The sequence below is a fragment of the Archocentrus centrarchus genome, chromosome 12 (genome assembly GCF_007364275.1).
Source record: "Archocentrus centrarchus isolate MPI-CPG fArcCen1 chromosome 12, fArcCen1, whole genome shotgun sequence".
Lineage (NCBI taxonomy): Eukaryota > Metazoa > Chordata > Actinopteri > Cichliformes > Cichlidae > Archocentrus > Archocentrus centrarchus.
This window is the reverse complement of record NC_044357.1, coordinates 10,378,892-10,498,920: the sequence shown is the minus strand read 5'-3', so window position 1 is coordinate 10,498,920 and position 120,029 is coordinate 10,378,892. Positions and strand designations below refer to the sequence as shown.

The window sequence follows — 120,029 nt, the reverse complement described above, 5'->3', positions numbered from 1 at the left end:
AACACAGAGAGACAGACAATCATTCACAATCACCAGTTAACCTAACATGCATGTCTTTGGACTGTGGGAGGAAGTACCCGGAGAGAATCCACTCTAAAAAAAATAATGAATTTAGACTACAATTTTTTTTTTTTTTTTTTAGATTTAGGAACAGGTTAAAAAAGATCTTTTATCAGAAACCTTTCAAACTCTGCTTCTGTTTAGTATTTACTGGACCCTGTCTTAAGATGGTAGTCTAAATTATACTGTAACAGCAGCAATAGTAAAGCCAGAAAGTGCTAGGTCAGTCTACTGTTGCTAGCACACTGTAGACATCTGTTATTGAATGTTTCACTGGGCAGCAAGCACAGAGCAGAGATTTTCTGCCACTCAAAGGAAATCTGACCTCTGCTGAACACAAATTGGTAGGAAAACCGCACTACGCTGTGGGAGGATGGAGAAAAGCAAGGAGGCAAGAGATAATGGGTTGGCTTTCTTGGCACACTGTCATCTGATTCAAACTGGACAGTTAAACAACGGCATGACTGTAAATTAATGTAACACAGTCAAGCTTCTATGAACTATGAAATGAGCACATTCAGTAAACATCACATTTGAACAGGAAAGTTTATCTGACTGGTTGGTCATCACCCGAGAGGCCGCTCCATTGTCCCTATCTATCCAGTATGGTGCAGGATCCTGTTACGCAGGCACAAAGTGGCAGTTAGGCTCCTGAAAGAGATAGCACTCCTCATGGGCCACTGACTGACACCATGCATCACCCAGGGCAACACACATTTAAGGGGCTCCAGGTGTCTAAAGAAACCCGACCTTGAACGGGCCTCCACCATACCAGTCAAGTACTGTACCTCCTCTGTTGGTACTGTTTCACACAAGCAGGCAGTAACAACCCACAGATAGGTTGTTCTCTTTGGATACACACTTGCATCCCTGGAGATTAAAGATTTTATTAAAATGCATCACTTAGGGGGACAGTAAACAAACCTTTTATTTATGGCAGTACATTTTATTGTTTGAGGGTGCTCTTTAGAGGTGCTTAAATAAGTGAATATATAATTTACAACCTGTTAGCAAACTCTTGACTTTTTCCTCTTGGCAAAGAGATTTGACGTACACTGATTAGCATTTATTTGAAGCTGTGTTTCCTGTCATACAATGTCCAATATTTACTGTCTATTTAGAAATCTGTCTGAGTCTTATTGTTGTATTTTTCATGTTTCCATGACTTCAGACAACATTGTATTACTAGTTTGCAGAAAAAGAAAACAAAGGAAGCACTCCATGGCTCTGATGGCACACAGAAGCTTATTTATCATACAGTATATAGCTACAGCATAATATTCGGTAGGTTTTCCTGCTAAACATTGCATTATGTTTGCATTTTATCTTAGATCTTTAACTTTACCCTTAAATGACCTATGTCTCGAAAACATGAGAAATGCAAATACATAAATACATGCACAGACACACATACACCACATCTTACTTGAAACCCATTTTTCTAAATTAAGTCCTGAGGGAAATATTAGTGTCTTAAGGCACAGAATGCTCTGCTATGTTCATCAGCTAACTGCTAATAATTTGTGTCTGCTATTTGGTGCTGATGATTGAAGTGCGTTTAAAGTTTTTTCACAAAATGCAGCTGAAAAGATGAGAGCTGTGTGAAGGGCAAACACCAAGGAGCAATTATGCCATCATTTTCTGTGGAAGTGCAGTTAAAACGTTTGATTTTACACAGTGTTGTGATATACTGAAATGATTAAAATAATCACAACACATATTTAGACCCATATTTTATGAAAATATGCATCAGGAACTAATAGCGGCTTTCACGCTTGTTCATGTCATTTACCTCCTTTACTTCCAAAGCCTTGTGCGTCATTCTTGGATCAGTCTTATGTGATGAACTTGATAAATCCAAACGACACCAAACTTCAGTCCACAGGTATATAAATCAGGCAGACACAGCCTAGGATGGCCTTTTCAGTAAGTGAGGAGTTCTCCCATAGTGGAGCCTCTTCAGGTCAGCACACGCATGTAACTAATGATCTGTTCTGTACTTTGGTCCTCACTGGTCTCTAATCTAGATACTGGCTTGGAGCTGGCCTGCTACTAGAGCTTGGGAACAAACTGGTCTACAAAGAGAAGGAGGAGGGTGACACTGCTGCTTCCCATTGGGTTGGGGTTCTTGCAGTGTTGGTAATGAGGGCATAATGAGCTACCTGGCTATGGAAGCACTGCTGCTTAAACATTCATGGAGCAGGCAGTCAACATTCATTCAGCGCTTCACCTGAGTGTCGAACAGCTATGCTGTGTGTTTAAGGAAAAGAGTGTGTGTGTGTGTGTGTGTGTGTGTGTGTGTGTGTGTGTGTGTGTGTGTGTGTGTGTGTGTGTGTGTGTGTGTGTGTGTGTGTGTGTGTGTGTGTGTGCAGCTATGTAATACAAGGATGTAGTAACTGTATCCACCCAAAGACCCCCCTCTCATCCTCCTCCCCACAAAATTACAGCACAGGTATTCGATTACTGATCTTTGATTAGGCAGATGCATTTCAAACTAATTACTGGCTGCTCAATAGAGAGAGAGGATGATCACACCACTTTGGAAGAGGTTTTTAAGTTACACTTAAAAATTAAAAATTGACTTCAAGTGATTAGGTAAAATAATGAGGCCTGATTTGATAAAGTCACAGTTTTATCCCAGCTGTTAGCTGTTGAAATAATAATGTAGGGAAATTGATGCAAAATCAGACTTTTAATTGAATTTTTACTAAATGTTTTAATCTAATAACATCAATCAGATTGCCAGCTTTTTGTTAAGTTAACCCCCACCCCAACCTTTTTTTTAACAGTATTATTCATACCCATATAGAAAACCCTTTAACACACACAATAATATCAAAATTCATGCAGAAGTTCATTTGAAGGGTAATGTTTAGCACCACTCGATCCTAAACAGGCTGCCAGGAAGCAGGTGTACGCATGTTTAATTAAATTTAATTTGTGCAGCAGAGGGATGACTGGAGAGAGATGATGTTGGAACTCGAATTAACAAACATCCCTAAACTTTCCGACACACTGAGCAGTTTTATCAATGGAAATCGCATCTGGTGCTTCGATGCCTTCTCTTTCTCGCGGTTCACCTGGCTTGGTAGTGACACACGTAACGTTGCCCTCTCATTCGTTCTATTTAAAATTTAACATTGCTTCCTCTGAGCATCAACAAAGCCATCTTACATTACTACCTCAAGATCGGAGGAAACGCACAGTGACATAAGAGAGCATTCTGGAAAAATGGTCATTAACATAATGTAATCCATTATGCAGCGACTGAGGGATTTCTAGGATCTATTCAATCTTTAAAGAGGATCTCCAATACGCTGTGCCACAGTGGCCATATCTTATGGGGAAAATGACTTTGACCGCTGGATTTGGCTTACACTCCATCTATAAAGAAATCTATAAAGCAGTGAAAATATTTGTTTTAAATTAGATGCCTGACATTAAAACACAATTTTAAACCTTACAAGTAAAATAAAGCATAGAATTATTTACCACAATACTACATACTGCATTACTACTTGCATGGATGATGCATGTTGAATAAAATGCTTTAAGTGTTTGAGTAGAGTGCCATATAAGAAACTTGTTTAATATTATTGGCAGTGTCATAGCTGAGTTATAAAAGAAACCTTACTGATACACAAAAATCTAGCTCCAGAGTGTCCTCTTCACCCCGCTTTCATTCGCAGCCTCTCTTCAGCACTGAACCACAGAGATAATTCACCACAGCTACAATCTTATTTCTAAAGACTGAAAAAACAGTCACTAAACTACGCAACACAACACATTGTTTGTCCAAATAAATATTCATAGACTATTAAACATTCAGCTAATTCTTTATTCACACAAACAAACAGCTTGCTGCCACCTGGACAGGACTCTGAGAGCTAAAACCAGCTGTGAGGTTATCAGTTTCAGTGGTGTTGCCTTCAGTGAACAAGTCACATAATAATCAGACTACACCAAACTGTTTAAAAGATTTCAACACGCAGTCGTTTAACTCTACCAAGCTTAAGTACTCATAGATCCTAATTTTTTTTATTTTATTTTATTCAAAGCTTACCTTTAAGTCCATGTTGTGTTTCACTGTGCAAGTCAGAGCATCTTGACTGGGGTTTTGTACTGTTCTATGTGCGCCTGAGCCCGCAGCTGATGAGGGGACAGAGTGACACACTGTATATTCTACCTATATACTGTATTTATGACCATCCCATAATGCAGCAGCCTCAGCATGTCCTCATGGCATCCCTCTTTTCAACAGCTTTTATTTTCAGGTCGGCCTTATTAACTTACAAGGGTACTGAGAACTGAAGGAGTCAGCGACTCCCAACAGTCCAAACTATTCAAGAAGGTGTCTTTGGCTTTAAACTGAGCAACTGTTCAAGTTTTGCAACTACTGTAATATTTTTACCCATATGCAACATCTCCACATCAAAGTATATCCTGAATGTTTCCATTTCAGCAGTTATTTTAAATAGAGGGGTTGAATACTCTTCTTTCATCTGCACTCAACCCAGAGCCCAGAGTCAGGGGAGAGAAGGCCTGAGAAGTAGTCAGAGCTTCAGAAAGACCTTAATAAGGCTCTTCAATGGAAAGACTATTTTTTAAAAAACAAAGTCATAATTTCATATGTTTTCAATTAGCTTCTGGAAATAAAATAGCCTTTGGACAGCATTATTTGACATGACGACATTGCGAGTGAATAAACAGACAGCAGCGACCTTTCCATTGCTGACTGGATATTTGGGCAGCAGGATAAGAGCACAACCTGCTGTCAGCTACAGGTTATGACAGATACTCAGCTGCTACTGATTGAAACACAGTGCTGGTGAAAATGAAGTCATTGTAGGCTATATGATGTCACCTTCCTCTTCCTGAATCAAACCAAGTCATTGCTCACCGCCTAGCTCTTATTCTTTCAGCATAAATAAACATTAAGTAGTCAGGAATATTAAAAACACCCATTTAAATTTTGATGACCATATTAAAAACCATTGTATAAGTATATAAACTTTATGTTTAGTTATTTTTTCTTTATATTATAAATTATTAGAAATGCAGCCAAATCTTTTATTAAATTTTTAGTTTGGCATTTAGAGCATTTCTACTTTGACTAACAAATCAGGTTCTGTGATTTTGTCTTTTACTCTAGAAATACAATTCAACACACATAAATATTTCCCATAACATTAAAGGCAACGTATCGATCTGTTTATCAGCCTTGAAACATGCGTTAAGTGTTTAATTAATTTAAATATTTAAATAGTCTTATTCCGTTCAATTATGCGACAGGGCTCCTTTTCATCCAATGGGATCGCTTCTTTGATTAGCCAGTTTTCGTACTACACTTCTGCTTCCCACTCTGGCCCCGCCCCTCTCTCCTCTGCAGGTATTGTTCTCTGATTGGGTGCTTCCTTGAAATCTGAAGCGACTGCTCCAACAGGTTTGTCCACAATTCACCTGTGTGTTATGAGCTGAAACTCATTGCACTCCGTGACGCGAAAATGGCCAGCTGGCCCAAAGAATCTAAGATCACTTACAAGCGGTGGCGAAACTCTGAACAGTGGTAAATAAAACAAAAAACTAATGTGAATTATCTTGTTTTGTTTTTTAGATGTCATCAAACTCGTGTCATGCTCAAAGGCAGTACATTATTGGTTGTTTCAAGGACTCAACTCTAACCTGCTGTGTTTACATTACCGGTGAAGTCAGCTAAGCGGTGTTGCGTAAATGTATTTAAGACAAACTGCGATATCTTTGAAAGGCAAACTTTTTTTTTTTTAATGTGTTCTTGTGTGCTGTCATTTAGGGGTGAGGCAGATTTTGTGGGCCACACTGATGAGGTCCAGGGCACGGACGCTGAGATCTGCACAGTAGCTTCAGCAGGAACTACGCAGTCCACATCCAGCTCGGGATCTAATGAAAATGGGGGTTTGTACAACATAATTGTTAATTTATTTTAATTTTTGTGTTTGGAATTGTGGTGGGGAAAAAAGGAGAAAGGGGTTAGAAAGTGTCGGCATAGAAAGATCCTTTGGAGTAGTGCTGATCAGCTGGTCTCTGGCTAATGTGAATGTAGGTTAATTACAAATAAAAGTACACTCAGCTTTTATGTGTCCATGTCCTGTTATTAACTGGCCTATAACATATAATCAGAAGTTCTGCTTTGGTTTAATTTGTGATCCATCTTTTTTATTATTATTGTTACATATTTTCTGTGTCAAATTTTGATGAGAAAATTAAATGTATCAGTGAAAAAGCAGTTGAGTAAAAAGTTAAATATTAAATATGCAGTGACCAATGTGTTTTGTTGACAGAAACCTTTACAGTGGATGATGCACTGGAGGCCATCGGCTTTGGAAAGTTTCAGTGGAAAATCTCTTTCCTCACTGGACTGTCATGGGTAATAATCCTAAAATGCACAGAAATGGCTTCCTCTCTGATATGTAGATGCTGCACCTCTCACTGGTTGTTCTGCCTCAGGTAGCAGATGCCATGGAGATGATGATCCTCAGCATCCTGGGGCCCCAGCTCCACTGCGAGTGGAGGCTCCCCAGCTATAAGGTGGCACTTATAACATCGGTAAAGTCCCTTTATCTTTTATTGCTGTACTACAGATTGTGTAATATGTGCTAATGTCTTCACTCAGCATTTTTTTTTGTTCTTTTCCGGAGCAGGTGGTTTTTGTTGGAATGGGGATCAGTTCACCCATATGGGGGAATGTATCCGACAAGTACGGCAGAAGAGTAGTGAGTCTTACATCTGTGTTTCTTATGCACGATTTCAAGATTTTTGTAAATTATCTTATGTATTTCCTGTACATGTTTGTTTCTGTGTTAAACAGGGTCTGATGACATGTATGTGTTGGACTTTGTACTACGGCCTGCTGAGTGCATTCGCTCCGGGATACGGCTGGCTCTTGTTCCTGCGAGGCCTCGTAGGCTTTGGGATCGGCGGAGCTCCTCAGTCGTAAGTCTGCTTCTTCCTTCATATGTAACAAGACGCATTGGTAGTTCCTTAATGAGCGATATCCAAGGAAAAAACCTGCAGTGAACAATAAGCATTTAATCTTGTTTTAGGGTGACGCTGTACTCAGAATTCCTTCCTGTGAAGGCGAGAGGCATCTGCATCATGCTGATTGCGGTACTCTGGAAATTTTCCTATAAATGCAAGAATTTTTCTTTATATCAGACTTGAATCTTTGATCTGATTAGGTGCACTGCACTTATTCATCCTGTTTGTCTGCATCAGGCGTTCTGGGCATTAGGTGCTGTGTTTGAGGTCCTCCTGGCCTTGGTGGTAATGCCCACTCTGGGCTGGAGGTGGCTGCTCGGCTTTTCCACAATACCTTTGGCAATCTTTGTTTGTTTTTGCTTTGTAAGTATCTCAGTGTTGAATAGACGTCCACAAAACTGGGGGTGGGGTGCAAGTCGATCATTTAAGTTTTCTGTGTTGGCACAGTGGCTGCCTGAGAGTCCTCGCTTTGATGTGCTGACGGGAAGAAGAGAAAAAGCCAGGGCAACCTTAACGCGCATTGCTAAAGAGAATGGCAAGACCCTGCCTCAAGGGAAGATGATCGCTTATAATCAGGTGGGGTAGAGATGACTGTTTTTTGTTCTGAATATACAAATGAAAATATACCTAATACAGCGCTTAACTGGTAAAATGAAAATGTCCACTTTGTGTTTTTGTCTTTTTAATTACACAGATTGAACGTGGACGGATCAAAGATCTCTTCGCTCCTCAGTACAGGAGGACCACTCTGCTCCTGTGGTTCATATGGTTAGCTTAAGTGACACAATCTCTGTGTTTTCTTTTATATAGACCTTCTCTTTTTTAAATCAATGATTACCAGCTTGGCAAAGCAGGCAGCTACTGTAGCTTGGAAAGCTAAAGGTTCAGTGTATATCAGTTGGTTTATGGGAATTTGACGATGTGCAGATTTGTTTTGGGAGTGTCTACCACTGATAAGATGCTTTATATTACAGCCTTATCCTGTACATAGTACAGTATAGTATTACGGAAGTATTGACTGTATCCACGACATCAGGAAAAATATTCTGTATATGATGTGATCCCTGAAGGCAATGCACGGAGATTTGAAGCAACAGCAGTAGTTAATTCATGTATTAAATACTTTATTTTCAGCTACTTGCAGACCTTGTTTTCAAAAACTTTTTTTTTTTTTTTTTTTTACTTTGTCGACAGGTTTTCAAATGCCTTTTCCTATTATGGGATTGTCCTGCTGACAACTGAGCTGTTCCAAGCTGGAGATTTGTGCGGGAGTATGTTACAGCTTCCTTTATGCAGAGCTGCTTTGAACATTTTCCATAATGAGCCTTGAATTACAACAAACTCCAAATCCAAATCCTTCTTTGTAGTAACCCGAGGGGCCAAGATTGAACCGGACTGTAGTCTTGAATGTAGATATTTAACATCAGCTGACTACAAAGACCTTTTATGGACAACCTTGGCTGAGTTCCCAGGTAAAATGCTCACTGTTTGCATGCTGTCAGAAGTGTGGGTGTGCAGTTAAACTGTATTTGTTTTTTTTTTAATTTACAAGCTATTTTTGGTTTTCAGAAATTATTGGGGGAAATTATTATTTGACCCCCCCCCCCCCCCCCCGCTGAATTTGTAAGTTTGCTCATTTACAAAGAAATGAACAGTCTCCCATATTAATGGCAGTTTCATTTTAATGGAGAGAGACAGAATATCAACCAAAAATCTAGAAAAAACACATAAAAGTTATAAATGGATTTGCATGCCATTGAGTGAAATAGGTATTGAATCCCCAATTAAAACATTACTTAGTATCTGGTGGAGAAACCCTTGTTAGCAAGCACAGCGGTGAGACATTTCTTGCAGTTGGTCACCAAGTTTGCACACATCTCAGGAAGGATTTTGTCCCACTCCTCTTTACAGAAACTCGCTAAATTTTCAGATTTCTTCGCTGATGCTTGGCAACTCGAAGCTTCAGCTCACTCTACAGATTTTCTATAGGACTGAGGACTGGAGACAGGCAAGGCCACTCCATGACCTTAATGTGCTTCTGTCTCTCTTTTTTTCCTTCCTTTTCTTCTTTTTCTGGATTTTTTTTTTTCATATTCTGTCTCCATTAAGATCAAACTACCATAAAAAATTCTTTGTGAGTGAACTAACTTAAAAAATTATTTCCCCAATTGTATTAGAGATAGATTAAATTGCCTATTGCTTTTCCAAGCATTTTCTCTGTCTCCATCTTGGTGTTGTGAAACTGAATGTGATGAGCAGAGTGAGAAACTGCGGGATGCTAAACACTGATGCTGATGAGCATAAGCTGTTGGGTTAGAATTTATCCTCACTATATATTAAACTTTTGACTGCAGTCATTGTTTCTGTTTTTATGTTTCAGGTCTTTTAGTTGTCCTTCTATTAGTTGACTATATCGGCAGGAAGAAAAGCATGTCACTGTGTTTCTTCATGTTTTTCTTGTGCATTCTGCCGTTATACGCTTGTGTTGGAAGGTAAGTTTGTTTGTTGTTGTTTTGTTTTTGTTTTTTTTTAATCATCATATTACAACAATGTCCATTTATTAAAAGACCCAGGCTGATTGTTAACTCTGTCTCTCTCTCTTTTATTTTGTTAATCTAGGATAGCTCTTACAGTCTTTATCTTCATTGCCAGAGCCTTCATCTCTGGCGGATACCAAGTTGTTTTTGTTTACACACCAGAAGTACGTATCCCTTTTGAATTAAACTGATTTTTTTAGATGAGCAAATTTGGACAAATTTTACTCATTAATTTTGTTCCTTTGTTTAGGTGTTCCCTACAGAAAACAGAGCTTTAGCAATGGGAACTTCCAGTGCCACAGCCAGGTTGGGTGCCCTAATTACACCCTTCGTGGCACAGGTATGAGAAGAATCAATACAAACTTTTGCATTTGGGCCTGGGTAAATTTTGTGAAAATCTACCACTGACCAAGATTTTGAGAGGGACATTTGAGACAGTGGAAGTGATAGTAGTGTTCAACAAAATGCAAGAGTGTTGTAAAGAGAGTAATTGAGAGGGCAATTCGCATGAGATCACCAGAACTGGACAACAAAAGACTGAAAAAACATGAGTCTAGACATTTCCTGCAACATTCAGACGGTAGGGTCAGAATTTAGTGTAAACACCATGAAAGCATGGCTCCATCCTTCCTTGTATCAATGGTTCAGGCTGATGGTGGTGTAATGTATGGGCGATATTTTCTTGGAACACTTTGGGCCCCTTAGTATTACTTGAGCATTGTTTCAATGCCACAGCCCACCTGAGTAATGGTGTGGGTTAGGATTATGTAATGCATTTCTTGCATATTTGTGAATCTTTGTCCTTTTGACATGCCCAAGTTTTGGAACACGATACATACGTAATTTAGATTTGGCCACTATTCCCTTCAAAGCCTTTTCCTTGTAAAGTAACATGCTGCTCACAGTGCTTCTGCTACATTTGTAGTCACTCCTTGGAGGTCTTATTCCAGCTGGTAACACCAGAACATTTGCACTTTCGCCACAAAGAGCAACTTCTGTGTCAAACTGAACTCTCTTTCATGTAATCAGAGCTCAGATATTCCAGGACAAAACAGCAGTTTTGAGTGGAGCAGTCCGAGGAGCACGTTAGGTCAGAAGCAGGACCAGGACCCTCTTTGTGTACCATAATTTTCTCCCCCAGGGTCAGATTGTCAGAGTTCTGCCATTGTCACATTACCCCTGGCCTATTTGCTAGATTTGGCTCCCTGTGATTGCTCCCCTTCCAGCGTGAATTGTGATTCGGCACCAGACATTTGTTCCATGGTGAAACTGCAAATGTTCCAATGTAAGTGGTCAGAAAGGGACTAACAATCACAGCATAATCAGGTAATGTTATTTCCATTTTCACAGGTGCAGTCTCTAAACTTTTTGATTACACCTCATATCTATAAAATTACTTCTTCCACCATAGTGTTACTAGAGGGCAAAAACCAATATTGTTGTTATTGATTATTTATAGAATATCATTAACTATACAATACTTTGACAGTATTGCGACAGATTTAAATGAGTCCGGTCAGAATCTTTATTATTAGGAGGTAATCATGAAGAGTCTTGACTTCTCAGTTTTTGTGTTTTGCTTCTAGGTGTTGCTCAGGAAGTCAGTGTATTTGACTCTGTCTGTGTACTGCGGCTTCTCTCTGCTGGCCGGCGTTGCATCCTTGATCCTGCCCATCGAAACGTTGGGAAGGAATCTACAGGAGTCTACTGTTGACCAGGAGGCTGGAGGACAGACAGCCGCCACCACCAGCCAGTCAAATAGTACAACAGATTCAGCGGACCAGTGATGGGCTGAGGCAGGAAAATAAAAAAGGGGAATTTAAAAGGATGTTTTCTCACCTCCCGAGCTCCTGCAGTTGCCTCAGTTGTCAGTCTAATGATAGACAGACTCATCTGAGCAATGATGGGTGAAGAACAGCAAGGGACACTCTCATTACAGACATGGAGGGATAGTGAGGTTTGGCCTAATGAGAGTGGAAGCACACTTGTTGGACTGGATTGTTTACTCTTTCTTCCGCTCAGGCCATGAGAAGCAACAGAATGACATTTTGAGAAATTGAGAAATTTATTTAAATGTAAAGGAAATTTTCTTTCTCAAAAGTTCTCTTTGGACTTTGGTTTTTATAAAAATGACTTGTTTAAAGAGATCACATTGAGCTATGGGAAATCAACTTAAAAAATTCTTTAACGGTGCCATTTCAGAGAAAAGATTGTCACTATTAAAAAAATTAAATAAAGGAGCAATGAAATTAATCATATTTGCAACTCTAATCATTATTATACAACTGAAATTCTTTTAAGCCTGTTTTAACTGTAGTCTGTTATAAGGAGGACAAAAATTACTAAAAAATAACTTAGTATGATATATGTGCAACATAGAGTGACTCTCATTCCCTCAGGGGCCCTGCCACCAAGGCATTGTTTAACTACCTCAGCGACCTCACCCCAGTGAGGGGTGAGTTGTCCCCCTTGTTCAGACTTTGCTTCCGCTTACAGAAGGCGTGTTAGTGAGATTAAGGAGGTCCTTGAATTATTCTTTCCACCACCTGACTAGTGAGATTAAGGAGGTCCTTGAATTATTCTTTCCACCACCTGACTATAGCCTCACTTGAAGCCAGCAGCGCCCTACCCGCACTATACACTGTGTGAGTAGATCACCACTTTCCCCTCCTGAGTCACCTGACAGTTTGCCAGAATAGCTTCGAGGTCGTCTGAAAGTCTTTTTCCATGATCTCAGCGAATTCCTCCCAAACTCGAGTTTTTGCTTCAGTCACTGCCAATACCGTGTTTTGCTTTGTCCTTCTAGCACCCGTCAGTTACCTCTGAAGCCCCACAGGCTGAACAAGCCTGATAGGACTCCATCTTCAGTTTGATGGCTCCCTTCACCTCCGGTGGCAACCATCTGGTTTGGGGATTACCACAACAGGCACCAACCACCTTGTAGCCGCAGCTTCATGCAGCAGCCGCAACAATGGAGGTGCGGAACATGGTCCATTCAGACTCAGTGAATGGACTGTCGAAGTTCTGTTGGAGGTGGGAGCTGAATCTCATTGACTGGGGCATCTTCCAGGCATTCCAAGCACACCCTCTCTATACGTTTAGGTGCACCAGGTCTGTCCAGCATCCTCCCCCACCACCTGATCCAACTCACCGCCAGGTGGTGATCAGAAAATACAAATGCAGTTCTGAAGGTAGGATTACAAAATCCATCATCAATCTGCAACCTAGGGTGTCCTGGTGCCACGTGCACTTATGGGCATGCTTATGTTTGGACATGGTGTTTGTTATGGATAAACTGTGGTTTGCACAGAAGTCCAATGACAGAACACCACTCAGGTTCAGATCAGGTAGGCCATTCCTCCCGATCACGTGTTGGAGTGTGAATGTTAGACAATAAAAGCACTTAACTTAGATACACATGGAAGTGCTTGTATGAATGGGTGAATGTAAACATGTTGTATGAGTGCTCAGAGTAGAAAAGTGCTATATAAGAACTAGCCCATTTACTATTGGCTATTAGTGGATTTATTTCACTTTTATTTTGGCACATTTACTTACATATGTAATTTTTTATATATATTTTGGTATTTTCAGCCATCCATAAATATTAGAGCACATGGTAATTTAATAATTAAGAGAATATTATGCAGAATAATCGGCTATGAGATTAATCATTAATTACTGCTTTGAGGTTTGACACATATTATTATTATTATTATTATTAATCAACATTTGTATTTGGGAGTTCCTAGTCTGGCCTGTCACCTTGACAACATTGGCCCAATGACAGCGCACACGCGAACTAGGCCAGCCAATCACAGGCACCCGGCAAAGCTGCATGTCATTTCTGCCCTGCTTGCAACCTGCACTGTGTTTTTGTTTGTCTGTCTGCACACCAGTGAGGAAATCACAGCCTCTGCTGGCGCGGAACAAAACGGAGGAACTCTCTCCTCTCACTTTCCGCCGATGAGGACCCCGGTAACCGCAGAGGACTCACGGAGCAGGACCGAAAGGGAGCACCGGCGGGGCTGTGGAGTCAGGTGCTGCTGCTGCTGCTGCTGGATGAGAGTCTGACTAGGCATTTTCTCCCCGGTGACAGTGACAATCTCGGCGGCGCATCTTCCCATCCTCCTCCTCTCCTCTCCTCCCCTCCCTTCTCCTGTCCTCCTGCGCTGCCCTCCACGGCTGCAGCTCCTTGACCATGGCTCTGGTGACACTGCAGCGCTCTCCCACCCCCAGTGCAGCATCCTCGGCTAGCACGACCAACAGTAGTGCGGGGGAGGTGAGTGGAAATGCCGGGGCTGGGTCTTTGTGTGCGCGGTGTGAGGAAACGCCAAGACTGCGTCCACAGGAGTGTGTAATACAGACTGGGTGGCGTTTGTTTGATATCCTGCGGAAAAGGGTTAACCTTGTTCCCGTCGTAGCTGTGTGTGTGTGCGTGCGTGCGTGTGTGTTGTAAACTTGACATATTGTTGCATTGTTACAGCAGAGAGTTGCTTGTGGCTACTGTGGCAGCGGATTTGTAAACAAAATCCTGCAGAGGGGGGGAGGGGGCTGTTGGATTTAGCTGTCAAGACAAAGTGCTCATTTTGCTGCTGCACAAACATTTCGCTGCGCTGCAAGCAGGTCAGTGTAATTGAGATTTTATTTGCAGTAGCGCAGCCACAGTTCTGGGGGGCGTTAATGTAGGGAGAGCGAGCGTGTTTCCCAGCGCAGTTCAGCCAAGTGTTTACGAACTTCTAGAAATTTCAGAACAGCTCAGATCCATAACTGCATGATGGAAAATGCGCTTGGCTCTCTGCCAGACTTTAAATCCCATGCTGCACCACACAGAGAAACCAATCAGTTACTTACTCATTGTTTACAAGTTAGTACTTTACATCCAATTGAAAACATGATCTTTTTTTGGGGGGGGGGGGGGGGGGGGGGTAGTCAGGTTGCATGAGAAAGAACACTGACTTTGTGGAGTTGGAGGCTGGAAAATTAAACCCCACCTGTAAAAGCAGCTAACAGAGGCGTCAGTCAGAGACGGATCACTTTTAGATGTTTTATCCAAGTGAAATCATAACATCAGTGTTGGTGTTCTAGTTTCTGGGTTTAGGAAAGTGGATTATGTGCTCAGAAGTAGGCTGAGGCACAAAAATAAGCAGTGACATCCTTCCTTTGAAGATAAGTGGGTTCTTCATCTCACCCTCACTATTCTGCTAGTCAGCCGGCAGGAAAGAAGGTGTGTGTGTGTGTGTGTGTGTGTGAGAGAGAGTGAGTGATGTCTGGATTTTATTTGTTTATATTTTACTTTGCTGAATTTCTGCAGTTTTAAGGTGTCCTAATGCTTCAGCCATCAGCTCTTAGCAACTTCAAAGCAGATTAAATCACAACACTGCAGGGAGGACCAGCAGATGGTGCTGGCACGCTTTATTCCAGCTGCATGGTTCACAGATTTTATATTTTCTGCTTTTTGTGGTTGTCTTTCAGGATTTCGGAAGTGACGATGAGAGGAAAAATAATCAGAGGTAAGAACCTGTTTAGGTTTAAAAAATTAATGTATTTAAAGCTGTCTGGAGACCACATTTATAAAGAAATACACAAGTATTTCATGTTTTATGCTGGAATTATTTTTTGTGGCTTTCTTAGCCTTTCTGAACAATAAGGGGAAATTATACAATTGTTATGTTCTGAGATTTGAGATTGTAACATGATATCCTGCCTATGTAACACTGTTTGGGCACTTTTTAAAAAAATTTTTGGACAGTTTAAGAAGAATCGGGCTGGGATTATTCCACCTTCAATGCGTTTACAATACAAATCAACAAATCTGGTGCTCACTCAGTAGCGGTGAATGTACTAGAAAATAAGCTGCTGTGTTCACATAATGATGGAACTTAGCATCTCAACTTTGTTCTAGGGAGCTGACAGGATAAAGAACAGCAAACATCCAGCTTTGTTATGTATTTGGATTCATCTCTGTTGGGTGATGCCTAGAAACATTCTGGACTGCAGTACATGTGTGCAAAAACAGTTTAATTCTAAGGATAAAACTGACTTTAAAGCAGACTTATTCTGCTAATTTCCATCTAAATATTTGTATTTTTGGACCCTACTAGAGTAGCTTTGCAAAATGAAGAATGAACCCAATTTTATCTCAGTTCATCTGCTGTCTAAAACAAGCTGTTTTTAGCTCCTTTTCCTTTATGGCCACCCTTTCCTTAAATCAGCTTCCTCCCAGTTGGCTGCCCCTCACAAACAGAAGGTTTAAACTGGGTGACTGAGGTTTCTATACTCAAGGCATGACCATATTAACGACATCCCCTTGGACATAAAGACCCAAGAGTGTTTACTTGCACATACGTTGACTTCATTATTTGAAACTTTGGTGATGGTGAATATGAGCAGCAGCTATTGTAACATATATTACTGTAGAAAGACAGAAGAAAGAACATAAGAGGGACACTTTAATCACATGTGAAAGAGTTTGTATGGCTGCTTTGAAAATGTTTTAAAATTTGATTGCATGGGAAAGCAGGAAGTACACAAGTCAGATGGAAATTTTAGCACAGTTCATATTTAGTTTTCTCTTAGCAGGTGCCTGTTCATATATTTTATTTCACTGTCTCTGCCAAATTCTTCTGTGCAGTAAATAGTATAATAGGAATCAGGAAGGTTTTGACAACACACAAGCGATGCATGGACAGTAAACATCAAATTACTTTCCAAAAAAGAGGGTTGGAAAAAGGTTTTAAAATGGAGGGCTGACTGATAAATATTATTTTATTTCATAGTATTTTCATCAAGCATGCAATATGAATATATGGAGTAAGTACAATGCAAAAGTCTGCCTGAAAATTAATTTTAAAAAAGCGTGAAAAAATTTCCACGTGCCATGCATACTCAGCGTGCATCATATGGAAAATATGAGAACTCTACAGCTTGTGTGCATATTTCTATTGTAAATTAGAGATTTTCCATCCATCATGGTGAATTATTTAAAAAAAATCATGCCAAAGGAAAAAAGATGCAGAAATAAATTAACTGCAAAATTAACAAATCATATCATTAAATAAAATACAGACACAAATTGAAACAGGAATATCAGTTTCTGTTACACTTTATATGTTAATGTCTTTATCTCGTGTTTTTCTTCTTTATTATTCTGTTCCTTGTTAGTCATAATGAGTCATAAAGTTATATTTGATATTTGGCCCTGGTTTCTCAGTGCTGTCAAGGAGAAAAATCTGCTGGAAAAAGAGTTGATTTGACTTGACAAGTCTTTAAAAAATGTTTCTTGTACTCTGTTACATAACAGAGAGCATAAACTGTTGTCGCTGCTCAGTCACGAGGCTTTTCTTTAATCAACTTGACGTCACAAAAATCATGACTTGTGTCAGCAAAGCTTTGGTACAGACTGCCTTTGTGCTTGTGGTGTGTTTGTGTCTGTGTCTGTGTCTGTGTGTGTGTGTGTCTGTGGGTTTGTCAGTCATATCATGCTTTGAGCTTCTGTGTTTGAGAGATTCATCAGCGTGGAGTCTTAATTTAGAATTCTGCATGTCAAACTTGAGACTGGCGCCAAGTTACATTTCCCCCGCCCTCCCCTCTCTGGCATGAATGATGCTATTGTAGTCGAGCGGTGCATACGGAGAGCTGATTGCTGAATCACGTACTGCGAAAGATGAGATGGGGAACCAAATGTGAACGGACCCAGTGACACAGACAGGGCTTGGGAAGGAAAGAAAGCTGAGGGAGAACAGGCAGGTTCAACTGAAACGGGCTGCAGTCAGGGGAGTATGCAGAGAAGACAGAAGGATGTTAATAAGAGTGGGCGTTTTGAATGAGGTAGAAGATGCTTCTGGTCATAAAATCTTCACATAAAGACATGCTCACCGTGCTGCCTCACTTTGTGGAGAAAGCTACTTGGACTCGGACAGAGATCTGCCGCATGTAAGTTGTTACAGCATACAAGATCACTCTGTATACTACATATGTGTTAGCAAAACTCAGCAAATAGTGGCAGTGTTGAATATGAGGTATTTGCTTTAACATCATGAAAGCATTTGTAGGAGAAGCAGCCATATATTTCTATCTTAAGTCTTAATCTGATAGTAAATAACTGAGTTATTCCTTCATGTTCAATCCTTTACCCAATGACAGTCATTTTTTTTTTTTAAGCTAAACCCTCTGTGACTCCATCACCATCTGTCTTTTACATAAAGTTGAAAAGAAATAGTGATAGCACATAGCAGAGGAGCTGAAACAAAAGGCCTTGTCATGGCCCCACTCAGTCATACCAGGCTTTGTGTGTTTATGGTCAAGAGAGGAATGAGACTGTGGTTAAACAAAGCTGTGCACTGTTCTGTGTGAGAAAAGACGCTAAAGCTCCTCTCCTGCTTAGCGCAGCCTTCATAACAAAGTCATGACCCACAGGTAGGGAGAGCAGAGGAAGTTTGAACGCATGTAGATAGCTTTGGTCCAACGCGTGTGTGTTTGATCCGTAAAGGTCCGCAAACCCATTCAAGTGGAGTCTGGTTGCCATACTGGTAAAACCCAAGGGCTGTTAAATGTGCTGGAGCAGGACTCTGTTGACTTTCAGTCAGGGATGAGCCAGCCGTCCTGCTCAATGAACCAAACAGGACTAAATACGATAGACTAACTACCTGCCCACTCTGTGTACTGCAGCCAGGTCTTTGACACTTGACTGGATTTCAACTGAAACTTGTCCCAATATGTAACACTGTGAAGTATCTTCGTTCATCTGTTTTTCAAATACAATACAACAGGTCAGTCAGTTCAAGTCTTGGTTTCGGCCTCTTGAGACTATTTTCTTTTTCCATTTTAGGAAACACAATTACTTTGGGCTTCAGGCTTTTGTAATGAAATGTGAACTGTGTCACTTCAGAGTTTAGGAAATTGTACTTTTTTAAGAAAAAGTATCTTCACCCCCCATTTTTTTTTTTTTTTTTTTTAACCACTCAGATAGTTAGGGCTGATTTTTATGAAGTAGTCTCAGTCAAGTCCCAGTAACTCAGCTCTAACAATTTTAGGTTAATAAAGGTATGAATCCATAGGTTTGTTTATAGGACTGACAGTTGACTGAAAACCATAAATCACCCAAATTCACTACAGATGAATTACAATAGAGTATATTATATGCTATCTAAGTTAATTCTAAGCCACAAGTATATCTTTTTTTTTAACCTTAGTAAGAAAAATTAAAGGTGCATTTCTGAGCTGAACTACATTGACTTAGATCAGCTGACGCTGCACAAATAATGTCAGATCTTCTGAACCAAAAGAAAATATGGTTCAGATTTTTTTTTTTTTTTTTAAAAGAGTAGTTTCAGTTTATTCTAAAGGCTGTTAGTGGTCACGCATCAGAGATAATTTGTTTAGTTTTGTTACCTCTGCCAAGGAGGTTGTGTGATTGGTTGAGGTTGTCTGTTTGTTGTTAGCAGGATTACTCAAAAGGTTCATTTTACCAAAGGTGGGGCTTGGTCCAGTGTAAAAGGAACTACCTTTTGGAGCTAGCTTGGTTGCTGCTCTGGATTCAGGAATTTTTGAAAGGATTTTTCATCATTAAAGAAAAAAGCAAAGAATTGACATACACTGTTTTGGATAAAAGTACTGGGCCGCCTGCACGTTACACCTACAGCAGCTGCTCTGTCATGGAAAGCCATGAGATGAAGCTCCTAGCACACAGTTTTTGTTCTGATGTTCATGCCCAATGAGGCCTGGAGTTATTGAGTCAGGAGAGCGTTGGTGAATTTTACACATAATGCGTCACTGCAACTTTGTGGTCTAGAACTTCATGGCTGCATGCAAATCCACAAACTGATTTGTTGTAACAGTAACATCCTATTACAGTACCAGGCTGGAATTCAGTGAGCTCACAAATGTTTGTAAAGGCAGACTGCATGGCTAGATGGGACTGACAACACCTGAGTTCAAAGTGGCCCAATCCTTTGGTCCGTATAATGTATCTTCACAAATGCTTATGAAAGTGAAATGTGACAGATTGGAAGTTCATTTTTAAATTCTCCAAGTTATCATCTATCCAAATCCAGATATCTTCTGGATCTGTGGTCTCAATTAATGCATGCTGTGGAGGAAATTCTCAGTTTGGGACTGCTCTTAGTTTGTGCTGAATTTTGAATTCACTTAAATAGTATTGTTTCTGCTTTGTGTTTAAATGGGAAATGCTGGAGGGACGCCCATTTCTCTTTCTATTTCAGTCCAAACTAAAAATAAGTTGGGTTGTGGATTATGGAACGAAACCAGAATATATGTGACTTTTTTTGAAAGTAGGTGGCAGAATTTTCTACCATTCAGTTTGTTCTTTGTGACTTTTTGCTTGACATACCTGAGCTGGTTAATACCAGCTGCATACTGCAGTGGCATATGTTGCATCACTTCCCTGTCTCCCTTCAAGGTGGCCTTGATTTGTTCCTTGAAAAGAAAGGGGGGAAACAATGAAATAATCACTGACATGTAGACATTCATCAATGCATCATCTGAAACTGAAGCTTGGGATTTCCTGCCTTTGCTTGTGGTTGGATTTTAATGTTTAGAATGAAAAATAGGCTGCAGATATAGTGAAACCGCTTGGCCAAAAATGTAGCTGTGTCAAGATGTCAGCAGCGCTGAGTTAATTTTGCACATCTGTTTTTCAGCCTCAGCGAGAGCTTCTTCATGGTCAAAGGAGCCGCCCTCTTCCTCCAGCAGGGTGGCAGCACGCAAGGACCAAAGACCCCGACCCACCACAAACATGCAGGTGGGAACCAACTCGCACAAGCAGACACAAGCTTTGTGTCGTTTTTCTTTGTATGTGGGATTTGTTCGTGTTTATTCTGAAGCATCACCTAATTTGGTCTGACCTGAGGATCCCTGCAGTTGAACACGGGGCACACATAAGTTATTTCAAACAATCAAGTGTCTAGCTTCACATTTTATTGGACTCCACTAGAGTAATTTTGCATGCTTTAAAGTTCCAAATAATGCTTATTTATCTTATCTATGGATTTGGTGGAACCTGACCGACTGATGTTTGTGCCTGTTTCTCTGTTTTTTTTCACTGAAACTCTTTGTATTTTATTTTTAGTGTCTCCAACATTGTGGGAAAAGTCCAAAGTCAGTTTGTAAATAACTCAGCTGTTACTCAGCTAAATGTTTAGCTCAACACAGCTGGGATGTTAAACGATTTGGATTCATCTTCGCTGTGAGAAAAGTGCAAAATATTTCCTCCCACTGAGGAAAAAAACTAAACAATAGAAAAAGCTGAATGCTCAGTTTGCAGCTGACCTTTGGAAAGTCCAGAAATCATGGCTCTAAAGCTTGCCTGATTAAAGTGTGCATCATCTATATTGTGTTAGTCTGATCTTAAGACTGTTTATCAGTTTATTGTTTTTTTTATGTGGTGCTCTTTAAAACATACAGCAGCAAGAAATCCACTTCTTTGCCATGGTAACCAAGCAAAATCTTGTCCAGTTCAGACATCCACACTGTGGATGTCTGAACTGACCTTCAGCCAGTCTGGCATACAAAATGCAATTTAATCAACTCACATGTCAGAAAAATGTGAATATTAAAGAGAGTCACACTGAATCCCAGTAATCAGCCTTAATGTTTCTCTTTCAGGTGATTTACCTCAACATCTGCAGGTCATGTTTAAGATCCTCCGGTCTGAAGATCGCATCAAGCTGGTCAGTACAAAGTTGCAGTTGGGGTGTGTGTGTGTGTGTTGCTTTTTTTTTTTTTTTTTACTATAAGCATTAATTTCATTTATTTGATTCAGTAAAGAGGAGATCATACACTTTAAAGTAAAGACCCCCTCCACTGATCACTGTACTGAATCCTTGCAGCTGAACATTTTTAGAGAAATGTTTTTTCTCGCAGCCCATCACAAAAGCACATAATTTGTTCCCGTTTCTTTAGCTGAATCTATGAAAACTGCCAAAGACAACAGTTTGACAGGCATAAAATAGTATTTTTGCACCAACATAGTGAGCAGCTTCATTTTTCAGCGTGACAGTGATCTCAAACACACTGCCAGTGTAGTAAAAGCATACCTGGATAGAAAACACACAATGTAACACTATCAGTCATGGATTGGCCTCCCCATTTTCCTAGTGGTGTGCAGGGAAGTAGATTCTTGCTATGATGGCAGACCTGAGAGTTTAAAGTTCTAGAAAAGAGACAGAAAATTATAGAGCAGCATGAATAGCCCAAACACCCAGGATTGTAATCATATTTAAAAAGACAGATCTTACTTACTGAACGTGAGCAACAGCTTCATTTTCAAAAAGAGACGTTTCCCATCTTATTCTAATGTGCAGAATAAAACTAGAATCTAGGCACATTTTACTGTTAGCCAACAGTACCAGTAAAAACACACCAAATGCAGTTTTTTTGCAAGCTCTCCTTTTGTCCTGCAGGCTGTGCGGTTAGAAAGCAGCTGGTCAGATCGAGTGCGCTATATGGTGGTTATCTACACCACTGGCCATCAAGATACTGAGGAAAACATTGTCCTGGGAATGGACTTTACAGATAAGGACAGGTAATTAGTCTCGCTGCACCCATGCAATTTGTACATTTTTATGCAGTTATCAGATTTGTTAAGCTGATTTTCTAATGATCTACAGTAAGAACTGCTCTATTGGGATGGTGCTGCCACTATGGAGTGATAGCAACATACATTTAGATGGAGATGGGTAAGTTTCACTTTGCTATATACAAAGCCCCAAAATACTAATGATACTTTCATTCTGAACACTTAAAAATGTTTGACAAGGGTTTCTAATGATGCTCATTTCCAGTCTATTTTTTTAGGCTTTAGTGCCCACCAGTGGCAGAGGGGTGAATTACCCAAAATTTTGTTCCTCTGTGTGAGAACAGTTCTTGCTGACCTGTTAACATTGTTACTGCCTCTGTAAGCTGGAGGAATGTTCCGCTGTTTGGTGTCCTGAATAGACCCCACGGACGAGCCCTGTCCAGTCTGTGTTTACATCCTCCCTCATCACTCTTCATCTTCATCCGAGCTGATCTTTCTTCTCCACCTCTTCACTAGAGGCTTCAGTGTGAGCACGGCAGGGCGGTCACATGTCTTCAAGCCTGTATCTGTGCAGGCCATGTGGTGAGTGAGTTCTTCGTGTTTACCTAGAAGTGTTTATGTGGCTTTATTTATTTATTTATTGGGGATGTATACCCAATATACCCCATATACCCAGGTTTTGCCTCAGTGGGTGGGAATTTAAATGGGAATTTAAAGGATTTGTACTTTTTTGTGTTAACTTGGTGGATACAGTTCATGTCTCAGTGGAGTGTGAAACAGTAGTATTAGTCCAGCTAGTTACAGTTGTGTTCAGAAGTGCACATACACTCATCATGGGCATGAATATTATAGTAATGTTAAAGATTTCCTTGAACTGTGCTTTTCCCAGGGTGTAATGATTGCACAGCATCCATCCATCCATCCATCCATTCGCTTCCGCACATCCTGTTCAGGGTCGCGGGGGGGCTGGAGCCTATCCCAGCTGTCATAGGGCGAGAGGCAGGGTATACCCTGAACAGGTCGCCAGCCTGTTGCAGGGCCAACACAGAGTTACAGACAACCTTTCACACTCACATTCACGCGCTCAGTCACACCTATGGGCAATTTAGATTAGCCAATTAACCTAACCCCAGTAAGTGCATGTCTTTGGAATGTGGGAGGAAACCGGAGTACCCGGAGGAAACCCACGCAAGCATGGGGAGAACATGCAAACTCCACACAGAGAGAGGGAGAGGCCTGGGCCAAGGTGGAATCGAACCCAGGCCTTCCAGATGTTATTCTAACTGTGAGGCAGCAGTGCTAACCACTGCGCCACCATTGCACAGCATACATCTTTAATTACTTTAATGAAAAACAAAAACTGGGCGCACAAGTTTGAATTTCTTTTGGATTTTCTTTAATCCACACAGGGCTGAAATTATACCTTTCAGGTTCAAATGTATACATAAACCCCCCTAAAGCTTTTAATAAGTGGTGCTGAAGGTTCTCCAGTGTCTTTTAACTTGGTAAAGCCAAGGCCTATTAACTCCTCATTAGTGATCATGATTGACTACAACTGGTAGTTTCTCTTTGGCAGCATATTAAGAATTTGTTGGTCAGCACTCACTGGATTGACCAATACTCATAACAATGGGAAAGTCCAAAGAAGTCAGTGAAGGAGACTTGTAGATTTACACAAGTTTTAAAGGTCTCTTAGCACCATTTCTGAAGAACTGCAGATTCCAGAATCATCAGTTCAAACAACTGTACATAAGTGCAAGTTATACAGATATGTCAACACTGTGCCGAGGTCTGGAAGGAAACCCCAAACTGTCGCCCTCAGATGAGAGGAAATTGGTTAAGATGCTGAGAACCCCCCAAGGCTCAAACCTACCATGAACTGGAAACTGCTAGAACACCAGCATCGCTGTCCACAGTGAAGTAAATTTTACATCGCTGTTGACTAAGTGCTGACTAAGAAAGAAGTCTCTGCTCCAAAATCGAGCTTGACTGAAATTTACAGCTGCCCAAAAGGACAAGTTTTATTGTCAGATGAGACAAATAAAGAGACAAATTAAGCATGTATAAAGCAAGCTAACATTAAGCTGCTCGAATGGCCTTCTCAAAGCCCCGACCTGAAGCCTACAGAGAATTTGTGGACTATGGTTAAAAAGCCGGATCTGTGCCAGAAAACCAACCAATTTAAATGACTTCTACCAATTCTGTCATGGAGAGTGGTCGACAATTAGGCCATAAAAAGCATCTAGTCAAGGTGCAGCTTGCTACGGGATAGTTAACCAAATATTAGTGGGGGTGTACAGTACCAGTCAAAAGTTAAATGTGTCCAAACTTTTGACTGATACAGTATGTACATATTTAAGCCTGTTTTCCACTCTGATGGCACTCCTAGTTATAATTGTGTAAATGAGCCTTGACATGCTGCCTGCTGGTCAGCTGAAAGAATTACCATTAATGGTAAGGTTTCCCATCTGTCCGTGGGTATTTTTTGACAGTTAAGAGTTTGCTCCGTGTTCCTGCAGGTCTGCTCTGCAGGTCCTCCATAAGGCATGCGAGGTGTCCCGCCGGTTCAACTACTTCCCAGGGGGCATTGCTCTCACATGGATGGCCTTCTATGAGAGCTGCATCACCTCCGAGCAAAGCTGCATCAATGAGTGGAATGCTATGACTGACCTGGAGAGCACCCGGTCTGATTCTCCCACCATGTTTGTCGACCAGTGAGTGTCCAGCATACCAACCCACCTAATGTAAAGAAGGAAAACCAGGCAATGTCTTTAAAGCCACGCAGTACTCACAGTGCTCCTTAATGATCCTGTATTGGAAAAGTTCAAGTTAGAAGATTTAAATAAATTTCATGTCTGATTTCCCATGTGGCCAAACAGATCAGCATTCAGACATGCCTGATCTGTGTGGATGTTTAGTCAGTGTAGTTGATTTCTATACTTTGGGCACCAGCTGTTCTTTTGTTCCTGCCCATTGTCTTCATCAGTGGGAAACGTGTTGCATTGTTGTGCTAATTTTCATTCAGACCACAGCACTGATGCACTGACTCATTATATGCAGGCCAACTGAGCGAGAGAGAACTGAATGTGTCATTAAAGCCAAACTACGCAACATCATGATGTTTCAAGACCTGGAGAACATCACCTCAAAGGAGGTACGTGTTAAATCAACATTTGTCATTCAATGAGTGTAACTAGTCTAAATTCTGATTTTATAACATTTTAGGAATTGATACATTAGTAAAAGAATAAAATTAGCTTTATTTAAAAGTTTAAGTGAAATATTATAAATATTTAAGGTTGTTTTCCTTGGTAACTATTACTTAGTTACTACGGATCTTAGTTTTTATGCATTCAGTCAAAAGGCATTATTTAATCTCTTCAGCACAGGTGCCTTTGCCTTGGCATTTTTACTAAATAATATAAGGCTACTTTTGACCACTCACTTATTTACAAGGGTCCCAGACCAGGTAGAACCACGTGTTTGATTTGGCAGATTTTTACGCCAGATGCCCTTCCTGATGCAACCTGCCAAGGGATTAGCGTCTCCTCCCGAGCTGAACCAGAGGCCTTTTTTGGATGTTAGGCGAATGTGTAACCTCTACACTATGGAGCCATTTTTACTAAATAAAATACAAGTACTAATACTCAACATGTGGTTAGAAATGCATTTGGAAACCATGTTTTAAGACAATGGAGGTTCATGTTAATCCCTCATTCTCAGATCCGTAACGACCTGGAACAGCATATGAACTGTAACCTCAAAGAATACAAGGAGTTTATAGACAACGAGATGCTTTTGATCCTGGGGCAGATGGACAAGGCCACACTTATCTTTGACCATGTTTATTTGGTGAGTTGTGTTTTTTTGTTTTTATCATTTTTTAACACCATCTTATGGCGTATTTTAGCATTCTCTTTACCCATCCTCCACACTCATAGCTAAATACTCCCTCACTGTGGTACATACCTGCTTTAAATACAGTTACCAGGTAGCCATTATTGGCAGTTATTCTGTATTAATGTCTGCCTTTATTCCTCTGCAGGGCTCTGAGTGGAATGCTTCCAACCTGGAAGAGCTACGTGAGTGTGGGTGAGCTGATAGCTTAACACTAACCATAAAATACTGACATCGTAAACCCCTCAGGAAAGTGGAGCTAAGGGTAATTTTCCCATAGATTTCCCTTGTAGTTCACATAAAATACAACTTGACATCTATTTGCACCCAGAGGAGTTACCCCCTGCTGGTCATTAGCAAGTAATGCAGGTTTAGAGCACTTGTTCCTGACCTGAAGGCTACGTCCAGTTTTTATATACAGTCTATAAGTAAAACTACATGGTTGATCTTCAAATACCACATAAAAGAATAATCACTCAAAGAATAAAGTACAGCTGCGTATTGAAAACACAAGTGCATACCTGTGATTCGCATTAATGTGGTAAGTAACAATAAAACTAACGTGCTTTACAGCAAATCAAGTCTCTGTTATTTGTCCCAGCAAATCAAAATCTGGTTGTGGGAGACTTCTTTGAGGAATCACTGATCTTTTTTTTTTTTTTTTTCTTTTTTTTTTTAAATGATAAAGGTCTGTGAGCAGTGGAGCCAATACTAACATGTTACTGTTTTGTTTTTTACAGAGTGGGTTTCATTCTGAACGTTACCAGAGAGATCGACAACTTCTTCCCAGGGTTGTTTTCTTACCACAATGTCCGAGTGTACGACGAGGAGGCCACTGATCTGCTGGCCCACTGGAATGACACCTACAACTTTATTGTCAAAGCCAAGTAAGAGCAAACACAAATGAGCAAAGGAGTTATCTTGGGGGAAGGGGGGGTACACTGGACATGTTATAAAGTATATTATACCGTATACAGCATGGCTGCTCTGCTGCCATGCTGTACTGTCATCATCTAGATTCATAAAATGGGATGCAAGTGATTTTTCTTTTTTAATAATAGGAAGAATAATTCCAAGTGCCTGGTGCACTGTAAGATGGGGGTGAGCCGGTCTGCCTCTACAGTTATTGCCTATGCAATGAAGGAATATGGTTGGTCTCTGGAGAAAGCCTACAACTTTGTCAAGCAGAAACGGAGTATAGCGCAGCCAAACGCCGGCTTCATGAGACAGTTGGCAGAGTATGAGGGAATTCTAGATGCCAGGTAAGCAGGTCTACAGTTTCACTGAGGTTCGCACTTTGCATTTTGTTTTTAAACTTTAGAGCGGCCAAGATCTTGAGCTGTAACCAATGTGTTTTATGAAGCTAATTAAGAGAACATAGTTCTGTGTGACTGTCAGTTATTCTATTCACACTTAAGCATTCTGTGCCTTCACAGTAAACAGCGTCACAACAAGCTATGGAGGCCTGGAGCAGATGAGGAAGGATCAGATGATTTGCAAGCCTCGGGTCATTGTGCTGGTGGAGAGGAAACACCGGTGCTGAGAGAAGAGGAAGCCTGGGGAGGCTGTGGGGCGTCTCCCTGTAGGGGTATGGGTTTGGAGATGGAACCTCTAGACTCGCTTAACTATAATTATTACTTCAGACGTTTATCAGACTCCGCACTTGACAGCGAGCCCTCGACCCCAGTGCGGGGACCCCCTCTGCTCGGTATGGAAAGAGTTTTTATTGAGATTGAAGATGTAGAGAGAGATGCCCTACTGGAGGATGAGGCTTTCCCCATGGCCCACTTAGCCCTGCCCGGTGAGGGCACAGCTGCTCAGACTTGTGGGCGCCTTGATCCCCTAGAGGACATGAGACTGAGGCTCGAGTTCAGTACTTTGGAGGAAGAAGATGAGGAAGAAGCCAAGAAAGAGGAAGCTGAAATGGCAGCTTTGGCTCAAACACCTGGAAATACAGAGGGGAAGAAAATGGAAGAGGAGGCCGAGAGGAGCGAGGAAAGCCGGTTAGGCTTAGCCAACCTGAACACCAACAACAGTAACCGCCTAGCAGCCAAGCGCAGCTGTCCTGCAGCTTTTGATGTGAGTTAAAAAGAAAATCTTCTAGTAAAAAGAGAAAGTCTTTAAGTCTCTTTTTTTAATGTCTTTTGTCAGAGGTAAATATTATTAACTATACATTTTAAATACGGGTTATGTGACTGACGGTGTACATTTTGTTCAATTTTTCTCCATTTAGGACAGTGCTAGCACAGGAAACCCTTTAAAAGTGAAGCCCTCCTATCAGTCCTGTAAAGACTGCATGCGTCTACCACAAGGGCGGCGCTGTGACCGTCCAACGGGGGGCCGTTCCCACCGCTTTAACCCCTCCCGCCACTGCACTGTCCCTTCCATATGCATAGATCCACCTGGGACAAATTTTGCTTCCACACCAACTCTGCAGTCTCTTTCCAACCCTGCAGTTGTACCACCTAACTTGGTCCAGCCTTGTACTCAACTCTACCGCTGTTCCACCTGTACCCCTGGTGTCACATCTAACCCTCTAAGCAACCACCAGAAACTGGCCTCACCCATGAACTGTGAGGAGGCGGCTCCTGACTGCAGCTCGGTGGAGACGGAGGACATGGATGAACCGCAGGGCGGGCAAGTGTTAAGGGGGTGTACTGAGGCTGTCAATGATGCTGAAGATTTAAAATTACAACCTGGTGGCGCAGCAGAACTCCCGCAGCAGGATCTGTCGCAGCTGCAAATGCCAGGACTGGGGATGGGATTTGGTCTGGAACTGATACGACAGAGGGCAGAGCAGCTTGAGAAGCTTCCAAGCATGGCCATGGAGGCCAGCTCTCAGTAGGACCCCTGCCTTATTACGGTGGCTCAAGCATAGATGAGGTGGAGGAAGTGGTTTGCCACTGTCTCAGTCTCTTTGATGGCTTTGAGATGTTAAATAACTGCTGCTGTGGTACCAGAAACAATGCTCTGCACTGACCTCTACTGTAATGTCTTGTCTCCATTAAAACAAGCTGCAGAAGCTCTCTGCATCTACAGAGACTGCTCCGTGATAGACGCCTGGCATTAAGGTCCAGATGAGGCTTATTGCTTCCACAATGTGCATAAGGCCCGGATGCTTCTGATCAAGCTGGGATGGAAGACTTTCACATGTGACAGAGGCTAGCGTGGGTTGTTTGAACCACCTTTCTCACCACATATGCAGGATCATCACACTTCCACATTTTCCCAGTGGAGACGAGCATTATGCTGCCGTTTTGCCATCAGCAGCAGTGGTGGTTTCTAAGAGCTAGTTGTTGTTCCTCCATGATTCCTCAGAGTGCTTTACTTTAATGTTGTTGAAAAGAAAAATAGCTGAAGTAACACACTTCTGTCACGGTACTCAGTCCAGCTCATCAACAGTATTCATAAAAGAGATCAATAAGTATTTATAGTTGAGCCTCTTCGACTGCAGTCACGATTTCCTCATATTACTGAACCATAGACAACTGAACCATCGCCGAGCTTAACTTATATTTTACCTGCTGCAGCTGCTTTTGCATCATGATAAAGCATTTCATGTGAAAGCATACTAATTTATAAAAATGGATGTGACCATACGTGAGCCTTTTTAATGCCTCTTCGGGAAGCGTCGTACCTCGGGCCACGAGCGTCTCAGACTGTTTTGATCAAAGACTGTTTTGTTCTTTCTGCTCAGTGGCTAGTTCACCCTGACCTTCTCCAATAAAGTTAATGTAATCATGTACTGAAGGCTCTTAGTTTAGCCCACGCATGATTTTGCAGTATTACGTAACATATCTTCGACACATTTAGACAGAAATGTATGAAATAACAAACCTATATTTGAGTTGGGTTTTTGTTTTGTTTTTGAAATCCTAAAAAAAAAGAAAGTTTAGCTTTTCATTTTATAATAATTGGTTACATTGTAAGTAACAACATAAGGTGCATTCATTCATCGAGTGGTTGTCAAATGAATTCAGCTGAACCTGGCCACTCATCTTATGTATAAGAAAATGATGGAAGACAAGCAGATTGAGAGGCATTGCAGCGTTTAGACACTGAGAAACATTCAGATCATTTCTAACCAAAGCCATATCATGCATGGGCATTTGGATTGCATCTACAAATATTTGCAAATGCACACAAATCACATATACAGTAGATTATGCACTTGAGCACAACTCTAGTATCCATTCACACCATGCACAGGCACATTTCAGCTCTATTTCAGTAACCCTAAATAATTAGAGAAAACTAAAGCAGACCTGGAGACATCAAAGATAAAATTTTTTAAAAATCTATTATATGTTTCAAGGAAGTAGTTGCATTTGCTTGCAGCATCCAGTGGATTCCATCCCTGTGTAATGTATAGCTTATTTGCTCTAATAATAATGTCAGATCCAAGTATCAACTGGTCATGCTGTAAAATTTGTTTGTTCATAATATACTGTGAAATGGAGAAAAAAAAAACTCCAGTCACTGTTATATGAAAATTGGACAATATTTATAATTTATTGTACTGGATTTCCTTTATTTTAAATGCAGAAGACATCATCTATGATATCAGCATGCACAGGTTTTCACATATGTGCCCCTACAGGCAATTATTTCAAATCTTTTCCTCATTTCTTATTTATACCCCCCCCCCCCCCCCCCCCTTGTCTCATTGCCTAAGGCTTTTTGTTTGTGTTTTTTAAAGCTGTTTCCTAAATGTTGTGCCACAAATCCAAAGTTGCTGTGCCACAAGGTTTATTCTCTGCAAAAATTCTGTGTTTGGTTGCTCTTGCGTTGATATCGTTACTGGCACGCTGGGTGTGCTGCTGAAGGATGCCTGTTTGTATGCAGAGAAAGCACACGCAAGATGTATTACTGTGTTTAGCACTTAAAGAGAAATGAAAACTGTGCAAAGAATGAATGCAAATCATGCGATTATCTTTAACTGTGGGTTTATTGTTTTGTTTTTTTGTAGAAATTTGGTTTGTCTTCAATTAGATAAATATAAACAACAATGCATCCTCTGTTCCTTTTCCTCCCCGAACTAACTGAATCTGAGGGAGCTGCAGGTTTGCTCCACTAATTAGATTAAAATATTTTGGTGTTCCCTTTAAGCTGGTCTTTTCTTTCACATGGCCGTTTGAGGATTATATAACACAAGAAGATTGAAAGACCCTTCAGTTGAATCATTTTAAACTGGTAAAAAGTAGGAATTGAAAAATGGTACAAAGTGATCATCTTGCAAAAGACTGCGAGAGACAGATTAAGAAAATATTTGGTGTACTGGGAAATATTTGCTTTTTTGCCAAAAGTTACATGGAGCTGAAAAAAAAAATGTATGAAGCCATAGCCATTAGCCAGTGAGCTTAGCTTTATGTGATGACTGGAAGCAGGAACAAAGGGCATGGGTCTCTGTGTAGCCCACCAGTTTTTAAATTCACTACATGACGCATTATATGTTGTTTTTGTTTAATCCCCATAAAAAGCAAATGTAGTCCTCTAGTTCTCATGCTAAGCTAACAAGCTTTTGACTGTACCTTCATATTCACTAAGACCAAACACCAGGGTGGTATTGATTTTTGTCTTGGAACTGGGCAAAGTAAGCTTACTCTCCCAGATTTCCAACAATTTCTTTAATATATCATTGGTGTGATTCCATATTGAGCCCGTTCTTCTCATCATGTTAACATGTTGACATATGGACCTGCTTAAGGTTGTCTTTCATGTGACAAAATTCCTGTATCCCTGGACCACAGCACAATGTTCGGTTGGTTCTGTCATGTTTTATTTATTTATTATTATTATTATTATGGTATTTAAGTGCCTTAACCTCAGCCTTAGCTCTGTCATAAAGCATCACAGGCTTTGCAAAGTTTCTGTGAGTGTGTTGATGGCCTGGCTTTTTGTACATTACTTAACCTCACTCCCAATAATAACCATTACCCTTTGCAATGTATAACTTAGCACATTATATAATGTATGCAAACACACTTAAGCTCATTTACAGCAGCATCCTCTCCCTCAGTGCACTTGGTGGACTTCCATTTATTAATAGCCTCCAATAATATTGTATTTGTTTGATATTGTTGAGACTCGTGGTACATCGTATTGGTTCAATAGCCGGCTGAAGAACCTTTGCTGGAATGAGAACTATCATTTACATCAAACCATTAGGTAGGATGGATTTATCTTTAAATTTACCAGTCTGTACATATTTTTCTCTACAATTTGCTATTTGAGTATATTAGCTTGCAGACATGGTCAATATTAAGAAAAAGTATTGAAAATGCTACTGTGTATTGATAAGTACTCATTAAGTTCTCGTGTTTGTACCACAGCAAAAGATTTTAAATCATCACTAATTTAGGCAAATGTTTTCAGGCTCTATGGAAAATGGTTGTGTTTGGATTTATTTATTGCTTTAGTCCCAGGCAGCAGGCTTCAAAATGACAATCCCACTGAAGAGCCGAGCACTGAGGACATTAAGATATGTTATAATGTAGGGAGGGGGTCCAGGTATTTATTCAGTGTATTTATAGAGCACAAGTCTGCCCCAAAGCATGTGAGCTTGAGATTGAGTGGAAGATGTAAATAAGTCAAACCTCCCTGGGAGTAAGATTTTGTTATTATGTTTGATGCTTTTTGTTAACTTTTGTGTACTGTACATTGCCAATGTTCATGTGTATGCACTTTTTTTACATTTTGTTAATATGTTGTCCAGTCTAATGTTTATCATGGAAATAAATGATTTCCTCTGCATTATCTGTGCATCCAGTTGATTTTTGCATGCAACCAATGTACACAACTCATATGGGATAAAAGAGCATTTCAATGTAAAACTTTTGCCTTGACATTATTTGCATTAACATATAGAGTCACCGGCCACTTTGATAGGTACACCCTTTCAACTCATTGCATTTAGGCATGTAAGCATGGAATGGTGATTCAAGTGACTGATCTGAATCTGATTTTCCTTCACAATCATCTCTAGGATTTACAGAGAATGGTCAAAAAAAGAGAAAATATCCAATGAGAATCAGTTCTCTGGGTGAAAATACTCTGGTGATGCTAAAGGTCAGGGAATGACCAGTTAATAGATACATTTCTTGGCACACTTTGGGCCACTTACCAATTGAGCATCATTTAAACTCCACAGCCTACTTGATTCTTGTTGCTGACCATGTCCATCCCTTTATGACCACAGTGTACCCATGTTCTGATGGCTGCTTCCAGCAGTATAACTCACTATGTCACAAAGCTCAGATCATCTCAAACTGATTTCTTGATAATAGGTTCACTGTACTGAAATGGCCTCCACAGCCACCAGATCTCAATCCAATAGAGCATCTTTGCAGTGTAGTGGAAAAGGACATTCACATCATGGATGTGCAGTGGACAAATCTGCAGCAACATATCACGGAAAAAGGGAGTCCAACTTCTTGTTGTTTCTTGAAACAAAAAGTCCAGTCACCCTTTTTTAAGTTCCAGAGACTACTATGGATGACTGAGAACCTACACAGACATGTACCTAATAAAGTGTCTGGTGAGTATATATAATATTGTTTCTTTAGATGCAGTCTTGATATGTCCTATCACTCCAAAATATAATATGCACTGATGTGAGTTAGTACTAGAGAAAGTAGCAAAGCTGTCCAGCAAATCTTCTGCTCTTGACTTTCTCTTTTAGTCAAATGGACAGAGCAGAAAGCTCCATTATTGAATTAGTCAAATGAAGTCAGTGTGACATCACGGGGCAGGTGACTGCTGGAGAAGCAAAAAGCCCAAAGTCCTAGAGGACGACGGGCATGCGAAGCATCTGTTTGAAGCATCACCCTCAGTAAGTATTTTGCTGTTTCAATCTGCTATCTGTGAACCTTTTTAGTGTTTTCATGCCAGTGCTGCTTATTTACTGCTGAGATATCATTCAAAACTGTGGACAGCTGATTGTTTGAAGGGAAGTAGGAATAGATAGGAAAGTTTGTATTCATTAACATAGTCAAGACTACAATAGAAAGCCAGGAGAAAAACTTATGTAACTGTCTCCAAACATTTAGCAACAGAAGAATTTTCATTCAAGGTGTGAAAAGGACCGTTCCTGCAATAACACTTACTATCATTGCACATTTAATATCAATATAAAATGACATAATTACACATCTGTCATATAGGTTTAATGAAATATATTTTTCAAGTACCTTATTAGTAGATTGTTGCTTACTTAAATCCATTGTTCCACCTTGAAATTGAAGGACATTTATCTTTTTATGACCTGCCTCACAGAAAGCTATGGAAATTTTACTGTCAAACTAGATAATGCATCTGAATATCACCCTGTTGTACTGACTTTCTGAATTTGAATTTGAGCTCGTTACTTTGTGAGTTAACACTCCAAAGGGATAGCAATGTATTTTGACTGGAAAAACAAAGCCTATCCGGAGGCCGGGCTAATAGTTTGGGTACTCTAAGTCACAAGGCTCTTATAAAGCGTGCGCATACTATTGAAAGCATGACAGACACATGAATGGGAAATGAAGGAGGGGTATTTCAAAAGCCAATGTCACAAATGCCTTCCCCTGCTGCCATTATAACACAACCATCCCAAAATAACACTTTAGATACAGTAAAGCTCTAAGTCAAGTTGTTGGACTGTTGTTAGCTGCATACCAGAAAACCAGAGCTGCAGAAATAATGAGACGTAACATATTACATCCTACCTTCCCATTAGATAATCTCAATATTGAGAGTGTCATTTATTCCAGCTGCTCATTCACTTGTTTTTATTAGATAACTATTTAAACTTATTAATGTATGAACAAATTTTTGATTTTGTCTTATTTGGAATGTAGACACGCTTGATAGAAATGATGAGACACTTGGCTTGAAATGGCTAAAGCAGAAGCGCACTGATTCCAAATACTGAAGAGGTTTGGTCAATTTTCTCACTCACATTTCAGCAAGCAAATTCCTTATTATTATGGTGATTACTAAGGGAGAAAATATCTCATGTGGCAGCTCATCATTTCACCTTTGAAATGGAGTCTGCGTGTGCACAAAACTACCTGATGCAACAATACTTTGTGCTTCCTTTGCACTTAGTTTGCTTGTAAGCTGAGAATACCTGCTCCGCATGCCACTGAAGCCCGTTAAGCCGTTTTCCCCTTTGTAATAATCTGCCTTACACTATCCATCATGTCTGTGGTTAAACTCTGGTCTCATCAAACCCCGGACAAACAATTCCAGCTGACCTTTCCATAAACCCCGTCACCAAAACAATCGCAAACATTCACAGACAGTCCGAAGGCAGGCACGTACAGCACAAGCACGCCTTCTCTCAAAGGCTGTAATTGACAGTGCATGATGCCTCACAGAGGTATGTTTGACCAAAACGAGTTCTTACACTCACAAATTATACAAAACAGTGTATAGATAGTAATTTATGGTTTATGTATTTGTCAGATGATATTAGATTTGCTCAGGCTGCCTTGTCTGACCTTGGCACCTGGCAGCTGACCTCTTATCTAACTTGTCTTGTTTCCTTTTTGGCCTCCTGACTCATTGGCAGGAGCCAGGCCCACTTTAATTATAGCTGCTACAGCATTCCTTTCTGACAGAATAGAAAGAGATAGACAGCGAGGCCTTAGGAGGGCAGATGTGAATAGTGTAGGAGAATATACAAAAATAGAGAAAGAGTCAAGATAGTTACCAATAGTAACGTGTGATTTCATTTCACCGGGATGGAAAGCCAAGCCATCCTTGTTACATCATTATGCCATGATTATAAATTCACTGCTGTGTCTTGAGGTGTCACTAATGTTCTTTTCCTAATGCTAAGACAGATCAACTGCCATGGGCCAGAAGCTGGAGAGGGTGTCAGAAAAAGACGAAGAGTCACTTGATAACTCTGACTGTTCAGAGCAAACTGGAGACACGCAGCAGACGGAGATAGCCGAACAAGATGAGAGCAAAGATCAGGATGATGGCAGTTTTGCGACCCCGCAGCGTATTGGTGAGATTAGTGGGATCAGTGGCAGCAGCCTGGCCACTGGGAACACAGGGAAGCACACAGTCACGTCTGCATGTACAGACCCCCAACATTGGCAGCCAATCAGGCCTCTAGGTAAGCAGGAGCACCCTCTGAACGCCAGGACGGAGTGGGTGGGTGGGGTAAGTGGAACTACAGAGAAGTCAAAAACTGTCCTGAGAGCTAAAGAGACAAGACAAATGTCCAGCAAAAAGCAAGGCTCTGAGGATAAGGCTGTGGCCTGTGCTAGGACTACAGCTATGGAGCAGCAGGGAAATCAGAAGAAATCAGAAGCCGACTTCTATCCTGATATTCAAACTAAGGCTGTAACAGCCTCATGCAATCCCACTACTGAGGAAGGCTTTGTGGTTCTGGAGAAGGATGACACTTGGATGTCTCCAGAAGGGGAAAACAACATTGTTTTGAGGCACAGGACGAAAACAGAAAAGCCTGAATCACCAAATAAAGGAGGAAATAAGGAAGACACTTCTGATACCTGCAATGACGACAACCTTGCACAACCTTTCAAGAACACCCCTCAGGAAAAGGATAATGAAAAAAGCAGAAGAAACTCTGACACACTTTTAGTCACAGATGACACACATGCTAGGACTTTACCCACAGCCTGTTTTGAGAGGGAAATGGGTCAACGTTTGGCTGAAGTGACAGGCAGCAGGTGTCAGCTAAAAGGAGCTGGAGCCCAGAGTGAGACAACTGGTAGAGGAATAGCAGAGGGGGAGCAAAACTTGAGAGACCACACCAAGGAGAAAGTTTCTACTCACATCGAGCAGAAAAACCCGTCGACACTAAAGACATCTAAAAATCAGGATAAGGAAAGCCATAGTTCAGGATTTCTTGCGCAAAGACAACAAGTGGACAACAAATCCCATCAGAACAGGTTTGCTGGGGCTGTGTATAAGAGGGCTAAAGCAGGGGTCACAGGCAGTCCTTGTGCATGTACCAAGAAGGATGACAGCCAAGCATTCGACAAAGCTGCCAACTCTGTAACACCACTGCTGCAAGACAATCCCTCATTTACAGTGGAAGAATGTGATTCGATCTCTTATCCTCCTCTGCCAGAGAATGAAAGCTGTGATGGAAAGATACAGGTCGCGAGCCTGAAGAAGGAGAGTGAGCTTGTTTGCTTCTCTGCTGTCATCGCCCCTCCACCTTTAACTCATGTGATGCCCAGTAGAGACACAATAATGGCAGCACAACTTGACACAAATACGGTCAGTTCACCGATGGACGCCACATCCAACAAAGATGAATCGGTGACAAAAGAAAAACCCAAAGTCAAAGGTCCACCGCCACCGGTTCCCAAAAAGCCTAAAAACCCATTTATAAAGCTGAAAACTGCACAGTTAATGTCTACAGATGTGCAAAGAAGAGGCAAAGAAAATGTGCGTTCTGAGGAGCGGGTCAAGAGGAGACACACTTTTCATTTTAATAGAGACCTTCCATGCAGCACTCCAACTAATCAGGACATGTGCTTACTGTGGGATGAAAGGGGCACTTACACTGTGCCAGCTAATATTCGTAGGCTCTCAGCTGACCTTAGCCCTTGGGACCATGTTTCGCAGAGGCACATGGATGACCGGTATGGAGATATGATCGACTTCGATTATTGTGTGCGTATGGCAAATCTGTCTCCAGAGGAAGAGACACAAAACTTGGACATGTGGCAGAGAAGAGTAGTCCCAGAGAGATGGACCAGAAGTAAATGGTCACCTCCACCTGTCGCAAAAAACCCCTCAAATCCATTTGAGATGCTTCACAAACATGAAGTCACAACTGAGAATGAAATCAAAAGACCAAACCCTCCTTCTTTAGGGAGAAAAGAAATAGACCCAGTCCTACTTGAAAGAACCCACACACAGGTCAGCGACAATAACCAGGTTAACTACGCTAACCATAAATATGTAAGTGATCACAGCAGTGAGAGAGATGCAGGGAATGGCAGTGAGACTGGTTCCTACAAGCCTGTGGCGAAAATTATCAGAGAAACAAACCAAATGCAGAGACATCAGGCCTGGGTCAAACCTGAAGGGCCCAAAGCTCAGGTTCGTGTGACTGAACAGAGTCCAAGTATCAAAGTATCCCAAATGAAGAACGCTTTTGATGTCCCAAAGAAATCCAAAGAAAGACCAGCAGAAGTGCAACAGTCTCCAAAGAAAGGTCAGTTCTTATATAATTATCAAACTATTTATTAAACTATTTATGCAATTAATTACTTAATTACTTAAAATAGTTACCTTGTGGTAAAATAGTTACCTTATGGTAACTATTTTACGAAACTGAGAAACTTAATTTGATCAACTTAAAATTTTATGGTCAAATTAAGGTCGTGGTTCTCTACATAATAATGGGCTGATTAAGACTGATGGTGACCTTCTGAAACTGTTTTTTAAGCCTCTTTAAGCAGTTTTTTTGTTTTGTTTTAAGGCTGACCTTAAAGTTATAGCTTTAATTCATTTTCACTGCTCTCAGCTAGGGGGGGAAAGCACTGGATAAACCTACTGCCCCTCATCACCAGGACTAAACAGTTGACAGCGTTAGCAGTAAGCGGATGATCATAATGGAGGTAGATTTATCTTTTATGAGTTAAAATAGATAATAAAACAGCTCTAAATCAGTGTTAATAATGATGGTTAGCAAACCCGATTAACTGTAGGCAAACAGATCAGGTATGTCCTGCTTTTGTCTATATATTTTTTTTTTAATCTTTTTTTTTAAAGCAGTTTACTCATGCTGAATAACACATAAGACTACAACAATATTTAGGTAATGAACAGTAGTCAAGAACCGGATACTCTAATTCACCCCGAGGTGTCAATGTGAATATTAATATAATAGACTACCTTATAATCCCAGTGGCACTCTTGGAAGCTGTCCATGGTTTTTCCCCACCTTCTGTTGATGCATACTGGGATAGGCTCCAAACGCCTTGTCCTTATGAAGACAAGTAGGAAAAGAAAAAGCAAATACATCATCATGAGGCGGTCATACTTCGAGATTAATGAGCGGTCAGTGTTGACCTTTATGAAGACATGATGATGGTAATGAAAGGCCTAAAATAGGGGTTCTACTTTCTTTTCTATTCCAAAGGTCAATAACTAACTTTTCATTTTTAATTTGTAACAGACATTTAATTACTAGACTGCATAAAAATAAATGATCCTATTATTTTAGGCATCAAGTAGCAATAAGGGAAAGTGTTTCTATCACAAACATCTACTCAAGCGTTCTATGACAATACTGTATAATGCTAAAAAAAAAAAAAAAATGTTTAATGGCTGATTCCCCTTACTAGACTGAGTGCTTGGGGATCTCTTTTTTATGTTTTGGACCGGACAGGCTGGTGGGTGGGTGTGATGGGACAGAGGGGGGAGAGGAGGGACCCTCATACTAAAGATGCTCCTTGTAATGAAATGCACATTTTTACACTAAATTCATAGATTTAGAATATTACCTTTAAAAAAAAAAAATCTAAAACAAAAACAAAAACACGAGGATGTAGTGAAGACACTCAGCTTTCCAGCAAACCCCATCCCCATTTCTCAGAGCCTCGAGAAGCAAAAAACTGGACTTTTCGTTTGCGCATGTGCCGTAGCCAGTCGTCAGCGTATCCTATTGAAATTGATAACGAGATGAGAATAGACGAATACTAGTCTTCCGCAGGTGAGGAGTGGACCGGAGATGCTCTATTTGCCGTCTGACATCCCGAAATACCACTAGATTAAAAAGAACTGCCTCCAGCTGCCCATCTGCAGTAAAGAGGGGGGAATAAGAGCATTGCGGCTGGACTTTTTTTTTTTTTTTTTTTTTTTTTTTGCTTTTTTTGGTGGAGTCAAGGAATACTAGCAACGTCCTGCAGGATAAGGGCGCGCCTAAACTACCAGATTCATGTGTTGTGATTGATTTATCCCCCCCTCTCTCCTTGCATACGAAAATCTTGCATAGATTTAGGAGGTAAGAAAGACTGAAGGGAGGCTTTGCATTGTGCATTTTGCGTGTTATCTGTCAGTGGTTTGTTGTGCAGCATCCATGTAGCTCGCTGGATGGGTTTGAGAATGGAAGCAACCAAAAAAAAAAAAAAAACCTTGGGTGGAAATATCTGCACTTGCGTCAGCTGGCAGCACTCCGCCGCAGCTAACAGTTAGCCGCTAGCAGTTAGGATGCGAAACACGCTGGCTGACGAGCCGGAGAAGCGCTGGTTCGTACTCAGTAAGGCTGAGTGAACCACACACAAGCCCCGCGTGTGTGCCGTTTGACGAAAAACACACCCCGCCCGTTGCATCCTTTCTCGCTGGCGGTGAAACGCTTGCGTGTCCGCCGCTGGTGAGTCGGGACCCAGCCCCGGCCCACCGGCACAGCTGCCGAGCTTCCCCCGGCACTGCGGCGGAACAGGGTCCACAGCTATCACCTGAGTCCGCACGTTTTACAATTCACTCTGCCACGCCGTGTTTGTTTAAAGCTTATGATAAACTTTGCTCTGGTGTTTCCAAGATAAATCTGGAGACTGCGCCCAAAATCCTACACTGACCAAAACACCCATCTCCACCACCAGCCCCCCTTCTTCTTTAACGTTATGGTAGCCGACTTTGCTAAAAGCGCGTAAAGCTTTCAAATAGCGGTAACTGTTTTAAGTTTGAAATGTATGAAGAGGCTTTTTAAAATCACAGGTGAGTGTTAATATTTATTTTGATTTTCTTTACTATTTGTTTTAATGAAAAGGAGGAGGGGCGGCGGGGACATGCGGAGCTTTGTGGTTGTATCGGCTAATGTTAGCCAGCAACCTTTGTTTAACGTTAGCACACAGCCTCCAATGAATACGACCTGCATGAATACTCAACCTTTATATATATATATATATATATATATATATATATATATATATATATATATATATATATATATATATATATATATATATATATATATGCGTTATGTCGGTGTATTATTATAAACTAAGGCTGAATTGGATTTATAGTGGCAGCATCGCACACACCCATTAGTCACAATTACCCAGACAGTGAAATACAGCAGCCTGGGAGGCCAGACTCCTTCGGGGCTGCTGACTGCATCTTATTAGGATCACACACCAAATTCTCCTCCTGACTCTCTCGGGCCTCTCGAAATGGTCGCAGTACCTGCCGCGTTAAGGCTAAAAACTGATTGCACTGCAAGGCCATCATCATGATGCTCAGTGATGTGTGTGTGTGTGTGGTGTGTTTGTGTGTGAGAGTTGGGTTGGGTGATGGAGAGCAGAGAGCACCATTTTTAATAAGTAGCATCAAGTAAGTCCTGCGAGGTTGTGAAGCAGCTCATATCAAATCCATTCCCTCCCGCTCATCTCGTCGGGCGAATATGTGCAGGGAAGGTGACTTGCTGTTGAATGGAGGTGTAATATTGACTGAGGGAACATGCTGTACCACTGGCCTGTAAACAGTGGCTCTTCACTGTTCAAGCGTTATGCAGCAATGTGGTCAGTGTTTGCAGCTGTGGGAATGTCCAGAGCAAGTGTTGGTTTTATAGGAAGAGTAATTCACCTTAAAAATGTTTGCCACAAACCTCAGACCAAGGTGATGATAATATTTACAGATGGGAGTTCGTTTTGAGCCTGTACAGCATGTTCTTGTGGAAAGAGGATGCTGTCATAAACTCACACTGGACCATCTGGACAGTGTAAACTGTGGCTGGTGGGATCTTTGTCTATACACTATGCAAGAAACTAAAAAATGTAACACAGATGTTTATGAATAAAAGAGCAGCAACATTATACATGACGCAGCAAAACTACAGAAGAGAGTCAGTCCTGAGCTGCACACATGCGCACAGTCCTGATGTCTAACCAGCCTGAATAATCAGACATCTATTCTATGTGGGTGTAAAATGGGTTTTACAGCTTCAGTCTTATCTTGACACATTCAGATTGGTGAGACTGTAAGAGCTCAGTCTGCCTTAAAATCAGTAAAACTCTAGAAAAAAACTCATTTGCAAAGCAGTTTTTTTTAACAAACTTAAAGCAAATACAAAAATATGGTTTCAAAATCATGTTTGAGTCCAAAATGCATGATTCACATGCTTTCCATTTTCAAAATCTGTGGCTCTTCATGGAGAAGCAGGTGGGTTTGGTGTGATGACAGACCTGTGGATATCAGGAGGGGGGATAATAAGCCTGCAGCTTGTGTAATGCTCAGTATGTCGCTGCAGACTGGCAGCTTAATTACTGTCCTGAGACACGATATTTTCCAGATAATTACACAGCAAAGCATGTCACTAAAATGGCATAAAAGTACTGAAGACAGAGTTTGGAAATTACAATAGACTGTGCAAAAGACAAATCGGGGTTAACTTCATAAAATGCCTGCAGTTATTACTGACTTGAGGTTGAATTAAATAAGAAACAGGAATAATATACTTAAGGATTCACAGAGCCCCAGTGTGGATCAACAATTCAGATGATATCCAGATTCTTGGAGCAACAACAGGCCATCTGTGGTGCGCTCACAGGAACTGATGCAGCAGTTTAAAAATATAACAACTGTGATGACGGGTCTGAACTTTCGTTCCTGCATCTGAATCAATAGACCCAAAAATATATTTATATATCCATGTTTAGGACTTCAAATGAACTGCCATGGGGTGTTTTTAATATGTCTTTCGAATATACCATACGTGCCATACACCTGGCATGCAAGATGTGTCTTCTGTATGGTTTTACCGCTAACATTTGCCAGCAGGTAGAGCTGACTTGTTTCCTCTACATGCACGGGACAATTAATAAACATAATGTGAGATGAGATCCTGTGCTGGCACTAAACCAAAGTTACCTCAAGGTGTTTCAGAGGGATGCTCAGTGTCAGATTTCTGCAGACTAAGAGGCCACTTTAGGCATTGCTTTTAACTTGTGTATTAAGTTGTTGATTTGATTAGGACATTGTCATGCAAAATGCACAAAAACCCTCACTTCCTGCGCTCTTATTTCTCTCTGCAGATATGATGCGGCGAGTTGTGCGACAGAGCAAGTTCCGGCACGTGTTCGGTCAGGCCGTGAGGAACGACCAGTGCTACGATGACATCCGCGTCTCCAGGGTCACGTGGGACAGCTCCTTTTGTGCCGTCAACCCCAAGTTTGTTGCCATCATCATAGAGGCCAGCGGGGGAGGTGCCTTTCTTGTACTTCCTCTCCAAAAGGTGAGATACCTTGATTTAAACAGGAGATGCAGAAGATCTTTGATGCCTAAATGTTAAATGTATTTAAAATAATATTGTTTGAACTGTAAGAGTAAGCCCCTTTTTCCTTCAGAGCTGCTTCAGTTCTTCATGGCAAAGATTCAGCAAGGTGCTGGAAACATTGCTCTCAGATTTCGGTCCATTCTGACATGAAAGCATCACACAGTTGCTGCAGATATGTCAGCTGCACATCCATGATGCGAGTCTCTCATCCCACCACATCCCAAAGGTGCTCTACTGGATTGAGATCTGGTGACTGGGGAGGCCATTTGAGTAAAGTCAACTCATTGTCATGTTCAGGAAGCCAGTTTGAGATTATTTGACCTCTGTGGCATGGTGCATTATCATGCTGGAAGCAGCCATCAGAAGATGGATTATGATTATAAAGGGTTGGACATGGTCAGCAACAATACTCAGGTAGGCTCTGGTGTTTAAACAATGCTCAGTTGGTACAAAGAGGCCCAAAGTGTGCCAAGAAAATGTCCCCCCCACATCATTACACCATCAGCAGCCTGAACATTGATACAAGACAGGATGGATTCATCCTTTCATGTTGTTTACACCAAATTCTGACCCTGCCATCTGCATCTGAATGACTCATCAGACCACGCAACATTTTTTCCAATCATCCAGTTTTGGTGAGCCAATGTGAATTGTTTCATGTTTTTAGCTGACAGGAGTGATACATGGTGTGGTCTTCTGCTGCTGCAGCTCATCTATTTTAAAGTTTGACATGTTGTGCATTCAGAGACACTCTTCTAAATACCTTCGTTGAAACACGTGGTTATCGGAGTTACTGTTGTTGCATTGGATATTTTCACTTTTTTTCCAGACCATTCTTTGTAAACTCCAGTGATGGTTGTGTGGGAAAATTCCAGCACATCAGCAGTTTCTGAAATACTCAGACCAGCGCATCTGGCACCAACAACCATGCCACACTCAAAGTCACTTTAATCACCTTACATCCCCAATCCTAAATCTCAGTTTGAACTTCAGCAGGTCCTCTAACAGCCTTGAGTTGCTACCATGTGATTGACTGATTAGATATTTGGGATAACAAGCAGTTGAATATGTGTACCTAATAAAGTGGCCAGTGAGTGTACCTGGAAAACAGTTACCAACTTTGGATTTTTGTGCAAATTAGCAAATGTAAGCACACCAACACACTGAACTAATTTGATGATAGCCTGTAATATCACACACACACACTCCATTAGCTTGTTAGCATTGTCATTGTGTGCATGTCAAAACAGGGCTGTAGCCTTAGTTCTTATGGATATGACGTGATCAAGGTGTTTCATAATGATATTACAAATGTTACAGTTTTTTTTTGGTCCTAACATCTAAAGCAAAATTTGTGGCTTTAAATATCAGGTAAGAAAATGTAAAAAAAAAAAAAAAAAAAAAAAAAAAAAAGTAATTAGGAAAACTGGTCCAGGTTCCAAAATTGGACACTCTGGGCATAAAGTTTATCCAGAGGCACAGGAGATGTTACAGCACACGATGTCATTCAGATCATGCTGTGAATGAAGTATGCTGGCCTGCTCTTCAATGTGCTGCTGCTGTTAGCCTGAGGCATCATATCTGTAGTAAAAGCCATAGATAATCAATATTTTAGCTGGCCTGATAGTAAAGGCATCCAGTTTGCATCATGCTACAGCTGCATCATTCAACACATCCTCACAGAGAGGACGGGTGTTCTGACATTATTTTAGATCACTTGGTTGATTAGGTTATAGTCACTGCTCAAGTCCTACCTCTGGAGGAAGTGCTTTTACTTTGAAAGAATCAAGTAGAAATCACAGAAAAGTAAACTACTGTAAAAGGGTTTTACAATTTTTGTGTCTGCATATGAAAATGATACTTGGTTATCTGATTTTAATAGTGCAGAGCATCAAAATGATCTCCTGTCTGTACCAAATTGTTTTGCAGCTGAATATCAAAGTTCAGCCCCTTCACATCACAGGGTTACAGCCACAAATTAATTTAGCCTTTGGAAAATATTGTGAAATGGTATGCACTGCTTTTGCTGGTTTAACAGGGACAAATGTCATTAAACAGACTTCAGACAATTCAGTCGAGTTTATCCATAGTAAAAGTGCCTAATCAGATTTAAGACAGATGTGATGAATTGTACCGCTATGATTACGAAAGAATTGTATGCTAAATGCAACAGGACTGAATCACTTCTGTAGTTAAATGAACTCTTATCTTTTTACCATTTTCATATGTTTTAACTCTTCTCAGTTAGCTGGATTTAACTGCTGTGCCTCAGCTCTTTGAACTCTTTATAATAAGCTTGTGCTGTGTCTTGTAGACTGGCCGTATAGACAAGTCCTACCCGACAGTATGTGGTCACACGGGCCCAGTGTTGGACATTGAGTGGTGTCCTCATAATGACCTTGTCATTGCCAGCAGCTCAGAAGACTGCACAGTCATGGTAAGAACATGATTAACTTCTAGGGTCAAGTGAGATTTGATTTTTCTTCTTGGATTGTTGGAGTTTATGCTTTAGCATTTAACAGAGCAGCACTTTAAGTACAGTTTTTGTCTTGTGTATAATGTACTATATAAAAGAAAAGAGAAAATCTGGAGAATTGAGTGTTATAATAATATACCACATCACACTTGACCTGTCAGTGTAGGCAAATTAATGCTTTCTGCGTTTCTTAGGTGTTAATATTGAAACTGTGAAAAGTAATTGGGATAAGCAGATTTTCTCCAACTCCAATATAGGTCTGGCAGATACCTGAGAATGGACTGGAATCTCCCCTTTCAGAGCCTGTGGTTGTGTTAGAGGGACACTCTAAAAGGGTTGGCATTGTGTCTTGGCACCCCACCGCTCGCAACGTTCTTCTTAGCGCAGGTAACCTTTACCTGAAGCTTTGGATCAGCCCATTCCCTCCGAGCGCAATAACGCTGTCTGTGCGGGTAACTCGTCCTCTGCACACAGCTGAACTTCCAGATCTGACCAGTTATCTTGATACCATCTGTCGCATTGCTTTGTGTGATGTAAAGTGCTGAAAATAAACTCGGACAAAGAGGTGTTTGCGCTCACGCTGTGCGTGTCCATTTTAGGGTGCGACAATCAGATCATCATCTGGAATGTGGGCACGGGAGAGGCCATGATAAACCTGGAGGATATGCACCCTGATGTTATCTTTAGTGTCAGCTGGAGCCGCAACGGCAGCCTGCTCTGCACCGCCTGCAAGGACAAGAAGGTCCGCGTCATCGACCCTCGTAAAAAAAAGATTGTGGCGGTAAGTGAAAGCGCCGAGGGATTTGGGGGTCGTAGCGCCTCACTTAAAGCCGTGATTGCCAAGTCTGACGAGTGTGTTTCTGTTTTTAGGAGAAGGACAAAGCTCACGAGGGGGCTCGGCCTATGAGAGCGATCTTTTTAGCAGATGGAAACATTTTCACCACTGGATTCAGCCGCATGAGCGAGCGCCAGCTAGCCCTGTGGAAAACTGTAAGTCGCTGAAGTCAATCACATTTAATGCTGAACACAGTGACACATCACATTACACTGTTATCTACATGACATTTTTATCTTTTAAAGTAATGTTAGAGTTCGAGAATATTGCTTTCTGTCCAATATTACAAGTCAAAATGTCAGTTTCTCCTGTTCTGTCAGATTGTGACATGAGGAGTATTTATCTTTACACCGAGGCGATAATACCTCATCTCCAGCTGGGGGCGTTAAATTCAAAGTCTCAACAAAGCCACAGAGACTTCACTTAAAATGATTCAATCACAGGTCATTGATCATACTGCTAAAGGTTCTCCAACACTGTGCCGTCACTTAAAAGGGGGAATTTTGTGTTTCCAGGATAACATGGATGAACCAATTTGTGTTCAAGAGATGGACACCAGTAATGGAGTCCTGCTGCCCTTCTATGACCCTGACACCAACATAGTTTACCTGTGTGGAAAGGTAATGAACCTTATATTTAAAAAAAATACTGTTTAATTACCCTTTTCAGAAACTTAACTTTAAGCTGTGTCTGTGTCCTCAGGGTGACAGCAGCATTCGGTACTTTGAGATTACTGATGAGGCACCATTTGTTCACTACCTCAACACCTTTTCCACCAAGGAGCCCCAGAGGGGCATGGGGTACATGCCAAAAAGAGGTCTGGATGTCAACAAATGTGAAATTGCAAGGTATTGCAGTAATAAGTGCTTCTGGGGATTCGGTAGAAAGCATCTGCACACACATAAACTTTGATGCACAGAAAACCACTCGAGCTGTGCTGTATCATAAAAATGTGCAAATGTATGCAAATGGGGATCATTTATGCCAACAAAACAAGCACCTAAGTCTGTAACTTTATTCTTAGCTTAATGGAAATTTTACTCTAAACCCAGACCAGCCAAATTTGTGTTTAGATAAACAATAAATAAATAAATTGAAATTATTTAAATGGGTTGTTTTATCTGACCAGCAACCCAACAATCCAGAGGTGCTCAGTAAAGTAACAAAATATTCACACTTTAGAAGCTGGAAGCAGAAAACCTTTGATATTTCTGCTACTCTGACATCTCTTGTCTCTGTAGGTTTTACAAATTACATGAGAGAAAATGCGAACCAATCATCATGACGGTCCCACGTAAGGTCAGTCAGTTTATAGCAGTTCATCAGCACGCTGTTCTTCCATTGCTGCTCTAAAGATCAGGTCCTCTAACTTCCATCTACACCTCATCGTTTTTTTTCCCTGCATCCTCTGCATCTGCCCAGTCGGATCTATTCCAGGACGACCTGTACCCAGACACAGCTGGCCCCGATCCCGCCCTGGAGGCAGAGGACTGGTTTGCGGGCAAGAACGGTGGGCCCATCCTTATCTCGCTGAAAGATGGCTACGTGTCCACAAAGAACCGGGACCTGAAAGTGGTCAAGACGAATGTCCTGGAGAGCAAGCCGGCCCCAAAAGCAGAAAACATTTCGACTGTCCAGAAGCACGCGTCTCCACAGTCCTCAGTAGTGAGTGTTGGGGCCGAAAAGCTGAATCTCTATCATGTAACTTTTGTCTCATTGCTGTTCCCCCTGTTGCACAAGCTTTTAGCTGACTTTTCAACTCCTTGCTCCCAGTAATTATTATGGTTGGAACAATTCAGTAAAGTTATGGATCAGCACATACTTGGGTGTTGGAGTCACAATTCAGTGTAACAGCAAAGGAAAATGTTAGCAGCTGCAGGGCCTTGATTGCCTGAACTCAAGAAATAAAAATTCACTGCTTACCAAAGGTTCTTTAAATCTTTTAAATGATAAATGAGGAGTGAAAATAGCTTCATTGAGCTAACTCGCACTCTTTTTTTGAACAGAAAATGGAAGACAAGCTGGAAGAGGTACTCCGGGAGTTCAAGTCACTCAGGGACCGTGTCATTCTTCAAGACCGTCGGATCGCCAGACTGGAAGAGCAAGTTGCAAAGGTCGCCATGTAAGACGCGGCCCCTTCCCAGGACCACTCGTTGTTTTAGGAGAGAACCGACCAGACGGGGTCAGCCACGGCCAAATTCTCCCAATTCGGCTTCATCGAGCTTGGCGTTGTCCCTGTGATGAGACCAAGCCTACATTCCAAGATGAACTCTTATCTTTCCTCATCAAGCCTTCTGTCTCACGTTTCGCCCCGACACACCGAGAAAAGGAAGAACTCTCGCGGCTCATGTAAACATCGGAAGCAAAGACATTTTTGTTGAAGGAACAGTCTTAACTTTCTTTCATTTGTTCGTTTGGGTTCTTTTTTTTTTCAAATTGTGGTTCTTACGTGACATTTGTATTCTACAACTGTATGTAGCATCAGTATTTCCATTGTTCTTTTTTGTGTTGCCAAAAATGGATTGTGTGCCGTTTCATGCACTGCTTTTACTTTTTTTTTTCTCCTGTTGTACATTCCAGTCACAACCTGGTAGAATGATATAGTCAGCCTGGATCTTTTTAAAAACAATGTCTTTTTTTTTTTTCCTGCCATTGGTTTGCTCAATGATAAACCAGATTTATGAATGTGGAAAAATCCCTTCTAAACATTTTATTCCTGATCTTCTGGGCTTTAAATTTAACTGGGTTTTGATCGAGGGAGAGGGGTGGGAGGGGTGCGTCTCTCTGGTGTAAATGTTGTGCAAATGTAGTGGTGCCTCTTGTCACTGTTAAGGGTCAAAGGTTGCCCTCTCCAGTGCATATTGGTGTTGGGAAGGGACCACTCACCCAGCTCGTGTTTCACTCAACCCCCCTCCAACAAACAGTTCTGTGCACATATTAAAGATTTTACACATGGAAACCTCAGTTTGCCTCCTTTTATTCTCATCTTTTTGGTCCTCATTCAAATTCAAACACAAGTTGAGCTTTTCAGACTAGTTAAAAGGCCTCTTCTGGAGAGGTACTGCATAATGAAGCAGCCTTTATCAGTCAGTGCTGCCAAGAAAGAGATTTGATGACTGCTGATACATCTTGCAGCGGTACTGCTCCTAGGTGTGATACTATTTAGCATTGCATTTTCTACTGCTTTTTCTTTTCATCTACATCTCAGGTTTAAAAATAATACATTTTGCATTTGACAGCTGTGGTTATTTTGCAAACATTTTACATCCAAAATGTGTTATTGGCTGAAATCATTTGGCTGCTTCCATCTGCCTCTATATCTCCCTGTCTCTACCATCGTTCTCTGTCACGCCAAACCTCTGCATGTCCTCCTTCGCTACATCCATGAATGCTCTCTGTGGGCTTCCTCTTCTCCTGTCTGGCAGCTCCATCTTCAAAAAAGTCCTTACTCTCACCGCCACAGTCCTGCCTTCCCTCCAAACACACCTTCTCCCTGTAAGTCTTCTGGATGAGCCACATGTTTTACACCAGATGACCTTTCCATTTATCCAGGCTTGGCACCGGCACTAGGAGTACACTGGTTATCATTGGCTGAAATGTTGAATAGTGTAACGTGCAGTATATAAAATAATTTGAACTGTGACTCTGAGTTACCAGCTCCTTTATTACAATTTCTCTCCTGTGTAAATAGACCACTAATAGTAATCCAGTCAGCCTTTTGGCAGTGTGATGTGTACTGTAAAGAAAGGTTAGGCTATAGGTTTTGGTGTCACTGGAACAAAAGAGGTTTGAGACCCACAGTGTTCGTATAAAGGGACAGGCGTCGTTGTGTGTTGGTCCTACACAGAGCCAGCAACACAGCATTGCAGACCATTGTCAACATGCTTACTGTCAGCAGGGAGCAAAAAATATGTGGCGCAGCCTTGCTGTGAGCTATTTTTGTTCAGTCTTGGAGATGACTGAAGTTCAAATATTCAAAGAACTCGAGTGAAAAAAAAAAAACAGCATAAAAAGCAGAGACAGGGCCCAAAGTGGACACTTTTCATGCACTTTCTGGATAAGTTGCATACTCACAGTCCTTCACTCTGCATGGCCCAATACCTGATTTAGGTGGTGACCTGGCAGCAACCTGCAGTTCATTTAATGGCAACTTGTGGCTCACGCCTACAGACCTGCATGTTAAAACGCTCAACATAAGAGAAGAAACACATGCTCACAGCCTGGTACAAATAATGGTTTTAGTCTCTAAGACTACTTTCATAACAGTAGTAGAGGGGGTGAATTTCTTTATAAATCACCAGTTTTGATTTTACTAATGCTTCAAGTTATGCTTTGATTGACAGGTGTGCCCTCACAGAGCCCTCTGCCTGTGAGTCGCTGAACTGGATCTCTGGTTGCGTTTGTGCTGGTGGCGGAATTATATGTCTAATATTATGGCCTGCTGTGTGGTATGACTGTGGGTGAGTGAAATTCTTGTGTTTAATTAGTCTGTTACTTAGCATTAATTACAAAGTATCTGTGTGTGTGGCACTAAGGTTTTTACTTACTTTAGTGCATAACTTGGCTCTGCATCTTATGTCTAAATTAACAGGTCTGGAAATCAACCCATAACTACTGGAAACCTTACCTGACTTCAATTTGGCCAGTCTTCTGTTCAAGGTGAGCTTCTTGGGCAAGCCCAGACTGCTTCAGATTTGCACAGACAACAAATATAATGACTTAAAACTGACCCCAGTTTCATGTACTGGTAATAAGAACAGGTCTCCAACACTTAGGAGTAAAGTCAGGAGCATGCTCATCATTTTTTAACATTAACAGGGTTGTACACTGTGAATTTCTCCGCTGGGGCGAGACTGTCAGTGTGGATTGTAATGTTCTGCCTGGGAGGAAGAGAAAACACCCTAAACTGTGGTCTTCACTGTGTGCTGGCAGAAGTTTTTGGCCACAACAAAGCCACCTTTACTCTACTCGCCAAATCTGCCTCCCTGCAGCTTTGGCCACTTCTTGATAATGAAGATGAAGGATTAACATTCTGAAGATGCACAGGTAAAAGAGGACATAATTTCTGAGCAAAAGCATAGTGGCTAAATTTATATTTCAGCCAGCTGTCGCTCGAGAGCGTGAGCCAGTTATCTACTGATCAGAAGGTTGATGACTGGATCCCCAGCTCCTCTGGTCCATGTGTCGAACATACTGAACCCCAAGTGGCACCTGATGCATCCATTGGAGAGTGTGTGTGTGTGTGTGTGTGTGTGTGTGTGTGTGTGTGTGTGTGTGTGTGTGTGTGTGTGTGTGTGTGTGTGTGTGTGTGTGTGTGTGTGTGTGTGTGTCAGGCAAAGGAATAGACATCTAAGAAAGCACTTTGAGTGCTCATATTGAGCAGAAAAGTGCTACATAAATACAGTCTGTGGCCATGACTGGCCAATTTGGAGTGTGGTCTAGCAGGATGGCCTTTTAGAAGGGGGTGAACTGCAGAGTGGTGTTCTTAATATTTATTCCTAAGATCCAGCAAGAAAGAAGTCTGTATGCAGCTGCATTTTTTCCTCAATAAATTTCTTCATCTAAAACAGGTACAAAAATATCTCTACAGCACTGCTACCTAACTAAAGATATCTATTATACAATAATAGAAGACAAGATATTGACAGTGGGGTTTAGCAAATACTGATAGAAACCATCACGCTACATTGCATGATCTACATAGATTTATGTTGCCACTCAGTAGTTTTTGTGTGCGTATGTGTGTTTGTTTTGTTTGCTTCATGGCAACCATAAGAAGGGGGGGGCACCTTGTCTTTGTGTCACTCCTTTTAAAACTCGTGGGTTTTTTTTAGCCACATCTCAATGTGACTCACCAGTACAGGAAGTGACAGTTATCATTTCCACAGAAGATGAGCATTTAAGTTTCCTCAGAGTGCAAATGTGGGTGTCCAAGCTTCTTATAATGTGACTGTTGATGCCTGTCACTCTTTAAAGCCATAAGACACCAAATCTGGTATTTGTCCATCACACACAATCCATCCATTGTTTATACATGTAACCAACCGGGCTTCTGGTGCTGTGGTTAACCATCATCTGCGCATGACATGTAGCTTAAATCTTAGACAGAAATGTGATCAGGCGGTGACATGCGGGAAACATCTGAGCCGTTTGCAGAACTGAGTACTTCCTGCTACGTTAAATAAAGTAGTAATCATACTTACCCAAGAGCACGCTCCACACGGTGGCAATGGAGCTGTCCTCAGCTTTTCAACAGTAAGGTAAGGTAAGACACACCTTCTACCATGTACCTTATTGTACCTGAGCAAGGCTTGAATATGTATTCAGATGTTACAAAAAAGGATTAAAAACTAAACATGGTTGTGAAATGGTTTGTCTCCTGGCTGACGCAAGCTGTAGCAGTGTGCTTCAGAAGGAAGTGACTGTATCAGGAAAAAAATTACATAGTGCTCTTTTTCTGTAATTTTTTTTTTTTTTTAAAGTGTGAACATTTCCTGTTTTTGTTTTTTTATCTGTCAAGCAATGAACCTGCAGTCGAACAAGTCAGTGCTGTGAGGCTGTCCTCTAAGGGTGGCTGGAATGAGCTGAGCTTTTATCAGTTTTTATCCTCACCTGTTTCATCAGCAGAAAGGTAAGACACGCTGCTATTGTTAAACATTTCAGGCTTTAGGATCTACTGTTTGTCCTGTTATGTTTAATTGTATTGGATTTTGTTTTATTTATTTATTTATTTATTTTTTTACCATAGGAATCAGATTTATCTGCATTTCTTCTATTTACATAGTTAAAATGTTGCTGTTATTGTGTGTGTGTGTGTGTGTGTGGGGGGGGGGGGGGGGGTGCTACAATTTTTCAATTACATTTTTTGCTGATTGAAAATACAAAACGGGAATTCCGTGTGAGACGTCTTTAAAAGTTTCACATTTACTTGTCGGTGTTTTTGTGTGAACATAAAGCAAAGGGTGTGGTGACAGACACACGATTGCTTCATCACAGACATATGACACAATGATTTTCCCTCCATGTGTGTCTTTTTAACACCTATACTGTTTAATAGTTTTGTTTTGGTTTTTTGTTTGTTTTTTAACCTTTAACTCATTCTGTAATTTCAGGTTTTACTTAATGCAACAATGATGCTCATCAGCGTGAAGAGATGTGCACCTTTGTTATGGGGAGTACTCATTTTGTTTGCAGCAGATTCAATGGCTGCTTCCACCCCAGAAACCAACAATTTTACCCCCACTGTTGAGCCTAGGAAAACAACCACCCAACTGACAACTGCACTTGGATTTCAAAATAAAACAGATTCACACACTTCACCCTGGGAATCAACTCACAAACCTGCAATTACTACCATTTCTGAAGCAGCAAAGAGCACGGTGGTAACCACAGTGGAAACTAAAGAGGCAGTTTTCAGTAGCAAAACTAACAGCCCCGATGACAGCACAGTCAGTTTGGTTCTTACAACTGCAGCAGCAGAAGCACCAGCTACAAGCAGCTCCACTCCACAGTTACTTCATGTCTCCACAGCTGTGGGTGAAACTCAACCTTCCCACCACACGACCATCAAAGAAACAGCGACACATACACAGGATCATTCCCATCAACAATCAACCGTCGCTTCTACAAACACGGCGGCTCCTGCAACAACTTCTGCAACATTTTCATCAACAGTAACCGTGTTGTCGCCACAACCCACATCCATCGCTGAGTCTGAAATGACATCAGCGTCATCATCCAGTTTCTCTTCTGAGAAATCTACTGCTGATCCAGGCATTCAGAACCTCGGCAGTACCTCAGGTTCTACTACGAGCACAGTGACAGAAGAACCAATCTCTGAGATGACACATGGGTCCACTTCTTTGCCCCCCACAACAGCTGAGACATTAAAAACCCCCACTGAGATTTCATCTACAGCTCAGCCCATTACTGCTTCAAGTACTCCTATCTCTACTTCACTGTTTTCTGACACAACAGAGTCAAACGCTACCTCTATCTCTACTGAATCTCCCAACTCCACTACTGCTGCTGGAATCCTGATTCCTCGCAAACCTAATCTGTCACCAGATCCAACAACCAGATCCGCTCCAGCTACCGAATCACATAATGAAGACTTAAAAACAACCCCCAGCACTGAGGTTCAACCTTGCTCAACCCAGACCATAGTGAAGCATTGCCTCATCATCATCGCCTTTCTGGCCGTGTTGACCACAATCTTTATCTTTTCTACCATTGTCCTCTGCGTCAAACTGTCAGTGAGGAAGCACAGGCGCAAACCTCAAAAGGAAACGGAGATGATGTGCATCTCTGCTCTGCTACCTGAGAGGAGTTACAACTATACAAGACAACACAATCCGGTGCCTAACGGAGTCTTGGTGATCCCGAGGGTTGAAGACAGTGACGATGAGGTGGGAGATAACCTCACTCTCAGCAGCTTCCTTCCAGAAAACGACCGCTATGTGTAAACGGATTTACAATGCTTTCATCTGTCTGCTATCAGATGTGGGAATAGTTGATATTTGAATAAACTCTTGCTTCCCCTTTGATATTAGTGGTTTTGCTTCAGTGCCTGAACTTCAGCGAGGGGAAGAGACAGAAACCACAAACAGACAGACAAACATTCATGGTTTCATGTTCAAGTACCTGTAGCTGCATGCGGCATTTGACAAGGTCACACAATGAACGGTGTATTTTGGGCAAAAGTCAGTGCATTTTGCATGACTTTGCCCTCAACAGGATAGAGGGCGATCAAAGTTTGTTTTTGTTGTTTTTTTTTTTTTGGGGGGGGGGGGGGGGGGGTTGTATCCGGAGCTGAGCCTGCTGGTATTTCACTTTATGATGGGGGACAGGAAGGCTTGCTGTGCAAAAGGATATTATTGCTCTTCACAGACACTGTTCACTTCACAGGAACTATCCAGGTGACTGAATGCTTAAACGGACAGTTCAGCAACAAGTCAAATTTATATTTTGCTCTGCCTGACTGGTTTGGCGCACTTTGCCCAGTTTTTGGAGACATTTGCTGTAGCGATGCCTGCCTTTTCTTGAATTTAATAGGACCAAATTACACCTGCCTTCTGCATTTCTTTGTCACACCAAAGTTACTCATTATCAAAGTATTTTTCCAGAAATAATCCTCAAACAGGGTTGTGAGCAGTTTTATGCAGGAACTATGCCCTTTCTACATCACACCTCCACTGAGGGGAAAGCCGTCCATGTTTGCATCCTGTCATAATGTTGATGTGTAGAGGCACACTTCCCCCTGCAGAGTGATGTGACTGGTAGTTTGGAAAAAAGAAACTGTAACTACACAACACTGCTCATAACAGTGGATTTGTTTTCAGTAAGCAAGCCTTGGTTACTGGAAGGAGCTGGGGAGTTTTCAAAGCTTTGAGCAGCATAATTGTAATGCCATGTAGTTTCATTTCATTATATTATATTATATTATAATACAAATGGGAGATAAGAGGAAGAAAATGGATGGATGGATGGACAAAAGACACCTATCTACTGTAAATATCTTCAATATTATGCAATGCACACCAAAAGATGAATAGATACATAAATGTATAAATGCTGTGATGATAAATGATGTCAGTTTGTCTTGGAAGGTCATGTGACCCTGGGATGTGCTAAGGAAGTCTAGTCAGCTGGTTGTCATCAGGGGCTGATTTGTGGGCTGTGAGCAGCAGTCTTGGCCGCTCGTTCTCTCTCTTCTCCCCCTGGCCAATGGACATAAACTCACCACTCACTCATCCAAGCAAACAACACAAAACTAATTCACTTGCATTTTCTTTTGCAAATAAGCCAGTCAATACATTTGTATGGACTCCCTCTTTTCATGCACGGGGGTTAGTCTCCTATCTGAATCCAGGACATCTCGCAAACCAAGCAAGGATTCTACCTGTGTTACAAGTGGCTCCAGCTTGCTACAAAAGAGGGAGTCCAGAAAAAGTATATTAAGCTTTAACTGGTTTATTTGCAAAAAGAAAATGCTAAAGATGCAAGCTTGAGTGATGCATGCTTGGATAAGTAAGCAGTGAACCTGTGTCCATGAGCCTGGAAGAAGAGAGAGAACGCACAGCCAGTCCTGCTCCTTATACACACTAGACCACAATCAGGCCCTGATGAATGACAACCAGCTGACTAGGTCTCCTTAGCCTCACCTGAGGGTCACATGATCTACAAAACAAACTAACCGGAGGGTCATCATAATGCACAAAGCTGATGTGGTTCAGGTATGCGTGAAGAGAATATAATGCGTGCAATAAATGTCAATGTCATGTTATGAGCCTGGTATTGCTTGCTTTTCATTTTTGCACATTTTCCTGAAAAGAAATGTCTAATTTGGTCCTAGAAGGAGAGAGGTGTGAAGGCTGTTAGTTTACCATTGGTTGTGTATAAAAGAATTGCTTCATTTTAAACAACCAGGGGGAAAAGACAGTTACAGAATTTTAGCAGAACTGGTCACTTCTCTGTATAGAAGTTGAACATGTTCTGTGGTTCTCCCATGACTACCAGCAATTTTAGGAACTTATCAAAAAGTTTTCTAAAAATGACTAAGCCTTACAGTCCCTGGTGTGTTTAATTTGATGAATGTTTTCAAGATAAAAAAAAAAAATAGTCTCCTCTGTCTGTAAATAGTAAACAGTCATAATAAAAATGGGCTTTTGGGGATCTCAGTCAGTTCCCTCATTTATGAAAGGCTTCACAAAAGGCTTTTCTTCCACTCCAGACTGGATTTCAATTTCACTTCCCTTCCTGAGGAAAGAAAACAATTCCCTGAATGCTTATTATGGCCATGAGACCATGCCCCCCCCCCCTTTAACGTTTAGCAGCGTGCAGCTGACACAGACGTCAGTGACTATCAACAGAGCTGGGGCAAATGTAAACCTGGAGGTCCTCATGACCATATAAAGCTGCATTTGTCGTGAGCAATCACAAACAAAACAGACGTGCAAGAAAAATGCAGTCACTCACACTCTCTCCCTAAAGTGGTCACACATACACACTGTGAGTTTAATTGCTCGCCTCTGAATAAAATGCTCCACATTGTAACAGTCTCCAGTGTGTGGCCCTTACCTTCCCCCTTCTCCTGGCTGTCCACACAGGAAGCATTAACCTCTTCCTGCATTACCAGATCACTCATACAAGCTGCTTTCTGGCTCTTTTTTTAGGTCAAGAGGTTTGCTGTTAGTGATCAGTGTGAGAGGGTAAGGGGGTAAAAGGGAGGAATGGTGGTCAATCAGAGGCTCCTTTTTATTTTTAGTAAGTTTTGTTTGTGATGCTTTGGCTTTCCACATACAGTGAGCCACACAGGAGAGTGGAGAAGAGGTCCCTGCCCCCACAGCACATTATAAACTCCCACATAACAAGAACAATCTGCGTGCAGGCCGGAGAGCTCAGACGATCTCAAGGAAACTGAAGGGGGAGGAGAACAGTGCAGAGGCAGAAGGAGGGATTTCTCCTCATGGTTAATGGCATCTCTTTTTTTGCAATATCCAGACAAACCTCCACACTGAAACCTGAAACTTGCAGAGGTGGCGTGCTTTACCGAGCACTCGCCGCTCTTTCTGTGCTAAGTTCACTTTTTCCGGACTCATCCTCCTCCTGAGGACATTTCAGCAGACGGCTCTTCTTCTGCAGTGAATGGTGAGTCAAATGTGTCATTTCATAAAGTTTTTCCCTTGAAATTGATTTACAGCATCATGTTAACTCACTTGATAATTAGAAGTGGGCGATGTGACAGCATGATGATACTATCAGAGCACGATCCAAACTCAGGAATTGAGAACATAATAATAGAAAGTTAGAAACAATGTTTGTGTCAGCTTTGTGCCAAGATTTATTTCTTGTGTGCATATGACCGCCTTCTGTGCATGTTACTGTGTCAGGTTATATTAGGTCTGGGGTGAGGGGGTGATTGATTTGAAGGGGGGAAAAGAAGCCAAAAAATATCAGAACTCGTTTCCAGGCTTTCATGGCTCCCAGCTTGCACACAGATGGTGTATAAGTGGGAGACAAACAGACAGAGCTGACTGCGATCAAAGTTAATAAATGCAACAAAGCTAACCAAAATTTAAATGGTTGGTTCAGTCAAGTTCCAAAAACACATATTCTCCTCTATAGCTTTTGTTGTAGCAAGCCACATAGATAGTTTTGGTAATTTTGGTAATTATATTGGTAGTTTTGATAATTTGACCCTTTTTTGAGACGTTTTGGCTGCTACACCAGCACCTCGGAAGGTAATGATGTATGGTATGAATTATGTTTTATCCAAATAAGTAAAAAGGTAAGGCCTTGATTTGTTTGTCTTTTCTTGGGTGGGTGTTCTGGAATGCCATTTCATTATATGTTTGACATATAATGACAATTAAAAGCTTCTGATTCTAACAAAAATGTTCAATGTGCCGCGACAGATACATATTAACTGGCCTCTTCATTAGTTACACCTTGCTAGTGGCAGCTAGACTCCCTTTTGCCTTCAGAATTGCTTCAGTTCTTTGTGGCACAGATTCAAAAAGGTGCTGAAAACATTCCTCAGAGATTTTGGTCCATAGTGACATGACAGCATCACACAGGTTTGTCGGCTGCACATCCACGATGTGAATCTCCTGTTCCACCACATCCCAAAGGTGCTCCGTTAGATCTGGTGACTGTGGAGGCCATTTGAGCACAGTACATTTTCATGTTCAAGTAACCAGTTAGAGATTATTTGAGCTTTGTGATGTGGCTGCTGGAAACAGCCATCAAAAAGGGGTAGACCTAGTCTACAATAATACTCAGGTATAATCAAGTGGTTATTTGAGTTTCTGTTGCCTTCCTATCAGCTCAAAGCCATCTGATAATTCTCCTCTGACATCAACAAGACATTTTTGCACAGAGAACCGTCGCTCACGGTTGTGTAAGAAAATCCCAGCAGATCAGCAGTTTTTGAAAATACTCAGACCAGCCCATCTGGCACCAACAACCATGCCACATTCACCTTTCTGCTCAGTTTGCACTTTAGCACATCATCTTGATCATGTCTACAGGCCTAAATGAACTCAGTTGCTGCCATGTGATTGGATCATTAGAAATGTAAAACTTTAAAAAAAAAAAAAAGAGTTAAAACTTTTTTATTGTAAAGCAGATTGAATGTGTCTTATTTTTCATCTACTAGTTTTTGATGATGCTTTGTAAAACCTTAAGAGCAACACTAAATGACAAGAGATTTACTTTCCAGAAAACAGATGTTACCCAAATACATGCAAAGCACAAATTGTCTTCACATATGTCACTGATATTAAGTGTTATTTACAGATGCTGCTCCAGATGGCCCGTCATCAGATTGGTCTGTGTTTGGTGCTTTGCATCAGCAGCAGCCTGGCCACACCTTTGCCTTCCTACATTACTCTGGAGGGAAGTACAGATGAGGAAGAACTCAGTAACTTCAGTTTCTCTCTGCCCATTACCAATCTCTCCACTGAGTACCAAACTGCATCTGTCAACACAGCCCATGAGAAAAATGACTTTCTGAATCAGCTTGTGAACTTTCTCCAGGAGAACATGCTCCTCATCCTTGTTGCTGCCACTCTCATCCTTCTCATCTTCCTCATCATCTGCGGGGCAGTTTTCATGAGCCACAGGCGCAAAGTCAATGCCTACTACCCTTCCTCCTTCCCCTCAAAAATGTATGTGGACCATAGAGACAAAACTGGAGGCACTAAACCCTTTAATGAAGTTCAAGAAAAAGCTGCTCCGGGGCAGGAAAGTGAGCCAGTGGACTCTCACAAGCAGCTCCAGGCTGACATTATGAGGGCTGCCAAGAGCCTGCGCACTCCAAATAAATCTGTTGACACTGCAGAGAGAAGTGATCCAAGTCAGACAGCAGCAGACCACGGTCCCGAGGACAGCTCTAAACCAGATGGCAGCATCCTAGACCAGCAGCTCCCGATTCTCCCTGAGGAAAAGGAGCCTGGTGAGCTTTCCGACAGTGAGGTCGACGCCACAGCAGGAAGCTCAGAGCTGAGTCCTCCTGAGGGGCCTCATTTGGAGGAAGGTGATTCACAACAGCCTTTGACGGGCAGGAGTCTTCGACCCTCCTCTCTGCACATTCACAATGACTCTGCTACACTTCAGCTCATCGCAGGAGAGAAAACCGCCTTCTAACAAAAAAAAAACTTTAAAGATTTCTGCAGGTTTATTGGAGGAAATGCAGAGAACTTACTAAATACAGTTTTGCAGGCAGATACATGACATACTCCTTATTCACCTTTGTAAAAGTTTCACGGTACAAAAATATTATAGTGGTTTGTGTTACCTGAGGATCTCTGAAATTTTACTAAAGTGTGGTTGTCTACATCTCTGCATATGGGTTACTGCTGTTAGCAGTGTGGTTACAATTACTCTGCACTTTTGTGCAAAAAACTGAGCACTATGATTCAGTTTAGTCTTTGAATGTTTAATACACAACTATTATGCTTTCCCTCATTTTCTGTCACATATATACTGTTACAGTGGGGTGAATTTTCATATTAAACATGTCCAAATTTTTAAATAAAGAGGTCAGCATATGTACACGTAATAACTCTGAAGCAAAACATCGTCACTGTGTGATGTCAGGGAGGCAGATATTCCTAACATGGTTGGGTTAGGCACACATTTCTGGATGTGTGCACCGAATCCCACTCTCATCCTGCTGTTCAAACCTTCATTTGTGTCAGAGAGCCAATCAGAAGAAAGCTGTCTCAAAAGGTGTCGTCTCTATCAGAAAAAGAGCTAAACTGGCTTGTTTGTATTGAGATGTATTGAAATGCTGTTTAAAAAAAAAAAAAAAGTATAATGATTTTTGACCTGTGAGTCATGCAAACATACTCTAGTAGAGAGATCAAGAGCAAAAAATCTCATTAGGAAAGCCATACCTTTACCAAGCACATCTGACCCCATTTTGTTTGAGTAGTTTTAATCACTTCAAACCAGACGCTGGCCTGCTTAAAGATCCGGGCCTGTACACATCCCAGTGGGACTCCAACACCTCCTCAACAGCTGCCTCTGTGAAAATCTCTAAATTAACAAAACTATGCATGCAAGCGGACAGCATGTCTCCTCTTCATGGAACGACCCCATGAAGCTGCAAAATGCATAAAATCTTGAACCTCATTTGCAAGAGGGTGTTTTTGAGAGTGTGTGGGGCAAAGTGTTAGGAACGAGTGCAAGAAGCTGAGACGCTGTGATAAAGCAAAGCGTAGTCAGGATTTGTCAAGTACATAAAACCACAATCTGGTGTACTTTGGCTGCAGCAGATCTCAGCTGCAGAGTGTTTTCAGACATGTTACTGCAGCAGGAAGTGAACGGGTGTATTTGCAGATTACATGATTATGCGTAGCTTACACAAAGGATGTCTAATCTAAGTGAATTAAGAATAAGCACATTAGTTACACCTGTAGTTTTCTGTAAATGGAAGCTCAAATAGGATTCCAAAAGTATGATTCGGGATCATTTTATTACAGATTTTTAAAGAAGCATTAGTAAATATAAATTACATTTAAAACTACTGGACCTTTTTTTTTGGTTCAAGCCACTTTGCTTACTTGCATCTCAACAGGTCAGTGCTTTTAGGGTGCAGACAGGGTAAACAGCTTTTAGCTTTAATCCAAACCTCCATCACACCTTTCAAAAATAAATCACTCCACCAGCATAAAGGAATCTCCAAAATAAGGCTCATCTTTTTGCCAACAACCCAAACAGTGCTTATATTGTGCGTTTACGTGACAGGCTAAAAGATACAGTATACACAGTTAGAGGATCACAGACTAATACCGACAGCCTGATGTAACACTGCTACAGAGGGTTGAAGATGGTGGACTTGTCAACATTGCTGCAGGAAAGTGAGGTGTTGACGCTGGACTATTTCGCTTCTTGGAAGCAGGGAGCAAACCGGGTCCAGCTCAAAGTGAGAGTGCTCCGATTAATTGCTGGCCATGACTGCCTCCTGCTGGTCGTCTTGTTGCTTGAGACGATAGTCAGCAAGGGCCGCCTTGATGGCATCTTCAGCAAGCACTGGTTCAGGAATAATTGGAAGTTAAATGTGCATACATATGCAGCAAAGTTTGGGAAAAACTTATTAACATATTAAAAGAAAACACAGAACTTACTGGAGCAGTGAAGCTTAACAGGAGGAAGACTGAGCTCTTTGGCAATGTCTGTGTTCTTTATGGTCAAAGCTTCATCCACCTGAGAAGGAAAGCACACACAAAGCCATGAGCAGAACAGAATACATGAAAATAATTCATAAATAAAACATTCCTAGTAACAGAGACACAAGTCTGTATGCATGTGCACACTCACAGATTTGCCTTTCACCCACTCAGTGGCCAGGGAGCTGGAGGCAATGGCAGAACCACAGCCAAAGGTCTTGAACCTAGCATCCACAATCTTCCCCTGTTCATCCACCTCAATCTGTGAAAAGTTTTTACTGTTACTCATGTGTCAAAACTTGGGGGGGTGGAGGGGTGGGCATACATACATTACTTTAAAAGTATATCATAATGATCCAGTTCTTAAAAATTAATCACCACCACTAAACCAGTTAATCCAATTACTCATGTTGATTTATTTTTTTTTTTAATAAATTATTTTCTTACCAAAAACAAAAAAAGCCTTTAATTCATCCACACTTGGTGACAAACATACCTGAAGCTTCATTACGTCCCCACAGGCCGGGGCACCCACCAAACCAGTTCCAACATTCTTGGAGTTTTTGTCCAGTGAGCCCACATTTCTTGGGTTCTCATAATGATCCACCACCTTCAGAAAGCAGAGGGGGAAAAGGCTACGTTAGGCCAAATGCACACTTCCTGTTGTTGTCAGTATTCAATAATACCAAAATAACGGAAGGAAATAACATTTGTATACAACTGCAATCCAAAAGGATTGTGCGCAAGTCTTGGCATCAGTGTTACACAACTACAAATCCCCTCCATTGCGTAAGTGACGCTGACATGAACAGATTAGGACGGGATTTCATCGTCTACCATACCAGCTCCTTCATCCAGTCCTCCTCCTCTACTTTCTGCTGAGTCATTCTGACCAAGACAGCGCAGAGTGGCTGAGCATCGCAAAACCTTTTGCTGTTTATCTTCAAATAGCATTTTTTTTTTTTTTTTTTGCTCAGAAATTAGGTCAGGTTTAAAGCCAGTCTCCTCAGTTGATGGCAATACTTGTCAAAAGAAATGTTAATTTTAATACAAGTATGTTTAAACCTCACCAATCACAAAAAAACATGCCACTAAAAAAAAAAATACATTTTAGTTTTGCCTGCCACGACCCCTCCCCCCCAAACATACCTGCACAGATATCACAGAGCATTTACCTGTTTCTAGCACACCATAATGCCACCTTTTCAAGAGCAGTAATCGGATGTAGTTTAACTGTGGCAGTGGACAGCTGGTGGCAGATTAGTGACGTTATTCCAGCCTTAAGTAAGCCAACTACTATGAAACACCGACAATTAATTTTGACGTGCCAGCACCATAAATGCCACTATTTATTGCTCTCCATGAGCACCACGCTCGGTTTGAGATGACCCATGTAAAGGCAGGCTGGTCTAACTTGAGGCATTTTATGCAACCAGCCAAACATGAGCCACCTTCCTGTGGTTGTCACCTAATTAACCGAGCAGGATCAACACTCTTATACAGTTAGGGTTCTCGTATTAAGCACACCCATTAGCTGATAATAAACTCCAAGTCCAAGATGCTTCCAGTCAGTGTAAACATGAACCAAAAAAAACCGCTACGACCCGAACTCCCTTAAAGTGAAGCTACAGCAGACTGGACGGTTTACCTTCTTGTGATAGCAACACTGAGTAATGAACTCCGGAGCGGAGAGCCTCCTGGTGAGGAAAGCCAGAGGACTGAGACACTTCTTCGCCACAGTACCCGCCATGTTGACCCAATGGCGCAGTTATGAAAGCGGACAGAAGCTCCAGCAAGTGGAGCCACACGTCACTGATAGGGGAGGAGCTACAATAATCACATCTGCGCATGTCCGCTTTATGTAAAAAAAACAAACAAACAAAAAAACGCTCTGTTGGAAACAATGAATTTTCTTTTCTTTTTAATTTTTACTTTTCTAATTACTTGGCAATAGGATTTTATACTTATAAACTATATCACCTTTAAGTGCATTACTAAAGAAACACATTGCCAGTGATCATTGCGCCTCCAATTAGTTTACTAGTATTAAGAATCTCCTGAGTACAGAATAATAATAGTACTATGTGACTCATGAGTGTCACAATTATAACAATATCTGGGTCCAAATTCAGTGGCTGCATCATTTTTATTCACAAATGTGATGTAAGCCAAAACAAAGTATTATTCACCTGTTCCACCCCCTCACTGAAGGTGGAAACACAGAATGAATGTAACACACCTGAATCAGCGCATGAAATCTAAAGCTGGAGTGGCTGGATTATGATGGACTTGGTGATGGTCACTGGTGGAATTAACACCTAATTTGTAACAGACACAACACACACAAAATCAAATTTCACATGAGAAACATTGCTTATGGTTATACAGTGGATAAAATAGGTATTAAACATGCCACCAATTTTCTAAGTAAATATATTTCTAAAGGTGAAATTGACATGAAATTTGCACCATGGAATTTAAATTAAAATAAAAATGTGTATCCTAAAATTTAGCCTGCCTCCTTCTCATTTATTTCTCTCACTGTTTTCAATTTTCCAACTTTCCCTTCTGCTCCCCAATGGATTGACCTTCTGGTTTTTGGGCTTAATCAGAAATCACCCCTCTCTAATCTATATTGAAAATTTATGGCAATTGAGTCTGACTCATCTGGTAAAATCAGAACTGCTTGGGAAAGTGAATTAGGTGTTGAACTGTCTGAGGCATGGTGGGATAGGGTGATTCTCAGCATACATTCAGGTACACCATGTGCTAGGTTACAGCTTGTACAGTTTAAAGTAATAAATAGAGTCCATTTTTCAAAATCTTCCCTTCAATTTTAGACCAGTGTGACAGATGTCAGACTTCACCCTGCAACTTAAGCCATATGTTTTTCTTCTGCCCAAACTTGAACAAATTCTGGAGTAATTTCTTTTCTGTACTCTCAGGTGTTTTTATTTATTCCTTCACATCCATTCTGATAGTTTTAGCAATCTCTCTCCAGGAGTTTTCTCCTTCCAGGAATTTGTGAGCACTTGTGTTGATACTTTGATTATTATTCCTGACTGTGATTCTCTCACTGATAAATTCAAAAACTGCAGCAAAAAGTAGCTGGAAATTCATGGGAGGACTCGGCAGTGCTGAACAGGCCAATCACAGTAGTTGCAGGCTGTGTCAACACATTAATAAGAATTTGAATCAATATGCCACTCTACACTGTTCCTGGGGGATTTTGCACTGCTCAGCCTTTCTTTCTGTTTCCCTTCCTTAAAAATGGCTTCCTGCCACCCTTCCACAGAGACTATTTTTGATGAGGCTTCAGCAAACAAAAGATGGATCAGCTGAAGGGCCAGATGCTTCTCTCTGGCCCTATGCCAGCTCTTTGCCAGATACTTTCCCATTTCTTAAGGGCATGACTTTCAGATACTGTTCATCTGCTGTAGATAATTTTTTTTTTTTTTTTTGCCACTTCTTCTTTTGTCCTCCACTTGTCCAGTTTCCTCAAATTTTTTTAAGGGCACACTGCACACCTTGCAAAGATTTGCCAGGTTTTCAGCTGATAGCTCTTTGAGAATCCCCTTGCTGGTCAAACTGTGTTATCTTTAACATTTTTTGCAGAGTCAACTGAAATAATGGGAAGAAATTAATAAATTTTTGTTACAGATACAAGGACAGGACTGAAAATGAGTGAAAAAGTGAAAACTTTAAAAGACCTTCAGAAAGTCTTGAGAACTATTGGTCAAGACCACTTTAAAAAAAAAAATTGACAAGAAAGAATGGCTCCTTGGACAGCAGATCTACAGAAAAGAGAAGTGGCTCCAGACTTTTGCATACTACTACTGTGTGTCACATATCAGGAGCAGATATACTTGCATATTTAGTGTGCAGCTGTCTGATCATCTTATATAATGCACTGTTTTTTAAAAAATTGATATGTTTTGTGGCTTATGTTTATTTTCAGTCTTAAGGTAATATGCAGTGCCCTAAAAAATTTATTAGACCACCACCCAGTGTGAAGTTCATGACACGGCTGGCCTAAATTAACAGTACTGGTAATTACCAAAATCACTTTTATGTTTCCATAATGGTTAATCCACCAGTTCGCTTAAGCTCTATTATTGAAATAATATTTTAAATGCTAAAATATAATTATTGTTGTTAACCATTCATTTTCCTGAATAGAAAAACTAGTTTCAGTGGTTGAATGTTATCCTTGATTGACTTCTGATTTCTCAGAGGCATCCAATGTGTTGGCTCAAATTTGGGTATAAAAACATGAATTCAGCTATTTTTAGTCATAAACAAGTTTTTTGACAGATTTCTAAAATATGTGTGTTTTCTTGTTTTTATGACAGGTGGTCTAATAAATTTGTTAAGCACTTTGTCTGCAACTACCTTAATTAATGATGGGTGAAAAAAGAGAAGCAGTATAAATGCTGTGTGTTCAAATTAATTTACTGCGGTCTTGCCTTGTGATTATTGTGATGTGATGCTTATTCAGCATTTTTTTTTTTTGTTTGTTTCTTTAACCCTTGACTTGTTGCATAACAGCATCACACATTTTGTTTTTGGGGAACTACACAGGAAATTAGCACAGACCAAGAATGCTCTGTACTTCTTCTGTGAGCTAATTGAGCCATAGGTGATGCTAAACAGTGTCACATACCCTGCTTTAGAAAAATAGGATTTCTATTTTTTAGATCTAGTGTTTAATACTTTTGATTATGTGCATCTCCCATCTGAAATAAACTAATTTTATTTATTTTTTTTAGGTATAACAAACCCTACAACATGAGCTCACCTGCACATTAAAGTTTTTCACAAACACTTTCATTCCAGTAACAAGCTCTGTAGGCACGCCTTTGAGGAAAATGGGTCAAGAAACATGATCTAACTTTATCTAAGTGTGGAGGAGATCCCCCAATTTTGAAATTGCAACAGTTTTCTTTCTGCCTTTTCAGCTTCCTTGTCCAAATACCCTGCCTACGTCACTACTTACCAAGCAACACTGCCCAAGAAACAGAACTGAGAAGTTCCACCCAACAGCAAAGGAACTTTAAACCGACTGGTTTCACACGGGATAAAGCAGCTCTATGTAAGTATCTTTTTCTCCATGAGGAACTGTGTTCTATTGTAGTTATTTGTGTTATTTATAACCTATATTTAATAGGCTTATATGTGTATCTGTGTAGATTTTTTTTTTTAAGTTATGGTGCTTCATATTTCAGAAACCATCATGGATGAGGATTATATTGTTTATGATGAATACACCGCAGGCAACGACACCAACGCCAACGAAAGCAACCTAAGCAAGGAGGGACTCACAAATTTCCATAGTCCTCAGTCTACTTGGACTCATGCTCTGGTGGCAGTCAATATCATCATATGTGTTTTGGGGCTTGCGGGAAATTCCTTAGTGATTTGGATTTGTGGCTGGAAAATGAAAACTACAGTCATCACCACCTGGTACATCAGCCTGGCCATTTCAAACTTTTTGTTCTGTGCCTTTTTGCCTTTTGAAGTCGTCTACATGATAACTTCACACTGGCCCTTTGGAGAGGTCTTGTGCAAGCTCGCCTCCTCCACCCTGTTTCTCAACATGCACAGCAGTGTGTTTTTGTTGGTTCTAATCACTGCTGACCGCTGTATCATGGTCTTATTTCCTGTGTGGTCGCATAACCACCGAAAAGTGGGCAAAGCATTTGGAGCCGTCATCCTCATGTGGCTACTCTCTGCACTCCTAACAGCACCCTCACTTATTTACAGGAAAACCACAGTCCACGGCTCGGTGATTCAGTGCCATACAGAACGGCTACCGGCAGTAGCATTGGCTAGATTCATTTGTGGGTTCCTGATTCCTTTCCTAATGATTGTCTTCTGTTGCTTGGTGCTTGGCATAAAACTGAGAAATTTGACCCTCAAGTCAACAAAGCCTTATAAAATCATGGCTGCTCTCATTTTGTCTTTCTTTGTCTTCTGGGTCCCCTACCATACCTTTGTTCTTCTGGAGTTGGATTTCCAGAACTACAATCTGAAAGCAATTCAAACTGGACTGAAGGTTGGGGTCACCTTGGCCGCTGCAAACAGCATCATATCTCCAGTTCTCTATGTGTTCATTGGTAATGACTTTAAGAAAACCCTAAGGCGGTCTCTGTCATCAAGGATCGAGGAGGCACTGGCAGAGGATATTCGTACAGGCGGGCTCAATCACTCAAGGTTCAAATCAATGGAAACTGTCCCAAATTAAGTTGAAGTATTTATTAAGGAGTACATCACAGTGCATGAACATGATTACTGATCTCACTGACACTGGTGAAATTACATGCTGCAGAATGTTTAAATGGGTTATTTTCAGTTGTACTGATTTTTATTTTATGATGAAAAATTTAATTGGTTTTTACACAATATCACATTTAATGACAAATTATCAGATCGTTGAGACAACCAGCCATATTGGTCAATGCTTTTAATTCTTATGTCATTGATTTTAAACAAAGCAGACCTTTACTGAGAGGTTATCTGTGTCTCTGCATGTGTGAATGGCTGTCTTGTGTTTCTGATTATTTTTGTGTTTGTTTTGAAATGCATCTTGTGGGGATAAATTACATTTCTTGGATGTAAATAAATGTTTTATTTACAAAATATTGTATGTATTGTTAGCCCTGCGGTAGACTGCCAAACTGTCCTGGGTGTAACCCGCCTGCCGCCCTATGACAGCTGTGATAGTCTCCAGCCCCACCGCGACCCTGAAATGGATAAGAAGAAAATGGATGGATGGATGGATGGATGGATGGATGGGTGGGTGGATGTACTGCGTTAAGCAAACAGTTGCATATAAATACCATCAAAAACAACGGACACACTAGTAAATGTAATAAAATGTTGAAAAAATATTATACATGCTCACATTTCCTGCAGGAAACCAAACAAACTGTTATTTTATTGTCACTTTCTTCTGTAAAAGTTCTCACATTTCAAAGCACAGTCAAGCAGTACTGCTCTGTATTACTGTATTGCTTCTATTTGCACTTTTAATAAATAAATATGAAGTCCACTGGTATTTATATTCTTAGGAAAATGGAATGTGAAATTACAGATGCTTTTTTTAAGGTAATTTTTTGTTTTTTCATTTTGTATGTGTTATTTTACTTTTTATTTGAGTTTATTATGATTTTATTTTATTTATTATTTATTGAAAAGTAGTGGAAACGTTTACAAGCCAAAATCAGCTTTCTATGGTGAAAACCTGTTTGCTAAATTTTCCGCTGCCCTAAAGTCGTCTGTGTTGAAAAAAAAATAATAATAAACTAACTTCTGGGTTAAAAATACTCGTTTCATTGGCGGAACTGTTTGTCGGGGTCACCTGGAAGGCCAAACTGAGGGCCACAAAAGCCCACGTAGCCAGTGTTAGCCACGCCCCCTTCAGGGATCTACTACCGGTTAAGCGGAGCTGCTGAGGGTGTGATGCAACAGTCTGTAAGGTTTTTTTCTTGATTCCTCAGCAAATTACAAGCTTCTCTCATTATCAAATACTTTTCTGAACGGCACGATTTAGTATCTGTTGCTCAGCTGTTGGTTAATCTCTCTGTGAAACGGCCATTCGTGGTCAGTGTTTCTTGCTTGCTAATGTTCGCGTAAACATCTGACTTGGATTTTTGTGTGATTTCACTCCTTTCTCTTCTCGTTAGCCCCACTTCCTGGCCACCGGACCTCTTTATGCGCATGTATTGAGACGCTGGGTGCCAGTGTAGTCACCCCAGCGACTTGTTTAGTGGATTTAAGCTGTGACAAATGGCTACCGCTGGCCCTCCGACTGCCGGCGCTGAGAACACAAGTCCCGGATCCAGCAGCTCGACCGCGGCTGATGGTGGCAGCCAGGACAGCACCTTCGAGTGTAACATATGCCTGGACACCGCCAAGGATGCCGTGATTAGCTTGTGTGGACACCTCTTCTGGTAAGATCCATGCTGTTGTTTGTGACTTGTTTACTTTTTTTTTTTTTTTAATTCTAAGCCTTTCACTCATTGTAGTAAGACTACATGCAGCCAAGAAGCAGCCTAGACCCTCAGCTTGTGCCAGACAGGTTGAAGCTGGGGACACATCAGCACAGCTCCCAGAGACCAATATCAGTTTGCAACTGGCAAACATCACGAGAAAGTGTTGGAACTTTATGGATGTACTTGTGTTTAGGGATGAGTTAATATTGCCTGTTACTTTGTAAATTGTGAGTCTTATCCCATAAAGTCTCAGGTGTACAGTGTAACATTCAGCATGTAAGCAGATATGGTTTGAATTTAATATCATCACTACCATGTATGGATCAGGTCCACTTATGAGCTTCTGCAAATGTACGACAGGCCAACCTCAGTCCACACAGAACACCTGAGGGGTGTACTATGAAGTGAGATTGGAGAGGTTTTGGTGTCTGAGGTGGCTCGATCACTAGTGTGTGGATTCAGTTGGTGGAACAGCAGTCCAAGCATATGACTAGTGGCGGTCCCACAACTAATGGGAGACTTGGGCCAGGAAGGGCATTGGTGTAAAATTTGCATGGTGACCTCTTGAGAAATAAGACAGTAGCCAAAAGTACCTTTTATTGGTAGGCTCTTTATCGCAGAGAATATTAAATCAGTCAGATTTATTTCCGTTTCATCAGGCCACAAATTGAGTGATTGCCACATCATCTTCGTTATGTTTTATGACATTGGCCTGACCAGACCTGAAACACTGTGGGCTGTTAATGTACAGCTGTCAGGTCACAAATAACCAGCAGCACCAGGAGTGCTAAAATAAATATATCAACTTATAATTTCACAATATTCACTAGAATTCATTCACCTGTCTTATTTGCAGCAGCAGTGTTCCTTTCTGCAGTTTCATTTTTATTATTCTTGATACCTTGATTCTTTTTACCTGTAGCTCTTATGTCTGTGACCGGACAATGTTCCACTCAGCTGATAAATTTTGTGCAGAAGAGTGAAATGATGCATTAAATCCCACCTTTTATGTGGGGAGTACACAGAGCCTAAAGCAGAAAGTCTGGATTAACAAAGTGAGCTCAGCCTGGGGTTTTAGGTTTTGTCAAGCCAGTTTAGGCCTTGACAAAACAGATATATATATACTCTATTGCAGACATGGACATACAGCTGGAGACCCAACGGCCAAGTATGCCGGTATACTTCTTTGAAGTTCACCGCCGTTGGTGGATTGGAATGTAAATTCTCAGTGGATTAGTCCGTGCAGTCACAAAAAATAGCCAGGCACATGGGTATCCACGTGGACCCTCGCGCTCACAGTTTGATGATGGTGAGTGCGATGATAACGTCACTTGGACCTGAGCAGATTCTAGCAGACTTGTAGACACAGAAAGTTTAATCCCAGCTAAAAGCTGAGAAAGTCATGCTGAACTTACTTTGTAGTACACCCCTTGTGGTCACACAGGCATTGTTAGTTTAGTAGCTGTGAATTTGAGTCATTTAGATGCTCAATGTGTAATGTTTAACTAACCGTGCTTCTTTGTGTCCATCTGCCATCTTCATTTGCACCTTCTCCTGATTAGCTGGCCTTGTTTGCATCAGGTAAGCTGAATCTGTTTTTTTGCTCTCAACCAGAAGCAGCACATTGCTATAGTTGAAGAAGTGATTAGCTTCACATTTTTTTTGTGTATTTTCTTAGTGGTTGGAGACTCGACCCAACAGACAAGTGTGTCCAGTATGCAAAGCTGGTATCAGCCGAGATAAAGTAATCCCCTTATATGGGCGCGGAAGCACAGGTCAACAGGATCCCAGGTGAGCAATAATGGGTAACTGTGTTCCATTATAATTAGACAGGATTCAGTCCTGGTGATTTTGACTCATTTTATCAACTATTATAAAATGTAGCAGGTGTAATGGTTGATGTCGTTGTGTTTTATAGAGAAAAAACACCCCCTCGACCACAAGGACAAAGGCCTGAGCCAGAAAACCGCGGGGTAAGTACTCCATCCATCATTCCATCCTTTTTCTTCCATTTATCCGGGGCCGGGTTGCAGGGGCATGTACTATGAGTATATTTTCATTATGATCCTGCAGAATGCCACGACTTTGTCCCAAGCTTTATGATCTTTTTGTTTTTATTTATAACATGTTGCAGTGTCTTATCGCCACACAAGCTGCACAGTAACACTATGCACTCATGATGAAATCATTACATGCAATGATGCAGGTGATGAGCTGCAGATCTTTCCTGTATCCATTAACAGACTGATATTTCCCACTGGGATCTGTTACATGTTAAGTGTGGAGCTGCAGCACGTCTCTTGAGAATGATATAATTTTACACTTGCTGTTGCGTCATATCTCATTTGCTGTATATTAAACTGTACCTCTGATAATTTAAAGACATGTCTGCTCATTAAGAGAACCCACATTTTCTTAATTTTGATTGTTTTTGATGTTTTACAGGGTTTCCAGGGATTCGGCTTTGGAGATGGGGGCTTCCAAATGTCATTTGGGATCGGTGCCTTTCCATTCGGTATTTTTGCTACAGCTTTTAACATCAATGATGGAAGACCTCCTCCAGGTATTTGTTTCACACACACATCACTGTGACCACTCCAAGTCTTTGGCAACAACATATCAAATAACCTCTGTTAAACACTTTCCCAAACAGCGGCCCCGGGGACACCGCAGCACACGGATGAGCAGTTTCTGTCTCGACTCTTCCTCTTTGTCGCTCTGGTGATTATGTTTTGGCTGCTGATTGCATAAACGTGTTAACTTTTGGACTCTGTTTCTTTCTCTTGACACCAAATCATGTGAGATTTTAATGGCGCGGGTATTTTGAATTAAAGACATCAGTACTAACCTAAGCTTTCAGGGTGAACCGTGTAACCTCGGTGGCCTGTTGTTAAAGTCATTATCATAGCTGAGCAGGATGCTTACAAAGCACTCCACAACCTCTGGAGTATCTGCATGCTCATCTGTTGGTGTTTACAGTCACATACTTTTGTGCTGATTACCAGCATGTGCTTCCTCTACGTGTCAAACTCATTTTACACCATCGGCCACAAACTAGTAAAGCTATTGCCTAATAGAAGAAGGTAGTTTAAAAGAAGTTTAAAAAATTCAAATTGCTCCCATTACTTTCAGTGTAAACACGTTCAATCCTGAGATGCCTCAAGAAAAAGTGCAGATTTAAGAATGTCTGTTTTCAGAACATAATCCTGTAATATCAGTGAATTCAGTGTCCCATTTTCTCCCTCAAACATTGAGTACTAATTATTAAAAAAACTAATTTTCTTTTATGTAATGGTTTATCTATTGCTTACTTACCGTGTCATATGACTAGCCAAGCAGTGGGCCAGATTGGAGCCTTTGGTGAGCTGGTTCTGGCCCGTGGGCCACATGTTTGACTCTCTGCTCTAGGTCACTCTTTTTGATTACTTAGGCTGTGTCCAGAGTCACACCTACATCCACTCATTCACAATGCCAGTCACAGCACAACTGTAATTTTCACTTCTGTAAAATCTGATTTGTTGCATTGTGGGCATGGATGTGAAGTGGATGCTTTTTCTTTTTTTTTTTTTCCCCTGTTTGATTGCAATTTTTTTTTTTTTAGCTCATATGTAGCATCAGTAACTTGATGTTTATACTTACAATTTTAAAAAATGGACAAAAATATAAGCCGATCAGTAGTGATTGTAGACACAACCTATTAAAGATTTAAGTAATTTTAAAAAGTAAGTATATCCCATGGAAACTGCCTTTTTTTTTTTTATATATATATTTGGACAAACAAGCAGTCCCTCTAATCATCATTGAATCAGTGCCTGGTAATAAATGTGATCTTGACAAGTTAGACGCAATTGGCATTTGTCACTTTTATAATATAAACATTAAAAAAACAAAATCAGTTACATGTAACTGGGTTCCAGACATTTGTCAGGAATTGACCTTGATTAAACTTATTGAAGTGTATATTATCTAAAGATCTACAGTATCTAAAAATCTCCAAATTATTTGTGCCATAAATTTCTTTCTTGGTCTGACCACACCAGCAAGGTCGAGCCAAGTGCAGATCAAAAAAAGTTTCTGAAATCCCAACATTTCATCACGCGATCTGTGGGTTGCGTTTTGCCAGTGATGTCAACAGTGCATGCGTCTACAATCAGAAAAAGAAGGCAGAACTTGGCCCTGTCTGAGAAGCATGCCAGGAAAAGGCAAAAAAAAAAAAAAGTTTTCCAAACAACAGAAAGGCAAAGAGGCCAGGAATAATGCACTCTGGACAGATGAGTCAGTTATTTGGCCACAGTAACAACAGAGGTGTCCTTTGGGACACTGGGAGATCCTTTAGGGATCAGTCATTATTTTAACTGAACTCTGCATCATTTCAAAAGTTGCTTAATTGTAATCTGTAGCTAACTATTGAACTCCATGTGGACCTTTTAAAGGATACGATTTCCACCAAGGAATCACTCAAAAAGAAGAAATTGCCTGGTACAGAGATAAATCCCTGTGGGTGACTTAGAATTGACACATTTGCAAAATACCGGTACTTGCTTTTCTTGATGCAACAATACTAGCTTCTGACGCCAAGGTTTGATTTTTACTATAAAAGTGACGTTTTTGTAAATGAAACATTTGGAAAAAAACGATTCTGTGGTTATATTCAGCTACATCACCCTGTTCTGGAGGCACTTTGTTAAATGGAATCAAATTTTTGATTGTCCAGATATAAACAAAAAAGCTTCTATGGTATGTACATACTTTTAAATTACAGTATGTTTTTTTTTTTTTTTTTTTTTTACAAATTGTGCATCTCATCATCAGAAATGACCAAATCACACAGGTTCTGAGGAATTAATGTGAAACATCTATTTTAGGAATGTGTAAGCATAAAGACTCCTTTTATTAAACAGTGTTCATCTGCACATTTATTCTGCTCAGTTTACTGTATGTAACTGTAATTAAATGTAAAATACTGTAATTATTACAGAGTAAAAATGAAGATTTGTTGACTAAGAATCAGCTTTTCTAAATGTGATTTTACTTTATTGATAATAAAGTTATGTAAATAAAGGTTAACTGTTTATGGTGTAAATCAATTGATTTCATTGCTTCTCAAGTCTTCATTGCCTAATAAATACACAAATCAGGACAAACCAAACTACATGAAAAGTAGTTCAACTTCAATGTCTACCACTTTGCACTCTGAAGAAAAAAATAGATATTTTGCTCATTTTGTGGTAGAGGTTTATATAAAAAAAAATACAATAAAGTAAAAAAAATAAATGTAATTATTGTGCTGTTTCTGTCTCCACCTTTTTCTCTTGAGACTCTGGCTGTGTAACATTGAACTCTGCTTCGTACATGATCTGCTGGATCTTTATTTTTGTCTCACACCTCTTCTGTGGAGCGAGTCGCTTCAGAGCGGGAACAAAGCTCAGCAGAAACAGTTCATCCTCGTCCCGCGGCTTGGTGGGAAAAGAAGTGATATTGTCTTTGACCAGCCATTTTGTTGGCGAGGGCGTATTTTGAGAGGACGGCGGTGACTGCGGCTCTTGGATCGGTTTCCGCTTCCGTACGATGGCGCTGCTGGCAGTGGGAACGTGTAGAGGTGATGGTATCTTGGCCAGAACGGCCAGCGGGGTCATCTGTGTGTCCTGAGTCGCTGGAGGGAGCTGTGTTACAAATGTCACCTGCGGTTTGAGGTCAGGCAGACTCGCGGGGACCTTTGCAGCAGTCTGCGGTGTCTTGATTGCCTCTGACAAAGCGCTTTCTCCTTCCGTGTTGCCAGATTCGTTGTCAGGATTGTCATGGTTGTCATCGTTGTTACTGCAGATGTCCTGCACTCCGCTTCTTGACCCGGTGAAGGGTGCGATGAAGTTCATAAGTTGTCTGTATTTCCATTTGCTTTGTAGGTTTTCTCCCTGCTTCTTGCTTTTGATCTCCATTCGAACTTCTTTCAGGTACCTGTCTCTCATGTTCTTCCATCTTCTTTTGCACTCCTCAGCTTGAAAAGAAGAATATTAGAAAGTTAAGGAGCAAGAAACCACAGGAACATTTCTTCTGTCCCACAATGCAAGCAATCATGTTGACAAAAATGAGCTGGTCTGCAGCCTGCAATTGCAGAAAGCTGCATGCAATATTTGTATATTGAAAATGAGGATGAGATGGATATGGTTTATACGTGGGTGCTAAACTACGATGAGATTAAGGAGTCTGGAATACTGAACTGGATCCTTTAGATCAATAATACTGTTTCATTAACTAAGCAGCAAGACAACATATACGGGTCAAGAATCAGTGAGTGTCTCAATCTCTTGATCACCACTCTGTCATCAGTCTATTCTATATGCATTCACCAGCCACTTCATTAGGTACACCTTGCTAGTACTGTGTTGGGCACTGATTCATCGAGGTGCAGTAAACATTCCTGGGATATCTTGGTCCATATTGATATGATAGCATCACACTACATCTCCTGTTGCACCACATCCCTAAGGTGCTATACTGGATTAAGATCAGGTGACTGTGGAGGACATTTGAGTACAGAGAACTCATGTCATGTTCAAGAAAACATTATCCTGCTGGATGCAGCCATTAGAAGATGGATACACTGGTCACAGTGTGATGGACATGATCAGCAACAAAATTCAGGTAGACTGTGGCATTTAAACAAAGCTAAGGGACCCAAAGTGTGCCAAAAAAATATCCTCCACACCATTACCCTACCAGCGCCAGTCTGAAGGGTTGATATAAGGCAGCCTAGATTCATGTCTTCATGTTGTTTACCCCAAATTCTGCCCCTGTCAGCAGAAATCCAGACTGATTAGACCAGGTAACATTATTTTGTCTTTCTATTGTCCAATTTTGGTGAGCTTTTGGGGAGTGTAGCCTCAGTTTCATGTTCTTAGCTGGCAAGAGTGGCACCCAGTGACGTTTTCTAGTTTTATTATCCACAATTAGTCCGGTGTCGTGCCAAAAAATGATTTCTGGGATTCTGACATTAAAAATGTCTTTTTCAAAAGTGATCTGGCCAAGAGGGCAGCAGCAGTTGCAACAGATATAACAGTCCCATAAAAATATTTTGTGTCCCAAAAGGACTGGATTGACTGATGTAGAACACAGAGTAGGTACAATAACGCAGAGTCATCAGATACTTGCAGAACAGGCCATTTCTATTCATTATATATAACCCCTTCTTTACTCCTAAATTGATTTTGGTAAATAGACTACAATCTATTTATCAGTAAAAGCAAAGACAAGAGGCATGAAAAAATTGTATTTGTTACAGTACTTTACAGGAATCTGTGCAGTTTCCTGTTATTTGGCGATTTTGTAAACAAAAATGTATTTTATGCTTGAGTAAATTAAATCCCAGACTTTTTTGAGGGATACCAAAATATCTCACATACAGAGAATCCTCTGCACTTTTTAAATTTTGCTTTATTTATAAAAGTGCTTTGCCTTGACAACCTTCCCATGCCTTGTTTGTTTGTTTGTTTGTTTGTTTGTTTGTTTTCCATTTGTACTCCCCTTTCTTTGCAAGTCTGAAGTGCATGAGTTCACCCTCGACCGCACACTTGTGCACCTGCTCCTATCTGAGCCTGGGGGCTCCATCCCGAGGCTCTCCGACTGTTTTATCCCACACACGGCGGCGCTTCCGCGACATTTCGGTGTTACAGAGACACGCGCAGAGGCGCGCGGGTTTCTTCCCCCGGCGCGCCGGGTTGGACATGCGGCGGAGGAGCGCAGAGGAGCGGGGCACCGTTGCGCTCGGTGCGGCGCGGCCTACGCAGCCTACGGGCCCACGGCGTGCGAGCTGCGCTTGCTACCGCTAGCACGGTGCGCGCCGCTGCATGCACACCGCAGGGCAGTGCAGAGAGATACAAAAAAACTGCTACAAAATGCCTCCAAACGCACCCGCAGCTCTCAGAAACGCGCATTTATAATTTTGCGTCTGTTCAGTCCTCGATTCCAACGTCAGCCGAGCAAATAATAACTGCCATTAAAGTTGTGATAAACAAAAAAACAAACAGGATACTCACTTGTAAGTCCCAGCTCGATACTGATACTTCTCCAGGCATTTGTCCGACTCTCCGTACAGCGGTAATTCGGCAAAGTGACATTGTACAGCTCCGGGTAATTAAATACAGCCAATATTAACTTATCGTCCATTTTGCCCCAGCGTCGTCAGTCCTGCGCGGACGCGGAAGCGGCAGTCTTCTCCCGCCTTTCCCGCCCAGCTGCTGCTGCCAACGCGTGTTATCGCGAGTGGCGTGGCCGTCTGCCGCGCCGTGCCGCTCTGCCGTCACCACTGTGCGCTGCAGGCTTGAGCCACAAGGCGGCGCACTTCATAAGATAAGAGTTGGGAAATTCACATGGTTACAGCAGCAGAGTGGACATAGCAGAAACGAATAGATAAATAGATGCAGCATAACCCAACAACAATTATGCTGCACAAAAAAAGAAAAGGGGTGGGAGGTGTTCTCCAACAGGGAAGACAGCTTAGCCACCATTCTCCTGTCGCTCACTACTTCCACTGGGTCAAGAGGGTGTCCCAGAGTTTAGTTGGCCTTCTTGATCAGCATGTTCAGTTACTGCTTAAAAGCAAATATATATAATGTGTCAAACAGACAAAAATTATGCCTTTTGCCAGATGCTATATGCTACATTGTATGCTACGTTTTAATGATTGTTTCTGCAAAAAACAAGAAAGTGTGTAATTTGCGAATTTGCGGCTGCAGAACAGGTAAAAATCCCTTCCTTGTCACACTCCAGTCGGCAAAAGAAATATCAGAATTAATTTATTTCTGAAAAAAGTATTTAACATGTAGTTTTAGAAGAAATGCAAATGTGTTACATCATCATGGAGGGCAATTGCACTCGTATATGGAATAAGCAACAGTTTATATTTATGATTACAATCATTGGTCCAAGTGAACTTCACCCCTAGCACCAATTTCATATCACCATTAATACCAGTTCATATAAAACTAGACTAGACAGTAACTAGAAAATATTATTGTGTTACACCCAGTTTTGATATTTCCTATTTCTACAGTCTCAGTGCATTCACAGCTCTTTGTCCAGCTGGTCTCAAACTGTGGGGGTGCAGAGCCACTACAGGTGGAGACAACCAAGTGAAAAGTACAAACTGAAACCAATTTGGGGGATGTGGGGCATTAACTTTTTCACTATCTGAATCGGCACGTACCAGAAAAAAAGTTGAAACCACTGGCCTGGTCTAAGACCTGTAATCCCTGTTACCCAAGTGTTAAAATCACAGGTTTTAAAACCTTTCTGCCTTCACCACATTCATCATACATCATATCCCGTCACCTGCCAATCAGTTAGACACATGAAGGACTTTATGTAATGCAACCCTTTTGGCCTGCTAGGCCTTTGACATCTTTACCATCAGAACAAGGTGACTACACCTGTACCCAGCTGTCCCACATATTAAGACCATGTACCACATGCTTACTGCATCGCTGCAGGACAGACACTTTTCTAAAGTGGCTACAGAGAAAGCATAAAAGACTGCCATCATGGGTCAAGTGCAGGTAAACGTGTCACCACTTTTCCTGCACCTAAACTGTGCCCAAGAGAAGAAATTTTGAGGCAACACAAAGAGACAAGCTACTTCCACAAAGAAAAGAAAATGCAGCTCCAATAAAGGCAGGAAAGCTGTCAGTTGAGGCTGTGAGAAAGCAATTCTCAGAGCTTTGGTTAGTTTCCTTTCAGGCTTGTGATATTTAGCTAGAATGGAGCTGGAAAAGTTGCATTCAAATATACTGCACGACTGTATGTGCATGGTTCGCGTCTGTTTATTTTTTTAATGTCAGATGTACCAAAATTTCAGATTTGCTGTGTGTCCTACACTGCCTTGCACAAACATGCTCTTTGTTTAGCAACAGCTTTCAGAGGACCTTAGAAGAAACTGGAAAAAGTTTCATAAGATCTTTTAAAGGCCAATCAATCCACAGTAAAAACAAAGTCTCTACAAATGTGGGAAAATTCAGGGCGGTGGAGTGGACGTCCTCCAAAGATACACAATGAGAACAACATGCAAGTAAAACTCATCTTTAACTTCATTTAATGTGTGTTTTCTCTGTTTTTTGGCAAATGAATTAACTTCAAAATATGTGTGTGAGGAAGGAAAAAGAGGGAGAGAAACCGTAACAAGAGCTGTGGAACAAAAAGAGGAATTACACGATTTTTCCCTGTTACTGCCAGTGTGATTCCATCTTATTCTTGCAAGCTCAGTCTTGCAGAATAATGTCAAAGCCAAACAAACTCCTCAGTGAAAGTATAAAAAAACACAATAAAGAAAAACATTGTGCAATGCGATCAAATAAATAGAGTTTATGCAACGATGGGGTGTTTCTCCAGATTCCTCTGCAATATCAGCGCGTTAATATCTGACAAGTGTTGGCTAAGACTTTTACAGTTTTTCTCTGCACAAAATTCTGGAGAAAACAGAGAGAGCAGGGTTTGATCCCCTGATCACCCAGATTCAATCTCTGAAACCCCAGGAGGTGTCAGGCCCGGGTCCAGCAGCGAGCAGAGACACTGAGCATTTTCACACATGAGTGTTCTGCTGCTATGCACAGTTCCCTGCTCACTTATCAACAGTCAGTGTGTGGGTGTATTTATAATCAAATGTCTCCTGTCTGAATTGCACTGATTTGATTTGTGCCCTTAAATCTTCCCATTTTTCCGCCCGCTGACTTTCTGCCTGAATAGCCGTTTAAAATATCAGATCGTGACGCATAACCCTAAAGAGCACGTACACTGAGAAACATCCAAGCAAATCACCATTCTGTGTGATAACTAATATTTTCAAAATGCACCGTCACACTACAAAAGAGGCAGGGAAGTTATTATAATGTCTTATTCGGCCTCTGCCTTATTTCTCTTATTTAGTCAATCCTCACATAAAACACAGTGTCTTCTTCTTCTTCATTTAGCTTCTCCCTTTAGGGGTCATCGGGTTCATCTGCCTCCACCTCACACTATCTCTACTATTCTCCTGTGTCATGCCAACCCTCTGCATATCCTTCTTCACAACATCCATGAATTTTTTTTCTGTGGTCGTCTTCTTTTCCTCCTGCCTGGCAGCTCCATCTTCAATATCCTTTTTCTAATATATCCACTCTCCCTCCTCTGCACATGTCCAAACCATCTCTGCCCTGCCTCTCTAACTTTGTGTCCCTCTGATCTACTCATTTCTAATCCCGTCCATTCTGGTCACAGTGAGAATCTCAGCATCTCCAGCTCGGCCTCCTGTCTGTCTGTCAGTGCCACCATATCCAAACCATACATCATAGCAGGTTTCACTTCAGTGGCCCTCCAATCTCATTGTACATTCGGTATAATGACAGTAAAGGCATTCTATTCTTTTCTATTCCATCTTGTAAATCTTCCCTTTCACTCTTGCTGTTATATTACTGTCACAAATCACCCCTGATGCTCATCCCCACCCACTCCACCCTGCCTGCACTCTCTTCTTCACTTCCCTTGTGCTCTGTCTGCTTTGGATGGTTGGTCACAGGTTTTCCAACTTGTTCACCTTTACTACCTCTCTTCCTTGCATCTTCATTTTTACACCTGTCTCCCTCTCATTCTCACACATGAATTTACTGAGTTTCACTCAAAATTCTTCATTCATGAGCTGCTCAAAGTACTCACGGCACACTCTCTTCGCTTATTAGTACATTTCCATCTCTATCTTTAATCACCCTAACCTGCTGCACATCCTTTCCAGCTTAATCTCTCACTAGCGAATCGATGCATGTCTTTTTCTCCTTCCTTAGTGTTTAGCCTCACATCTCTCTCTTTGCTGTGTGCCTAGCCTCCCAGTACTCCTTTACTACCTCTCTTTAAAATACCAAACACCTTCTTTTTTCCAAACACCAAACACTTTTTTTTTTGCTAACTTCTTCCTTTGAATACTTTCCTGTGCTTCCTCATCCCACCACCAAGTACCCTTGTCTTCTTTTTTTCTGTCCAGAGGCTTGATTGGATAAAGATTTTACACCAGATCCCCTTCCTGAGGCATTGCTCCCCATTCATCTGGGCTTGGGAACAGCACTAGGAGTACTCTGGCTTTATTGTCATTTTAAAGGTTAATACAGCACAGTAAGAAATGTATGGAAGTATAAGTATAAGATAAACAAAGCCACAGAGGATATGAGTGATAGCAGATATGCTCAGTATGATCATCTCAAGCAAACAGAATCAGGCCAACTACTCTAGAAGAGTCAAATAGTGAAAATATAGATCCTGAAATTATACCATACTCTTATCAGTGGTTCTAGTGTTTAGGCCTTACAGATTAAAACATCCCTTGTTTTTATACAAAATTACTAACAATTTTGAAACATTTGCTTTTAAAAGACTCAATAAATGTTTCAGAGGCTTTTGTTTTTGTCGATTTCCCCTTCCTATCTGTTCAGGATATATATATATATATATATATATATATATATATATATATATATATATATATATATATATATATATATATATATATATATATATATATATATATATATATATATATATATATATATATATATAATACTATATAGTATTAGTATTATTATCTCTGATACTATTCTTGAGCCCCTTAAAAATCCAGAAAATTTTCAACTGCCAGCCGGCGCCTGTGGTTCTCTTCACTTTTACTCTTTGTACCATATATTGCTTACAACGACAAAATGAAACTTTGTCGTTGTAATCCCCAGTAATGAATTTTGAACTGTTTGAACCAACATGGATATGGTACAATTCCTTCTATTGAGAACTACAATAACTGCAGATAGGGATCTCACTTTCTCCGCAAACTATACATCAACAATCTGAACGCTATTAAACCCAAGTGAAAAGGATGAGATGGTGTTTATTGTTATCTGTTTTCAAAAAGCTCTTATAAAGGGAGCTTAAGACAGATTGTGGAAATCCATTAATTCTCTGTGAGGGGAAAAAAAAGAAAAAGGTGTATTGCCTTGTATGAAATCACAGGATTTGTTGGGGTGGGGGGTGGGGGGGTGAATTTAACCTGTAATAGCTTTACCTCAGCTGTGCACATTGTCAGAAAAGTCAGACTGAAAAGACTGCACCACAAAGATAAGACACATGATGCACGATCGTGAATACAAACCACTCGGATGGATCCCTTTTCTGAATTTACTCCTGCTATGTGCAAGCATACAAATCTATCAGTGTCGCCATATATCACTGACACTGGCTAAATGAGTCACCCGTTCATCTGTAACTCCCTAATCACTTTGTAATTAGCGTGTATTGTTGTTGACAGTGCAGCCCCAGCTTGTGTAAATAAATATGCTAATTTATACAAGATCATTTGTTGACAAAGCTAAACAGGGCGGTGACATTATGAAGTGAATTTGAAGAACTAATCCTCAGATTGAGCATATAAAAGTCAGTGGCCACACCAAGAACGTTCATCTTTAAATCCAGGTTTCTAATACCAAGCAATCCCCTTTCCTCTAAAACCCTTAACAATAAGGATCTTAGGAGCTCTCCACTTCTCATTTTATGCAGCAAAATCTGATTTCTTTTGAAGAAAGGAATGAGGCAAGATTAACTGAATCTGCCGTCCTCCCTAACCTCTTCACAAAACTGCCCAGATTAGCAAGGAATTAAGTTTCAACCGTTTTTATGTGTCTGGTCCATAGGGGGGATTATAGTTTTACTTTTTTTTTTTTTTTTGGCCTCCCAATTTCACTATAAGGGCCTGACACGCTGCTGTAGAGAGAGGAGAAGGAGAAGAGCAACTGAGGCTCAAAAAGGTGCTGTGTGTGTCACAATATCCTGTGATCGCCACTGCTTTGTGCTTTCATTGGAAACTCCCTTGGAGATGGAAGGACTGATCAGGATGGAGAGACAGAAGTTCCCCTTCACTATTGAGAACATACTGAGCAAGTATCCGAGCAGCAGTGGAGATAAATGGTCGTATGGCGCGAGTGGTCTTGCCTTAAAAGAGAAGACAGTGAGTCCTGCTGGAGGCCAAACAGAGGCGGTTCATCATGCCTGCCTGTGCTGCTGCTACTGCTCACATTGTGCTGACATACTCCAGACTGACTTCATCCACGAAGGTAAGACCACACCTTCTGCTTTTGTCCTTAGTTGAGCTTATTCTACTCCCGAACCTTAAATCAGACCTCCTCCCTGCAGCTTGTCAGTATGGTTGGAACCCGGCAATCATCTCAGATTCATGCAGCCTGGGAGAGGCTCACAGAGAGGAGCAGTCACCCACTCAGCAGCAGAGGCGAACACGGCGTCACCGTACCATTTTCACTGAGGAACAGCTGGATGCACTGGAGGAGCTGTTCCTGCAGAACCAGTATCCAGATGTGAACACAAGGGAGAAACTTGCACAGCGCACTCACCTAAGAGAAGAAAGAGTAGAGGTAACACTGTGGCATCATATTCAGCTCTTATTGGTTTGCCGTGTTTTTATTAAATGTATGTGTCTGGTGCTCTATTAATTATGTAAATGTGAATAGAAACTGTTGTAAATACAAGAGTTAAACAATAAAATGGCATCTCAACAATGTCGCCTCTTTTCTGCCAAACAGGTCTGGTTTAAAAACAGAAGAGCCAAGTGGAGACGTCAGAAAAGACTTTCATTTGTTGTGGGAAACACAGAAAAAAACTAAATAAATTTTGCATGGCTGTGTGTTCAAATCCAAGTGTAACATAAAATTCTTATATGTAACCATAGATTAGCTTTATAGCCCATTTGTGAGTCTGAGTGGTTGAGTGGGTCATGTGCTAATGCTGTTACTGGAAATAAAACCTTTAATTTGTAAATGAGTTGTTGTAGTTTGCACAGACTGTAAGAAAAAGTGTCCTTGAGAACAAATAAAGTTTTGTTTGTTTGTTTTTTCAAAGGAGTGAAGAAATGTCATTTTCTGTGCCACCCATAGAAAAAACACATAATTTAAATGATAAAAGATTATGTTAGAATTTTAATGTTTAACTTTACTTTTAAATAATGTCTTCAATTGGCAGACATTTCTGTAGCATTTCCTTGTCAGGTGAGTAGGCGTGCTGCTTCTAGATCTGACCTCATAGTGTTTGTTTAGCAAATAAGAAAGGCTGTATTGGAAATACCAAAAACCACTGGCACAAATCGTGCAAACAGGGATTCAGAACCGGCCCAGTGGATGAGTTACTGTATGGGAAAATTGTAGTGAGGCCATTAACATCATTAGTGTCTCTAATATCAGTTTTTCGATAAAACGTTCCTTTTCTGGCGAAGGCAGTGGTTCAAAAGCTAAATCTCGAGAAATCTCTAGAAATTGATCAGACTGTGAAGAATAATATGATATGAATATTAGAATTGTTTAGTTCTAAAAACTCCACATGTGAAGCTCTCGTGCTTCTCTAGAGCCAAACCACGTGTAATAAGACATACTGTTGAATCTGCACTTTTACACTATTTCGTCTGTATTGTTTTAAACAAAACAAAAATTAGGTTTTTATACATTATGCCGTTTTTATGCGTGCTTTGTTTTGTTTTGTTTATTCAGCCAGATAAAACTGGCCGATAAAAGTTTGGCATTTCTGCCACGCACAGTATAAAAAATATTGAACTGCTATTAGCTGTTAACGTTTATTCTGGAAAAATTCTAGAGAAGCTATAAACTTCCGGTGACGTAACCGTTCCGGCTGTATGTTGTTTGTACGCTGGTGGCTAAAACTTAGCTAATGCATTACAGTTGGTGGCGCTCGGCATTTTTAAATGTCTGATTATTTACGCTGTTCGTTAACTGTTTAAACGGTGTTGACCAGCTCTAAAAGCCGCCAATAATTTAATTTCCGTCACTGTTTGTAGAAGAAGGATAATTTTTAGCCCTTAAGCTAGGAGGCTAACAGGGTCCACAATGGAGGGCAGCGCCAGCGTGAGGAAAGCGCTGTCCGGGACTCTCGTTCCTGTAGCGGTCTCAACAGTGGCTCTCCAACAGCAGCCAGAGGAAAAGGAGAAGGGGATGGTGAAGAGAAAAGTCCTGGATGAGGAGAGTTACATTGAGGTAAGTAATGGCTGACGCAGACAGGCGTTAGTGCTGGGTAAACACTAAGTTAGTAGGCATACAATGTACAGTATGAAGCTAAATTTACTAAATTGCACAGACATAGAGGTGTATAACAGGTCTAAAAAAAAATACGCACTCGCTTCGTACTGTACATTTAATGCACAGTACTAAGCTAAATTTACTATACTAGACAGACAGGTGTATAACAGATCCAAAAAAAATACTCACTCCCTGTGAAAAAGTTTCAGGTTGTAGGCATAAAGTGAGATTCTTGTTATGACAGTAGTTCATGATATGAAATTGTACTGCTAAGTTGTGATAGTACTGATTACATTTTTTTTGAAGACTCCACATCAAGGGGCTTGATACAAATGATCTTGCTCTATTGAATACATCTAGTTTGGTTTTAGGCATTAGAAATCCAACTCGTAGTTTCCCATTGATAACTCCTGCAGCTGTGGTCAGATGTTTCTCTAATCCACACAGGGTCAAAATTATACATACAGGCTTAACTATATAAATACACATTAGTGGTTAAATGGAACATTAAACCACTGATATTTGGTTAAATGTCCTTTAGTATCCTGCATCTCGACCAGACTTTGGTAGCCGTCAACAAGCATCTGGCCTAATTCTGGATGGATTGACTACTCTTCTTGACAGAATTGGCAGAGTTTGTTTAAATTGTTTGATTTCCTGGCACAGACCCGGCTTTGTTGACAAATTTTCAGTGGGGTGGAGGCTGGGGCTTTGGGAAGGCCATCCCAGCAGCTTAATGTTAGCCTGCTTTATCCATTCCAGAGCCAGTTCTGGTGTGTTTGGGATCATTGTCCTTTTGGAACGTCCAATTGTGTCCAAGTTTCAACCATTTAGCTGTTGATTTAAGGTGAAATTGAAGGACATGGAGGTAGTCCTCCTTTATTATTCCATCCACACAATGTACCAGTACCACTGACAGGAAAACAGCCCTGGAACATGATGCTACCACCATCATGCTTGACAGTTGGTACAGTGTGCTTAAATTTGAAAGCCTCACCTTTACTCCTGCAAACATACCTCTTGTCATTGTAGCCAAATACTTCAAGTTTTGTCTTGTCAAATCATAAAACATTTGTCTTTGGCTTGTCCATGTGGGCAGCTGCAAATTTCGGTTGAGCTTGAAGGTGTTGATTTTGGAGCAGGGGCTTTTTTTCTCTGTCTCTCAGTTTGTGGAGATGTAAAAATCACTTTACTGTGTACAGTGACACAGGTGTACCAGTAGTTTGCAGTTCATGGCAGGTTTGAGCCTTGGTGGTTTCTGGGTTGTTCCTGAACATCCTAACCAACTCCGTCTCATTTGAGAGTGACTGTTTGGGTCTTCTTCCAGACCTTGGCAAAGTGGTGACACATTTGAATAACTTGTATTTAAATTACGATCTTGGAATCTGCAGTTTCTTAGAAATGACTCCAAGAGACCTTCCCAACTTGTGTAAATGTACAATATTCTCCAATATCTTCATTGAATTCCTTGGACTTTCCCATTGTTCTGAGTATTGGTCAGTCCAATGAGTGCATGACAAACAAATCCTTTTTATGTTGGTGAAGAGAATCTACTGGTTGTAGTTGATCATGATCACTAACGAAATGTTAATAGGTTTTGGCCTTGTCAAGATAAAAGGCAATGTAGAACCTTCAGCACCACTTATTAAAATATTTAAGTGAGTGTATGTATATATTTGAGCTGTATATATAATTTTGACCCTGTGTGATTTAGAGAAAATCCAAAATAAATTTAAAGTTGTGCACCAAATTCTTGTTTTTTAAAGTCATTAAAGATGTATGCTGTACAATTATTGCACCCTGGAAAGTTCAAAGAAATCTTTAAAAGCCCAAAATTACCATGACAGTTTTGCCCATGAGTGGATGTAAACTTAAAACCACAAATGTAAGCTCATATTGGCTGTTAATATCTCCTCTGTATTAACCTTTTGCCTGTGGTTGGTTTTGACAGAGCTTAGAGAAAATTATCCAGAGGGACTTTTTCCCAGATGTGACAAAGCTACAGGCACAGAAGGAATATCTTGAAGCAGAGGAAAATGGAGACCTGGAGAGGATGAGAGAGATTTCCATCCAATACGGATCATCATTGACAAAATCTACACCGCAGTCTTCTGCACCATGTGAGTGAAATATTAGTACAGAAGGCTCTATTTGGTGCTCCCAAGTAAAATACTCCACATGCCAATGATATTATACCATGGGAGATTCAACTTGAATTGACCAGGTATTTTTTCTAATTTTCATTTTGTTTTGTTTGTGCCAGATGTGACTCCTGCTAGCTTTGAGACACCAGTGGGCCACCCAGGATCCCCTGCTTCCACTTATTCTCATAAAGTTGTAGATGGTGGTAAGTACACATAACATAATCCTCAGATATGTAGTTTTAATAAATTATACTCAATGTCTCACTTTAAACCCTTTGTTGAAGCTTATGTACCTTTCCCATATTGTATACTGTTCTGTTTCTCATTTATTCTAAGGAGTGACATGTTTGGCACTAAATTAATGGACTTATAAATAGTATATTTTTTCGTATTTCTATCAATGTTTTTTTTTTTTTTCTTTCTTTCTTTCTTTCTAGAGAAGAGGGCTGATGAGACAGAAGAGAAACAGCTGCCCAGTCTGGACCGCTTCCTTGCTAAGAATACCAGTGAGGATAATGCTTCCTTTGAGCAGATAATGGATCTGGCAAAAGAAAAGGAGAAACTGAAGCATGCTTGGTTATATGAGGCTGAGGCTGAATTCAAACAGGTGTGGATTTTTAGCAGGAAATGTATAAATGCCATGATTACAAATCTGCTGTTCAGTTTTGTTTTGTTTTTTAGGGTGTTTATATGATCGTGACTAAACTTCCAATGATCAAATTCTTACCTGTGGTGTTTTTGATAGCCTGAAGTTGAAGCTTATGCTAGCCTGAAAACCACAACTCCAGTGGTTGGTCATAAGGGCTGCTTAATTTTCTTTATAGTGGCAGTTAATCACTAAAAGTCTGAAAAGTATTTAAATCATAGTGTACCAGTGTTTCCTTGAACTGGAGTTGAGTGGGGCACACGTATATTAGGGATGGCCATTTAAAGTAGAATTGATATTCATCAGAAACTATTGGATATTTTTATTCCAAGATTGCCCACTCCACTTTCTAATGACACTCAACTTTGGCATGTTTGCTTTACCTGGTGGAATTTGCTGTTGACCACGTTTTCATTTATTTTTCAGGCCTTTCGCTTTGCATGTTTCTCTTGTTTCTACAGTAGAATCTAATCTGACTGTGCCACACATTTCATCTGCCGGTAATTGGCAGCTAATGTGTTGCTTCCTCTGTCCTCTGCTAACAGCTTCTTGGTCCATTACTACCACTTTCTTCTAGTAGAGGTGCATTACATACTGCACGCTCAAAGAAAATAATTACCTTAAGACAAGAAGTAGTTTGTATTGTATTTGTATTTGTAATTTTTGATATTTGAAACTCATGGTCATCTGTGTTGTATACACATGTACATAAGCACAAGCCCCCCCCCCCCCCCCCCCCCTAAAATTATGGCCATGATTCTCAACTCTTTTAATAGTTAAATTATTTTTAAAAATTAAATAATTTCTGCAGCTGTTTCTTGTCTTAAAATGTATACTGCATTTTCTCTTTTTACTAAGTTTCCTACAATGCAGTAGATTAATGCACCTAGAAGCTGTTTGCCAATTACCAATAAGCAACAAAAATAGAAGAACACGATGCTAATGACTAATTAGATGTGACTGTACAAAAATGAATATTTTTTTAAAAAAAGTAAAGTTTAGCTCAATCTCCTCCAGGTAAAGCTAGAGTGATGCAGGCATGCCACACATTTGCATGATCGTTTGAGAACAGTTGGAGTCAAAGAGCAGTCATGTAGTTGTTTTTGCTTTTGTTTGGAATGCACTTCCCTCCCCATCTCCAAATATTTTAATTGTCATGTATATTTTGAGAAATATAAAGAATATATCACTACAAGTAGCTGCCTCTCTAAGGAGTCTCTTATTCTGCACGTGGACTCCAGCTCCGTGATCTTGGATTGCACCTGAGAGACATCTTTCTTTTTCTCTCAAGCCTTTCAAAATAAGAGCGATAGGCTTGCCTGCTAGTAAACCAGTCAACTAAAAATGCTAAAATGAATAAAATAAAATAGATTTAGGTGAGTGCTAATAAATGCAGTCCTCCTGTCTACATTCAAATCATTTATAAAATCTTCCAATTGTTTTCCAGCGTCATGAGGAGAACCTTGCCTTACCATCAACAGAGAAGGCAGCACTTGAATGTACCAAAGCTGGACTGGAGACTTGGGAGTACAAAGCCAAGAATGCCTTGATGTATTATCCGGAGGGTAGGAGGCTCGAGCTTGGATAGCTATGTTATGCGAATTCACCAAATTGCCTGAATTCAGTTGTGTGTTAGAGAGATTTTTATTTTGTTCTTCAATTTTATTTTTTTTTAATCAGGTGTTAAAGATGATGATGCCATCTTTAAGAAGCCAAGGGAGGTGGTTCACAAGAACACCCGCTTTGTTGGAGACCCATTCAGCAAAGCTCTCAACAAGAGCCAGATTCAGCAGGCAGCAGCTCTCAATGCACAGGTAGGTGTTATTCATATGGTGGTGTATTTGAAATATTGTAGTTACCTTTATTCGCCCCTTATTTATTAATGAATTGCTCTCTCTACATGCCAGTCTGTTCAGTTGGGGGAAAAAAGTGGATTCTTTAATGATGCATCAAATATGTTGTTCCTGCAGTTCAAACAGGGTAAAGTAGGACCTGATGGAAAGGAGCTTATTCCACATGACTCCCCAGCAGTGAATGGATATGGTTACGTAAGAACTCCTTCACCTGCACCTGGTGAGTGATCTTATCATTATTCTCAACACAGTAAAAGACCTGTACTGTAATTTAGGGCTGAATAGGGTAGCTGAAGAATTAAAACTCAATTTTTCTGTCTGAAGGACTGTTTCAGGTTTCAGGGGCTCACGTTTTGTCTGAATGCTTTTAGTTCAAGCAAAGTATTTAAATCATAATGCTCCTCAAATAAATTAATGCTTTTTTTTCCTCCATAAAAGACTCTCAGCTGTGCTATTAAAATGTAAACAGAAAAGATCCAGAGCAAAAATAGCAAAAGGCTGACTTATTCTTTAAAAAGCCAGTCTGCAGTGAAGTAGACTTCACCACAGTGCTTCCTCCTGTGTGTACTCCTGTACATCTAGTACTCTGCGCAAAAAAACTCGTAAACAGACTGGATATATGCGCTGACGTATCAGAGAAATGAGCCCACCCGCTCAATGCAGCGTCTACTTATATATGTCTATGAGCTGCATCACGAACACACGAAAAAGACCCACTTCCACTATTAAGGTCACGTGACTTAAGGTACAAACCAACTTCTGCTATGGAGTTGTGGTATGGCGGGGCCCTCTTACCTGCAGCCAGGTACTCTTGGGGGTTCAGGCAATGCCAAAGCATACAAACGGCTGAAGTACAAAGGCTGTATGTACACAAAACATGGCGACAGCGGAGGATTTCAGGTTTCCAAACTTTTCCATAAGTCACGGACATCACCGGAAAAAGTCGCTAAATTGTCACTAGTTGCTATTTGGGGGAAAAAAGTCACTAGATGGGTCTGAAAAGCAAAGTCGTTAAGTTGGCAACACTGCCGTGCTGTCTTTTTCTGCATGATTTACGGGTGAATCGGTGAGGGAGAGAGGCGGGGCAGTGTGAAGTTGTGCAGAGACAAACTGGGAGAAGAGAAAGGTGAACTGGTGGATCTACAAGTATGATTGTAATGCGACATAGACTATATTGATATAAACGATATTGTCTCATCTTATATTGCGTATGAAAATATATCGATATTTCTTAAAAACTCGATATATCGCCCAGCCCTAATAAATACCAAGTATTGTTTTCTACATTCAGCTTGCCTCTGCATTTTAGATCTAAAGGCTTTTGTCCTTTCAGGTGTGGCTGAGTCACCTCTGATGACCTGGGGTGAGATTGAGAGCACGCCATTTCGTCTGGATGGATCAGACACGCCGTATGTCGAGAGGAATCATGGTCCATCTTTTAAGGTGGTGAAAATTCACAGATAGGTTTGCTGATAATTAATTTGTAATTGTTAAAGATGTAAAAGATTTGATGATATTTATTGTTTGTAAAAGATCCCAGAACCAGGAAGACGAGAGAGGCTGGGTTTAAAGATGGCCAATGAGGCTGCTGCTAAGAACCGTGCAAAGAAACAGGAAGCATTGCGAAAAGTCACAGAGAACCTTGCAAGGTAGTGATGCTCGCTACTTCTGTCATCTGACTTCCAGTAAAGTTGTGCATTCTTGAAGAAATGAACAACGTGAACTAACATGATATTCTTTTGTGTTGCAGTCTTACGCCTAAAGGTCTGAGTCCAGCCCTCTCGCCCGCCCTGCAGAGGCTTGTAAATCGGACTTCTAGCAAATACACAGACAAAGCACTGCGAGCAAGTTACACCCCATCACCCTCACACAGGCTCACTGCCTGCAAGTCTCCCTTCGGAGGCCCGTCGACTCCTTCGGGAACGCCAACGCCAAACAAAGCAAAGACTCCAGGCTCTCAGGACCTCACGTCACTCACAGACAATCTGCTGCAGCTTCCCAAGAGACGGAAGGCATCGGACTTTTTCTAAGAGCAGCTATTCTACATGTCTTGATGTCATTTTTGCCTTTTATTAAATATTGAACTTTCTCTCGGCACCATAAAGCTGCACAACCCTTTCCTAAAAATTCTAAACTAAATTACTCTTGTTTTTTTGTTTTGTTTTTTGGGCTAAAATCTGTTTTTAAAAGAATGTAATAAAATGGCACCTTTTATTTTTGTTCTCCCTTCTACAGGTGGTAGGGAAGTAATGTCAAGGTCCAAATATAAAGACTGTTAGGTTTTCAAATAGTACAGTCAGGAGGGCTCCAGCTTGCCGTTAGTGTTATTTTTGGGAGATCTAAGGGTAGAGTTATATTTTTTTAACTTGCCACAGATTTGAGACATCACCCTTTCAGGGGAATAATCTTTTGAGAGTAAGTCTAAAAATGTTTGGACTCAGTTGTGTGTATTTCATATTTAAAGTTAACTTTTCATTCAATGTTGGTATTTCTCTCATAAAATGTGTCTGCATAGATTTGGGTGCTGCCACACATTTTTCATGTTCATATGTACATTTAAATAATTACTGGCCTTTGTAAAAAGATATGTTGACCATGTTAGAGATTCTTCCTTATGCAGGACAGCTGGGCAGACACAATATTTAAAATAACTAAGAGCGATACAAAACTTCAGTAGTGTTAGTCGAGTAGGTGTGGAAGCTTGTTTCTACCACTTAAAAAAAATATTTTTTATTATCTAAAATTTTAACTCAAAATTTTGACTTATGGTTGGCAAATAAAAAAATTCAGTGGTGGAAAGAAGCTTCCATAAGTAGCTGTCATTTAACAGCACAGCTATTTTGGTTTAAAGGTCCCACCTGCCGTCCGTCACCCCCATCTTTCCTTGCTCTGCTTACTGAAAAACACTGAGTTGTAGCCCAAAGGCTGAATAATAAAGTGTTATCATTCAGCTGAATTTTTTACAATTACTGACTGTAAATGATTTCATTAAAGTGGAAATAGATTGTGTTCAATGTCTGTATTAACAGAAGAAATAATTACAGTCATAAATAATTCTTCCAGTGCACAATGAATGTGTTATTTTACGTGACCTCATTCAGTTCAGCTCCGTTTAAGTATATTTATATTTTGCCAAATCACAACAGTTGCCTCAAGGTGCTCTATACTCAAAGGTAAAAACCCCAACAATCAGATGACCCAATCTGAAGTGCTGCAACAAAAAAGACTTTTCCAAGTCTTTAAAAAATATTTGTAAATTCTCTAAATGAGGTGATACTGACTGGTTTGTGTAAATTTGCAAGTTAAATTATGTGAAGTGTTATTTTTTTAAAATAATTATTGTGGTCACATTTCATTAAAGCTCTTAAAAAACAAATGTATGCATGCTGCTTGCATTATGGAGTACCTACCTACTCCCTTACTTACTCCCTCCTCAAAAAAATTAAGGGAATACTTGAACAATTTTTAACTTTGATTTTTGGTATGGTTTTGTATATATCCCCCAAAGGGTTGATTTTAGTTTCCAGTGAGTATTGTGTTATTTTGCTCTCAACGAATTACACAATGTATGCCAGTAAAGATTTTCAACTTGAATATTTCATTCATCAAGATCTGATTGTGTGTGATTTTAGTGTTCCCTTAAGTTTTTCAACTACATGTATTTTAATTGCATAGATGGGATAAGCTTCAGCTTCTGTCCCCATGACCAAGTAGAAGAAAATGGATGGATGGATTTACTGTGATCAGTTTATTTAAGTTAATGGCCCAGTTTCCCAGCCATGAACTAAGCCTAGAACTAGACCATAATTTTTTTCCAGTGGACGTCTTCACTGATAATTTCGTTTAGCCTAAGACTAGATTTAATCCATGTTTGGAAAACCTGCATATTTGTCAGTAAAATTAAAACAAGTAAACCCAGTGCGTTTTTAAATATAACCTTGTTTATTTAAAATAACTTGGTTTAATTAGGCTAGTCATTTTTATTAATCTAAAACAAAATGGGATTTACGTGATTAATTTAGGACTGACAAATATGCTTTACATCAACAACTTAAGCATAAAAAATTATGTTTAATAATATTCAGTGATTATATACATGTTTTTCCCCAGCAACTTAATTTTGTTGAACGTTGTAGCAGAGGTATAAAAATGACTAGAAAATAAAAGAAAATCAAAATCAAAGACAACATTAAATTAAATCATTTACATTTGTCAGAGTATCAGTTATATACAGTATATTACATAGATTATAATTTTATTGCATTAATTACTATGGTGTTAAATTGTTTAAACTAATTGGTAAAGTTTTAAAAAATATATTTATTTATTTTTATAAATATGGTATTTACCACAGATAATAAATAGTGGGATGTACGTGGTGTACCCTTTCAGTTTTGTATTAATTACTGTATTGTATTTGAATAAAAATATTCAACTGTTGATAATATTGGACCTGGATTATGGTCCAACTAACACGCACACGCAGGCGGTAAGCTCCGCCCCGGCGGCTCCTCCGGCTGATGAGCCAGTGTACGCGCTGCGTGTTTGGGATTGTTGTGATGGGAGGCCGCGGCCATCTTGGACGAGCGCCGCTCCGACGGGACGTTAACGGCGGAGCAACTCGGCTAACGTTAGCCGCTCGGAAGCGCGACCGCGGTGCGACTATGTTGGACACACGCTGTTTTCTTCCATTAGCTGCCGCTCCGAGTGCGTGAAAATGGGCTCATATTGCGTTCAGCTTTGGGCGCTGTAGTTTCAGAGAGGGCGGCGGCGGTGCAGATCCTTGGAATATATCTTAAATTTCTGGATAGAGGAGTGACTATGAATGGAGGATAAATGTTGCCGAAAGCTGACAGCAGCAGTTTCGTCCTCTTCTCTCTTCTCTTCGTCCTCACGTTAACGGACCCACCACGGACAGGTAAATACCCCCGCAGAGCTGTTTTTCTTGTGCATCTATCCCCCCGGGCTCGACTAGAAAGTGGGAGAAACGGATTAGAGCTGTCGGCGAGAGGCGGCAGGTTCAGCGGAGAGGCCTGCTCCACAAACCGGGGACTCTGGTGCGTTTTGACCCGTTTTCGTGCTGCTATTGCAGCAGCGCAGTGGGGCGGACCGCCTTGCTGCTGCTGGCTCTCTACTGATATTTCATCTTTTAAAGTATACCAACTAACCCCAACAGCGTGCAGTCACGAAACCAAATTATTATTTTATATTTTTTAATTGAAAATCAAGTAAGTCTCTAAATAAACAAGGTCGCTTCAAATCGCCCAGCCAGTTTTGACCTTTTCATACAGCAGACAAACATTTATTCGTCTCTGCTTATACAAGGTGGGAAACGTAGCTCAGCTCCGTCCAAAGCTTTGTAAACAGTTCAGGTGTATTTAGGCTTCACTACATTCCTCGGTTGGTCTCCGCTTCCGCCGTGAAGCTGCGATTTGAAATGCATGTCAGAGATTCATGCTCCTGCATCACTGAACCTGGTTCATAGAGCTGCAAGCTCAGGCAAAGCACACTAAAGCAGTGTGATGACTAAAACGATAACAGTGTCTAAAGGTAACTCAGAGATTCAAGTGTAATGCGTCATATGTCTCTGAGGCAATAGATGCTGGAGACTCAGGGCTAGGGCTGTCGTGTCACTGTATGAATATTATGTTCCAACAAATATTCATATGTAAAAGAATCTTTGAAAAGAATAATGTTTAAATTGGTTTATTGGGTGTTTTGTCTCAATTTTGGCAAATTATTTACACTAAGTTGTGCAGCACATAGGTACAGGGAGGTGGAAGGAAAGTCTATACATAAAAATATGTTTCTCATATGATTTTTTTTTTCACCTCCATTTTGGGTTTCCCACAAACGAAAAAGATTGTGGATTGTATAATAAAAATAAAACATTTTTTAAATTTTTTAAATATCACAGCATCTATACGTAGGACATACTGTAAAATAAATTAAAAAACCCCACACAAATCCCTTTTAATAATGAAATATATAATGTGCATATTTGTTTAAAATGGCTCAACTTCAGCACAATATTGCCTCACTTTTTTTCCTCTTAAGGGAGTTTCCTATTTTTCCTGTGTGTAAAAAAACGTACGTGTATTGTGTTAAAGAGCTATCAGCTGAATTGAAACTGGTGGTGGGCTGTATTTTTGCATAATAGCAGTTTGCACCTTAAGGTGGTGTAGTGAGTCAGTGTAACCTTTATTTAGCCAAGTCATTAAGAGCACCTCGCGTTTTATAATTGCAGCCTGGCACGAGGGTTCGCCTCATTGGGAAACAGGAGTAGCTTAAAAGAAATATCAAGAATTAAACAGTAGCAAATGTCCAAAAACATCTGAGCATAACCACTAGTAAAATCGCTGCCCCCTGATGGCAGAGGTAATTATAAAATACACCTTTAAAGGTCTCAAAAAGCCTAACGGGTAAATTATTTTTATCATTTGTCTTAGCTGAAAATGTGTACTACTTTTGCCTCAAATGCAGAGCTTGTAAGGTGCTGTTCAGATATCCATTTGAGCAGCAAGAGGCCAAATATGTCTTGTGGTTTCCTTTAATCCTGGTCTTGTGATCCTGACATTTGTGGCTATCAGTTCAGCCTCATGAATAAACACATTATTGTTTGGCTCACTCCAAAGGAGAGACCTCCTGCCTAGAAAACAATTGGCACACTAAACACGGCATGCTTTTTATTGCCCGGTCGTGTCAAGGTTTGCTCCCTGGGCAAACATTTATTTATATTGGGAGTTTCCAAAGAGCAAAGTCGTGATTTGCTTAAATGCTCAAAAATGAATGCATCATCTTTTGTTTTTACAAGCTGGGCAAGTAAAGGCTGGCTTTTTTTTTTTGTCAACATTTCAACCCTATGCTTTTTCCTGTATTGGTTTCAAACTGCTGCTTTTTGTCTGGGTAATCATACTTTTCACAGTGTGTGTGTGTGTGTGTGTGTGTGTGTGTGTGTGTGTGTGTGTGTGTGTGTGTGTGTGTGTGTGTGTGTGTGTGTGTGTGTGTGTGCGTGTGTTCCAAAGCTTGACAGCTACATGACTTGAACATTTGACTTCAGATCAAGACTGATGAAATACAATTCAGAATCTGATAGTACATGTAAACTTAAATTATTTCTCAACATTTTCAGTTGTGGAGGCATTCATTTGGCCGCCCACTAAACTACGTCATCTTCGTACATTTTTAACATTTCTGAAGGGCTTATCTCCTTCACACACCCTGACCTCCTTCACATTTCTGTCTTATGAGCAAGACTTTCTTACTGTTAGACCTGAAATATTGTGACACTTCTTGTCTTGGTTTGTTCAGCACTTGTAGAGGAACTGAAAATATTAGAAGTGACGCAAAGAATTATTTCATAAGGAGTCTTGTAGCTAATATGGTAATTTGGTCCACAAAGCTAATCCATATTACCCCTTGGACACTACTTACTTTGGTAATGGTGTAAACTTTTCCTAATAATATTATAGGCTGCATTCATATAGCTCTGTTTTGTAGGGCTACTGTTTACCATTTTAAGTATTAAGTGCATCTCACATCTCAACTGGAAGTGTCAATACAGGAAAAGTGCTTTACTTTGATTGCTTATCATAGGAAGTTGACCAGGAGCACTTTCATGCGCACAATGCAGATAAAAATTTTGCTGTGAGGTGGTGCAAAGAGGGGAAAAAAACAAAAAAAACAAAAGGAAGAAAGAAATGAATGTCCATACCCACACACTGCTTTTAACAGCAAAGCTCAGCACTGATGTGAATCATCAGTGGCTGGAGATGATGCAGTCTGTGCACAAGGCCGGTTCATTGTGCCGTTACACTTGAGCGGGACTGAGCTGGGGCAGTCTCATAGTCTTTATTGTGTTTTGCAGTCGGTTATATAAGAGATGCAGAGGCTTCACTTCTCTCGGGGTAGCCAGTGTTTGCTGACTCTTTTGTCAACATGTACAGATCATAAAACAATGGAAAAACAGCCTCAGTAAGGGATGTTTTTTCCCCCTATTGCCCTTAACTAAGTTGAAATCTATGAGTTTTCCTGTTCATACCTCAGTAACAAAACAGTAATTGCCTTATCATTGTTATAATGATGAAGATACATGGACAGGCTGTTTTAATCTGGATATGCACAAGCTGTGCCTTCAGCTTGTAATATCTGATAGCCTAAAGCAGAAAGCTGCAGGCATCTTATTCTGATGCCAGGAGCATTTGTGGATTGTTGAGCAGCACAGATACCAGAAATGTACAGAAAGCATGAATACTGATGTGCACAGAGTCTCGTTCTTCAAATGGAGCTCAGATAGATGCTTTTATTTTATAGTTCTGAGGGAGCACATGTAGCTATATAAAGAGTCAGCCAGTAACCAGCAGGATTTGGGCTTTGTTTGCTTCTTAGCCCTAGCAACGAGTCTTATTACAATATTCATTAGTAGGAAAATATGGGGAAAAAAATTTGAAATTAAAATGTAGTCGGCTGTTAGAGGATTTGTTACATTATCTGGCAGCCATGTGCAGGCAAGGAGAACACTCACATCCTCCTCTGGCGAGTGTTCATTCAGCCACACTCAGCGAGAGGGCTTGTGTCCAACGCAACACTAGGGATATTAATTTGAAGCTGTTACACAAAGTGTCGAGTTTTTTATTTGTGGCACCCTGAGATGGCATATCAGAAGCTTGCTCGGGCTGTGTTTTATTTATTTTTCTCATGCTAGATTGGCAAAGCTTTCAGCACACTGGGTGCTCAGAATGATGTGCTGCTCTTTATTTAAAAAAAAAAAAAAATTACAGTCAAAGAAGTTTTCAGAGCTTACTAGCATAGCCAGTGGATATCAGATAAAAGATAAATCATACATAGACCAGGGCTTCCTTTTTGTGGGACAGTCATTGTTTATAGTCTGACTATGAATGCAAATAATTAAAGAAAAATTGTAATAAATAGCTAAATTGTGACAAGTGCAGGTGGTTTTTGAGATCCCATTTCAGCCAGTGCATTCCTGTTTGCCCAGTCTGTACTGGTCAGTGAGACTCAAAATGGAAACCAGAACTGCTACCAAGAATTTTGCCTGCTGCCTGCAGATTCTGCAGCTTCTTATGCAGATATCTGGTTATGGAAAACATTTAATATCACAAACCCGGGCCACAAATTATAAAAATCCCGCACACGATTAAAAAAACTAAAAGTTTTCAAACCAGTGCAGAACGGCTGGTCAGATTCACTGCAGAGGTGAATCGATATCCAGTGTGGACAGCGGTTGTGCTCTTCCTCCATGTTTCTGAGATTCTGCAAACTCCCTCGTCTCAAAAGGCTTCACTGGCATACACAGACAGACTTCAAAGATGTGAAGTTGAAGGAAGGCAGACATCTAAATTTATAAAAAGTAACTAGGAGTATTCAGAAACAGTCATTTCGGAGAGAGGAGATGCCTTCATCTGAACAGGGACTCAAACCAGCAACCTGAATGTTACTAATCAGTTATTCAAACCTCCAAACTTGATCCCACCCAGCTTACCCTTTAGCATAGTGGGCTAGCACTGGCCCTGATCCCTCCCAAAATGTATAAATCCCCCTTGTGGAGACATTTAAAGGGGGAATCCCTTCACTTTTGAAATATGAGGGCCTGTAAGCATAATGTAGCAAATTTAAGAGGGCAAATTTGAACAAATCAGGACAAGGCTTCATTGAGTACACCGATTTAAATGGGGTCATTAGAATTAAAAACTTAATTCTAATACAAGCCTGCTTCCATCTAAGGCCTGTCACCTTCTGCCCCAGTTTCTACTTGAGAAAACCGCTTTTTAACCTATTCACAATTATTCATTATAAACATGAATTATTAATAGTCCCCTCTAATGTATTTGATCTTCAATGTCTTCAAAGTTATCAGTCATCTTGACATACATTCAGGCTCAGCGATGATGCATTCGCTCCCAGGAGACAGAGATGTGCCCATAATGTGCCTCAATCCACTTAGCATTAACTAAGAGGTGACATCCGCCGTGTTAGACGCCTCTTAAAACACCTTTTGACAGTTTGATCCTGTTAGTCTGGAAGGTTCACAAGCGCAGTTTCAAACTAACTTCAGCTGTCCTGATCTTAAACTGCTGTTTTTGTTTCACTAGGCTACATCTTTGCGACACAGTTAATGATAATGATTTTTTGTTTTGATCATTATTTACAGGTTTGTTTGTTTTTTTTTAATGAGAACTAAAAATGCCCATAAAAATAAATGACAGAAAATAATTTAAATAAATGAAAATAATACTCACTATTGAAGTCCAGTGTAGGTTGTGGTTGCAGCTGTGTTGATTACCAAAGCTGGAGGTCTGGTTTGAGAGGGTTTTAGGGTCAGTGAAGAAAGTTGGTACACAGATGAAATAATAACCTTGAAATAGCTCGGAGTTTTTTTTTTCTTTGTTTGTTTGTTTGTTTTTGTCTTTCTAAGTAAAAAATCATGGTCCTGTATTTGTCAGGCAAGTGGAAGATGTGGCTCCTCTGCAGGTATGCATGACTACCTTTATCCTCACAAACTGGACAGAATAGGTGACAGTAAAAAATAAAAAAAAGAGAGAGAACTTCACGAACAGCATCAACAGCATACTTTTTTTTTTTTTTAATCAAACTGAATCAAATGAAATTAAAAATTTCTTGAAGACAACACGCTGACACACAGGATAGTCACTCTATTTGTTTTCCTATTTGTTTCAGGTCCGCGGGTAGCTCTGGCAAGATTATTGTCAGGTAAGCATGCAGTCTGTTTTTGTTTTTTTAAAACATAGTTTCCTTTTTGTTAGAATATACCTGCAGGTCACTGGAAATTGTTTTAAAATTTTAGCATATCATTTTCCACAGCAGAGTCGTCCCTGTATTATACTAAGTCTAAACCAAATTTTAGATCATGGGCTGCATTTAGCAAAATTTGATCTCAAATGGCAGGACCATTAAAGCTATTGTTTAAAATAAAACACATTTCCCTTTCTTTTATTTTCACATTTAATAAACCATCTGTTTAGAAAACCAGTGAACAGCCTGAGGTGTCTAAAGAAAAGGAATTTAAATTTCAGTTTTTATATTCATTCAGCCTACTGTCCAGCCTGAGCTCATAACACAATGTTAAATATTCACATAAGCAGTCTATTTGTTCATATTCATGGGCAAAAATTGTCCCACTACTAAATGTATTTGAGTGAGAAGTATGTTTCATCTCTTGAGCTGTGAAAATATCTTTTTGCTTTAACCTAAGCTGGTAGTTTTTAAGTTGTAATAAAGTGTTTTTTTTGTCAAACTCTAAACAAATAATGATAATTAAAAATTTTTTAAATGACACAGTTCAAGTGTAAAAGCTGGGAAAAGCTGATTTTGTGTACCTGGACAATCTGATGAAAATTCATGTTCAGGGACACAAAAATAAGGAGGGAAATTTTGGAATATCATGCCTGAAAACATCATAAAAGTGGAAAAGTTTGAGTCAAGAAACACAAATCGATAGATTAAAATTTGTGACCTTAGACTGTACTGTCACACTAACAAAAAAAACCCAAAAAAACCCCACGTTGGCATGACTCCTCGGCTTGACCATCTTACTTTGCTGTGGTGTGTCATGCATCACAAACATCACCAGACTAGGCCAGATTGGAGCCTGTGGTGGGTCCGCAGCGGGACATATGTTTGACACCTTTGAGGCCTTTACCACAGAGCAGGATTAGGGGATTAGTGAAGCAACTTCAGGAGTAACTCCGAGTTTTCACTGTGACAAAGATGTTCCCCTTTTCACCAACCTAACTTTTGCTGCCGGTTATTACTGAGATAAGAGCTCAGTGTGTACAAATCCACTGCCTGCATCACTTTTCCTGGAAGCCTCAGATTTAGTTTTTCTCATAATAGAAGACCGCCTAAAGTCTTTCCCAGGAAAACATTACTAAGAAATGTAGATTCTTAGAAGCAACATTCCTTTTTAAAACAAATGTATGGTTTGCATTCTGTTTTTATTTTTGTTCTTTACTTTTTTTCTGTTTCTCTCTTTAACACAAGGCTGCAGCTGAAAGAAAAATCTGAAATTGTCTATGTTCTTATAAAAGTATAGTATATAATTATAATATTAATTCTACAGAATCCACAGTTGTAATTAGATGTCAGATCCTCCTGTGTCTTAATAACAGAGCTGCTGTAAGTCTGTTACCTTAACAGGGGGTTAGCAGATGGCTTTTTTTTTTTTTTTTTTTTTTTTCGGCCTCTCTTCTCCCGCGGTTGAAATTTGCTTTATAGCACTTTCCCAGTCTTACTGACAGAAGCACTTAATGTGCACACACATTCAAACAACACTTTATAATGCTGTACTAAGGTGCAGTGCTTTTCCTATCACACACGCTCACACAGGCTGTTGATTCTTCCAACATTCTTCCAATATTACAATTTAATCTGCTGACCTGTCCATGCTTGTGATTGTTAATGCACCTGCCTTTAGGTGGGCATCTAAGCGCGACTGGGCTGCATTTAGTAAAGGCAAAGAGCCTGAGTTATGGTACCAGTGTTGGGGAAAGTGAAGCCGGATATGGAGAAGATATCCTAGGTATAAAAAGTTGAGTGGAATAAAAGGGGGGGGGGGGGGTATGACAAAAAAAAAAGGTCTTCTTCAGAGTGTTTAGAGAAGGTACCAGATGATACACACTAATTGTATTTTAATGTGTCTAACTCACTAAGATAAAGGCCTTGATGACTTGTTAAAACCCATCTTTCTGCTTTCCGTTTACCTTGATATCCTGGGTTTGCTGAAGCTGTCCTGATCTAAAACGGTCTAAAAACAAGTGAATAGTGATAAGTCACTGATCTCATGATGAGTAACATCGAGATTGCAGGTTGACCTGTTTAATCACAGCGGGAAAGCTCAATGCTATATATGTAGTACACAGGCCACTAAAACAGGCAAAGTATAAAAGTTAAATACGGTCTGCTTTATGTCTTCAGTTGCTGTCATCACTGAGCTGCTTACAGGAGAACTGTTTTATCCTCAGTGCTCGAATGTTGTTTAATATCATAAGTTACTCTCAGCAACGGATTCTGTCAACAGCAAACTATAAACAGAAAGCGGTAGCTTGCAGACACGATGAAATGGCTGTGCAGATTATTACAGACAAAGGTTGCTCCTTACAGGTGATCAACATCTCTGAAAAAGTTTGGGAAATCCAAACATACTCGGTCAGTAATGGCCGTGGCTTTTCCCTCTCTTTGTTTAATAATTGGCGAGTGAACAAACAGGATCACAGGAAGTACAGTTATTGAATTTTAATTCAGTTACAGTTTTGGCTACCACTTATTTATTAAAAGAACATATTGTGCATTTTGCAATAATGTGCTTGTTTGGTCTTTAAGTGCACCCCTTTCCTTTACATTTGCCCCTCTATATTTTTTAATAAAATCTTTCTTTCTTTTTTCTTTCTCCAAAGTCTGTGTTAAATTATTAGATCTCAGTACTGGCCAAAGGAATGGCGATGATTATTTTTGCCATAATCGAGCAGCTCTCACTGTACATTTACCCCATCACCATCTAAGATATCTTATTTTATTAACTGCCTTGAAAGCTCACGTGGCGCCATTCAGTCTGCTGCACTCGGAGCTTAAATGGTTTTCTCTTGTTAGGAGAAGCTCTGTTATGTGCAGGTTTAACCACACGGACCCTCTTTTTGTGTTACAGAGCAGCGCTGCAGCCCCGGGCAGTTTGCCTGTCGCAGTGGGAAGATGCAGTGTATCCCAATGTCCTGGCAGTGTGACGGCTGGACAGCATGTGAGGACAAGAGCGACGAGATGGACTGTCCCCGTGAGTATGGCTCACTTAAGCCCTTTCACGCCCAGTCTGTTACCTAACACCCATAATGCGATTGATTTTTCGGAGAGAATAGCAACACCCAGAACCTTTTAGAACCTTTTCACGCTCAGATGATCAGGTCGCAGCAGAGCGGCTCTAAATACAGGTGCGAACTCACGCTGAATGCTTAAAGGATACAGTGGGATCTAATCAAGCCAAATTGAGAGATGTTCAGTATATATTAAATATATGAACAGATTTAGTAAGCAGGAGTGAGTAGACAGGTGTTTACATGTTAACAGTACTGCGGGCGATTAACCATCAATGCTCCAAAACAAAGATGCAGCCAGTTCGTGTGATTTATGACCCATGTCATCTACTCAGAGAAAATTAGCAGACTTGATAAAGGAGAGAGAGAGAGAGTGTGTGAGAGAGAGAGTGAGAAATAAGAACAGGAATTATATGTGCTCTCTCTTGGAAAGAACATGGCAGTTCAGATCAGTGAGAGGCAGCTGAAGGAGAATCAATATATTTAAATCTACACTGGTTATCCAACTCGGGGTTGCAGGGGGGCTATCACAGCTATGACACCTGGCTACACCCAGGACAATTCGCCAGTCTCTTAGAGGCCTAACACAGAGAAATAACTAGCAACACACCAGTTAACTCAACAAGCATGTCTTTGCTCTACGGGAGGCAGGAGAGAACATGCAGACTTCACACAGCAGGTTTGAACCAGGAAAAGCAAACGCTGGAGACTATTGGGAGTGACAGTGACAGCTCCAGAGGAGGGCTGCCTTATTACAATCTATTCCACCATGTATCCCTGAAGTCTGTATGATGTGCAGAAAAGGAACACAAAACATTTTTTTTTAGCAGCAGATCCAGACCCATCCACATTAATGAAGTTACTGTGCTGCGCACGTAAGTGCTTGCATCGCTCTAGGGTATTTCTGCAGGCTGTATGCATTTATTAAAGCCAATATTATGCCTTCTGAGATTCAGACAATATTTAACACACTTCAGATCTGCCTGGATCCATTTTTTCTGAGGCATTTTGACATTTTTCAGTCTGATTCTAGAAAGGAAAAAAAAGCAAACTTCCACAGAGGAAGGGATAAATGCTGAGTGGCTGCACATGTCTCTGTTTTTGTTTACTGCTAGTTAATAGATGTCAGTAAGCCTTTGACTGAAATCCTATTGTTCTCTACTTAAATCTAGAAAGACCTTATCCCGAGATATCCGACAGCATAACAGGAATTATTGAAGGGATTGAGTGCAGCTTGTGACCTCCATACAGCGGTCTAGCATGCTCCTAGTTAATGCTTTATGCCCACTACGCTGTTAACCGATTAATGTTTCACACTGAGCTCTATTCATTCTGCAGTAAAGCCACGTTCTTAACACAACCACTTAAGAAGAAACTTCCTTCTGCTTTCTTCTTTCTGTTCTTTCTATTCACCAGTAAAACCGGAAACTGGTACTACATTTACAGAAGTGTATATGTCGGAAGACTGCTGAGTATTATTTAAAAAAAAAAAAAAAAAAGTTTCACTTTATTGAGAAATGCAAGGAAAACCAAAATCTTATTCAAGTCACAGTAAGGGAGTTATTGTCACATTAATCCGCAGCTTGCTGCAGAGTTGCTGTTTTTGTTAGGGTGTCTTTTTGTTGAATAACATGGAAAGGTGGAGCAGTGTTCACAATGAATACCAGGCTGGCAAATTCAAATAGAAATGTCTCAGCTTTACAGCATTAGCTGAAAAGAGGAAAATACCCAGCTGGTAAAAACAGGAGGCCGGTCGCTTTTAGTCACTGTCCAAAACTGTCGATACAGGATATTGTCATAAACATCATAGACTGAGAGAACAAGGCAAAATTTAAATGCTGTTATAAATCTGAACAAACCGTATGCGTCTGAATATTTCTCCAGGTGTTTTTTCAGTAGTTTCTTTATTTGCTGTTTTCATCATGTAACAGAAACACTACGTTTATTTCGTCTGTAACAACTACTTATTCTTTCGGCTGCTCCCTTCAGAGGTCGCCACAATGGATCATCTCCCCTCCATCTCACCCGATCTCTGGCACTCTCTTCTGTCACACCAGCCCTCTGCATATCCTTCTTCACTACATCCATAAACCTTCTCTGTGGTCTTCCTCTTTTCCTCCTGCCTGGCAGCTCCATCTTCCACATCCTCTGCCCACTATCCCTCCTCTGCACATGCCCAAATCATCTCTGAGTTATCCTTTATACTGATCACTCTCAATGAAAATCTTAACATCTTCAGTTCCACCTCCTGGTTTTTTATTTTTGTTTGTTTTTGGTTTTTTTTGGTGCCACCATCTCCAAACCCTTACAATTGTGTTTATTCCATCTGTAACTGATTAGCAGTTACTTTCCAAAATCAAATGATAATGAATTTGTTTCTATTTCTTTTAAAGTTTTGCAGAATTATCGTTACATTTTTTAAAGACCAGTGTAGGATTTTTATAACCCATACCGATATTTGGTCATTTAAACATCAATATAGTTACGATATATATATTTTTGTTTTCCTTTCAGACACAGATTTCCCTAACATTTGGTGTGTAGATATTTATGCGTCCTCATTTAGTAAAAATAAACTTGTTTTATTGTCACAACAAGTTGTGGATGACTCATTTATGCGTTTACGATCAGCTGGTTGTTCCAAAGTGCTGCCAACAGGTCAGTTGCAGAGTGCCCTCTGGTGGACAGACTATGTAACATCAACACTCATAACATGGCTGAAGGTGGCTTCTCCTGCCTTTTTAATTTTTAAACGTTCATTCATCAGCCATTATAATAAATGCCAATACTATAAATCAGCAAACGGCTAATATCTGACACTATATCAGCCACGCATGTTTCCCACGTTTTTAAATGCAGTTTGTGTTGCAGTTTTATACTAAGAAAAAGTAGTAAAAATATCCCCATTTGAACCATTAAAATATATTTTTTTGTAATTTCTAACATTGCAAAAGAATGTACCGTATTTTTTTGCATGTAGCAAGAGATCCATCACAATAAAATTTAAGTTTTGTCATTAATAAGGATATATTATATTGTGTTGCATGTCCAGATTTAACCTCTGTAAACTCCTGATGAAACATACTAGAGGCCAGCAAGGCTTTGGTTCTGCTTTCATATTCCTCCAGTTAGTATCAGTTAGATTGAGGATACTAATTGGATCTTTTAATTTCACCGATATGTGGTTCTTTTGATTTCTAAACATTATCGCAGGCTATAAACAGCTGAAAACGCTCTCTGTTGTTCTCTGTAACATTTATTATTCCAGAGCGTACAAATAAGTCCACTTGTTGACCGTTATTTCTTCATTTTTGCAGCTATAAAAGAGGAGAGGTTTCGTTTCGGCAACGGATACGACCAGGTGGAAGACGTCATGGGCGTGGCTCAGCCGGTGCGCTTCAACAGTAAGGGTCTCACTTTGCTCTCAGCAGGTTTATTTGAATTGAATCTGCATCGCAATCCTTTGCCCAGCTTTGTATTCTCTGTCTGCAGAGAAATGCCCCAGCGGGTGGCATCACTACGAGAAGACGGCCAGCTGCTACAAAGTGTACCTGAGGAACGAGAACTACTGGCAGGCTGTGGATACATGTCAGAAAGTCAACGGCTCGTTGGCTACGTTTGTGACCAACGAGGAGCTGCAATTCATACTGAAGATCGAGGTGGATTTTGATGATAAAGTGTGTAAAGACCAGTGCAAGTGAGTTTTTTTTTTTTTTTTGGTGTTTTCTTTATTGGCACAGAAATAAGCTGGCTGATTACCCAGAACTCGAGTGTGGTGTTTCAGTTCCTGAAAAGAGATAACAGCTCTGTCTCTAAGTTTAGTCTCTAAACTTCTGCTTTGCTTTTTCTTCTATCTTCTTTTTTTATAAAGATAATTATGCAGTGTGTGAGCTTGTTGTTTTAGAAGTTATGGTGCTCTGTTACTGGTTGCAGGCCATCTAGTGGCCAATACTGGCTAATGCATAAACACTCAGACCATTTGAGCATGGTATAAATGTTTGTTTGTTTTTTCAGGTTTTGGGTGGGCTACCAGTATGTGATCACCAATCAGAACCACTCCTTGGAGGGCCGCTGGGAAGTAGCATACAAAGGTATTGAAGATTTGGCTTTTTAAAATACCTACATATACCTTTTCTATAATTTATTTGAATCTGTTGACGTTTAAATTGTTGTTCAGGCTCGATGCAGGTATTTTTGCCTCCTGAGGGTCTGGCAAAATCTGGGGAGGCCTCCACCACCCAGGACAATGTCTTCTGTGCCCAGCTGCAGCGCTTTCAGATCAAAAGCATGAACGAACGAGGCCTGCACAGCTGGCACGCTGAGAACTGCTACAAGAAGTTCCCATTTCTGTGCAAGAGAAGTATGGACTCATTTTCTGTTTGCTACCAGAAATGTGGAGGCAGCTATTTGGTCTACCAGGGCCGTGTGTCTATTTTGACCTTATTTTTTTATCCCTCTATAGGACAGACATGTGTGGATATAAAGGACAATGTTGTAAACGAGGGCTACTACTTCACCCCCAAGGGAGATGACCCGTGTCTGAGCTGCACGTGTCACGATGGCGAGCCTGAGATGTGCGTCGCCGCACTGTGTGAGCGGCCGCAGGGCTGCCAGCACTTCCGCAAGGATCCCAAAGAGTGCTGCAAGTTCACCTGCCTGGATCCAGGTACCACCAAGCACATTTGAATACATCCCAATAGTGATTAACTACCAGTATGTAATTGATGCTTAGAAGTGTTCCAGTGCTCATAATCCCACAAGATGTAATTCATAAGATCTGCACAATTTCTCACCTACAGACGTTTACACTGTGTTTAATATCCAGTATATTTAGTTAAATGAGTCAGGGGGATTAAAATTAGCCTCATTTAGAGAGAGTTGGCTGCTGCTTCTGTTCTAAATAGTGTTGCGAGGATAATGTGTGAAACTGTTGTTAAATGTGCAAATTTACTGATGTTCACTTATAAACAGTGCAGAATTTCTTTCAAAGCTCAGCAAAAGAAATCGACTTAACTCGCTGAGGAGCATGAGCTCAGCAGATTGTTTTTATAAGATAAGTTTGCAACAAAATATCCTGAATTTATTTTTATTTATTTTTTTGTCTCGTCTCCCTCAGACGGAAATAGTCTATTTGACTCGATGGCCAGCGGGATGAGACTAATCGTCAGCTGCATCTCGTCCTTCCTCATCCTCTCCCTGCTGCTCTTCATGGTGCACAGACTCCGTCAGAGGAGACGTGAACGCATTGAAACGCTGATTGGAGGAAACTGTGAGCATTAAGAATGAAGTGCCGCACTACTGAGATACAAAGTTTACACTTTACACTTTAAACAGTGTGTCTGTATAAGAAATGAAAAATCCTGATAATTACACATTGACAGCACAAACCTCTGGATGACAAAAACTGCCAGAACCAAAGTTTCAGTAAATAAATGAACCCAACAGTAATCATATTAAAAGACTGACTCAGATTGGTTGCAATTATTTGCAGACCTTTGACTGAGTGATTGCAGTCAAAGTGAGATTGTTTGGAGATGGCTTGTCTCCCACCAGGTAACCTCTGCAATTCCCTTTTTAATTAAAAGTAAGCAGGCAGCACCCTCAACCTCTGGGCAGTCAATCAGTCATCGCAGCTACTTGCAATCTGTTAGTGAAAGTGAAATGTAGCTAGTCACGTCTTATTCTGACGGTCATGAGACTGAACAATAATTGCTTCCACTCTAAAGTTTCTGGACCAAATAAACCAAAAGGCAAAAAGAATTGGCACAATAAACTTTAACTGTCTCTTGTAGTTGAAATAGTAAATAAATGTAAATAAATAGATTTGAGGAAATAAATGGAGAGAAAAATAAAAATGGAACATATTACAGAAATAGATGGATAAATATAAATAATTTAATTGAGGCAGTTTTCCTTCTTTGACTCTCAAATATTTTTTTTTTCATCTGTACATTTTTTTTTTTTTTAATTCTGTTTGTTCTTTTCTCTTAATCTCAGTGCACCACTTTAACCTTGGAAGACGAGTCCCAGGCTTTGACTACGGCCCGGATGCCTTCGGCACCGGTCTCACTCCTCTGCATCTGTCTGATGATGGAGAGGGAGGTGCTTTTCATTTTCAAGAGCCTCCTCCACCATACGCAGCCTACAAATACCCCGACATCCAGCATCCCGACGACCCCCCCCCTCCATACGAAGCCTCCATAAACCCAGGCAGCCTCCTCTATGTGGACCTTGGTAGGCGCCCATCCTTTCCTCTTGTTCTTTACAAATGTCATCATGCACGGAGTGAATAACACTCTCCTCTCCCCTTCTCTGTCTGTGTCTTACCCTTCAGGACACAGCGGGATTTCCATGGTGCCGAGCCAGATGAACGCCATGGGTAACGGGCTCCAGGCCGATATTCCCAATGCCCCAGACCCCGTGCCAGACTCTGTGCCGTCCTGTCAGGAGAGGGAGGACTCCATAGACAGCAGCACCCTCCTGGTGGGGCCTGACACACCGACAGATGGCCACGCCCCCACTCCCATGCCTGCAGACTGCGCCTCCTCCCTCAGCACCGTGGTATAGGACTGTGGATGGATACTCGCATATTACCCGCCGTTGGAGGGAGGTCATAGATGTTTTCTGCAACAGGAGCACAAAATGCTGACTGCAGAGAGGACAGTTAAAGTTTGTACAGACACATCAGAAGGTGGAGCAGCTACACATGCACTCTCTTTATGAAAAATCTTCAGCAGCTCTCCTAAGTGTTTTTTTTTTTTTTTAAAGACTGACATCTGAGCGAGTAAAGAGACAAAAACTCTGAGAAGGCTGCAGTTCTACTTTTAGCACTGACTGACAAAAGCTTTTAAAACAGGTGTAAATACACCCTGAGGTCAGAACCATGAAACTCGTGTGTCTGAGTCCAGCACAAGGCAAACAACCGCAGACGAACGGCAAAAGCCAGCTTTTGTTTCTGTTTGCAGCATACTTTCAAACCCATCCGTATTGATCAGTCGTTCTTCATGCTGCAGTTACTTTCTCATCCACCCGCTCTGTCGCTCGAGCTCTGCAGAAACTGTTCCCCCTCACGTTTATTAATCTGACACACAAAGCTGTCTTCCAGGTTTATAGAGCAAATTTGCAGCGAGACATGTTTTGTAGTTAAGCGGTTAACCTTGCAAGGTACAGCTAATTTCCTGCTGTGGGGGGTTTTATCGAGCAAAGCTGACACGAGGCGCTGTAGTGTCAAAGAATGTTGTGATACTGATAAATATGAGTTTGTTATTGTGCTCTCCTTTTTGATAATTTATGACTGCAGGTTGTTACCTTGATCGTTTAATTGTGGGATAGACATAGGCTGATTTTTTTTTTTTTTTTTATTTTTTTCCCCCGTTAATCAATGAAGAGACGAAGGCTTTATAAGCGTATATGTGAAGATTAAATTTGAAAACCAAAAAAAAAAAATCATTTATATAAGAACTGCTCCAATCATTAAGGCATATAATCATGCAAATGATCCCATTGTTGCTTTTGTTTCATCACCAACTCTTTCCAGGATAATTCTGTATTTGCTGGCTGATTATTTTTCATCCCTCGGTTGGATCAGTTGTCATGTTTGGATGCTGTCCCTTCATCCCTGATGCGTTTCTGTGCGATTCGTCTCACGGTGCACCTCAGTTACTGAGATTTATTTTCAGTTGGTGATGGATGGGACGTCACCGACTGTAGCGGCGGGAATTTTTCTGTGTCGGTGTTGAGGGTCTGTTGTGTATTTGGGAAGAATTATGGTGACAACCGTCAGAGGAGGAATCCCGAAGAAGTCAGATTTGCGCGCAGATCAGAGCCGACCCAAAACCACCAGCATCCAAACCGCTCGTGATCTGCCTGGAGAACAAGAACGGCTGTAAATGTGGGTCTGACTGTGCACATCTGTGTATCTTATGTTTGAATGTATTGTATCTATAAAACAGTTGTTTTTTTCTTTAAGCTACCCCCCCCCCCCCCCCCCCCCCCCCCCCCCGTTCTTTTTTTTTTTCTTTGCTTTGACAATCCACAGTGGATTATCCAAGAAACAAAATCATATTCACAGAAATTGTGGGAAAAGTATCGTGTTCATGTGCATTTAGGAGATGATATATTGGTTTGATTTTCTATTTTTATGTCTGTATTTTTTTTTTTTTATTAAAAATCAAGCTTTTTTAGTTTTGTTTTTTTTACCCCCAACCTGCTCTATGGACGTGTGGTGCATGTTTTTAAGCTTTTGGCATGCTGAGATTTTTTTTTTCCTTTTGATTTTGATGGAAACATTTTAAGCTCAACGGTGTGTCCTGTACAGTAGGCTCAAAGACTCCTGCCTATAGTTTAATATCTCCATATGCATTCAAAACCTGCCCACCACCACACAACTGGCTGCATTTACACTGTAGTTTCTGTGTTAGAAGGTGGTGTTGATGGTGGCGTGAGAGCTATTTTTTTTGGGGGGGGGGGGGGGGGGGGGGGGTTTGAAATGGTTTATGTATAAAACAGCAAATGCTACATTTCATTGTTTATTTCATAGCCTTTAAAATAAAATAAAAAAAAGCTTAATTTGCAGGGGAGCTTGTGTTTTTCTGAGGTAGATGTACATCTAATCAAATGCCAAATAAACTGCACCATGAAGGACGAAGTTGTGCGTCAGTGGCTCCGAACACATGCTGAACTTCATGTTGAACCTCCCTAAATCGTGACATTTAGCTGCTCTGCGAGTCTTGGTGGAGGAAATTCCTCTGCCTCTGGTGACCAAATGTCAAATCGGATGAAGGTGGGATGCACGGAAATCCCCCCCCCCGCCTCCCCGACAGTGTCCGATCCACAGCGATCAAAAGATTGGCATAATTTAAAGAAAGCGGATATAGTGCACCTCACGGTGACTCATAAGGCAGCAGGCGCAGCAGAGACAGTGATACCCAGCTGAGAAGCACAGTCTGTGAAGAAAAGAGGCTTTGTTAACACGGGCCGAGTAGTGGCAGAATCACATCATCTATTACTGGATGGGAGAGATGTAACACTGAACTGTTAAGAGAGGAAGTGCAACATCACTTGAAATCATGCATTTAAGTGTAAAATTCTGTTTTTAAATTGAGAGTTTCATCTGGCTGCTCAGAGGATGTTAGACTGCACTGATTAGAGGGTCTCCCTTTCACTGTGAAGCATCAATGTCGAGGACAGCCATGAGAAATTTGAAACTTAAATATGTTGTCATTTTTATGGCCTCTTTATACCAAGTCATATATATTCTGTTCACTTCTAATCCAGCCTGCTAACACATCCTCTGACTTTCCCATGAGATGAATGGGGCTTGTTACTAGTCACTGGGCATCTATGCTTACAGCAGCAGCAGCTGGGGGGTGGGGGTGAAGCTGTCCCTGCATCAATGAGCCTGTTTATCAGAAAAGACCACTAGACTGGTAATGACACGGTTCACTGATCAGTCCGGGAGAAAATAAGTCTGCTTTCACCTTCCTTCCCAATATTTAAGCGGGACATTCGCCCCTGATTGTTTCAGTCTACCTCACTCCATCGGGATCATAGGATGATTTGGACTGCAGCTCTGCTCATGATTGTCGGCTCTTACGCTGACTCAGGTGAGCGCGTGACTCCGGTCTCGTAGGGTGAAACAATTTTGCAAACGTATCTTGTGTGCAGTTTGATGCGATTGGATGAGAGGAAAGAAAAGTGATGTTTGTCGTCACTGTGCCATTTTCATATTGCAGATGACTACTGTTATGATGAGCCACACTGTGGTGAGTAATGTTCATTGTTTTTTTATTTTAGAGCAGGTGCTGTCACGATTTTCACTCTATGATTAGAGCAGTGAAAAGAGTTCAACAGTAATTTCTGTAGATCATTTGCATGCAGGTGGCGAGAGCTTGTAAAAAAAAGAACCACTGCATCAATATTTATAATATTACATGAACATATTTAATGTTTAAATGGCACAGCTATAATGTGAACACATAATGACTTACAGTAGACACTCCCTGGTCACTTCATTAGGTACACCTTGCTCTTACCAGGTTATAACCTTCATAATTCTTCATAGCACAAACTCAACAAGGTGCTGGAAACATTTGGATCCGTATTGACACGATGGCATCACACAGTTGCTGCAGATTAGTCTCATCCATGATGTGAATCTCCCATTCCACCACATCTCAAAGGTGCTCTATTGGGATCTGGTAACTGTGGTATCCATTTGAGTACAGTGAAGTCATTTCAAGAAACCAGTTTGAGATGATTGATTTGGCAGAGTTTTTTTTACACAGGGTGCCCTTATGGACTCAAATCTGTGAAGAGTGTTTCCAGCACCTTGTCGAATCTATTTCACAAAGAGCTGAGGCACTTCTGAAGGCAAAAAGAAGTCACTGTTAAAGGTCTGAAGCCCCCTATCAAAATAAAAGCCAAAAAAAATCTGATATTCTGATGAATTCTTGATTGCTATGAGTTTATTTATAGGATGAAGTATTTTTACATAAGGAGACCAGGCAAAACAAAAAAATAAAGAGGGAGAGTGGGTTAGACCTAAAATTTGTATGTTTCAGTGGGACCCTGAGGATCTTCTACTTTTTGTCTGTCTAGTGCTCATGAGGTTTCTTTTCCATCCTCAGATCCTTACTCATGGGGAGACATGTTCCCTTCATGTCACCCCTTACTTGAACACCATCATTCTCCCATCGATTTGGACCATCACATGATCAGAAACGCCTCTCTGGGCGCTTTGTATCTAGAGGGCTTCGATGAGATGCAAACAGGCCACTGGACGCTCAAAAACGACGGGCACTCAGGTGAATACCCTGTGAGGGGGAGTACGATTTTGTCCTGTTTGTGCTCCGGATGACGTGTGGGCTGTTGCTCTCAGTCATACTGCAGGTTGGCAGCAGCATGACAGTGAGTGGTGGAGGTCTTCCAGATGTGTACCACACAGTCCAGCTGCATTTCCACTGGGGAGGACCAGCCACCAACGGCTCAGAGCACACTGTGGACAGACGCAGATACCCAATGGAGGTACAGTATGGTCAGTAGACAGCGCTACACTGTCACGAGCCACCTGCCTCAGCACACAGATGCAGCGCATCCTTCCCTTGATGTCTGTGGCTTTTCTTTACTTGCAGATGCACATAGTCAATATGAAGTCCATCCATCCAAATTTATCTGCTGCCCTGGATGATCCAACAGGACTTGCTGTTCTTGGATTCTTCATTGATGTCAGTTTATTTCAGAGGCTAGTCCTAAACTACATTATTGGGAATTTGTGGAATTTCCAAAGCAAAACTATCCTGATTTTGTCATATTTTGCAGGTTGTTTATGCTGACAATGTGCACTTTAGACACATATCACAGAAACTGTCGTCTGTTGCTTACAAAGGTGAGAGAAGCCTTGAAGAAAATCCCCTCCTGTCTTCTTCTGTTAGTTGTAACTATTTTCTCATTATGTCTGTGGATGTTTCCCCAAGGACAAGCAACTAAAGTCAAGCCATTCCCTCTGATGAGCCTCCTGCCGAAGCACAACATGAGTCAGTATTACCGGTATTACGGCAGCCTCACCACCCCTCCATGCTCTCAAGCTGTTATATGGACTTTGTACGAGGTCCCCATCTACATCTCGTGGTCCCAAGTAAGCCCCAGTAGTTTCAGATTATGTTTTCTATTTTTAAAATAATTCCTTGTTACTTTAAAACTTTTTTTGTTTTTGTTTTCTCTTCAGCTGGCTCAGTTTACCTCGCAGATCTTTTCCACAGAGGAGGATGCAGAGCAGGTGACACCGCTCCAGAACAATTTCAGGCACATCCATCCCACTTTCAGTCGCATTGTCTCAGCTTCCATAGATGCCAAACTCCTCAGAGGGACAGCCGGTCGGCCCCTCAGGTCGGCCGCTTCTGCGCATCTGCTTCCAGTCATTCTGCTGGGAGGCTTCTTCTCTGGACTTTAGCACCCTGTAAAGTCCAAATTATGAAACAGTACAGGTTGATTGTACTTTTCATTTAAGGAGATGTTTTCATACATGTAGAAAGACTGCAGCAAAAAAAAAAAAAAAAACTGTGAAGAAGAGTACTGTAATGTTTCATGGATTTTTAGGATTATTTCATTAGCATGTGGCTAACGGTTTAATGTGAAGTGAGCAAACCTTTTACACTCAGAGTGTGCTTTTAAAAACGACAGCCTAACGCACATCTTTAATTTCCTTTAGTGAGGGACTTTTAAAACATGAAAATTAAAAACTAAAATTAAGTCAAAGTAACATTTTAAAAACAGGATCAGTTAGCGTAGCCCGTTAGAGCGCTAACAAAGCTGATTGTTTTAAATTTTTCAAATATTTGGTATTTTATAAATTATTGGTCAAATATTTTGCAATTTCTTAAAAAACTAAAACAAACCCAAAAAAAAAAAAAGCCAACAATATTTCGAAGAAATACAAAATATCAGTCTCACAATAGAGCTATGGTAACACGAGTTTCTGAAAAATACAAATAAAATAAATAAAAATGCAGTCAGGTCCATACTTCGTTGGACAAAGACATTGTTGTCGTAGTTTTGCCTCTGTACACCACTGCAGTAGATTTGTAGAGGTTCAGCTTTAATTTAAGGGTTTTTCATAAAAACCTTTACTGTTTAGGAATTATGGACATTTTTATGCACAGTCCCCTTTTTTAAAGACTCAAATTAACTTCTGCAGTCAATGACTGCCTGAAGTCTAAAAATCCACAGACATCCCTGCCTTCAGTTTTGTCTTCATTAACTGAAAAACCGGCTTTACTTGACTGAGATCAGGTGACTGCCACACGTGTCCACTCCAACATTGCCTCCACCATGTCTGACAGATAATGTATGCTTTGGATCATGAGCTGTTTCTGTCCTTCTCCATGTTGTTCTCTTCCCGTCATTCTGGTACAGCTTCATCTTGGTTTCATCTGCACAAATATATATATTTTTTCCAGAGCTTCTGTTTGTACTCTGTCGAATGTTTACTGATAGTCTAATCTGGCCTTTTTTTTGTTCTTGTGTGTAACCAGTGGTTTGCAGTTTGTTGTAACCTCTCTGTATTCATGAAGGTGCCTCCTGATTGTAGACCTTAACAATGATACACCTACCTCTTTGAGAGTGTGCCTGAAGTTGCGAAATTGTTTTTCTTAACCATGGAAATAATTCTGTCATCACCCACTTTGTCTTCTGTGGTATTTCAGGCCTTTTGGTGTTCCTTCATCTTAAAAATGTACCAAATTGTTGATTTGGATGCTGCTAAGAGATGTTGTTGCTCTCTCTCTGATTCAGCCTCTCTCACTTGCGCTGACAGCTCTTTGGGTCTCAGATTTAAAATTACAGTGAAAGCTATAAAATACAAATTCAAGGCTTTGAATCACCTGGCCATTAAACTGCTCGCCAGTAAATGTCCCAGTTACTTTTGAGCCTCTGAAAATAGGAGACTGTATTAAAATGTCTGTAATTCCTAAACTGTTAATGCAACATGTTTATTAAACCCACTGAATTAAAGCTGAAAGTCTGCCCTTCAATCATATCTTGATTGTTTGATCTAAAATCCACGACGGTGGTGTAAAACTACAAAAAGTGTCTTTGTCTAGCAAATTATAGACCTAAATATAAAATAATAATAATATTTCTAATTGTCTGACTCCCCTGTTCAGTCAGACGTAATCAGACGTCTGACTGAACTGAAAATGATGCTGATGGAGCTCATACCGCTCCATCAGCATCATTTTAAAATGATTATCTAACACTTACTGATATGAAACTTTGTGTTTAGTCTGAGCTATTTCCTATTTACTCATTACTGTAAGTTCAAGTTTAACATTTATGCTTTTTTTTAGTATTTAATCCAATACTTTTAAGGATTTGACTCATTTATAATTTATTTGTAGCTATTTTAACAGTCTCCTAACTATTTTCAGCACCTTTACTCTGAGCTTAACTTTATTAATTATGACTAGTTGTGTGTGTGTTTTTAAGGATTTATTTTTCTGCAAATCCTCTGATGGGATAATTCAGAGAGCAGGAAGTGAGTGGGGGTGGGGTGGGGGTTGCTCAGGCGTTTTAACCATTTGGCCATTACTTTAACCATACACGCTAACTCTTTCAACTCTGACAGATTTAGGCATGCTTTCAGCTGGCTCTTTCAAAAATTCATGCCACCATTACATCATACAGACCAGCACATTCTTTTCCAAATACCCTGGGTTAGAGCAAAAGTACCCCTTGGGCACTGATAGCCTTTGGCTGACTTACACGCATCATGCAAAAAAACAAAAAACAAAAAAAAACATGCAAACATTATTTTGCATCTCCGCGCTCCTGTCCGTGCTGAATTTTAATGTTTGTCTGGACCCATAAGCGTAAGTGTGGCCAAGCATCACAGTAAAGAGAGACTGTAGACCACACTGAGGGGGGGGGGGGCTTAAATTGTACTGTGTGACTGATCTTTAAACTGTGGTTCACTCACTTATAACACTTTATGTATCCTAACAATAAAAAACATTCTTTAAATTCCTATTTGCTCTTTTTTTTTTTTTTAAGTTATTTGTCTGGCTTTCTGAAAATCATGCAAAAAGGTTTCAGTGAACTGAAAGTGTGGTCAGCATTAAATGGTGAAATATTCCCAGCGTCGAATGGACTGTAATGTCACCAGAATCATAAA

At 40.6% G+C, this 120,029-nt stretch overlaps 12 protein-coding genes across 17 annotated transcripts; 11 read left to right on the top strand and 1 right to left on the bottom strand.

The window, feature by feature from the left end:
• The first annotated feature begins 5,555 nt into the window (after window positions 1-5,555).
• svopb (SV2 related protein b) lies at window positions 5,556-11,794 on the top strand. The gene is made up of 16 exons (XM_030742950.1): window positions 5,556-5,626; window positions 5,870-5,991; window positions 6,378-6,463; window positions 6,544-6,642; window positions 6,738-6,809; window positions 6,905-7,029; window positions 7,140-7,203; window positions 7,312-7,437; window positions 7,522-7,650; window positions 7,769-7,842; window positions 8,269-8,345; window positions 8,442-8,546; window positions 9,455-9,566; window positions 9,694-9,775; window positions 9,862-9,951; window positions 11,198-11,794. Exons 1-16 carry the CDS (start codon window positions 5,565-5,567, stop codon window positions 11,396-11,398), a joined length of 1,626 nt encoding a protein of 541 aa, XP_030598810.1. The 5' UTR covers window positions 5,556-5,564; the 3' UTR covers window positions 11,399-11,794.
• A 1,663-nt stretch (window positions 11,795-13,457) lies between these two features.
• On the top strand, window positions 13,458-32,755 carry ssh1b (slingshot protein phosphatase 1b). Its single transcript, XM_030742995.1, has 15 exons — window positions 13,458-13,893; window positions 15,087-15,124; window positions 20,273-20,373; window positions 21,237-21,301; window positions 22,034-22,155; window positions 22,241-22,309; window positions 22,666-22,731; window positions 24,669-24,863; window positions 25,210-25,303; window positions 25,873-26,001; window positions 26,195-26,241; window positions 26,787-26,933; window positions 27,108-27,308; window positions 27,483-28,125; window positions 28,280-32,755. Exons 1-15 carry the CDS (start codon window positions 13,813-13,815, stop codon window positions 28,889-28,891), a joined length of 2,610 nt encoding a protein of 869 aa, XP_030598855.1. The 5' UTR covers window positions 13,458-13,812; the 3' UTR covers window positions 28,892-32,755.
• Window positions 32,756-39,901: 7,146 nt separating this feature from the next.
• LOC115789546 (coronin-1C-A-like) lies at window positions 39,902-49,578 on the top strand. Of its 2 annotated transcripts, none has more exons than XM_030743006.1 (11): window positions 39,902-40,033; window positions 43,062-43,261; window positions 45,618-45,740; window positions 46,037-46,166; window positions 46,379-46,560; window positions 46,650-46,769; window positions 47,130-47,234; window positions 47,317-47,462; window positions 47,856-47,913; window positions 48,037-48,279; window positions 48,621-49,578. In XM_030743006.1, exons 2-11 carry the CDS (start codon window positions 43,064-43,066, stop codon window positions 48,738-48,740), a joined length of 1,425 nt encoding a protein of 474 aa, XP_030598866.1. In that variant the 5' UTR covers window positions 39,902-40,033; window positions 43,062-43,063; the 3' UTR covers window positions 48,741-49,578. The 2 variants fall into 2 exon arrangements, with proteins under 2 accessions (XP_030598866.1, XP_030598865.1); XM_030743005.1 differs by lacking the exon at window positions 39,902-40,033 and adding an exon at window positions 40,250-40,746.
• Window positions 49,579-52,762: 3,184 nt separating this feature from the next.
• Window positions 52,763-55,366, top strand: selplg (selectin P ligand). 2 transcript variants are annotated; one of them, XM_030743084.1, is made up of 3 exons: window positions 52,763-52,874; window positions 53,135-53,245; window positions 53,727-55,366. In XM_030743084.1, exon 3 carries the CDS (start codon window positions 53,745-53,747, stop codon window positions 55,077-55,079), a length of 1,335 nt encoding a protein of 444 aa, XP_030598944.1. In that variant the 5' UTR covers window positions 52,763-52,874; window positions 53,135-53,245; window positions 53,727-53,744; the 3' UTR covers window positions 55,080-55,366. The 2 variants fall into 2 exon arrangements, with proteins under 2 accessions (XP_030598944.1, XP_030598945.1); XM_030743085.1 differs by having other exon boundaries at window positions 52,832-52,879.
• A 2,645-nt stretch (window positions 55,367-58,011) lies between these two features.
• On the top strand, window positions 58,012-61,429 carry tmem119b (transmembrane protein 119b). The gene is made up of 2 exons (XM_030742427.1): window positions 58,012-58,263; window positions 59,914-61,429. The coding sequence occupies exons 1-2, from the start codon at window positions 58,261-58,263 to the stop codon at window positions 60,760-60,762; spliced, it is 852 nt and encodes a 283-aa protein (XP_030598287.1). The 5' UTR covers window positions 58,012-58,260; the 3' UTR covers window positions 60,763-61,429.
• A 6,391-nt stretch (window positions 61,430-67,820) lies between these two features.
• Window positions 67,821-70,021, top strand: LOC115789454 (chemokine-like receptor 1). Its single transcript, XM_030742881.1, has 2 exons — window positions 67,821-67,881; window positions 68,015-70,021. Exon 2 carries the CDS (start codon window positions 68,023-68,025, stop codon window positions 69,031-69,033), a length of 1,011 nt encoding a protein of 336 aa, XP_030598741.1. The 5' UTR covers window positions 67,821-67,881; window positions 68,015-68,022; the 3' UTR covers window positions 69,034-70,021.
• A 150-nt stretch (window positions 70,022-70,171) lies between these two features.
• rnf185 (ring finger protein 185) lies at window positions 70,172-75,850 on the top strand. Of its 2 annotated transcripts, none has more exons than XM_030742846.1 (7): window positions 70,172-70,262; window positions 70,475-70,741; window positions 72,346-72,364; window positions 72,462-72,574; window positions 72,702-72,756; window positions 73,229-73,346; window positions 73,437-75,850. In XM_030742846.1, exons 2-7 carry the CDS (start codon window positions 70,578-70,580, stop codon window positions 73,532-73,534), a joined length of 567 nt encoding a protein of 188 aa, XP_030598706.1. In that variant the 5' UTR covers window positions 70,172-70,262; window positions 70,475-70,577; the 3' UTR covers window positions 73,535-75,850. The 2 variants fall into 2 exon arrangements, with proteins under 2 accessions (XP_030598706.1, XP_030598707.1); XM_030742847.1 differs by lacking the exon at window positions 70,172-70,262 and adding an exon at window positions 70,267-70,391.
• Window positions 75,851-75,958: 108 nt separating this feature from the next.
• Window positions 75,959-78,999, bottom strand: LOC115789434 (uncharacterized). Its single transcript, XM_030742845.1, has 2 exons — window positions 78,817-78,999; window positions 75,959-76,778 (listed from the first exon to the last, which is right to left on the bottom strand). The coding sequence occupies exons 1-2, from the start codon at window positions 78,944-78,946 to the stop codon at window positions 76,063-76,065; spliced, it is 846 nt and encodes a 281-aa protein (XP_030598705.1). The 5' UTR covers window positions 78,947-78,999; the 3' UTR covers window positions 75,959-76,062.
• A 5,675-nt stretch (window positions 79,000-84,674) lies between these two features.
• Window positions 84,675-85,458, top strand: LOC115789006 (homeobox protein goosecoid-2). The gene is made up of 3 exons (XM_030742153.1): window positions 84,675-84,894; window positions 84,974-85,209; window positions 85,378-85,458. The coding sequence occupies exons 1-3, from the start codon at window positions 84,675-84,677 to the stop codon at window positions 85,456-85,458; spliced, it is 537 nt and encodes a 178-aa protein (XP_030598013.1).
• Window positions 85,459-86,465: 1,007 nt separating this feature from the next.
• On the top strand, window positions 86,466-95,089 carry ess2 (ess-2 splicing factor homolog). Its single transcript, XM_030742657.1, has 10 exons — window positions 86,466-86,835; window positions 88,829-88,997; window positions 89,141-89,224; window positions 89,459-89,628; window positions 91,115-91,232; window positions 91,348-91,481; window positions 91,638-91,740; window positions 92,854-92,963; window positions 93,054-93,169; window positions 93,271-95,089. Exons 1-10 carry the CDS (start codon window positions 86,689-86,691, stop codon window positions 93,548-93,550), a joined length of 1,431 nt encoding a protein of 476 aa, XP_030598517.1. The 5' UTR covers window positions 86,466-86,688; the 3' UTR covers window positions 93,551-95,089.
• Window positions 95,090-96,074: 985 nt separating this feature from the next.
• dgcr2 (DiGeorge syndrome critical region gene 2) lies at window positions 96,075-113,700 on the top strand. 3 transcript variants are annotated; one of them, XM_030742494.1, is made up of 11 exons: window positions 96,075-96,438; window positions 102,219-102,251; window positions 105,202-105,324; window positions 108,679-108,765; window positions 108,854-109,058; window positions 109,376-109,452; window positions 109,539-109,721; window positions 109,824-110,027; window positions 110,478-110,630; window positions 111,359-111,595; window positions 111,696-113,700. In XM_030742494.1, the coding sequence occupies exons 1-11, from the start codon at window positions 96,357-96,359 to the stop codon at window positions 111,926-111,928; spliced, it is 1,617 nt and encodes a 538-aa protein (XP_030598354.1). In that variant the 5' UTR covers window positions 96,075-96,356; the 3' UTR covers window positions 111,929-113,700. The 3 variants fall into 3 exon arrangements, with proteins under 3 accessions (XP_030598354.1, XP_030598355.1, XP_030598353.1); XM_030742495.1 differs by lacking the exon at window positions 102,219-102,251; XM_030742493.1 differs by having other exon boundaries at window positions 96,357-96,438; window positions 109,539-110,027.
• A 1,214-nt stretch (window positions 113,701-114,914) lies between these two features.
• car15 (carbonic anhydrase 15) lies at window positions 114,915-117,311 on the top strand. Its single transcript, XM_030742496.1, has 8 exons — window positions 114,915-114,966; window positions 115,096-115,125; window positions 115,990-116,166; window positions 116,241-116,386; window positions 116,494-116,586; window positions 116,681-116,747; window positions 116,836-116,996; window positions 117,087-117,311. The coding sequence occupies exons 1-8, from the start codon at window positions 114,915-114,917 to the stop codon at window positions 117,309-117,311; spliced, it is 951 nt and encodes a 316-aa protein (XP_030598356.1).
• Window positions 117,312-120,029: the final 2,718 nt, after the last annotated feature.

Excerpts from the sequence above, each read along its gene's own strand:
- LOC115789006 (XM_030742153.1), top strand. The coding sequence starts at position 84,675 with ATGGAGAGACAGAAGTTCCCCTTCACTATTGAGAACATACTGAGCAAG. Across the intron at positions 84,895-84,973 it reads GACTGACTTCATCCACGAAG|CTTGTCAGTATGGTTGGAAC; the intron begins GTAAGACCACAC and ends TCCTCCCTGCAG. Across the intron at positions 85,210-85,377 it reads TAAGAGAAGAAAGAGTAGAG|GTCTGGTTTAAAAACAGAAG; the intron begins GTAACACTGTGG and ends TCTGCCAAACAG.
- dgcr2 (XM_030742493.1), top strand. The coding sequence starts at position 96,357 with ATGTTGCCGAAAGCTGACAGCAGCAGTTTCGTCCTCTTCTCTCTTCTC. Across the intron at positions 96,439-102,218 it reads AACGGACCCACCACGGACAG|GTCCGCGGGTAGCTCTGGCA; the intron begins GTAAATACCCCC and ends TATTTGTTTCAG. Across the intron at positions 108,766-108,853 it reads TCAGCCGGTGCGCTTCAACA|AGAAATGCCCCAGCGGGTGG; the intron begins GTAAGGGTCTCA and ends CTCTGTCTGCAG.
- selplg (XM_030743084.1), top strand. The coding sequence starts at position 53,745 with ATGATGCTCATCAGCGTGAAGAGATGTGCACCTTTGTTATGGGGAGTA.
- LOC115789434 (XM_030742845.1), bottom strand. The coding sequence starts at position 78,946 with ATGGACGATAAGTTAATATTGGCTGTATTTAATTACCCGGAGCTGTAC. Across the intron at positions 76,779-78,816 it reads TATCGAGCTGGGACTTACAA|CTGAGGAGTGCAAAAGAAGA; the intron begins GTGAGTATCCTG and ends CTTCTTTTCAAG.
- svopb (XM_030742950.1), top strand. The coding sequence starts at position 5,565 with ATGGCCAGCTGGCCCAAAGAATCTAAGATCACTTACAAGCGGTGGCGA. Across the intron at positions 7,204-7,311 it reads TCTGCATCATGCTGATTGCG|GCGTTCTGGGCATTAGGTGC; the intron begins GTACTCTGGAAA and ends TGTCTGCATCAG. Across the intron at positions 9,776-9,861 it reads TTTTTGTTTACACACCAGAA|GTGTTCCCTACAGAAAACAG; the intron begins GTACGTATCCCT and ends TCCTTTGTTTAG.
- car15 (XM_030742496.1), top strand. The coding sequence starts at position 114,915 with ATGATTTGGACTGCAGCTCTGCTCATGATTGTCGGCTCTTACGCTGAC. Across the intron at positions 115,126-115,989 it reads TTATGATGAGCCACACTGTG|ATCCTTACTCATGGGGAGAC; the intron begins GTGAGTAATGTT and ends TTCCATCCTCAG. Across the intron at positions 116,387-116,493 it reads GACGCAGATACCCAATGGAG|ATGCACATAGTCAATATGAA; the intron begins GTACAGTATGGT and ends CTTTACTTGCAG.
- rnf185 (XM_030742846.1), top strand. The coding sequence starts at position 70,578 with ATGGCTACCGCTGGCCCTCCGACTGCCGGCGCTGAGAACACAAGTCCC. Across the intron at positions 72,575-72,701 it reads ACAGGTCAACAGGATCCCAG|AGAAAAAACACCCCCTCGAC; the intron begins GTGAGCAATAAT and ends TGTGTTTTATAG. Across the intron at positions 73,347-73,436 it reads TGATGGAAGACCTCCTCCAG|CGGCCCCGGGGACACCGCAG; the intron begins GTATTTGTTTCA and ends TTTCCCAAACAG.
- ssh1b (XM_030742995.1), top strand. The coding sequence starts at position 13,813 with ATGGCTCTGGTGACACTGCAGCGCTCTCCCACCCCCAGTGCAGCATCC. Across the intron at positions 20,374-21,236 it reads GACCCACCACAAACATGCAG|GTGATTTACCTCAACATCTG; the intron begins GTGGGAACCAAC and ends TTTCTCTTTCAG. Across the intron at positions 28,126-28,279 it reads GCTGTCCTGCAGCTTTTGAT|GACAGTGCTAGCACAGGAAA; the intron begins GTGAGTTAAAAA and ends TTCTCCATTTAG.
- ess2 (XM_030742657.1), top strand. The coding sequence starts at position 86,689 with ATGGAGGGCAGCGCCAGCGTGAGGAAAGCGCTGTCCGGGACTCTCGTT. Across the intron at positions 91,482-91,637 it reads CAGCAGCTCTCAATGCACAG|TTCAAACAGGGTAAAGTAGG; the intron begins GTAGGTGTTATT and ends TTGTTCCTGCAG. Across the intron at positions 91,741-92,853 it reads AACTCCTTCACCTGCACCTG|GTGTGGCTGAGTCACCTCTG; the intron begins GTGAGTGATCTT and ends TTGTCCTTTCAG.
- LOC115789454 (XM_030742881.1), top strand. The coding sequence starts at position 68,023 with ATGGATGAGGATTATATTGTTTATGATGAATACACCGCAGGCAACGAC.
- LOC115789546 (XM_030743005.1), top strand. The coding sequence starts at position 40,722 with ATGAAGAGGCTTTTTAAAATCACAG. Across the intron at positions 43,262-45,617 it reads TTGTACTTCCTCTCCAAAAG|ACTGGCCGTATAGACAAGTC; the intron begins GTGAGATACCTT and ends TGTGTCTTGTAG. Across the intron at positions 45,741-46,036 it reads CAGAAGACTGCACAGTCATG|GTCTGGCAGATACCTGAGAA; the intron begins GTAAGAACATGA and ends ACTCCAATATAG.